General features: G+C 46.0%; 1 protein-coding gene and 2 long non-coding RNA genes across 3 annotated transcripts; 2 read left to right on the top strand and 1 right to left on the bottom strand.

Annotated features, from left to right (window-relative positions):
• The first annotated feature begins 79,237 nt into the window (after positions 1 to 79,237).
• LOC140850217 (uncharacterized) lies at positions 79,238 to 84,388 on the top strand. The gene is made up of 3 exons (XR_012132907.1): positions 79,238 to 79,534; positions 80,417 to 80,508; positions 82,619 to 84,388. It is a non-coding gene; the product is annotated as an uncharacterized lncRNA (long non-coding RNA).
• Positions 84,389 to 89,203: 4,815 nt separating this feature from the next.
• LOC140850012 (uncharacterized) lies at positions 89,204 to 108,408 on the bottom strand. Its single transcript, XR_012132630.1, has 3 exons — positions 107,433 to 108,408; positions 93,489 to 93,750; positions 89,204 to 92,856 (listed from the first exon to the last, which is right to left on the bottom strand). It is a non-coding gene; the product is annotated as an uncharacterized lncRNA (long non-coding RNA).
• LOC140850216 (lysine-specific demethylase 4D-like) lies at positions 101,440 to 103,732 on the top strand. Its single transcript, XM_073239965.1, has one exon. It carries the CDS (start codon positions 101,880 to 101,882, stop codon positions 103,449 to 103,451), a length of 1,572 nt encoding a protein of 523 aa, XP_073096066.1. The 5' UTR covers positions 101,440 to 101,879; the 3' UTR covers positions 103,452 to 103,732.
• Positions 108,409 to 144,179: the final 35,771 nt, after the last annotated feature.

Below are 144,179 nucleotides of genomic sequence, written 5' to 3'. Positions count from 1 at the left end.
TGATTGGCTTCAATAAAGATGCATCCACTGATGTGAGTCCCTGATCTAATTGTCTGAATGCATAAAAGATGTTAGTCAATAGGCTCAAGATGAGATTGACCTGCATTTCATGTACTTTACAAAGTTTGCTTCTTTATAAGATTTATAAATCCCCCTTACTCTAAGGAATATTTCACCAAGTCTGTGCAGTACATTCTGTTTTAGAGATGACCACTGAATCATACACTATTAGAGGCCTTAAGCGCCCTTGGAAGCTGGCACTCCACCACAGACTTAGTAAATTCAGATAATGTACATAATGTACAGTATGTAATCTCAGGCTGGAGGTAGGAGAATTCACTGCTGTGCTGAGACCACAGTGCTGGCTAAGTGTCATAGGTAGTTTCCCAAGGCCTGTCAGTATAATGCCTAAAAGGAAGCTAACTCTATATTCCCATCTCAGAAGTAAGATAAGTAAGCTACACATATTCGAGAGTGGCAAACACTTCCAATGCCCTTTTATAAGCCACTTCTTTGCCAGGTGCTGGGGATACCAAAGTGATCAGATCATATCCACAAAATTAATTCCTAATCCTGCAGGCAGGACAGACAATTAAACTTTCAATTAGAGTTCACAGGGTGCGGCGGGGCTGGTACAGGGTAATTGCTGGCCGCTCAACATCCTTCAACAGATCAGCAACACATTTCCCACCTTTTTCTGGGTAGGGATGGGGGAAAGGTGGGCTGCACGACTGGAAGCCCTCTCATCTGTCCCTGGCCACTTGGAAATTTGCCATCCTGAATCCTGGACCAGATACTGCGCTCTCAGAACTGACCCATGGCCCTTTATGGAAAATAATTCAACAAACCGGTATTGAGTGTTGACGATGCCGGATCCAAGTTAGATAAGGGCACGGGCAGTGTGTGTGTGTATGTGAATTTTTACAACAAAACTCATTGATTCCAAAAATTGTTACATGAATTCTTCTGGTTCTATGTTCACAATTATGCTGTTTATAGGTACAGTTTATTTCCTTCTCTCCATTACTCATGTGTATCATTTCTTTTTTTCAGACATGGACTAGGACCTCCAGTACAATCCTGAATAGCAGCAATTACAGTAGGCATTCTTTTCTTGCTCTTTCAGTAATTCACTGTAAATATGGTATTTGTTTTGGGGGTCTGATCTACAAGAATGGTAATTTCATATGATTTAACTTAATAGATACCATTTGTAAGATTAATAGTGTTAAGATATTTTTCATCATGAATAAAATTCATCAAATGTTATTTAAAAAATTATCAAGGGCCCAGGGTGGAGCCAAGATGGCGGCGTGAGTAGAGCAGAGGAACTCTCCTCCCAAAACCACATAGAATTATGAAAATATAACAAAGACAATTTTCTAAAATAGAGACCAGAGGACACAGGACAACATCCAGACCACATCCACACCTGCGAGAACCCAGCACCTCGCGAAAGGTGTAAGATACAAGCCCCGGCCCGGCAGGACCCAAGCGCCCCTCCCCCCAGCTCCCGGCGGGTGGAAAGAAACCAGAGCAGTTTTTTTTTTTCTTTTTTGGCGAGTGCTTTTTGGAAGCCTTAAAGGGACAGGGACCCCAATGGCAGGAAAACAGGGCAGTAAGGCTGGTGAGCGGGTGCCTGGGACTGGCGCCTGTGGAGAAAGAATATCACGCATTTTTCCCTTTTTTTTTTGGCGAGAGCTTTTTGGAAGCCTTAAGGGGACAGGGTCCCCAATAGTAGGGAAACAGGGCAGCAAGACCGGTGAGCGGGTGCCTGAGACTGGTGCCTGAGGACAAAGAAAATCGTGCGTTTTTCCCTTTTTTTTTTTTGGTGAGTGCTTTTTGGAAGCCTTAAAGGGACAGGGACCCCAATACTAGGGAAACAGGGCATCAAGACCGGTGAGCGGGTGCCTGAGACCGGCGCCTGAGGACAAAGAAAATCGCGTGTTTTTTTCCTTTTTTTTTCTTTTTCCTCTTTTGTTGTTCCTGTTGTTGTTTTGGTTTGGAGAGTGATTTTTGGAAGTCTTAAAGGGGCAGGACAGAACACTTAGCCCAGAGGCAGGAAATCTGGGGATCTCTGGGCACTCTAACCCCCTGGGCAACAGGGAGCACAGACGCCCATTACAGAGATAAATAGCCTCCCGGCCGCTCCCCATCCAACGGGGCTCCACCATTTTGGAGGAGCAGCCCTAACCAGGCCACGCCCACAGCAACAGCGGATATAAACTCCGTATCAAATGGGCAGGTAGCAGAAGCCCTGTCTGCGCACAGCTGCCAAGCATAAGCCACTAGAGGTCGCTATTCTCCCAGGAGAGGAAGGCCACAAACCAACAAGAAGGAAAGCTCTTCCAGCTGTCACTCGTACCAGCTCTGCAAACTATCTCTATCACCATGAAAAGGCAAAACTAGAGGCAGACAAAGATCACAGAGACAACACCTGAGAAGGAGACAGACCTAACCAGTCCTCCTGAAAAAGAATTCAAAATAAAAATCATGAACATGCTGACAGAGATGCAGAGAAAAATGCAAGAGCAATGGGATGAAGTCCGGAGGGAGATCACAGATGTCAGGAAGGAGATCACAGAAGTGAAACAATCCCTGGAAGGATTTATAAGCAGAATGGATAAGATGCAAGAGGCCATTGAAGGAATAGAAACCAGAGAACAGGAATATACAGAAGCTGACATAGAGAGAGATAGAAGGATCTCCAGGAACGAAACAACACTAAGAGAACTATGTGACCAATCCAAAAGGAATAATATTCGTATTATAGGGGTACCAGAAGAAGAAGAAAGAGGAAAAGGGATAGAAAGTCTCTTTGAAGAAATAATTGCTGAAAACTTCCCCAAACTGGGGGAGGAAATAATCGAACAGACCACGGAAATACACAGAACCCCCAACAGAAAGGATCCAAGGAGGACAACACCAAGACACATAATAATTAAAATGGCAAGGATCAAGGACAAGGAAAGAGTTTTAAAGGCAGCTAGAGAGAAAAAGGTCACCTATAAAGGAAAACCCATCAGGCTAACATCAGACTTCTCAACAGAAACCCTACAGGCCAGAAGAGAATGGCATGATATATTTAATGCAATGAAACAGAAGGGCCTTGAACCAAGGATACTGTATCCAGCATGACTATCATTTAAATATGATGGCGGGATTAAACAATTCCCAGACAAGCAAAAGCTGAGGGAATTTGCTTCCCACAAACCACCTCTACAGGGCATCTTACAGGGACTGCTCTAGATGGGAGCACTCCTAAAAAGAGCACAGAACAAAACATACAACATATGAAGAATGGAGGAGGAGGAATAAGAAGGGAGAGAAGAAAAGAATCTCCAGACAGTGTATATAACAGCTCAATAAGCGAGCTAAGTTAGGCAGTAAGATACTAAAGAAGCTAACCTTGAACCTTTGGTAACCATGAATCTAAAGCCTGCAATGGCAATAAGTACATATCTCTCAATAGTCACCCTAAATGTAAATGGACTTAATGCACCAATCAAAAGACACAGAGTAATAGAATGGATAAAAAAGCAAGACCCATCTATATGCTGCTTACAAGAAACTCACCTCAAACCCAAAGACAAGCACAGACTAAAAGTCAAAGGATGGAAAAACATATTTCAGGCAAACAACAGTGAGAAGAAAGCAGGGGTTGCAGTACTAATATCAGACAAAATAGACTTCAAAACAAAGAAAGTAACAAGAGATAAAGAAGGACACTACATAATGATAAAGGGCTCAGTCCAACAGGAGGATATAACCATTCTAAATATATATGCACCCGACACAGGAGCACCAGCATTTGTGAAACAAATACTAACAGAACTAAAGAGGGAAACAGACTGCAATGCATTCATCTTAGGAGACTTCAACACACCACTCATCCCAAAGGATAGATCCACTGGGCAGAAAATAAGTAAGGACACACAGGCATTGAACAACACACTAGAACAGATGGACCTAACAGACATCTATAGAACTCTACATCCAAAAGCAACAGGATATACATTCTTCTCAAGTGCACATGGAACATTCTCCAGAATAGACCACATACTAGCTCACAAAAAGAGCCTCAGTAAATTCCAAAATATTGAAATTCTACCAACCAACTTTTCAGACCACAAAGGTATAAAACTAGAAATAAATTCTACAAAGAAAACAACAAGTCTCACAAACACATGGAGGCTTAACAACATGCTTCTAAATAATCAATGGATCAATGAACAAATCAAAATAGAGATCAAGGAATATATAGAAACAAATGACAACAACAACACAAAGCCCCAACTTCTGTGGGATGCAGTGAAAGCAGTCTTAAAAGGAAAGTGTATAGCGATCCAGGCACACCTGAAGAAGGAAGAACAATCCTAAATGAATAGTCTAACATCACAACTATTGAAACTGGAAAAAGAAGAACAAATGAGGCCTAAAGTCGGCAGAAGGAGGGACATAATAAAGATCAGAGAAGAAATAAACAAAATTGAGAAGAATAAAACAATAGCAAAAATCAATGAAACCAAGAGCTGGTTCTTTGAGAAAATAAACAAAATAGATAAGACTCTAGCCAAACTTATTAAGAGAAAAAGAGAATCAACACAAATCAACATAATCAGAAATGAGAATGGAAAAATCACGACAGACCCCACAGAAAAACAAAGAATTATTAAAGACTACTATGAAAACCTATATGCCAACAAGCTGGAAAACCTAGAAGAAATGGACAACTTCCTAGAAAAATACAACCTCCCAAGACTGACCAAGGAAGAAACACAAACCAATTACGAGCAAAGAAATTGAAACGGTAATCAAAAAACTACCCAAGAACAAAACCCCAGGGCCAGATGGATTTTCCTCGGAATTTTATCAGACAAACAGAGAAGACATAATACCCATTCTCCTTAAAGTGTTCCAAAAAATAGAAGAGGAGGGAATACTCCCAAACTTATTCTATGAAGCCAACATCACCCTAATACCAAAACCAGGCAAAGACCCCACCAAAAAAGAAAATTACAGACAGACCAATATCCCTGATGAATGTAGATGCAAAAATACTCAATAAAATATTAGCAAACAGAATTCAACAGTATATCAAAAGGATCATACACCATGACCAAGTGGGATTCATCCCAGGGATGCAAGGATGGTACAACATTCGAAAATCCATCAACATCATCCACCACATCAACAAAAAGAAAGACAAAAACCACATGATCATCTCCATAGATGCTGAAAAAGCATTTGACAAAATTCAACAACCATTCATGATAAAAACTCTCAGCAAAATGGGAATAGAGGGCAAGTACCTCAACATAATAAAGGCCATATATTGTAAACCCACAGCCAGCATTATACTGAACAGCGAGAAGCTGAAAGCATTTCCTCTGAGATTGGGAACCAGACAGGGATGCCCACTCTCCCCACTGTTATTTAACATAGTACTGGGGGTCCTAGCCACGGCAATCAGACTAAACAAAGAAATACAAGGAATCCAGATTGGTAAAGAAGAAGTTAAACTGTCAGTATTTGCAGATGATATGATACTGTACATAAAAAACCCTAAAGACTCCACTCCAAAACTACTAGAACTGATATCGGAATACAGCAAAGTTGCAGGATACAAAATTAACACACAGAAATCTGTAGCTTTCCTATACACTAACAATGAACCAATAGAAAGAGAAATCAGGAAAACAATTCCATTCACCATTGCATCAAAAAGAATAAAATACCTAGGAATAAACCTAACCAAAGAAGTGAAAGACTTATACTCTGAAAACTACAAGTCATTCTTAAGAGAAATTAAGGGGGACACTAACAAATGGAAACTCATCCCATGCTCATGGCTAGGAAGAATTAATATCATCAAAATGGCCATCCTGGTAAAGCAATATACAGATCTGATGCAATCCCTATCAAATTACCAGCAACATTCTTCAATGAATTGGAACAAATAATTCAAAAATTCACATGGAAACACCAAAGACCCCAAATAGCCAAAGCAATCCTGAGAAAGAAGAATAAAGGAGGGGGGATCTCACTCCCCAACTTCAAGCTCTACTACAAAGCCATAGTAATCAAGACAATTTGGTACTTGCACAAGAACAGAGCCACAGACCAGTGGAACAGATTAGAGACTCCAGAAATTAACCCAAACATATATGGTCAATTAATATTTGATAAAGGAGCCATGGACATACAATGGCAAAATGACAATCTCTTCAACAGATGGTGCTGGCAAAACTGGACAGCTACATGTAGGAGAATGAAACTGGACCTTTGTCTAACCCCATATACAAAGGTAAACTCAAAATGGATCAAAGACCTGAACATAAGTCATGAAACCATTAAACTCTTGGAAAAAAACATAGGCAAAAACCTCTTAGACATAAACATGAGTGACCTCTTCTTGAACATATCTCCCCGGGCAAGGAAAACAACAGCAAAAATGAGCAAGTGGGACTACATTAAGCTGCAATGTTTATGTACAGCGAAAGACACCATCAATAGAACAAAAAGGAACCCTACAGTATGGGAGAATATATTTGAAAATGACAGATCCGATAAAGGCTTGATGTCCAGAATATATAAAGAGCTCACATGCCTCAACAAACAAAAAACAAATAACCCAATGAAAAAATGGGCAGAGGAACTGAACAGACAGTTCTCTAAAAAAGAACTACAGATGGCCAACAGACACATGAAAAGATGCTCCACATCACTAATTATCAGAGAAATGCAAATTAAAACTACAATGAGGTATCACCTCACACCAGTCAGGAGAGCTGCCATCCAAAAGACAAACAACAACAAATGTTGGCGAGGCTGTGGAGAAAGGGGAACCCTCCTCCACTGCTGGTGGGAATGTAAATTAGTTCAACCATTGTGGAAAGCAGTATGGAGGTTCATCAAAATGCTCAAAACAGACCTACCATTTGACCCAGGAATTCCACTCCTAGGAATTTACCCTAAGAACGCAGCAATCAAGTTTGAGAAAGACAGATGCACCCCTATGTTTATCGCAGCACTATTTACAATAGCCAAGAATTGGAAGCAACCTAAATGTCCATCGGTAGATGAATGGATAAAGAAGATGTGGTACATATACACAATGGAATACTACTCAGCCATAAGAAGTGGAAAAATCCAACCATTTGCAGCAACATGGATGGTGCTGGAGAGTATTATGCTCAGTGAAATAAGCCAAGCAAAGAAAGAGAAACAGCAAATGATTTCACTCATCTGAGGAGTATAGGAACAAAGGAAAAACTGAAGGAACAAAACAGCAGTGGAATTACAGAACCCAAAAATGGACTAACAGGTACCAAAGGGAAAGGAACTGGGGAGGATAGGTGGGCATGGGGGATCAGGTGGGGGGGGAGAAGAAGGGGGATATTAAGATTAGCATGCATAGTGGGGGGAGGGAGAAAGGGGATGGAGGGCTGTACAACACAGAGAGGACAAGTAGGGATTCTACATTTTGCTATGCTGATGGACAGTGACCGTAAGGTGGTTTTTAGGGGGGACCTGGTATAGGGGAGAGCATAGTAAACATAGTATTCTTCATGTAAGTGTAGATTAAAGATTTAAAAAAAATCAGTTCCTGTGTGCTGACCTCCAATGAGTTCCGCACAGTGGAATAGAGGGCATGCAAAGTGTGGGCAAAGGGTCTGTTTGTTCCTATGCAGAAGATCAAGGCCTAGCTTGGCTACCCAGAAAATGAACTAAGATACGATATGAGGAGGAGCTTCCGGCATCAGCACTCTCTGGAGGACTCGTGCCGGGGGATGATCATCAAAAAGCCTCCACAGGGATCCGTGTGATGCTGCAGGTGTGGCTGTGTCCACCCCACCGTTTCCTGGACTTGCCACTGGAATGAGGAGGGAGATGTCTAGGCTGGCATGTGCATACAGTGAGACAACGAATTTGACCAGATCTGTACTGTTGGAACTCAATCAGGAGTTGGGAGGGGTGCAAGTTGTAGCGCTCCAAAATCTTACGACTATAGACTATCTACGGTTAAAAGAACATATGGGATGTGAACAGATCCCAGAAATGGGTTGCTTTAGTTTGTCTGACTTCTCTCAGACTGTTCAAGTGCAGTTGGACAATATCCATCATATCATAGACTAATTTTCACAAATGCCTAGGGTGCCTAAATGGTTTTCTTGGCTTCACTGGAGATGGCTGGTAATTATAGATTTGCTTTGTTTATGTCACCCTATTCCTATTATGTTAATATGTGTGCGCAAGTTAGTTAGTAGTTTAAAACCTATACATGCTTAAGGTACTCTACAAGAAGATATGTCAAAGAAATAATGAACCCTCCCATGTTTTCTTCCATATGCTACCTCTATAGCTTTTCTTCCTCCTTCCTAATTACAACCCTTAAATAGAATTCGTGCCTCATATCGAATTTACTGAGTATCATAATTCCTCCAGGTGGTAAAGATACCTCGAGACAAGTGCTGGGTATAGAAGCCACAGGGCATAAATCTGCAAAGAAGTAAAAAGCTAAGCTTTTCAAATAATATGGCTTCTCTCTTACTTACCAACTTTACATTTCCCTGTATGGCCCCGGAAGATGACTGGTTAGCCAGAGACGGGTAAGATTCCTCAAGGGAGGAACAACCTAAGACAGGCACAGTCACAGGCGGGCTATCAGGTGAGAAATTGGGGACCAACAGTGGTGAAGCTTAGAACCTCACCCCCCCTGTGTTGAGAGAAAGCTTCTGCATCCATGGATGTTTTACTGCCTTGTCTAGCTCGGATTAGCACATAATCTACAGGCACACACCTGATCATCTACAATTGCTCTCTTACAACACTAAACTATGATTTCTACCTTTATCTCGCTTCTACCTACCACTTCAGCAGTTTATTAAAAATAAAAATAATAAAGGGAGAAATGTAGGATCCACATATAAATCAAGTATAAAAATCATACGAATATTCATATTTGACCTGATTGTTTATAGTTCATAATGCGTGATCAAAACCGAAAGTTTCTGTGATGACTGCCCTTGTACTGTTCACCATGTAAGAACTTATTCACTATGTGAGAATTAGTTCACCATGTAAGAACTTGTTCGTTATGCTTCAGAAGTTTGGAGACTGAAGAGAACTAGGCTTGAGATGGATTAATGACTGTGCATTGAGCATTGACCCCCCTATACAGAATTTTATTGTTGTTAACCATTTGATCAATAAATATGAGAGATGCCCTCTCAAAAATAAAAATAAAAATAAAAAATAAAAAATAAAATTATCAAAAAGTCATTGAATTTTTCTCCCTTTTTAGTTAATGCCCTGAATTATATTGACACCATCCTACCTAAAAATGATGTCTGGCTACAGAGGTCTTAAAATTGTGTTTTATCATGTTTTTTCAGTAATAGGCTTGAATTTTTACAGCAGTTTTAGGTTTACAGAAAACCTGAGCAGGAAGTACAGAGTTCCCGTACAGCCTAAGCATCCCTCATTATTAACATCTTGCATCGTGATTAGCATGCTATGGTACATTGGTTACAATTAATACATCAACATTGATACATTATTAACCAAAGTCCATAGTTTACATTAGGGTTCACTCTTTTGTTGTCCATTCTATGGGTTTTCACAAACACATAATGTCGTGGGTCGTCCATTCTATTATTATCATACAGAGTAGTTCCCCTGCCCTATAATTTCTATGTGCTCTGCTGTTTCTCCCCTCTTCCAGCCTCCTGAACCCCAGCAACCACCAATCATTTCACTGTCTCTATAGTTTTGCCTTTTCCAAAATGTCATATAATTGAAATCATACAGTAGGTGGCATTTCAAGTTGGTATCTTTCACTTAGCAACACACATTGAAATCTCTTCCATCATTGCATGGCTTGATAGTTCATCTCACTGAATGTAGTATCCCCTCTTATTGATGTGCAATTGTTTGCTTATGCATTCACTTATTGAATGACATGGCGGTTGTTCCCAAGTTTTGGCAATTTTGACTAAAACTGCTCCACACATCCATGTGCAGGCTTTTGGGTGGACATAAGTTTTCAACTCATGTGGGTAAATACAAAGGAGCACTGCTGCTCATATGATAAGAGTATGTTTACCTTAGTAATAAAGTACCAAGCTGTCTTCCAGAGTAGCTGCACCATTTTGCATCCATACAGGAACGAACGAGTTCCTGTTGCCGCATCCTCATCGGCATTTGGTGTTGTCAGTGTTTTGGATTCTGGCCATTCTCATAGGTCTGTGGTGGTACCACATTGTTTCAATTTGTGATTCTCTGATGACATATGATGTGAAGCATCACTTCATATGTTTATTTGCCACCTGAATTTTTTCTTTAGTGAAATGTCTGTTGAGATCTTTTGTTCATTTTTTAGTTGGGATATTTGTTCTCTTACTGTTCAATTTTAAGAGTTCTTTGCATATTTTGGGTACCAGTGCTTTATCAGATGTGTGTTTTGCAAATATTTTCTCACGGTCTGTGGCTTGTCTTCTTTCTTTGACAGAGCAGTGTTTCATTTTAATAGTATTCAACTTAATAACTTTTCTTTTCATGGATTGTGCCTTTGATATTTTATCTAATAGGTAATCACCAAAACCAAGGTCACCTAGATGTTTTATAGTTTACGTTTGCATTTTACATTTAAGTCTTTGATCCGTTTTGAGTTAGTTTTTGTGAGTTGTTAAGTTCTTTGCCTAAATTTCCTTTTTTTTGATTGTGGATGTCCAATTGTTCCATCACCATTTGTTGAAAAGACCCCCCTGTCTTCATTAAACTGCCTTTGCTACTGGTGAAAGATCAGCTGGCTGTGTCTCAGGCTAGTCCACATCAAGCCTCCAGCAATCCATCAACTGCAGTTAAGTGTCCCTACTGGGCTCCAGCACCAGTTTCAGCTCCTGCAAAGCAGTGATTCTCTGCATCTATCTCCTCTCCAGTTATTAGATCAGCCTTTGGCCTATGACCCCAATACTCTGATATATGTAAGAAGAATTTTTTGGTTTATTTAGCTTTTTTTCTTGTTAGAAGTCCATGAGTGATGGCTTCCAAGCTCTTCACATGTTGACCTGGCAGTGGAAATTTGCATCTGTCTTCTCTTTTTTTCAATACATTCCTGTTCCACATTTCTCTTAGCTTGGAGAAAGTGATGATTTTCTCACTTAGAGGAGAGAGAAATTGTCATTAAGCAGGAGCACAGCTATGTTCCAACTTCATCTTTCGTTGCTCAGCAATGGCCATTCCCACTTTGTGAGTGCGAGTGGTTCTAAGGAGGGTGTGTGGGGCTGCAGGCGGGTTTTGTTCTTCTCTGAGGGCTTCCTCACATTTGTGTGGAGTATTTCTAACTTTCTAAGCAGACGCACCTTGTTGTCTTGCAATTAGCAAGAATGAAAGATTTTCTAATGAATCTCTTCTTGTTCTGTCCTCTCACCCACACGCACTCTCAATCCTTCTATTTAAGGAAATTTCAGAAGCCTGCCCCTCACCCCTCAGCTGCCCTGGCAGTTTGGGGTTTGGATTCCGATGCTGAGAATGCTCAGCTTGAACTACAAGCAGGCCCTGCAGACCTTGGCTACCAGCAAAGCAACATTCAGCATGCCTGGAGGGAAGAACTGAAGGAGCAAAAGGCACACCTGTTTGCCATGACCTTGAAGGTGTCCTTCCCTCAGCACCTGCGATCCAGTGCCACCTCCTCGTGACTCAGTCACCATCCTGGCCCTGGCCACTATTCCTGCCTGATCCTACTGGGGCCGACCCTTCCTGCTGGCCAGCTGGTATCAGTCAGACTTTCTGTTCTGTGGTCATCACTGAGACCCTGGTTATCACTGGCTTATCCATCTCTCAGATATGAGAACTGATGTATCTCCTGCTTAAGCGAAGAGGACTGTTACTTACAGGCAGGTTATGCAGTTGATGCTCCCAAATATCACCTGGTTGTGCATCACCAATAATAACATAGCTGCATTTCTTAACCCTCGCTGTGTCCCAGGCTGTTCTGAGCAACTGATACCTCGTCTACTTAAATCATCACAACGACCTTACGGAGGAGGTACTACCTGTATGTTATGTACTAAAACAATAGCAAAAACAACAATAACCTGAAGCGGAACCCAAGAATGGACTAACAGTTACCAAAGGGAAAGGGACTGGGGAGTATGGGTGGGCAGGGAGAGATAAGGGCAGGGAAAAAGAAGGGGGGCATTACATTTAACATGTATAATGTGGGGGGGCACGGGGGAGGGCTGTGCAACACAGAGAAGACAAGTAGTGACTGTACAGCATCTTACTACCCTGATGGACAGTGACTGTGAAGGGGTTTGTGGGGGGGACTTGGTGAAGGGGGGAGCCTAGTAAACATAATATTCTTCATGTAATTGTAGATTAATGATATAAAAAAATATAACCTGAAGTGTAGAGACATTGAGTGGAGTCTGGCTTTTCATCAACAACCCTGACTCTGAGGAGTGCTGGGCCACTCCCGTCTCAGGTGCATCTCCTTCCCTCCAGGGTCCCAAGCAGGGTGACAGCCGCTCAGGAGACCTCACATCTCCACAAGCTCCGCCTCCTTGGTGCACCTACTCGTTCTGCTTGGTCCTGGCTTAACTCCTTTGATGGCTTCCTGGGCCACCTAAAATAAAACCCAAATTCCACGCCGCAACCCCCAGCTCTGTGGCCTGGGACCCCTGATCCACTGGCCACCCCCGCGTTCCCTGTCCACCTGGCCCAGCTGCACGGGCGTTCCCTCCAGACTGTGATTGCCTGACGGTCTCTTTCGTTGCAATGCCTGTTCTCCGGTGCAGAATTTCTCTCCTGACAGCTGCGTGCCGACTGCGCATCCTCAGGCTCAGACATCTCTTCAGAAGGAGAGCGGCAACCCCCAGGCTCCTCTCACTCCGTACCTTGGCTGGATTTTGTTCTTCCTTGTAGCAGTCAGAGCTATCATCTGAAATGATCCTAGCCCATATAGCAGTTTGCTTGCTTATTTTCCTCTCTCTGTATGGAAGGTGACTCCCACAGGGTAGGGACCTCGGCTGCCCGGCTGGCTGGTATTTGACCCACGCTCAGGACAGGGCTCAGTGTGGCGTGCAGCACAGAGGGCCTCAGGACACCCCGACATGATGATGCCTGACTAGACGCCTGTGGATTCTCCTTCAGAGCAACAGAAATAACCATACACACTGTGCCCTCTGACTGGGATGGCAGGGCCCCGTTGTGGTCCAGAGCTTGAAACTGGGGCCAGTGGAGCAGTAAGCTAAGCACAGGGCCCTCTAAGCTCAGGGCTCCATGACTGCACAGTGTGCACACCGAGGGGCCAGCCGCTGGGGTTATTTCTTCCCTGGCGGTGTTCCTGGGCCCCTCCTCTCACACAGAATGGCCCTCACATGTGGTTTCCGTATTTCTGTGACCGTGAACGCTGCTCATGGACAGGATCCATCTGCCAGCCCCTCCTGCCATCTGGTGCTCAGAACGAGAGGCTGCACTCCTGCGTGTTTTTCCTTGAACTGACTTGGGTGGTAACCTGCCCACCAGCTTTGGATATAACAACCGAGCTTCTCATCAACACAGACTCCCATGCATTTCTGGAAATTATACCACGGCTTAGCTGTTGTCAACCTGCCCCTAAGCACAACCCTTCTTTCACACTTGAAATCAGGTTGATCAGGACATCCTATAGCTAACAAGGTGCTAGAGCTTAGTGCAGAACATTGCCACAAGGAAAGCAAGTCATTTCTATTAATTTTTATATGTCAAGGCCTTTCTGAATTCCATGGCGCTGCTGGCAGGTCATCTGGATGACTCCACCAAGTTAGCAAAATTTACTTTGATACTTCACCCAAAATCCATAAATACAAACATGGAATATCAAGAGATAGATTCCTTGGAGTATAAAAGTTTTGCTTTTTAACCTTTAAGAGATCTTTGGGAAGCAGAAGCTAGTGTCTATCCTTAAATGCCTACGAAGTTCCAGGAAGCAGGAAGGTGAGACCCCTGCTCATGAGAGAGCTGTGAGTCAGCCAGAGAGACGCGGGGGGGAGGGCACAGCAGGCCTCGGGTAGGTGTGGTGGGTGATGCTGCGGGGGCAGCGGGGGCAGACCTCTCTGGTCTGCTGGTGGGAGTGGGGGTGAGTGCTGAGGGGAGCTCTGAAGGACTCAGAGGAGGGGAGCAGAGGGGCTTTCAAGGCCAAGAGGTGAGAAGACAGGGAGGCACAGGGTGTGTCTGGGAGAGACTGATGCCGAGGTCGCAGAGACGGGAGCGACACAGATGGCTGCTGAATTTAACACTGGGCAGCCTTGGGGGTCACCACGAGGCTGTGTCCATGGGAGTGACTCTGTGACGGTGCCATAGAATCTCTGCGATACCTCAGGGATATGGAGGGGCAGGAGGGTAGACTCAGGGGCCAGAGGGGTCCTCCTGTGTGTCAAAGACAGACATTCCCCTTCTACACACTGCCGACAGCCCACTTACAAGACTTTTGTCCCTGGGGCATGCTGCTCTGCACTTCCTGCCCCATTTTCTGTGCCTCTGCAGCCTTTTCCAGATTCAGCAGCTCTCTAAGAAGCAAGTGGAAGGAGTGTGTCCCCAAAGACGTGGTGGCAGGACCCATGGCCCCAGCACCACCTGTGGCCCACGCATGGGTGGTGCTGGTGAAGAACACCAGGCTGGCTTGGGGAACACAGTGTGAAGTCGCACTGCACCTTTTCCTGCATGTAAGCATCCTGCCTGTGCTCCCGCAGCTGCTCCCACCCGCTCCCAGCATGAATGCCACAGAGGCCAACCGCAATTCAGAGGAATGCAACTCAGCTCCCAGGGACTGCGGCTTCACCCATGGCCATACGGTCTGGTTGGCAGGTTCCCAGGCTCTCCTTTCAGAGCATTTTCTCTTACTGCAGACTTACCTCAGCCTGCCCGTGCCTGACCAGGGAGCTTGCTCTGGCCCTCTCCTCCTTCCTGGGAAGCTTGTGTCTCTCAGGGATGCATGGCTTCTTCACACGGCCACGCCCACTCCCGTGTCCTTGTGTCTCACAGCTGTGAGATAAAAGCAGAGGGTTAGGGCCACTCTGGGTCCTGGGGGCCTGGAGCGAGCAAGCTCTGATGTGCTTCCTGCCAAATGCAGATTTGTGAGCTAAGTAGCCCCAGAGTGCTGCAGTCTCATGCGTGTCTTTCGGAGATTTGGTGATGGAGGGAGGAAGACCAGTAACCCTTGTGTTCTCACTAGCTGCCTGGAGGCGTGTTGCGCATGGAGCCACATTTAAACCCCCAGACATGTTCCTACAGGAACGTCAGTCCAGCATTTTTTTTGAGTCATGTGACCCAGGGTTTCCATTTATGGAGAAACTGATGGTCCCAGATCCTTGCAGGTATTTTCTCAACATTCCTTTGTAAACACTTCCACAGGCCTGTCCCTGTGCCTTCCCAGCACCTACCTGTATCCCCCCACTGTACCAAACTGTACTGAAACCAGGAGCTGGGGCTGTGCCTGACCCAGAATAGGTTATTAATAAACCATTGCGTATATTGAATCTTTACAACTCTGAGTCATAAGTGATGTCAAAGTTCTTGTTCTCAAACACTCAGTGTAGGAGAGCAAGGCAGAGGCTTTCATTTAGAGATAAAGCAAGAGGACAGAGCTCCTGCTCAGGCCAGGAGGGCACAGGAGTCCGGGGTGGTGCCCTGTCTAGGGGTTTTATAGGCAGTTGAGAGACAAAGGGCTAGGGATGTACATCTGCCAAGTGGCCCCAAAATGTTTATCTTTGAAGAGACATTAAGTTTCTTATTAGTCTTCTGGGTTATTTACAAGAAATGTACTGCTCTGATTTCCTCCCAGGATAGCAGCTTCCTGGTCTGGGAGCCTGTCACTCAAGGCTGCCTGCTTTGCTCCCAAGGTGGGCTGAGTTATTGTCTGTTGTTAAAGAGGATGTTAAGATAGTTATTTTATAACAAAGTCCGTTTTAAAATACAATCTTATTTTCAAGATGGAATCCTTCCTGTTTGTTTTGGGCTTGCTTGTTAAATTGCCCACGTGGCAAATCACTTGACTAGGGCTGGAGGAAGAGAAGCAGCACCTGGGTAGAGTCAGAAAACAAAGCTGGGCCCCCCAGCAGGCCAAAGCAAATCCCAGAATATCTTGCTTTGTTGTTTCCTGAGGCCCTCACCCTACTCTGTCTAAACCCATGGTCCCCTGCCTCATAAGCATGATTAGCCCTATTCTGAGGGGGTTTTTTTCTTTGTTTTGGAAGATTCAGGGTGGAGACTTATGTGTGTCTGACTCAGAAGTGCAGGCATTTTCATTGGCTCTGTGGTGCCCTGTCATGAGAAGAGGGCAGAGAGCATCTGGTCGTTGTACTTCCAGGAGGGGATGCCATGCTGTGCTGCCTGGTTCCTGACTGACACACTCAAACCCCTGCTTTCAGAAGCATTGCCTGTTGACATTTTGCAACAATCCTCCCTGAAGGCTGGTGGCCCACCCAACACGATCCCTCTTCCTACTGGCAGCAGCATTCAATGACTGGTGAGTTCAGCATTACAAATGCCAATGTTGTAGCTCCAGTGGAAATGACTCTGAAGGGTCATCCAGCTCCTGAGCAGCTGGTAGGATGGGCTGGCATCTCTCCTGCAGTTACATCGCAGTTTAACTTCCGCTTCAGCTCCCCTCAGTCCTGGGGTGCCGTTTCAAGAGCACTTCTCAAGAAACGCCCTGCGTGTAAATCTCAGAATCTTGTGGGGTTTGTTTCCCTGGGAACTCAGCCTACATCAGTTGGTATGGGATGTGGTCTTAGGATGCAGACTCTAAAATGGGATTTTGGAAATGTGTCATCCATTGGAAGCCAGCCATGAGAGCCCATCACTAGTGGTAGATGAAGCATGTGGCTTTGGTGAAATTGTTAAAACCTTTTCACAGGGGATGATCTGGGCTGAAACACTGGTGGGAGAGAATGCCTTAGTGGGTATACCTGTACCTCCTAGAAATAGCCATTTCAGCAGCTGGAGGAATTTGCAGGACATGTTAATTATTTTGGATTATGGAATAGGATGGCTCTTGTTGGAAGTATTCAGTGCATAATGTAAAGATGCTAAAAGGCCATGGTGATGATGGCACAAACATGTCCTCCAGGACCAGGTGAGCAGGGGGAAAGGAGGTACCCAGGCAGGGGAACCTCCCCATCACCGTCCATGGTACACCAATTCTCACTTCAGGTTGCAGCTGTGGCTCTGTGGGCAGCCCCTACTAGCAGCTGGTAGAGTCTCAGAAAGACAGTCTCGGTTCACAGAAGCTTGATGGGTGCAAGACAATACCAAAGGGCTGTGACCCGCTGTAAGCCCGTGGGGTGACCTTGAAGACAGTGGTGGTAGGAGGGCCTCCCGCTGGGAAGAACTGTACATGGTGCACCTGATCATCCACCTGTGCAGAAAGGAGAGTGGCTGGAGAATTTGCACATGGTCAGCCATGAGTAGCATGGCTGGTTGCTCAGGGCCAGAAAGAGAAAGCCGCCCTAGTACCTGCTGAGGCCTCTGCTGGCTCTGAGTTACTGCTCAGTATTCCCTGCTCCCCTTGCCCCCACAGATGCCACTACATCTTGCAAATCAGGGAGTCTTATTTTAGAGTTCTGCAGACCCCAACCTCTGCCACCAAAAGGGGCAGAGGAAGATGGCAGGTAGCTCCATGTGCCAGGCATGGATTGGACAGTATCTTCGAGGGTCTCATGGGGAAGTGTCTTCACCTCATATGAAGGAAGGGGGACTTGATGTTCAGTCTAATAAGGTCAATAATGGTCACCAGCTATGCAGGTTCTGGGAGGAAATGCCTCAATCTCTGTCGTGGCTACTAGCAGAGGTAGGGAGACAGGAGGCATGGAAGACGAATCTTAGAAACCCTAGAGCAGCCACTTCCCCCGCCCCCCACGCCACCGCAACCAGAGTCACTTATGAAGCTGTGTGCCTCCCAGACCCACATAAAAACATACGACTTCACAGTGGTATGCACCCAGGACATCCCCACCCAATCCCCTTTTCAAAAGTGCAGGCCCCACAACCCAAGCTCAGGGTCCCAAGGACTCTCCACCCAGGCTGGTACCTAGGTAGGTAGGGCTGCGCCACCAAAACAGGGCTAGCAATTATTGGCAAGGGCTGCTTTCAGAGTCCTGTGAACTAGACATCCCCGAGTCCCTCAGCTCCTGCTTCTGCAAGAATCCATCCAAATAGTGCACGGCTGAGAGTAGGCCTGGAAGGGTGGAGGAAGGATAAGGCGGCGCTAATCAAGGCCTTGTTCATTTATCTGTTAGTGTGTGTTGGGGAGGGAGGTGTCTCTTGACCTTAGCAGCTTGGTGTCAGGCTGTCACCTCCTTTCACTGGCACCATGAGACCCTGTGGTCTCTTCCTTCCTTCTTTCGTCTGGCTCCTCTCAGCTGCCTTTGGGAAGGAGCATGTTCTGACTTTGGAGGGATCAGGACCTCAGGCCTAAGCCCAGGGGCAGAAGGGTGGGTTGGCCATGACTCCTTGCTCTTGGCTACAATGAAGGTCCCAAGTTCCCTTTGCCACCTTTGCTACCTCTCAGCACCTCAGCCTCCCCCGCAGAGGTGCAGAGCTGGGGTCCCCTGAAGAGCATTAACTTGTCAGTGCCTGGAGGCTCCGAGTGGGTGGGGATGATTGCTGGGATGCAGGGGTGCGGTCAGGGTATTGGCCCCTGAGCCCTCCAGGCCACCAGGAATCACCTGCTGAGGTGGAAAGGGACTCTGGAGCCCAGAGCCTGGGCCAGTTGTTAGAGGCTGCTGAGAACCAGCTCTCCCCCTTACTGCCGGCAGAGAGCAGGCATCCCCCAGGTTTTGTCTCAGAGCCCCTCAGAGGCAGCGCTTCCCAGCCCCGGCCCTGTTCCGAATCCCCCTTCCAGCTGCCCACTGCACGCAAAACCAAGACCGCGCGCGCGCGCACACCCACACCCACACCCACCCACACACAAGCGCTCACCAGGAGGACATGGCATGGGTACTGATGGGGACGCATAAATGGGCTCTGTGCGCGGCGGCAGCACCTGCGGGGGTCGCGGGGCTCGGAGCTCGGGGGCACTGTCCTGCGGCGGCGAGTCCGGATCGTCCCTGGCGTCCATCGCGGGCGGCGGTCCCTACGCGCCGGCCCCGTTGCCCCCCTGTCCCGGTGGGTGTCCCGGGTCGCGAGCGACTCCCTCCGTGGGGGCAATCTGGCTCCGGGCCCCTGAGGGCCACTTCATGGCCGCGGGTCCGCGCGCCCGCCTGCCCCGGCCCCGCTCCTCCAGGCTCAGCAGAACTGCGGCCGCAGGCGGAGGGCGAGCGGGAGGCGGCAGGGAGGAGCGGGCGCGCGGCCGGGGCTGAGCAGACCCGGCCGGCACGGAGTCCCCTCGGCGGCGATGCGCCGGTGCCGCCGCGGCTGACAGCGCCTCCGCCCCGCCCCCGCCCCCACGCGGCCCCGCCCCGCAGCGGAGCTGCCGGCGGGACCGTGCAGCCACTGGTCGGTACCAACCTCGGCAGGTGCGGCGGGGGCGCGAGGAGGAGGCCGCCAGCCCCCGGGATTGGAATCACCCCCTTGCACACTTGCGCACCGTCCCTTTCTGGCGGGGGCGGCCCCGGCTCCGGGCGCCGCGGCGGGGGCTGCTGGCCGGGCTGGCACCCCCGGACTCGGCTCTCGAGGGTTAAAGCTCTGCCGGCCAGCCGCCTGCACCCCCATCCTACCCCGCCTCCATCCTGGCTGTTCCTGGTGCCCAGCTTGGCAGCCTTTCTCAAACGGTGATTGTTTCCTGGCCGGGCAGTTGGGGTGGGGGGCGTTTCTCCCGGACCGCTAGGCAGAGCTGGGGAGCGGGGAGGGTGCGGCTCCCTCCTTGGCTTCAGGCACCCAGAGTGCGGGATGGCTGTTGGGGGCAGATGGTACGTGCCTCGGTGGGATGGAGATGGGGATCTTCAGGCACGGGGCAATAAAGCAGTCTCACCTGCGGGCCTACTGCCTCCTGGAAGTGTACGTCGAGCTGCTGAGTGTCAGCACCTCTCACAGTGCCCCCTGACGGTCCAAAGGAAAGGCCAGAGGCGATTCTTGGGGTGGAGCAGGACTTAGAATAGGACAAGGGTTGGAGCACAGGAGCCAGCAGGCTATCCAGGAGTTTCCCAGGGCTGCCTGGGCAAAGAAGCCGCTTCTCCGTCCTGGGCTGGCTGTGTGGGGTGGACTGGGGGACGTGTGACCAGTGAGTCCGTGCCTATGCACGTGTGTGTGCACGCATGTATGGGGGGTGCAGACCTAGCCATGACAGGTAGCCATCTATAGAGATACTTCTAGATGTTTTCGTGTCAACTTCCTAGACTTAGAAGCTGTCCTTATATACGCTTTAAAGGTTTGTATCCCAGGCTATTCCTCTTCCTGGACACCTGTGGTCAGGGCCATCTGTGCCTTCTCCATAGCTCCAGATGAAGACCAGCGCCTGTCGCTGGGGTTCTGGCCAGAGTGTGTCAGAGATTTTAAGTAGCAGAATCTTCCACAAGGTCTGACACCTTCTTCCCTTTCCTGGTAACCAGCTCTAGACCCACTGTCGGGCACTGTTGAATCAGAATTGTACCACACCTGCCACCTTCTCTGTCCTGGTCAGTACTGAGCTAGGTCCTGCTTCTCCCAAGTATGTACAGGGGCTGGAGGGTGGGGTAGCAGTAGGGCAGTGGGCTTCAGAATCAGCCACATTGGTCAAGACCTTAAGGTGAGGAAGGGACTCTAAGGTCCACATCATCTCACAGACATTTGAAAAAATAACTGATTACTGCCTCTAGGGGCAGCTGTCCCTCCCTCTCACTCCCTCTTCTGTTCCTGTGCTTAACAGCCCTCATTGCCAGCAAGGAAATTCTTTCAGATCTAACCTGAGTACCTCCTGCTGCACTGCAGGATCATTTCCTTAGTCTCTTAATAAGGCATAAATTATAGTGAACTCTACTCTGCATTTTCCTTCCCCAATTGGAATAACCTTGCTGCTTCAGACTATCAGCTGAGAGAACCTGTGCTGAGACCATGTTCTCCTTGCCTACACATGACCATGTTCTTCTTCCCCCTTCGCACCATCTAGAGGGAGGGAAGGGCAGGTGCAGGAGCAGGAAAGGGCAGCACAGGAGAGTACAAGGAGGGGCCTGGCCGTCAGTTTGCATGGTGTATAAATTGCCTCTTTCCCCAGCCGAGCCAGCCAGTCCCAGTCACAAGATCACCAAATGGCAAGGCAGAAATGACCTTAGAGAGTTTCAAGCTCTAACCCCTCATTTTACAAACAGGGAAACTGAGACCAACAGAGGGGATCAGCAGCAGCATGTAGGGAATGTGCGTGAGACCTTGGTGGGGATCACGACTATTTCTCCCTTAATTCCTCTGGGACAGGCACAGCCTCTCGTGGTGGGACTCACACGGTAAGGAGGCCTGGGTTCAGACTAATTTGGGAGACTGCCTTCCCTCACAGCCAGTCTACGTAGTGATGAAACCAGGGGTTGGACTAACTGGTCTGAGTCCAGCTGGTCCTGACAGGCTGTGGTCAGTTGGACCCCCTCTACAGGTGTCCTGGGGGCTCTCCCTTTTGCTAACCGGAGCTAATCACTGGGAACAGGGAGGGTGACAAGCTTTACCTTCAGCATTCATATAAGAACAATAGTGATATTAAAACCCTTCCTAGGGACCTGTCTTGCAATTTAGCCCCAAGCTCTGTTTACAGAAATTTTTAATATTAATTTTTAGAGCCAACTTAAAACAATAATATGGGATTAAAATTAGCACGATAAGGCTCAGTGAAGAGAGAACAACCTGCCATTAGTTTCCGTGGGAAGTTTTGGCAACACCCCAAGTGCATGAACACACACAAATACACAAACAGCTATGTAGACACATAGCAGGCACACAGGGACAGACACACACGCAGCACACTAAACTCTCTTATACCTCAAGTGCACACATGTGTGCATGCACATGTGCATACCTGCATCCACCACTACATAAAGACATGCATGTGCATACACACACAAGCACATTCATTTACACTAGTCCCACAGGGTGTTGGGGTCATAACTACCACCATCCTACCCTTTTTCTTTCTTCCTGCTTGGCCTCTACAGGTAAGTGGAGATCCTTCCCTTCCACATCTAGCTTTAGTGCATCTCCATCACTTAGCCCTTGCTGGAAACATCTGCGTGGCCCCTGGATCTCCCTGAATGACTTCATCTTCTCCTCCTCCTCCTTACACTACCAGGAGGAAGCCCCTCTTCTCAGAGGCCCCCCAAACCTAGCACCAAAATATTTAGTATGCAAAGCCCGAGTCTGTCCTGTGGGACAAGCTATTACGTGTTTATTGTGTAGTTAAGCAGGACAGGAGCCCTGCCTCTGCTGTGGTCCTGGCCCAGCCCTACAGTCTGACTCCCAGAACTGTCCCATAAAACCATCATCTATATGCAATGCAAAACCGGCAGAACATCTGGGAGGGTCTGTAAGGTTTTCTCCAAATCACCTGTGCCCTAATTTAATATGAATAACAATTAGCTTACTCTTATCAGTTAGTTGTTCCTCTTGTGGGTCCCCTCTGCCTCTGCTGGCCTCTCTTTCAGCAGGAGCTTTGGTCGGCTCCTAATTTGTAATGATGCTTCCTTTTCTGACCTGCCCTTCCCTCTCAGCTTACCACCCCAGAGAGGGGCTGGGGAAGCAGCTGAGCTGCTCCCTGCCCATCTGGGACCCAGTGTTGGGCTAGCTGTCTAAGTTTCTAGGCAGCCATCCCCCTGGAGCCTGCCACAGAGGTTTGGGCTGATGTGAGTGTCAGGGTGCAAGAATCCCTCACTGTCCCCTGTATGTGCCCGCCCATCACTGCAGCCCTTTCCTCCCCAGGGAGTGACAGAGCCAGAGGCAGCGGCCCCACTCTGCTGTGGGGCCATGGTGAATCCCCCAGGGCCTAGGAAGGCCTGCAGTAACTGGCAGACACACACAAAATGCCCCCACACTGCCTGGTTCTGGATGAGCATGCTGGATGTGTGTGCCTGTGTTGTTTTGGGCAGTTGAGCTCATGGCTCAGAGCGAGAAAGCAGGGTGGCATTTTAAGTCTCCTTAAGCAGGAGGTTGCTGAATCTGGACTGTTCTTGTTCCCATGACAAATTGGAAAAGACCCTTTGGTTACCAGGACTTTCAGCCACCCTGTCTTCTTTCCTTTCCGCAGGGTGAGAGTTCTTCCTAAGCTGCAGCTGCAAGGCCGCCTCTTCCCATCTCAGATCTCTGCATCTGTAAGAAGGGAGCAGTGGCATGGCTTCAGGCTGTCAAAATGGCTTAATTTTTGTTTCGCTTTGTTTTTCCTGTGTCTGAATAAGGCATGAGAGGCCATGAACAGAGCCCTGTGACTCAGGGAAGCATGTCTCTGAGGCACACTTGGGCCCATTCCCTGTTCTCTGGGGGGAGTGAAAACAGCCGCCATTGCCCCTTGATGACCCCAATTACTCCCAGAACCCACTCCCTCCAAGTCCCTTGCAACCTGGGTCAGCCACAGAGCAAGTGCAAGGGCTCTTTCAGTTCCTCCAAGACTCTACTCTGGCCTACTGCCCTCTTCCTGCCATCCCTCTGATTCAGGTGCGTCACGAGGTACCAGCCTTCCTGTCAATCCCATGGAACTTTCTCTGCACTTCTCTGGAGGGTCTTGTTCATGCATGCATACTTTCACTTGTTCAGTTAATATTATATGCCTGTTATATATGCCAGGCACTGTGCTGGGCACCAGGATGATAAGAATCACAGTAAAAACAAATACAGCAATAAACAACAGCAATTTAGAAAGTTAACTTTGATTAGGCACTTTATATAGACCAGATCATGTTCTAAGTCTTCATGTATGTTAACTAATTTCATGATGTTTATTTATGAGATACTGTATATGATAAGTTTCTATTATAAATTCTGTTGCACAGGTCAGGAATTTGGGCACAGTATTTAGGAATTTAATCAAGGTCACATGTTTAGTAAGTGACAAAGTTAGCATTTGATGCTGGCAGTCTAGTTCTAGAACTCATGCTGTTCGTCATCTGAGTACACCTTAGGAGTTTATATGCTAGTGAATGTAATAGGCAAGCAAATAAACAGAATAAACAAAGATGTTGAATGAGACACAGGAAAGAAATCAACCTTAGGAAGAGCTGAGAGAATCACTGGAGGAGCTAACTACAGGGGAAGACCGAGGAAAGCCTCTGTCAGGAGGTCACAGTTGAGCTGTGCCTTAGGGGACAAGAAGGTCCAGCTGCATGCAGAGCTGGAGAACAGATGCCCAAGCCTGGAGGTAGGAAAAGGTGTGTGTTTGTGAAACAAAACCAGGCAGGAAGGCTGGAGCATGGAGGGCAAGGACAGAGCAGTATGAAGTAAGGGCATTCCCTTTCAGAGTTTGGGGATTTGAGTGCATGACTGCACTCCTGTACAAGTGTCTTCTAGAAGGAGCTGTTCACTAAATATGATGGATGTAGTCACTTATTTCTTTCTTCGACTGGCCTCTACAGCCAGGGTGGAGGGCAGACTTCTCAGGCCTTTGGGTGTTAACAGAGCTTCTGCAGAAGTGACTCCCTGCCCCTGAGCTACTCTCACCTTCTCTTTTTGGTATTTGGAAGACAAAGAAGGAACTAGGAGTCTTCCCTTGTGGGTGCTCTGATTTCATCCATTCATTCAATCCAGTTTCTGGGAGCCTACTCTCTGCCAGGAGCTGAAAATAGATACATGGAAGATCCAGTTTATATTCCCAGTCTGGTGTTCATCTCAAGCCTGAGGCGTCTGCATTTCACTCTCTGCATGGCACCTACCACTGGATTATTCTGAAGGAAGGAAACAGTGGCAGGCACTGGGCTGTCTAGGCCAGACTGAGCCCTGGGCAAGGGCTGCTGCAGATGGCAAACCCCGGAGGGATAGGGCCACAGTTGGCAATGGCCCCCAGATTCTCTGTGTTATCACCTGAGATGCTGGATATAGTGGCTTTTTTGGATGGAAGAGAAGAGGATACTGTAACAGTTGCAGGTAAACTTCAGACTTAGAGTCGTGAGTTCTGATCAGGCACATCTGGAAGAAACGTTTTGTGTTAAAAGGTTGGAGAAATATCGTGCTCAGTGTGTCAGGAGCAGACCACTCTCTTCCCTTTCAAGACTCCTCAGGCCTGTGAATATATTTCTTTTTCTTTTCTCCTGGAGCCAAGAGAATTGCAGAAGTCACGGTGGGAGATACCCATAATTAGCGGATTCTGCTGCTCTTTACCCATCCCACAGGTCGCCTCATCCGTGTGCTATGGCAGACAGGAAAAGAGAGAACTCACACTAAGTGCTCCCTGACAGCTTCATGGGGAGCTGAAGGGGCTGAGGAATGTTTTCTGGCTGGCTTTAAAAAACAAGCAAGAATCTGTCAGGATTTCTGGGCCGCAAGGAGGAGTATGGACATATGAATGAAAAGGGTGCTGAATGCTGAGGATCAAGCTTTTCCTCAGGCTTTGGAAAGAATTCACGATGGCAAGGGTAGAAATCCTGGACACTGCTCAGCAGCAGGCCCTTTGGTGAGATCCTAAAGGTGGCAGTTCTGAGCCTTCTGCCCTTCTCCAGGCCAGTGTTGCTGCTCACCAGATGCCACACCCTAGAGATGACTGCACCCAGGCCTGAAACTGGGAAAACTGCCCTTCATCTGATGGCTACTTGCTGGGCGCATGTACTCAGGGTTTTTAGGGGAGCTGGTGATCTGTCCTCATATAGCCTAGTGATGGAGAAAGGGTTCAAGGATTTAGGGAGAGCTCTTGCAGGGCCCTGTGGGTTAGAGCACTCATCTGATAGTTCTAATTCTCCAGCTCTGTTCTCTGCAAATGGATGGTCATTTTGGGCTTTCTGGTCTCTAATTCCTCATTCAGCAAAGCAACATCCTAAATCCTCAATAATGTAGGTTTTACAGTCTCATATATACATATCTATGTTTCAGCACCGAGGCCAGCACCACTCATGAGAGGCATATATTTTAGCATCTGGACATAAGCAATATCAGGACTCCGAAAACTTGGGGTTGGTAGGAAGGCATCACATTGTAGAAGCCAGGCTGACATCCACACAGGGCCCTGTTTCCAGGCCTCGTAGCTGTGTTTCTTTGAAAAAGGCAGGAGCTTCTTTAAAGTGACAGCCAGATAAGACATACGAGTAGAAACAAGATATTCAGGGGAGGACTGAAGAAGTTTAAGAGGTCCCATATTCCAAATGAGGGTCTGAACTAGATCAGGGATGGCAAATCAACTTTATTGTGCATGACAGTTTCAGTAAATTAGTTGTGGACGAGTGAAGTACTGTGTAAAGTGTTCTGAAACTACATCTGTGGCAAGCAGGACAGAGCACCATGAGGTTTGCCTTGATGGGTAGTAGGGTAGTGATGGCCATTCATGCTAAGTGATATCAAAGATCCTTTTACCTTCTGGGATTATATGTCCCCAAAATCAGTGATTCTATGTGTTCTCCTTTTGTTCTTTCTTTAAAAAAAAAATTCGTTAGTTCACCCTTCAACTAAGTTCTACTAGTGTCTGTTAGGTGTGTGTTGTTGGGCAGTACATTTTATTTCCTGCAATGAGCTTACAGCCTAAAGGGAAAAGGGACAAATAAATAGACACAAAGACAGCATTCTATGGAATTGATGACATGTTCTTGGTAGTACAAATATGATGAGTTCCTGGCGCAATGGGTCTCCCAAATCAAATTACAATCCTCTCTGCATGTCACTGGCCCAACTGGCAGAACTTGAAAGTGAGCTGTCCATGACATAGCTCTGAGGTTCCACCTCTGAGTGACCAGTTTGCTGGTACAACGACCTTGTTTTTCTTTTTTCTCATTCTTAAAAATAATAATTTTTTAAAACTATATACAATAGATATTGTATTGAACAGAAGTATATACAAAGGATATGCAATATTAAATTCACTTCAAGTACACAACATAGTGATTCAACATTATGTACATTATTAGATGCTTACCCCAACTAGTGTAGTTACTATCTGTCCATAAAGAAGGATGTTACAGAACTATTATTTTCTCTATGCTGTACTTTCATCCCCGTAATTTATACCCTGATTTCAGTTTTGTGCCTCTTTATCCCCTTCACCTATTTCAACACCAACCCCTCCCCATAGTGACCAGCAGTCACTTCTTAGTGTCTATGAGCCTACTGTGTGTTGTTCATTTTGTTTTGTTTGGTTTTTAGATTAAATACACCTTGCTGAATGACATTAGCCTGCTGATAAAGCTAGGGCAATCAGAGAACCTCCTCTAGACTTAGCCTAGCTAAGTGGTCACCCAAAGACCATCTAGTAGAACTAACTCCATGGTTGCCAGACAGGAAGGCCCAGCACACTCACAATTGGAAACCGTCCTTAAAGCTCCTAGTATTGTTTGGGGTGTGTTGCTGAAATGTCCTTGTTTTAGGTTTGGGATTAAGGGGTAGGCTGGGAGTGTGTTTGCAATGAGACAACTTGGGAATACAACTAGAGCAACTAGGACAGGCCATTTCCACTGTCCTTTCTTCTTCTCTCCCTATCTTCATGAATTTCAGCAGATTCATTTGTGATAAACCAGGCTTAAGAAACCTTAAGCAATGGGAAAGTAGACATTTAAATTTTTCCATTTGGTTCACACTGAGGCCAGAGAGGAAAGAAAGCTGCCTGGGCCACATCACATGGCTGCCAGTTCTCCTGCATACTTTGACCCCCAGTGGGCCTGGAGAGCCTGGACATTTCCAGTGGGCAGAGGCCCTGCTGAGGCTGAGGTCTATAAAACCCAATCCATTCATCTCAGTGAATGGTGACTCTCTTTGCTTCTCTTGAAGATCCCACAATTAAACAGGCAGAGAAATGTATTTCATAACATATGTATATTGTTTGCTTTGTATAAAAGCATTTTAATCTCTCTTAGCTCAGAGCCAAGATGTGCATGGGAGGAATAATCTTTCACTGCACATTAGAATCAAGCCCTGGCCAAAAGTACCTTCTGGGGCAAAAGCTTAATCATCATCATGTCTTCATTGTAATCACCATCGCCACCACCTCTATGCTCATCACCATCATCTCCACTATTTATTTGTCAGTATATAATTACACATGAGTTCCACAGGAGTTCAGACTATGTCTTGTTCATCAAATCAGTTCTTTCACTGAGCGCAATGCTTCTTACATGCTAGATGCCAGATGATTATCAGATGTTATAAGTGTTTATTAAAAATGAAAGAAGTTTCACATAAATTATGTTGTTTGTTCCTGAGTATAACCCCATGATAAGGGCAAGGTGGGTCCCATTACCCCCAAATTATATATAAGAAAGCTGAGCACAGATGGGTGACTTGTCTTGTTCTGCCCCTGTCTTGGGGTCTGACCTCACAGAGGTCATTGTCCTACTGTGGTCAGGTTTTCTTTCTTTGATAGATTCTGATCACTAGTTTCCCTGCCCCTGCCTCCCTTCTGGCCCTGGCAGGAGCCTTTGCTTGGGGCCGAAGGCAGCCCTTAACCTATTTGGCTCCTGTGCTGTCAGACTTACCTCAGTCCATTGATAATGGCACTCTGGCAGCACCAGAGCCTGAGGAGCAAATTCTTCATTATTGATGGAGCTGACATGCAAGTGCAATTGGACTAAATTGATTGTATTTTCCAAATCATCACCCAGTTTCTAATTCTATCTATGAGATGGACTAATTTGAACAAGAATTAGCTTCTAAGTTGAGAATCCAAGCCCTTGACCAGGAAAGGAAAAAGAGGCTCTGTGCAGTCCAGGCAGGAAAGAGATTTATGGGTCTGTTACAGGCCAAGGGGTTCTTCCAGAAAGGGTCCCTGGGCAAGAGGGAAATAGTGCACCATTGGGAGGGGCACCTGTCACTCTCCTCTGTGCTGCTCTGCTGTCTTCCACCATTACATCTGCATTGGGCAGTAGTTTCTCAAAACCAGCTAAGTAGAGTAGTGGGCTTACATTCTGGCTCCAGCGGCCCCTTGGATAGAACCAAGGAAATGGGCAGAGGTTGATTTAAAAACCCTATAGCTCAGAACTAGAAGGAACCAGAGGTAATTCACCCAAACCCCTGCAGGATATGCTATTCTGTACAACACCCTCAGGGGTGCCTGTCTTAGATTGATTTAACCCGATGCCAGAGGCCCTGTTACCTTCTAAGACATCCCTTCCCTCTATGGTAGCTTTTTAAATCAGGAAGTTCTTTCTATGAAAACTGAAATCTGCCTCCCTTTAACTCTGTGGGTCACGTGCTCTAGTGCCTCTCAAAATTTAAAGTAATTAGGAATCTACTGATTCTGATTAGAATCTGATTAAAATGTAGATTCTGATTCAGAAGGCCTTATATCCTGAATTTCTAAAAAGTTCTAAGGTGATGCTGATACCATGAGTCCAGTAAGTTCTCTTTGAGTAGCCAAGCTCATGGGCACAAGACAGGGTAAGAGTTTGGAGGCAGCAGGAATGTCCATCTTTGCATTTCCTATGTTCCATTATGTTCATAGTCAACAAGTTTTATAAAATCATAGGATGTCAAGTCTAGAAGAGACCTTCTTCTCCAAAAGAGATCTTGTGTAATTTTTTTCATTTTACAAATGAGGACACTGTAGTCCAAGAGGTCCTGATATTTCCCTAAAATTATAAGGCTCGCAGAGCTGAGAACAGCTAGAATGAAGGTTTGCCAAGCCAGGATCTTTTTCTCTTAAATGGTGCTGCCTTCAGATATTGAAAATAAGGGGAGCAGGTAAGAGAAGGTAATAAAATGTGGTTCTCAAGCTGCTGGGGGAGGTGGACTCACAGGGGAGGCAGCTCCTTCCAGTAATGCTCTATAGGATTAAGACTAGAAGGGCTCAGGAGCTCCTGCCCGGGAAAGAGGATGGAGCAGGAGAGATGCATGAGAGAAATAAGGCATCAGACAGGTGGGGAAAACATTCACGGAGAGTGGGGACAGGCAGAATGCAAAACATTCGGGACTCCTGTTAAATAGGAAGAGATATTGGGAGGTAGAGAGAAGAAGGAAGGGACTGAATCAGAGAAATGGTGTCAGAGAAAATGGGCGCCCCTCTCTCCCGTTTCTTTTCCCTATAGTCCTCTGCCCTTTGTGCAGTATTTCCTGCTTGTAGACACATTTCCCCAGCTGTACATAATAAGCATCTCGAGGGTGAGGACCAGGGCTGGTCAACCAGTACATTCCGAGCACCTAACCTAGGGCCTAGTGTCCAGTAGGTACTTCACACACATGTTCGAATGCATGAACGCCTTACTAAATAATCAGAAGTGGGAGGCAAAACTTAGGACTACACGGCCTGATAAGGAAAGTCTGATTACTGTAGTTATAAAAAAAAATGTCTTGATAGGAAAATGTGCTAATGAGACCTAGGATACCAAGAAGATTTGATGGATTTTGGATGTGCATGATGAGGGACACTGAGGAATTAAGAGGGTTGTGGATCAAAGGAGGGGAATAGCAGAAAGACAATCAGATTTTTTAGGACAAACCAAGAATTCTGTTTTGGCCTTTAAGTTTGAGATGGATATTGAGTTCTGAATAGAGAGTATAAATATGAATTCTGAATAGACAGTCGGAAATGACTGGTCTCCCCAGATTAAGAAAAACTGCTGGAAGCTGCCGGGCTGGCCTGTGTCCCTCTCCACCCCGGAGGCTGAGAGAATCTTACTCTAGCTGCATGGAATAGAGTCAGAGAGCCTTCCTTCTGGAGCCTGGGCCCAAGACAGGATGAGAGTTTGGAGGCAGCAGGATGTCCATCTTTTCATTTCTTTTGGACCGAGAGTTTATCGCCAGGACTCACAGCAATGCTGCTTTGCCACTGCTCAGGGAAACTTAGTAACTTGAAAGCACCATGAAATAAATATGGGGCAGCAAAGGAAAGCTGAAGCACAGTGAAAAGAACCCTTCAGCATGAGGGAGAGAACAATCAGAACACGCAGGGTAGGTGCCTCTGCTAGAGGCCACGGGGGGGAACAACAAGAGCAACTACAGAACCCGAACACCTAGGGAGATGAAATCACAGCATAGTGGGGACTTTCTAGGCCTGGAAGCCATGTTTCCAAACTGAAAACTTCAGTAGCTGGATTAAAGAAAATGCCAACTCCTGAGAAGCAAATTAGTGTCTTAGAAGGTCAAGTGGAAGAAATATCTCAAATACAGGGCAAAAAATTGTTGGGAATTATGAGGAATAAAAAAGGAGGGAAGTGGAGGGCAGATTCTGGAGACTTCACATGTAAGTAGGAGGAGCTGCAGGAGGAAAAGAAAGAGAAAAAGGAGCAACATGGACGTTTTTCTTGGTTTGTCAAAAATCTTGAATCTGAAGATTGAAGAAGCTCATTGAGCTCTAGTTACATCTTTATTACCTCTCCCTCAGTTCTAGACAGATGAGTACCCAGTCAACACTGACCCTGAGAGGAGCTCTGGGAGAGGTAGGTGGGTGGGGGAAGGGAGGATGTGGCTTTGGACCACGTTTCTGCTGTGAGTGGCAGGACTCACCTGACGTTCATGGATCCAAGAACACAGAAGGAGCCCAGTCCCAGATGAATGTCAAAGGAGTTAGCTAGGGACCAGTGTCTGGCTTCAAGCCTAGGCTCAGTGGTCTAAGGGAAATGGGCATATTCCGGGCACCTGGGGCTCCCCTCCACTAGACCGCATGCTCACTTGCAGGTGCCCAGTGTCCCTGAGTGACCTAGGAACAGAGCACAGGGCTGTGTAGAGGCGTGATGAAACCTGGAGCCATGATTCCATGCTGCTGGCCCAGCATCATGAGTGTGTGGGGCAGACGTACCCCAGCACCAATCTGCATCTTCCCTGAGGTTGAGGGACCAGGCAGAGCTCTTCCTAACAAGCACATGGGGACCACACCAATTCACCAAACAGACAGGCTTTTACCATAAGTGCTGGAGCTCTGGTCACCCTGAGAGTGACATACCTGCTGACCAGCTGGGATCCATCCATTCCTGGAGGCCAAAATGATGAAGGGTATTGAGGAGCAGGGGTGTCAGGTTGGGGTCATGTCCACCTTCAAAGGTTCTGGATCTTTTCACATGGCTGGGGCATTTGGAAATTTCAATGCACCCTCTCCAGTAGGAAGGCTTGGGTCAGTCAAAGGTGCTCCTTCTGTGTTCCCTAGTGTGCTGAGAGCATGGCAGCAGGAGGGGTGAGCAGGCGAGCAAGCACAGGCAACACCATATAATTCAGCCTCCGATGTGGGTTTGGAAGACCTGTCAGAATGCAGAGGTCATCTGGTTAGCACCCTCCACTGTTCTAGGCTCGTGCTTAGGAATAATAGTCATCTTAGCTAATGTACATATCATCTCATACCATTTACAAGCCACTGTCCAACACACTATCTTCTTATTATGACTATGTTACATCTTTGAATTGCTTCCATGAGAGAGGTAGGGACAGGGATTACTATGTACCCATTTTACAGATAGAATAAGAGAACTGAGGCTTTTTTGTAGATGAAGAAAATAAGGAACTGTGACGCTCAGTTGGTCCCAATTCTTCACCGCTCCTGAATGTACACCCCTGTCATAGTCTTACTACAGGCAGTATGGTTTCCTGTTCTTTGACTCGGGGCCTGTCTATGTAACTTACCTGGGACATTGGAATGGGGTGGAAGTGACATCAAGCCATGCTGAAGCCAGGGCTTAAGAGGCTCTGTAGACCTTTGCCTTTTTCCACCTGTGCCATAGCTGTGAGAAGAGTTATTGCCCCTTGGCCTGGGCCCAGAACCTGTGGACAGACCCCAGCATTTGCAGGCCTACAGCCTGAAGCTGAGTTGCCCTATTGGGCTGCAGATCTGTGACTACAAATGGCCATTGTTTTAAGCCACTAAAGTTTTGTTCGTTCATTTCCATTACACGGAATTTCTATAGCAAGAGACAGCTGAAGCTCTGAGACGCAGTGTCACCAAGTACTTCTTCAACTTTTGTCTGCAAAAGGATCACTGAGATTCCTGTGGAAACACAGGCTCACTGGACCCCAGGAGATTCAGATTTACTAATATGCGGAAGGGCCCCAGGAATCTTCATCCTGACTTGATGCCTTGAAGCTCTGTGACAGGGGTTTGCCTTAATACACACTGAACGGGAAAAGCCGCACTGCTTGCCTCAGTGGCCCATGGCTGGTGGGAAGGAGTGTCGGAATACATTTTTCAAGATCAGGGCTGTTGGCCTCAGGGTGCAAATATTTCTCCCTATGGTCCAGCCAAGACTCTGTGTGTGTGTGTGTGTGTGTGTGTGTTCTGGTGGCATGTATGGGGTGCAGCTCATTGTTATTGTGACCTGGGGCCCTAGTCTGTGTGCTGTAAACTGTGGAGTTCTAATCCAGCAAATTGTTCCAGGAATGTGGCTAATGCCATGCTCAGAATTGCTTGCAGCTGCAGCTTCTTGAAGAGAGCCTCCCCACCCAACATAGGCTCACACACACACACACACACACACACACACACAAGATGGCACTTTTCTTTCTGCAAAAATCAAATTGGCCTCCTTGTTGCAGGCTCAAAGCAGCTGTTTATTTGTTGTTTTTGTGTTTTCAACTGTTGTGATGAGGTTTGCTTCCTTCTTTAACTGAATTACATGTCATTTAGCTCTTCAGTGCAAGCTGCAGAGTAAGCTGGATTCTTCTGTCATGTGGGCTTCAAATTCCTTCTCTCTCTTACAATCCAGTTAGACCAGCACAGCCACACTGGGGTCCTAAGGCTCCTCAAGGAGAAAAGCCCAGAAATACGAGGTGTTCTTTTGGTCTAGTCTGATGCTCTCCCCCATCTTCCCTCCCTGGGAGGACAGCTCTGGACCGAGGTAGGAAGAGAGGAGCATATTCTTTCTCCCAAACGTGTCCTCTGCCCATGTTCTGTGAGTGTTCTGGAATGCAGGGCCTCAGATCTGGTCCACCTTTGCATATGGGTCTCTTGGCCACATTGCCTTGGCCTATGGTATCTGATGAATACAAGAGAAAGAGAATGGAAATAAATTTGCTGGGACTGGGAGCATACAGAGACCAAATGCTTTCAGAACCTTTCTTTTAACTCTTCAGATCCACACTAACTTGAAGGAGCCAGAGAAGCTCACCATTAGTCAAATGCTCCTTCCATTTTCCTGCTGCTGAGCCCTGGCGTCCACTCCTGCCTCTTAGTCCTGTTCCTGTCTCCAGGCAGGACCATATCTAGACCATCCCTATCACCCACTGTGTCTGGAGGAATTGCTATTCCCTTTGTAAGTGATTGACTTGCTATGTGACCACCAGCAAACACTTCCCCTTTCTGAGTTTGAGTTTTTTTACATTGAAATGGGGTAGATGGGCTTGGTGAGCTGTGTATAAGACTCTTTTAATTCTAGATGTCTTTGATAAGCATGTATGACTATGTCTAAACCTAGTTACTTCTTAGTAATTCTGTGGGGGAATTTGTTTAGCATTGTCTGCTTAGCATTATGGTGATAAAGAACCTTGATCTTCAGGTAGATTGGGCGTGATAGTAGGCTTGATAGCATTCAAGGGCCACTATCAAGGGAGATGATGGAAACAAGGTCTCTTAGATCTGAGGTTTTCTTGACAGCAAAATATCAGGATTATGAGTTAAGAGACTGGGCAGCTCAGGGCAGTCCACAGAGCAGGTTTAAGCAGCCTGAAGCCAGCCAGCTGGATCCCAGGGGCCATGCAATGAGGAGGTGAGCTAAAAGGTTGACAGGTGGGGGAGCTTGGCACAGAGGTGCCTGGAGAAGGTCAGGCTGGCAGGAGGCTTATGCAGAAAGCTCTGGCGGATGCAGCAGGAGACCAACTGTATGAACTAAAGTTTCCCAGTTCCTGGAAGGGGGTAAGCAGTGGGTGTGCCAGCCCTAGAGGCCTAGAACAGACAGGGACTCGCCTAGGAGGGGCAGGATGAGCAGTAGCTGAGCATAGTATCTGGGGCCCACAGGCAGGCACTGACACACCCCTGCCTAAGCCGGATCATGGGGTGTGAGCATCTGCAGCTTCGGGACCTCACACACTCTCAGCTCACCTTCCCTTTCCCAGATGTTTGTCAGGCTGCAGTCCTGCTGCATGAGATGGGGCTGGTGCTCCCCAGGGTGCTGGGTGGGGGTCGAGGGGCAGGAGACCCCCTCCTTCCTGTCCTCTTCTGCACCTGCACATTGGCAGGGTCAGTGGAAGGCCTGGCTTAGAGGCCTGGAGGGCTTATAAACTGATGACGACTCTGTTCTGGAGGTGCAATTTGCTATTCCCGAGCCCCCACCCCCACATAAATTGCTGCTCTTCACAGCAGGATTAAAGGATGCTTTTAATAATAATGCAAGAAGGTATACATTTTTCCTCAGTCAAGCCTCTTATGAAAAAATAAACCAAAAACAGAACTCTGGATACAGGAATGCTATTTTTAGAAGCAGCAAACCAGTGTTCTCCCCTTACAGTGGGAAAGGAAGGACCTGCACTCAGAGAGGCCCTCCCAGGGGTCCCGCACTTCCCTGTGTCAATACCTTTCAGGGAAGTGTTTTCCTCTTAGTTAGCAGGCAGGGAAACAGCAAGTCAGAGAAGCTGAAACAGCTGCTGGAGGGTGCACAGCTATAGCGGGAGGGCAGTGGGCCCCATGTGTTTCTGGTCCCAGCTGAGAGGGGGGGACGTTACCTCCGTCCTGACCCTTTCATTCCACCAGGAGAAGCCCCCGCCTTCTGGGAAGATGTCCGCTCATGGGTCTGGAGCCAGGCTCTGCTCTGCTGTCCAGTTCTACTGAAGAGGCACGCAGGGATAAAAGCCAGGAAGATTCTTAGACGATATCCAGTCCAGTGGTTTACATACTTGATTTTCCCAAACAATAATAAGCTCCAGTGTTTACAACAGATAAAAGAATTGCTGTTCCTGCTTCAGGGGGTTAAGCCCTGGGGTTGGGGGTGAGGCAGGCTGTGGTGGGGGCAGTGGTGGGTCACCTCTTCCTGGCTATATGGATCTTCTGCTGGCAGCTCTTTGCTGGCAGGTGCCAGGCCCTGCCCTGTGACCTCTATTTCTGGCGGAGACATGCTGGAAAGGGTGAGTGCTCACTGGATCCCGCACAGCCCACTGCCTGCCCGCGTGCCCCACCCACACCAAATACAGAGCTAAGAAAATAGCTAAGAATGAGAACAGAGGAGTTGAATTATGATAGGGAGGTGTGTTTTACCATATGTTAGAACATATCAAAAATCATTACTAACCAAGGCAGTATAGTAGCCAAAGAGGAGGAGAGGGATTTATATAGCACAGAGTAACTCAGGGTCCTGATAGACTGTAGGAGGTCTGGCATCTCAGCAAGGGGTAAGCAATCAGATACTATGGGGAAAAATGACTTGTTCTTTGGGAAAAATAAGCTTTTTAGAACTTCACTTTATACCATATGTCAAAAGGGATATATGTTAATGGGAAATCAAAATTAGAAGAAAATGTAAGTCTGTGCATACTTTGAAATAAAAAGTGTATTTTAGACATAAAAGTAATAAAAGAAATAACAAGAATTTGATTATTTTTGAAAATTCTGTACATCAGAAGTGTTCTATAGAGAAAAGGAAAATGTAATGGAAAAAGTTACAGCTATCAAAAACAAAGAATAAATTATCTGAAGAGCTCAGGCCTAATTGGGAAGAAAAATATTAAAACCCCATAAATAATAAAGATAATAAGTGAGCAGGTTGAAATACCAAGGTCTAAGAAACATATTAAAAAGTTTAATTCTTCCTAGAATCAAATAAGTGCAAATTAGTGAAAATGAGTTCCTATTTTCACCTACTAAATCAACAAAGATTTGAAAGATACGCTTTTGATGGGCTTCAAGTACTGAGAACATATTAGCAGCTTTCTCATATGCTGATCACTGATGGCAGGACTTTAATCTACAGCACTGTGAGCACATGTATGAGAAGTCTTTATATATGTTCAAACCATTTGATTAAATAGTTCTCCTTTGTGTTTGAGATTCATGCACAAGGATGTTCATTCTAATGTTACTTATTAGAATCACACCCCAAATATTAATTCCCTCTTTAAATCACTTATTCCTTAAATATCAAGACCTGCTATGTTCTAAACACCATATTCAATATTGGGGATATGCTGGTGACTAGAAAGTACAGGGATCCTGCAATTTGTGGAACTTAGTGTTTACTGGAGAGAAAAGAAACAAATGAGTAAAACAATTAAGAATTGTTTATCATTAAAAGAAAAAATTGTAACTGTGAGGTGACAGATGCTGACTAAACTTATTGTGGCAATTATTTTGCAACATATATATACATATATAAAATCACTATGTTGTACACCTAAAACTATTACAATACTATATGTCAATTATAGCTCAATAAAACTGGAAAGTAAGAAAATAGAGGATTGTTCAACTATGGTATACAACCATGGTATAATTATGGTATGTTCTTACACTAAAATATTATGTGACCTTTAAATGTGATGTCTATAAAGAATGACATGCATCCATCCAACAAGTATTTGTGGAATACTTAATATGTACCTGGGACTATGGTAGGCATAGAGGATACACTTGTCAGGGACTATGGTAGGCATAGAGGATACAATTGTCAGGGACTATGGTAGGCTTGGGGCTATAATTGTCAGGGACTATGGTAGGCATAGGGGATACAATTGTCAGGGACTATGGTAGGCATAGAGGATACAATTGTCAAAACAGACACATTCCCTGGCCTCATGGCCCTTACATAACCAGGAAATTCTATTACTGCTGATAAGGACTTTGGTACAGGACTAAGGTAGCCCATAGGAGAGGCTGTTACTGAAAATATGAGTAGTCAGAGAACTCTGCCTAGAACAAATGTCATCTAAGCTGGGACACCAAGAATGAGTAAGAGTTAGCCAGATCAAGGGGTCAGAGGAGAATTCTGCTACAAACCGGTATCAGGAAGTGCTTAGGAAAAAGGTAGGATACACAATTGTACATATAACATGACACCAATGGTATAAAAATCTGTAAAAACGTACCAGGAAGAAATATAGTACTAAAATGTTAGCAGAGGCTGATGGAATTATATGTGATCTTTATTTCCTGCGTGATTCCTTTCTGTGGAAGTCAGGCTACTGATTTGTTCATGCACAGTTTTCTCTTCCCTGGTGTCCTCAGGTAAATACTGGAGATTTGTCTGGCTGGGCCCCTGGGCAGGGCAGTTGCTATGTAGCACAAAGCAGAGGGGAGTCATCTGGCCTCCAAGGCTTCAAGAGAAGAGGCATATCTTCTTAAGAAGGTGTCCAGGGCACCACACATCGCCACCTGCAAAGAGAAAGTGGAAAATTGTATTTTCAAGATGAACTGTTTAGGAGACCTTGGTGTTTCCATTTTGTTTTTGATAGAAAAGCCTCTCTGAATAAAGAGCAGCAGCCACTCCCTGGGTGAGTGCTGCTGGACTGTGTGTGTGGGGGCAGATGGGTTGCTGGGTGCTTTGTAAGCCTCTGAAGGGCAAGGAGGCTTCCCTGGGCAGCAGGCTCACCCTGGAGATGGGTGCTGTCCTGCCATCCCTCGCTGCGGAGCTTGCCCGAGACGGTCCTGCTCTGCAGCTTGGGATTTTCTGCTTCGGACGGGAAATCACTCCTCTTCTCAAGCCGCCCCCTTGGAGCTGACATTTCACGACTGCCCACTTCCAAGAATAAACTCTGAGCTCTGTGGCCCTGCCTCCAGATGTCCTGAATTTGGCTCTCCTTGACCTTGTCCTCTGCCTGGAGTGCGCTTCCTTTCTCCAGCCGCTAAACAAAGCCTGGGTGTTTTGTAAGATCCTTGTAAAAATCCTGCCTCTCTGTATAGTTTTCCCGATCCCCCCAATTCAAACAGGCACTTTTCTCTAACTTGTCTGACATTTACGGTCAGAAACACTCATCTGACATTTATCACATTCTGCCCTTTGCCAGTTATTTGTTACTGTGTTTGCAACTCCCCTCCCCGATGTGTGATCCACTGTCTTTACTGGAAAGGCAGCCGTTCTTCTCCCATCTGTTGAGCTCCTCCTGAACACGCCCGGGCCCAGCTCAGAAGTCACTACAATCCTAAGCTTCCACTCTGGCTTTTTGTGAATCATAATTTATTTTTATCTACCAGAATGTATTCCCTGTAAGGCTAGAAGCTGTATCTGACTCATCCCAGCATTTCCCGAAGTGCCTAGCTGAGAGCTGGGGCTGCTGGGCGGTGTGATTAAATGCTGAGTGAATGGGTAGAAACGAGCCAAGGGCTTTCAAGGGCTGTTCTGTGTATTAGTGGTTCTATGTGGGGTGTGTTGTGCTTTTTATTTCATACTGCTTAGAAAGTACAATGTGCATAATAGGTGCTTAATGAATCTGAGGTGCTGTATTAGTTGCAGTAAATATATCAATACTTTGTTATTAATATATCAGTAAATACTGATAGAAGTCCATCAGAAAGAGGTAGATGGACGCCTGAGATGTTTCCCTCTTGCCTTGGGTAGCATTTCCTCCTGGAACTGTTCCTATTCAGAGAAGAAGACCCTGCAGCTGGTAAATAAGGCAGCCAGGTTTAAACCCAACACCTGTCTGATCTGTGACTAGTGTCTCTCTGCTGTCCACAGGCAAGGTGCCTTTACCAAGATCTCCACAGGAAGCACAGCTCCATCCAGGCCCTTTGCACCCTGCCAGGACCTCAGGCAGCAGGAAAGCATCCTGGGTCTGCTTCCAGTCTGCCCACTGGCCCCTGTGACACATGAACTGTGAAGAGTGGAGCAGGATCAGAACAGCTACCAAACGCCTGACAAATTCTAGGGGTGGGAGCCAGTTACTGATTAGTAATCCCTATTTACTACCCTGACTTGCCCGTTCACACAGGAGTCTCAGCTCTGGAACTGAAATCACCCCCCAGATTTACGCAGACTCTTCTGGAAGTCAGAGGCTCTTCCCTTCTTTCTCTCCTGCAAAGCATCTTAGCCAGAGGAGCTGTCTGTGCCCTGAAGCAGCCTCATAAGCATCTCAGCAAAGAGAAAAGCAAAAACGAAACCAGACCCCAGAGTCTCCAGCTCAGCAGAGCCATGCTCTCTGACTGGCTGTATTCACCCTGACACTTTCTGTCCCTTGTTTTTCCCCCTGAGTGAAGCTGTTCTTTTGGTCCCATCAGCTCTCAGAGGGAAGCCTGGCACAGAGATCATTGCTTTTTAAAGTTGCTGAGGCATCATAGCCACTGAGAGCCCCCTCTGAGAGAGCAGATTCTGCCTCGAGAAAGTCTCCCAGGATTTCCTCTCCACTGTTGGTGCTGGGCCATGAGCACAGGAGAGGCGGCACAGGTGCTCCTGTGTGGTCTAGCCCCCAGGCCATCGCACAGACCCCAGCCCGTCCTGGCATCAGGACAGCCTTCGTGCAGTGGTTTGGGTCATCCTGTCTGGCAGGAATCTCTGCTGGGCAACGGAGTGGTGGTAAAAGAGCCCAGGGCCACTCAGAGAAGGACCCGGCGCTGGAGGGATGAGGACAGAGAGCAGGCGACAGTCCTGGGTGATGGGAGAATGCAGCAGAGGCAGATAAGATGCTCTGATTCCGTGAGGGGCAAGCCGATGGGAACTGGTGGGATGGGAAGTAGGTTTTTCAGCCCATACAGTTCCTCTTTCTGTCAAATCTACCATTGTGGAGAGAGAAATGGATGACATAATGTCCACTTTGTGTGAGGTAAGATTCCGGGGCATCTGAATGGAACACACATCCCATTCCTTTCTGGGTGTGCCGGGCTGATGCCTGAGCCCAGCTTACAGTATGAGCCCTGACCCTTCCTCTACCCTAACAGGGATCTGGCTGGGAAAGGCATCCGGGGGTGGACAGGCTCTGAGGCAGTGCTGAGCCGTTTGACTGGGGCTCTCCTTTCTTTATTCTTCAGTCCATCCCCCTGGCCCCATGCAGGATTCTGGGTCACACATACCTGGGTGAGAACACGGACTTGCCCCTTATTTCCTGGGCAACTCATTACCTCCTCTGAACTTCTGTTTCCTCACCTATGAAATGGGAGTGGAATTTGAGAGTCCAGCCAGGAAGCTCCTGGCTCTTTCCTGGTGGTCATGCTGCTCAGAGGGAGGTGGGAGGGGTGCACAGTGTCTTCCCAGAGCACTGAGGTCATTGGCTGGGTGCCCTTGTCCCTGCAACCCAGTTAGTGGGTGAGGCACCCCTCTAGCTCTGGGGAAGCCAATGTGTCATCTGGAGTGACATTTCTATCTTATACATTGCGAACCACCTCTGTGATTCTGAGAGCTTGAAGTACAGAACCTTGCCTTTGGTGATGGGATGTGGCTGGGTCTTGGGCTGAGAGCCTGGATGGGAAGCAGGGTCTGTATAGTCACACTCCAGCAGGGACGGGGATTTCCTGTGTGCATTTGGGTTGGTGGGTCCAGACTCCACAGGCCAGGGATTTTAAAGTCCAGACCATGAGCCAGCCCTCTGGGTAACAGTGGCTTCTCAAATCACCCAGACATAAGAAAGCCTTGATTTAATCTCTCCCCATTTTCCCTGAGGCTTTTGCTACTCTTTGCTGTAGCACCAGAGCTGCATTAGTGAGCACCCAAGCTCCTTTGTAAATGGGCTGTGGCTTCAGAGGTCTGCTCTCTCTCATGGAGCCATCTATTTGGGGGATTGTGGTGGAAGGGGCACATGGAAGCCCAGGAAAATTCCTGATGGAACTACATGCTTCTGGCCTTTGTGCTCCAGTCATCAGATTAGACAGCTGACATTCATGACCTCGGAACAGAAATACACAGGTTTCTGGATGGGTCCTAACAGTCACGACCTTTCTGTCCCAAGTCCTCACAAACCTGGTTAAACGTCAAGGTCTGACTCCATGGTCACAGTGACAGTATTCAAATCGTCGTGTTCAAGACGTGAGTGACTGCCATGGGCTTCGCATCTTCATGCGCAGAGAATACTGTGATGAGAAAGGTATGAACCCCGCCCTCCAGCTGAGGTGGGATGCCACCTCTCCCTTCTCTCCTAAGTTCCAGGCTGGCCTAGTCTACCAATTTATCATATAAAATAAAACTCCTCTCCTTCTAACTTCCCCATCAATGTGTGGCATCTCCATTCTCCTGGTGGCATCTCAGAGCCCAGCGTCGCTGATGAGCCCCTGCCCCTCGCCCGTGCCCATCCTGTCTCCTTGCCTTGTTGCTGCTCCTTCTCACCTGCTGCCCACATCCTTCCTGTCAGGGCCCCTCTGGCCATACCTCTGGGCAGGTAATAATCCTTGCCCGGGCTCCCTGCAGACTGCAGGCACATTAATCATTCCAAGGCTCTGCTTTGATGATACCAGTTTTATACACACATAAAAAGAAGCATTTAGGCAGTCATTCATGTTAAATCTTAACCATCTTAACAGATTCTTTTAGTGCAGCCCATCAAAATTGTCACCAGCCCCAAAGGTCCCACATTTACAGGGTCCCTGATGGTCGTCCTATGGTGGGAGGCAGCAGGCACCTGGAAATGTGCAGGGCTGAGCTGGCCCTTCAGAAGGTGTCCTCTCCCAGGTCTCATCAGAGCCACTGCTTGCTCTGACAACACCTAGACCCATATTCTACAGGGAACCCCAGAGCCTGAGGTTGGCTTCTGCTTATTTTACTCAAGAGGGATAAGTAATCATCCTCTCTGGACACCATCAGCACTTGTTTGCAAAAGGTAATGTATCACAGCAGTTAAAAATGTGGGCTGTTAGGTATTAATCTTTTTGTTGCTGGAGGGGGGAGGCCTGGGGGTCCTAGGGAGGTGTTCCAGCAGGCAGAGTGGACAGGCTTCAGCAGCTGCTGTGAACCGACTGTGTGGGAGCCAGCACACCAACCCAGTGGTAGGGACTCCAAGGCTCCAGGAACCAGGACCCGCAGTTTTGATCTGTGGGGGTCCAGCTATGGGTGGTTGTTTCTGTTAAGGCTTAATTGATGTAGTTGTCAGGCAAAGTGTGGACTAAAAAGACATCACTTCTGAAGAAATAAAGGCACTGGGAATAAAAACAACTCGGTGAGCTCTGGAGCTAGACTCTCTCAGTTCAAAACCTAGCTCCAACACTTGCTGGCTGTGCAACCTCAGTCCACTCACTTATCCTTTCTGGGCCTCAGTTTTCTCATTTACAAAATGATGTCCAGGTCATAGGGTTGTTGGTTTGAATAAGTAACGTGGGACCTGAAAAGTGCAGAGACAGTGCTTGGACACAGTGCGTGCTCTGGAGTGGTTGGTTTGGAGGTGGCATTGTGAGTTTGCCATGTTGGAAGAGGATGGCGCGGGTTGGCAGGCAGACCAGCTGGCTTCTTGTTTGCCTTTCTCTAAGCTGGCCTCCTGTGCTTTTCTCGAATGAGTCTGCTGTCCTAGGCGGAGGGGTCTGCAGTCACCCTTTTGACATGCAACACCTGTGCCTGGTCTCTGCACATACCCCTCCTTCCACCCACGGGGGTGCCTGTCAGACCCTCGTTACCAGCAAGCAGCCCCCTCGCCGTCTCCCGGGACACCTCCCCCGACCGCCTCAGCTCACTGTGGCCTCTGTGTCCCCTGGCTGGCTCTTTGACCCATCCTCTCTGTGCTTTCTATGTGGCTCCCAGTTGTGTATGTGTTTACGTGAGTGGGATGGTTTTCCAGCTGCCTGTCCATGTAGTCTTGAGAACACAGATTCTACTTAAATTCCTTCTTGCCCCCACGGGGTGTGGTGTGGTAGTAAGTGCTCTGGGAATTCTGTCTAACAGACTGATTCACTCCTGAGGCCTCATGGTCAGTGGGGACTGTGGGGTGGAGGACTCACTGTTTTGCCCAGGGCGCTGTCTGCTGCCTGATAGGGCTGTGCCTTTCTCACTGGTGCCCCCAAATGCAAGCCATTTACGGCCAGATCAGAGTAAGCAGGGTAGATCCTTTTGCCCCTTGGCCTCCTGAATTAAGGCAGAGGAAGGCTCTGTGACCAGACCCTGGGGTGGGGGCAGTGAACGGTCAGTCCAGGCATGGATGAAGGGGCACAGCGCTGCAGACGCACGTGCATCTCCAGGCTGGGACCTGGCCTCTGGCCTTCCACAGGCAGAGGCTGCCCAACACAGAGGGACTTTACCTTTGCGTCATCTTTGGGAGGAGGCTGTCTGGGAGCATTGCAGCCTCAGCCCATGCAGGCAGCTTGCTTTCTATGACATTAAATAATTGGTGCTACGCAGAGAAAAAAAGCTCCGGTGTTAGAAGCATTGATTAATTGTTTTCATTCTAGCTGTTCTACTGCATCTCCAGGAGGAGATAAAAGAGAGCAATGTGGGTTTTGAGTCCAAGCTGGGCACTTAGTTTTATGAGCTCAGGGTGTAGGCACTGTAGGCTCCTGGCAGACTGTGCTGTGGGCCATGGGGACCCAGCTTCTTTCAGATGGGCGGCATGCGGCCGATGGCCTCTGCTGGCCTGACCCAGTTCTGCAACAAGGCATCAGTGATATTGGGTTGCTTTATTATGCTTCTATTGGAAACAACCCTCTGAGTCATCACACACCTGCCTTCTGAGCCTCGTGGAGGAAGCCTGCTGTTTACTGCATGAGGCTGTCAAAGCCAAGTACAGGCAAGGTGGCCGTGCTGTCAGTGCCTACGTGAGATGGAGAGGTGAGGGGTCGGTTACTGCCTGCCTCACCACGGTGCTGTTATTTGGTTTTGCTTCTGCCTTTCCTGCTGGATGTCCTAATCCTTGAGGACAGAGACGGTCTTCTTTCTCTATCTTTCCTACTTCTAACACAGAGACTCTCCCACCAGATGCAATGGGGCATAAACTATGATGTGGACAGAGCCTCCTGGAATTGGGCAATGATAATAGGTGCTTAAAAAATTATTTGGAATGAAATTTCACAGATGTTTACTGAGTGCCCATTCAGTTTTAGGGGCTATTGTAGGGACCCTGGGATTATAGTTAGGCCAGGACAGACACCAGCTTCTTCATGGAGCTTATCAGTGCAAGGGGTGGACTGTCAGCAGATGCAAAGGAACTGAGACAGTGTCCTGGAGGGTGATAAGGGCCCAGAAGAGCAATAAAGCAGGGAGTAGGGAATGCCAGGCAGGCGCAGGCAGGAGGAGCATTGCCATGTTAGGAAGGGTGGTCAGGGAGGTTCTCACTGAGAAAGTGATATTCAGGCAGAGACGGGAGAGGAGAGAGAGCTGCCATGTTCATCTGCAAGGGAAGGTTTGCAGGCTGAGGCCCCGCCTGAGCACAGGCCTGGCCTGCACGGGGAATCCCGAGCAGGATCACGTGGCTAACCAAGTGTGCACAAGAGACTAGTCAATACTGACCTCAAAGAGGTAGCTGGGGAACTGCTGGCTCAGGCATTGTCAGGGCATTACTTTTTTTTTTATAGGAAGCCATTGGGTGGTTTTGAGTCTCTGAAGCCATGCCATGGCCCCCAACAATGTCACCACTCCAAACCCTGGGCCCTGAGAATATGTGCAGATGACTAGACTAAGGATCTTGAGACAGGGAGATTACCCTGGATTATCTAGGCCGGCCAATGTCACCATGAGGGTCCATATAAGAGGGAGGCAGGACAGTCAGAGAGAGAGGAGAAGCGAGGACGGAAGCAGAGTAAGTCGGAGTTGGAGTCGGAGTTGGGGGGAGACGACAGCACTATGCCGCTGGCTTTGGAGGTGGGGGAGGGCCAGCACTCAGAGATTTCGGGTGCCTCTAGAAGCTGGAAAAGGCAGAGTCACAGACTGTCCCTTGGTGCCTCCAGAAGGAGCACAGCCCCCTCACCCATTTTGGGCTTCTGACCTCCTGACCATTGATTATAAAATCATAGATGTGTGTTATTTAAGCCACATCAGGAAGCAAATACAATGTCAGGGATGGTGTTCTGATGATGAGTGAGCAATTCTCTGGGTGGCTTGTGTGTGATTCCACTGAAAGAACAGAGCTAGGAGCTGGGAAGTCTGCTCTCCCACTTAAAGGGTATGATGGGTAGGGGGAGGCCTGCAGGTCAACTGCAGATGACGAAGCACATCGAGTTCTGGCACGGACCCTGGACCAGGAGTCCCAGAGAGGAAAGGTAAGTGAAGCGGGTGGGCCTGGAGGGAGAGCCTCTCACCTGTCTGCGAGAGCAGAGGCTCCTGCACAGTGAGTGGGCGGTCCCGTACCGAGGACGGCACCTTCCTAAGGATCTTGCCCAGCTGTCATTTGAGGTCTTTGCATTTCCGGGATTAGTCCTGATGAAAGCAGAGGAGGAGACCCGGAGCTGGGCGGGCGCCGACTGCCAGAGGATAGACAGACCTCCAGTGGGTGCTCAGTGCTGACTTTAGAGGGTGAAGGTCCTCCCTGGGGACGGTGGGCAGCTCCTAGGCATTCTCTGGCATGCTGGGCATTACCGTCCTGATGAGGGCTCAGAGGAGAACCTAAGAAAAGAGCCAGGGCAGCGATGTTGGGGCCACTGAACAAATGAAAGAACCGGGCCATTCAGCTTCAGGAGTGGTTCTGCCACGCCTCCTCCCCCAGTCCTTGTGCCTGGGCTTCAGTCTGCGTCTGATGGCTTCTTACACGTGGTCTGTGTGCTCTTTTGCACACAGCATTGAGTTTCACCCTCCTCACAGAGTTTTAAGTCTTCTCTCCTTCTAGAAACCTTCTGAAATTGGGAAGTGAGAATTGACAGCATCCCTGAGCCCATCATCTGGGAATTCTGATGTGCATGTGTCCACAATCCTCCACTCTCAGTGCATTTTCCCAATGTGGCTGTGATGCCCCTATCAGGTTACTTTTGTCATGGTGGGATGAGTCCTTGTGCCCAGTTGAATTTTTCCCAAGTGAATTAACTTAACAATGTCTTTAACAGCCTTTGCTTGGTACACATTCTTAGAAAGCACATCCATCCATCCATCCATCCATCCATCCATCCATCCATCCATCCATCCATCCATTCAGTACTTATTGAGTCCCTACTGTATGCCCAGGTCTGTTCTCAGCACCAGGGACATAGCTGTGAACAATGCAGCTATATTTCCTGTCAAGGGAGTGCATTCTAGTGATTTTGATCCAATGATCTGAACCAATACTTAATTAAATCTTCTGGATATTGGTTAACTCAGAAATGGAAAATGTTAGGGATGGAAGGTACCTTAAAGATCGTATAATAAAGCCCTTTCATTTCACAAATGAGAAATCTGATGCCAGAAAAGGAGCATGGGTGGGCCGAGTCCCTCAGCTGGCCAGAGGCCCTAACTGGGCGCAGCCAGGTCTGTTCAGTGTCTCCTGCCATGCAGGGCAGGCCCACCCCATCCCTTGACTTTCCAGGTGGAGACTTGGTGTCTGTGAGTGGCTGAGTGGCAGGCTGAGGGTGCCCATTGTGGCTGCAGTTGCAACAGGGAGTACAGCGACATTTGGCTGATTGAAGTCCGAGATGCGAGGAGCACTTCTGAAATGGAAACACTTCCTGCCTGTGTGATGCTGTGTGACGTCTCAGGGAGGGTGCCTCTTGGGCACCCTGAGAAGGGCTTCTGTGTGGAAAGGGGAGCAGGTAAAGGCAGTGGGCCCCACAGATGTTCACCTGGATTGGATTTGAACCCAGGTATCCCTGACTCCTCCCTTCCCCAAAGCCTTGTGTTTTAGCCCATCACTCCTTCTACCAGCCGCTCGTCTACCCTCTCCCCCTGCAGCGCAGGCATGCGGCTGGTTGCTCACTCTGCCTGGGCCCCACCCGCTGCAGTGACCCTCTGGGCCTCCTGTACTGTTCCCACCTGGGGGTTCACCCCTTGGACGTGGCGCTTTGTTGGGAAGACTGTTGCCTGGCGTGTGGCAGCCTGGCCCACACATGTACATCAACATTTTATTCATTCTCTTTGATTCCTTTCCACAACATTTCCTGACCTTACTTTCTTGTGTGTCTTACACAGAAAACAATATTTGAATGGTGCACTGGAGTGACCTGCAGGGGATTTGGGTGTTTATTTGACACTTGGTGAAAATATTCATTACATTATTTTTATATTACTTAAGGTTGATGAGAAATTATAAAATACACAATTTTAAGAAAGACATTAAATAATAAACTTGTGTAAGTGTTCTAGGAATGCATAAAACTTCTTAAATGAGAAAGGTGAGCAGGCTTTCATGAGCTGACTTTTTCTGTATATCAGTTTTGAGGATTAAAATAGCTACAATTAAGTTTATGCCTCAGACTTAGTGATAATTTGTTCAAATTCCTGAAGGCACCATTGACTAAAAACCTTGTTCACACAAGTAGGTGATAAAAGTTTTAAAACCATTTTTTTTACAACCATTCAAAAATTTACAGCAGTTGAAATTATATTTAAAGGCTCATACAATTCTTCTTTTCTTCTCTTTCACTGGCAAAAGTAATGTTGGAACTTCTTGTAATGATTTTAATGGATTTCTTATTGGTCTTTCTCATATCAAGTATTTCAAAATAATGAATTTGTGTGTAGTATCCGAATGGCCAGTTTGGACACTGCTGAAGGGTAGAGCAGCCACAGATAGTACGTAGTCAGAGACATACAGGCCCCTGCCTGCAGGTTCCCCTGCAGGCCCCCCTGCCGGGCCCCTCCTGCCCCTGCCCCTGCCTGCAGGGCTGCTCCTTAGCTACAGGCCCTGCCCTGGGTGATGGGGTCACAGAGACTCCTTGGCCCCCTTGCTGGCCAGAAGCAGGGGCCTCTGCAGCAGAGGTGCTGTGGCCTGGCACCCTTCTGCCACACTCAGAGCGTCATGCTGGGCTGCTGGTCCCGTGCTGGTGACTTTATTGTGTGTGTGTCACTCTCGAGAAGCCCCTCTGGGCTGCTTGGACCATCAGGGCCAACCTGGCCCTCTGCGCTCAGGGCTGGTGCTCCAGTCTTAGGCTCTGACCTGCCCGGACAGTTGGGAAGCTCTGCTTAGCAGATGGAGGCTTTTCCATGCCCCCTCCACATGGCAGAACCCTCTGGAGCTTCCTCCATCCGTCTCATTTTAAGCAGATGACATTTCCCTCCTACTCCAGTGAGAAAGTTGAGATTACTCAGTGGAAACCCTCATCTAACTCCCTTCTTTGGTATCTCAAAGTCTCTATTCCTCACCTTCCCCTCTTTCTTCTCTCCTATTTCACTTGCAGGTACTTGTGCACCACCCAGCGTGTGCTGGACTCTGCTAGGTGACCGGTGTGTGTGGTGTGGACACAGAACAAGACAGACTCCCTTGCCAGGGCCTGTGGAGCCTGGTGCTAAGGGCAGCAGGGGCTCCTGCCATCTTCACAGTGCTGTCCCCCCTCCTGGCACGTCCTCTGACACACTCCCCCAGACCCTTTCCTTTCCAAGGTCCTGTGCCCACCCTTCCCCTGGGGCTGTCCCCGCCTGCTCACTGCCTAGTCACTGACCCCGGCGCTCCCTCTGGCTCTGCCAGCCGCCCAGTCTTTGGCTTCACGCGGTCTGCATCCCGCTTTCTCCAGGGTCCCCAGGGCCTGAGATGCTGGGTCAGCGGCATTTCCTCAGCCCTCCTCTGCCTCAGCGGCTCTTGGTGATCAGATGCGATGACCGCCATTCGTGCTCACCGCCGCCTCCCTGTGCAGTGACGCCAGGTCCTCGGGCACCCTCCCACCGCCTGGGGTTCTCCTCCCCTCTGCTGGAGAGCCTGGTGGGAGGACGGATGGTGGGAGGAGAGCAGGACTGAGGGCAGAGTGGCGAGTGTGGGGACCGAGGCGTGTCATGCACCATCAAGACCAGCACATTCCCTTCCTCATCACCCTATAAATGAGGATTTCCCCAAAGTCTGTGCACAGCCTCTGTCTCCTGCTCTCTCCATCTTTTCTCTCACATCTCACCTATTCCGACGCTTGAGCCTTCTCTTCTCTGCATTTGGAGTCCAAAATCATAGCACAGTAGTCCTCATCTTACCTATGTTTTTCCCAAAAACAGCATCCAGGAGAAGGGCTTGGATGCAGACTGTTCATTTGGACAGTGACACCAAGGACCCGGGGTGAAGGGTTAGGGCGAGGAGGTGGGCATGGGGGAGTTTTCCCAAGGCTGCTTGGCTGAGCTGGCCATCACTCTGAGGCCACTGGGGCTCCACCCTACTGGGTTTCTGTAGGATGTGTATCAGAATTATCTCCTGTGGGACAGAGAAAGGAGGTCAAGCAGTGACCCCACTGGGTGTTAACGTGCACACTTTCCGGGGCAGTATGTGCCTCAGAACCAAGCTGCATAGACAGAGAGGTGTGCAGTGCAGCTGAGGTGACAGAGGCGACTGGCTGGTAGCAGCTTGAGAGAATGTGTGCTGGGGCATGGGATGGGTCTCACTCAGTCCTGTGTTACCATCTACTCTGTGTTATGTCCCCTTGAACAACCCCAGTTCCTTGGAAGCTCAAAATGCTGAAAGTGGTGCCCTCAGGGGGGTGTCAGGGTGCCGTGTAAGGCCCAGGTCTCACTCAGGGGCTTTGAATGCAGACTTCTCATCAAGTTTTGTATAGATTAGTTTGTTACATGCAAACAATTATATCTCAATTTTTATAACACTGCTTTGTTTTTACTTTTTCATATTTCAGTATATCAGTAATATGAATATTAGAAGTTGCCGATGTTATTCCTTGTCTTTGAGAAGCCATTTCTTCAGGGCCAAGGGTTGGACCAGCATAGTTCACACGCTGGATTGTTCTAGGCCTCCTGATGGGAGGTGGAGACTGGAGCACCTTGACCCTAGGCTCACCCCTCTCCATGGCAGTTGACTTCTCCTCTGCTGTGTCCCACCACACATTAGCTCTGGCAGCCTCCAGGTCAAACCCTGAACTCCCTGAAGGCAGAGGCACTCTGCCTGTCCCCTGTCCAGCTCTGCCCAGAGTACCCGGGGATTTAATAAATGCTGTTGAATGGGGTTAATGGTGACAGTAACACTTCCCAGCCCCTGATCTTGAGGACCCAGTCCTGGAAGGCCTTATCTCAGAGACAGGCGCGGCTTTCACAGGAAAACATGACAGTGCTAATGGTAATCATGCCTCTTCAATGACAAGGATGATGGTGACGATGATTCACATATTTATAAATGATTGTTAATATACACAATGTTCTTTGGTCATGAAGCCATCACGGGGAACATCTATATATCCTGAATTTACCCATGAGGAAACTGAAGCTCTAAGAAACCAAGTGCCTTGTGCACAATCTCATTTCCAGGAATCAAATCCAGGTCTTCTGTCTCTTCCACCAGAACTCTCTGGCTCAGCCAGGGTAGGCAGGAGGGAAGAGGTGGTGGTGGGTGGGCTGGGTCTTGCCAAGGGCCAGCACAGCCCCCGGGGCATGAGACCACACACAAACTTAGCACATTCACTGTGGAAAGATGTAAGTCGTGGCACTGGTGCAGGTGGGGAGGGGGCAAAGACTTTGAAAGGTAACGGTTGGTTAAGTGTGACACCTAGCAGCTGTGCTTTTGTCTCCGCACTGGTGAGGACAGAGGAAAGGAGGGTTGGCCCAGCACAGTGCAGACTGCCTGGGGCTCCCAGAAGAGGTCCACATGGGATCAGGGACTTTCTGCCAAATGCAGGGCCAGGAGAGCTTCTGGTAAATGTAAAAAGAGTATTTTATATTCTTCTTACTGAGGAAGAGCTGAAGGCCAACACAAAAAACTACAGCATGTCTTCGCAGACACTGTATATAAGCCTGTAGAATAAACACATATTTCTCATTGTAGAAGTGGTCTCACACATTCTCAATACATACTTCTGATGTCTTTCTAAGGTCCTGGGTGAAATAAGCCCTCTAGTAATCATTTCACATAGATAGTTGGGCTTGTAGATCCTACCTGATTATGAGTTAATGGCCAGGGAAAGACCATATGCAGAATTTTTAAGTGAAGCTTTGTGAAGTTTAACTTTTAAGTACAACTGCATCTGAAGAGGGCAGAAGGGGTCTGCTCACCAGCAGGTGCTCACCAGCTGGGGCAGGGGGCTGCCAGGGCACAAAGCACAGGGTCATCACAGGCTTTCCTGAAAGTGATGGCTCCATCTGAGGCACCTCCAAGAGTCCCCGGAGGTCCTCTCAGGTTGGGGAGAGATGACCTCAGGGTTTTCAGCAGGTGAGGGGAAGATCAACTTTGTATCAACAGTGAGCAACTTTCTAAAAGGCCACTTTTCAAAAGGTGTATTTGCCCAGTACCATACTTAAAATCGATAAGGATTTCACAATGTTTATCCAAGGGAATAAAACATTAAAGATCTTTCTGTTAGTTGAGATACTGATTTCCTTCCTCTACTGCTGACAGGGATGACTCCCTCATTAGGGTGGGGGCTAGTCTGTCAGCACAGGAGTCCTCTGCTCCTCCAGGCAGGGTCTGAGTGGCCGCCCCCCCGCCCGTGAGTGCCGGTGGGTGGGGCTTGTTTCCGGCAGGTGTGCAGGCTGCTTGCACCTGCCCCCCTCTTTAAAATGTACACCTGGGGAGAGATAACGTGGGGGCCGGGCCCTGACCACAAGTAGAAACCTCAGTGTGCGGATGGGGTTGCTCGCTGCCCTCTGAGCCAGACCCTTCCACTGTCCCCACAATTTTAGCACTAGAGAGCCTTCAAAGTGCTGGCAGGCCACCATCTCTTCTGTGAGGTGACATCCCCTCTGAGAGGCTTGGGAAGAGCCAGGGCTGGTCTCGGGTTATCACTCACTATCTTCACCGACAAGCTGTCAGGTGGGCCAAGTTGCTTAATTTCTCCCACCCTTGTTTATGTCATTTGTAAGATGGAGATGGTGGTAGTGCCTCCTGACACACTGCTGTGTGGATTAAATGTGGCAATGTATGTGGGGCTTGCAGGCCAGTGACTGCCATATGGCAAGAGCCCCAGAATTACTTGGCATGAATGTGTTTCATTGATTTGAAAGGCAAATTTGCCCCCCATTTCCATGGCTTCGCCATGGAAATGTGGCACCACTTCTCACAGTGGCTTCAGCTGGGTGGGCTTGTTGCCTGCCGGTGCACAGACATCAAAGCTCCAGCCTCCAAACTTGCAGATAGGGTGTCAGTGGCCCAGAAAACCACCCAGGGGACAGTAGAGATGGACTCATTCAAACCCCCAGGATCAAAGTGTTGCAGGGGATGGTGAATTAGGAGTGTTTAACAACCTTCCCAAAGAGAGGGTCACAGTTGGTTAGTCAAAGCTACATAATTGCAAAACCTGTTTAAGAGCTCCTGAGGCTTTTAGAGCTTATATCGCTTCCTTTAAAAATGTTGTTAGCCATGCTTGTGGCAGCACAGATGACATCGAGTGGAAAAACCTGACCATCACTAGCTCTGAATCAAAAGGAATATGGGGGAGTTGGACCCTGAATGGCAAGAAGTTTTAAAAATATCTTACTCAATTTATTTGAGCATTTTCTTTTTCCATACATAAAAGAGCGTCATGTAATAAAAGACACAGGAAAAGAAGCCTAAGCAGCTCTTTGAACAAATATAAAATAAAAAATTTTTCATAAGAATGCATAGCTTCCTACTTTAATTGGTAGTCTTATCTTTATGGAGCATAAAATAAAAACTACAATACAATCATTAATGTCTCAGATTCAGTGTAATATAGTATTAGGTAAGTCACAAATATCAGTGGTTCCTTTAGGTAATTCTCATATGACATGGTGATGTAATTGTGTTCTCTCTCCTTTGAATAAGTTCAGGTTGGTTTGTGGTGGTTAATTTTTGTGTTAACTTGGTCAGTCTCTGCTGCCCGTGTGGTTGAACACTAGTCTAGATATTGCTATGGGGGTATTTTGTAGATGTGATCGACGTTTGCAATCAGTTGACTATAAAGAAGTAAATAAGATTATCCTGCATGAGGATAGCTGAAGGCCTTAAGACCAAACACGGAGTTTTTCTAAGGAAGAAGGAATTCTGCTCGGACAGCTGAATCAATGCTCACCTCAGTTTCCAGCCTGCTGGCGTGCCCTGTGGATGTGGGCATGCCATCCTTATAATCACATGACCTAATTCCTTCAAAGAAATCCTTCTCTCTCTCCCATTGATTCTGTTTCTGTAGAGAGCCCAAACTAATATAATCTTTTAATATATGTGTTTGATAGACTTGCACACTGTGACCAATGTAAAACCATGAGGCAGGCAGCCTCACGGAGCTATACGTACAGGGAACATCTCTCAGTGCAGACTGTTTTTGCACCAGCTTTTTGGGTGGTGGGTTTACCCTACTTAGCGACTCTTATTGTCAACCCTACATCTTCCTCACCATCATGCCATTAGTTTTGGCAGAGCAACATACATACAGCTCTATGTGTAATTTCCATTTCATTGAGTTTAGTGCCCTGCTTCAGGCTGTAGGCATCCTTTACTACTCTGTGGGCTGTCATCTGAGGCCACCCCCAGGTCTGCTGCAATTGGCAGACCTGGAACTGGTGCAGGTGTGGTGACGCTGATGACCTCTTCATTGCTGGCTCGGAGCAGCCATCTCAGTGCCGCTGGGCAACTCCGGAGTCAAGTGCTCTGGGCCCAGGCTGCACATGGCAGAAGTGAATGAGCTGTATTAATAGTTTCCCCAGTACAATCCATCATCCCCTCAACAGTGCATTTCTGACAGTTAATTAGAATCCACACAGTGGAATGACGAACATCGTGTTTGAATGACAATCTACTGCTTAACAACAGATCAGACAGCCTGTTCTCTCTGTCACCCTGGACTTAAGTGTGCAGCCTGTTTAGCACTCTTTAGTCGATGATCCTGCCTAATGGCTTCAGATGGCTTAATCACATCGAGGGGTGGGACCTCTACCTGTCCATGGGCGGGGGTCCCAGGAGGGAGTGGAGGGAGACTGCCAGGGCCTGGGGCCACACAACAGTGCCTGTTCCTGGGCCCGATGGTGCGGTACAGGAAGAAGACGAGTCCCAGCAGCAAAGTTTGAGTTGGAATGGACCTCAGAGACACCCAGGTGTTTCACTAGAGGCATAGAGAGGATGCACCACGGCCTCCTAACCGCCCGCCTGCTGTGCTCTCACTGCTCCCACCAGCTAGAGACGCTGCTGCCGCCGGGTTCAGGAGCCCCGCGAGGAGCCCTGCTGCTCTCCCTGACTCCTTGGCAGAGCTCCCAGAAACTGTCAGAGACCTGAGTCCACGTCCAAGAGCAGCCCGCTGTTGGTCAGGTGAACGGTCTTCCAGTTGGGCTGCCCCCACAGTCTGCAGCCCCATAGAAAAGCAACCCCTGGAGGTGGCCTGGGCTCTCCCTGGTGGAGTGTGACTTCTGTTGTCGCACCCACACACTTGTGGGTGACCTGTCTCACCCCAGAGACTAGGGGTGTATACCTGTGCAGTGGGGGACCTAAGGACCTGGCTCTGTGGGGGTATCATTCAACAACCTGGTCTCTGTGGCCCCTAAGAGAAGTGCATGCCATATGCTCGTTTGGGGGTATACCCGGCTTTCCTGTGTGCACCCCCACCCTGGCTCCCGAAGTGGTTTCCAGGAAGTCCCTGGGATCAGAACCCCTCTCCACAGCACTGGGGGATTCTGGCCCCTACCATGGCATGAGGTCCATACACTTTGGCTGCCTGAGATTCTGTTTCCTCATCAATACATTGGGCATAAAATGTGTCTGTTCCTTGAATTCTAAAAGAAGTAAATAATGCAATCATGCAAAGTGCTCAATAAGTATGTGCTCTGAGAGAGAAAGTGTTCCCTTTTGTGAACATTCACCCTTATTCTTGGTTCCCCCAACACAGGCAGGAAGCTGCACTCTTGGGAGAGATGACACCTTCCTTTCATGCCTTCAGGAGTGGGCGGACATGTTTCTAGTCCCTTTCTGACTTAACAGAACCCTTTGCAGGCCTAAGGACATGACGTGTCAGGATTTTTAGAGACAACCAGAATTTGCTTTAGTCTAGCCACTTGGACTTAGGGGTATGGTGGTGTGCGGGCAAGAAGAAAGGCCTTAGTGTTCATGGTGGGCTGGCTTGTGGGTGTAAAAGACCTGGGCCGACTCTGGGCTTCCAGTGCTACCATCGATCCTGGTGCTGGACGATATGAGTACAGTTGGCCTCCAGAGCAGATGTGAGTGGCTCTGGCTCTCTGGGGAGGAGTAGACACACTGTAAATGGGGTTTATGCTTCTTGGGGGTTGGGTAGCCCTTATTAGCCTCCTGTCACCCCACCTCAAGCTGTTGGATGCTGCCAAGGCAGGTGCACACCCTCCTGGCTGCTTCCCAGTCATTCCACCAGGCCTGGGCCCAGCCTTGGTTTGCTGGGCCCGGTAATCTCTGGGCCCTCTGTGGCTGCACTCTCGAGGTCCCCTTGCTGGGTGGCATTTTATCCACCTTAAAAACAGCATTCCCCACCCTCTCACCCTTTCCTAACCCCCTCAGGGAGGTGTGGGTGGTTCATGAATGCCTGTTCAATCACAGACATTTTCAATCACGAGTCACACATGGGCACAGGCAAGGGAAAGTAAAGAACCTTTGATTGTCTCTGTGAGTGCTGGGCTTCCTCTTGTGAGTTTCAGGTTTTGTCCAGGTCCCAGTGTAAACAAGGGGCTCCCTGGGTTGGGGCTGTGACTTCCTCTGCATTCTAGCGCCTATTCAGCTGTGTTCCCAGAGCTTTCTGGCAGCAGGTGTCTCCACTCCAGACCCAGAGGGGAGCATCCCCACCTAGGGACAGGCTTCTCCTGTCTATCTTTGGAGTGAGGTGCCACAAGGTCTGGGGTCTCTAGCCTGATGCCCCATCAGTGTCCCAGCTTCATTCCATCCCCACCTGTCAGGAACGGCCCTTCCATCTTTGAAGAGCTCAAGCTCTGCAGGTTCTGTCTGCTGCTCTCCACGTATTGCTATGTTCTCTCAATTTTCAGTGGCCATTTATGTAGGGTCTTTAGAAGACAAAGCTGCCTGAAACAAGGCAGGGAATGGAGCCCCGCCTCAGTGTTTGTGGGGAACTTGCTCCTTGTGAGTTTCCTGACTCTCTGCTGTACCCGCTTCCCTCCCCTCCAGGGTCATGGATGTGCCTGTGTGTCCTTCCAGCAATGCTTCCTGCAAGCTTCTCTTCAGCCTCTAGGTTTTCTAAGTTCCAGACACCCCTGGGCTTAGAGGAGGCCTCAGTGAGTGGCAGCATCTAGGGAGACACTGTGACCTTGGAGGCAGGAAAAGTATTCAGGGAATAAAAATGTTTCTGGCCTGGACAACCAAACCAAACGAAAGCAGAGACCACTGCTTCAGGGGGTCTTGGAGCCGGGGTTTCGGTGCTTCTTCCTCCTGCCTGTGCTCCGTGGCCGTGCTGCGTGGCCTGTGCTCTGTGGCAGTGCTCCACACCACCTGCTGCCGGAAGACACAGAGGGAGAGACTCCGCGATGATAACTTCACTTCTTATCCAGTAACTATTTTCAAATTGCAGAGCACTTTTATTCAGTACATCACAATCGCTTTTCATATCAACTCACAGAGTTGAGCTGAGAAAAGAGAGGAGCAGGGGTCACAGGGTCCTCCTCACTCAGGAGGCAACTTGCCCCCAGGTGGCAGCTCAGCCGAGCTTCTCTGAGGTTTACAGGTATGGACGAGGTAAGTTAAGTTTATTCATTCATTCACTTATATATGTATCTATTCATCCATTCCAGACACATCCATGTAATATATATGATATGTATATAATATGTACACGTCTGTGAGCTAAATTTTGTGGGAAATGTTGCCTAGGAGGGCATAATCCAATAGGTAAAATGATGTAGTAATAAAAAATATAAAATGTGAGCATGTGAAATAAAGAAATAATGTAAGAAGTGGAGATAAAGATTGCCGTGAGCTCACACATGGAAGGAGGAATAAAACCTGATGGGAATCACGAGGACTGTGAGGAGTGGTGGTCTGCACTGGTGAGCATGTAGGGGGCAGAGGGGTGGGGACACGAAGCTAGAATGCACTTTGGGAGCTGAGAGAGGGTGAGGGCTTTGAAACGCTGAGCCAGGACAGTCATAATGGGATTGGGGACCGTTGAGATCCTGGAAGCACGTGAGCAGGGAGTGAGATCGTGACCCTTTGGCAGAATGGGGGAAAATGGGGGGGGACCCAGTTGAGAGGTGAGTCTTGTTTGAGGCCTCAGTAGTTAGCAGGTAGTGGGGTCAGCACTGACCCCCTGAGTCCTTGCTTCTCCCCCTGACAACAAGCAGCCATGTTATTGGAAATGCCCCATTTTCTGAGCAGAGAATGGAAACATGGAGAAGCCAGGGGATCCAGCCTGTTCCCGGGGGCCAGCACACGTGACTTGTGGCCAGTGTGCTGCCAGGCCAGTGTCCTGCTCACTGTGCTGCTCCAAGCGCCCAGCCCAGGGCTGACCCGCAGCTGCAGACAGGAGCAGGTGTCGCTGGGTCCTCCTCACTCAGAAGGCAACTTGCCCCCAGGTGGCAGCTCAGCCAAGCTTCTCCACGTCTCCCTTTTAGGACCCACTGTCCCCGGCAGCCTGGAGGATGGCAGACAGAGCAAAGGGCCGTGCTCCTGCTCCTGGCCCTCCTCACAGCATGGCCGAGGGCGCTGGGCCTGTTGCAGGTGCCGGCAGCAGTCGTGACAGCAGTCTCTGCGGGGCTCACCTTTCTCCAGTACAAAGGAGGGGTCCACTGGGAGCACTTTCCCTGAAAAGAGCTGCTGTTGTCCCCTTCTTGTCAGGTGACAGCTTTGTCTTCAGATCTCCTTCCTTAATTGAGTCTTTGTCACTTCACTGATGGCAATTCACACGCCCAGTGCCTGGAGCTGCAGTGGATTGAGGTGGAGATAATGTGACTGGTGTGGGCTCTGCAGACTGCAAACCCGTGCGAGAGCCTTCTCTCCCCAGGAGCCTGGAGGTGGGGGCTTCCGGGTGCCATGCAGTATACCTGTATACAGTCCTGTATACCTGATCTATTCCTACTGTAGGTCAACCCCCTGTGCCCAGCCCCTGTGTGGGAAAGCACAGAGGAGTGACAGGCTAGGCTGGAGACACACAGACTGCGTAGACTGCAGGACCCTGGCTGCTCCCTCAGTCCCTCTCTCCCCTCCCACCCTTCGTCTCTCTCTCTGCTCTCTCTTTCCCTCTCCCTTTCTCTACCTCTCTCTCTCTCTCTCCTTCACTCGCTCTATCTCCCCCTTTTTCATTGACTCAGTCAACAAATACTGTGGTCTCTCACTACATTCTGGGCTCTGTGCTAGGGATCAGGGAAGAATGGTGAGTTGAAACAGACTCCATCCTTGTCCTCATGCAATTCACCCCAGAGAGTGGGAGAGACAACTGCTAGTCAAATAAACACCCAAGTATGTAATCGGGACGTGTGCACAGGCCAGGGAGCTGTGAGTCCCCCACAGGGCAATCTCAGTAATGGTCCGGGTGCTGGGTGCATGCCACCACCTTTATTCTTCATTGTTTGTGTACTGATGGTACATTATGTGTAATACCATATATGCATACACAGATGTTATATATATTACTATATTATACATACATATATGTGTGTATTTTAAATTGCAGTCCATAAAGTGTGATTTCTGGCAATAAGAATCACTGTTTAAAAGCTAAACATTGACAGAAAATGTAAATTCACTGTAGAAGATTTTACATGTTAAAAAGGGCCATGAAAATACTAGAAGAAAACATGGCTGAACACTATAATGTTTGGAGGGGTAAGGCCTTTCAAAAGCATGAAAGGAACGATGGTAATCCTGATCACATACATTGTAAAGCTTTAGGAACTCGTGGACAAAGCCGAGGGACAAGCGCGGAACTGCAGCCTCTTGCCTCACGTGCGGAGGTTGTTAGCACAGCCACGTGCAAAGGCGGGCAGCTGCACTCATGCCAGAATCCGGGAAGTCTTCCACACCAGTTTGTAAAGAGCTGCTGCTTCCCTGAGCCTCTGAGTGACCCGCACCCTGTCACCAGCGCCCCCAGGACCAGCCGCCCCTCCCTCAAACCCAGGAATCTAGACCAATGCCTGCAGGGGGCTGCTCAGATGCGGCAGCTGACTTTCATCCTGATTGGTTGATGCCCATGCTGCACACTTGCCAAAATATTTTGAATTTTGCCCCATCCTTAATGTGATATTACTGAGTGCTTATTAGGTACCAGGTACTGTCTTACTTATCTTAGACTCACTAACTCACATAATCCCCATGGCAGCTCTAAGAAGGATATTATTACTATGCCAGGTTGTGGATAAAGAAGCATATAAAGAGAGGTTAACTCCTCCACGGGTTATGCAGATTGTGGAACCTGGGCAGGCGGGCTTAGGAACCCAAACTGTACCACAGAACATGATTGCCTTTTCCAAATCAACAAGAGCAGGATGAACAACCCAATGGAAATAGAAAAATGGGGCGGGGTTTGAACAGGTGATTTACATGCATACACACATACCAAAGAGATACAGATGTACAATTAACCTATGCAAACATTTTTATCTTCACTAACAAATAAATGCAAACAGAAACAATAATGAGATATCTTTCTATCATCATACTGGAAAAAAATTAAAAAATAAGACAAAACCCAGTGTTAGAGATGTGAGAATTTGGACAATCTCAAGTGCTAATAGAAGGTGTCCTGACATTTTGGGGGCAGTTTGGTAATATGTCTCAAATATAAATGTGTTTACCCTTTGAAACAACAAGTCCATTTCCAGGTTTACCATTAGTAGAAAATTAAAGCGGTGCAAAAATGTATATGATCAAGGGTGTTTGTAAAAGTATTCTTGCTAACCACAAAACAATAGAAACAGCCTATTGTTGTTTCTGTTGCCTACTGATCATGAATTAGTACAGCAGATTATGCAAATCCTTACAGTAAAACATTGTAACTCTTAAAAAATGGTGATTAAAGTGAAATTACTTGAATGACATTTAGCATTAAATAAAGGCATAGAACAGCTTGTGCAGTATGATACCATCTGTAGAAAAATATATGCATATGTACTTGTGTGTAGGCAAGGGGCTAGTTTGGGCAGAAGGTCACTGAGAGGAAATGGCAGGTGTCTCCAGGTGTGGGAGACTTTTTCTTTCCTTTATTGCAGCAAATTGCATATTGCTTGAATTTTCAATAAAAAAAGTAAAGATATTTAATTAAAAATAAACTATCAATAAGATATTGACCATGGCTTCTAGTGGCAACTTCTGGTAGGCTTTGTGCTTCTTCAGAACAGGGTTTTCCAAACTGCAGGTTAAAGACCATTACTGGTTGTGAAATCAATTTGATGGCAGCAGTAAAACACAAAACAAACATGCAAAGTTAAGTGTTATTTTGTTAAAAAAACCTTTAATAAATATGTATGTGATTACTGGCGTTCGAGGTAAAGTCTTATCTCTAGGTCAAAAGCACTGCTTTGGAGGTATGCTAAAGATTGCTTCTGGTCAGCCAGATTCCTGAGATTCAGACACTGAGGAGGTACCCCCAACCCACCAACCCTCCGGGCAAAGAAAATAAAAGCTCAAATAGAAGTGGGCTGGCTTTTCTTGACCTGTGGCATCTGAGCCTGTCATAAAGCTGTCGCTCCCATCTCCTTTCTCTCTTTCTCTCTCCATTTATGCCAAGACACTAAAGGAACTATAGATCGTTAAAAGTATGTTGCTTACCAGCAGCATCAGGTAATACAGAGACAGCTTTTCCAAACAGAACCACTAGCTCGGTGAAGGCAGGGCTGCTTACAAAGCAGAACTGCCCACCTGCACCTCCAAGGAACATACTTGGAAATTCCTGGATGGAAAAGTGCAGGGCCACCTTGTAAGCCTTATGCAGGGAATAATTTAATGCTCCCTTTGACCAAATTCAGCATTATATTGGTAATGACCCAAAGAAGCCTATAGACAGAAAGACTGTGTATAGCAATAATGCTAATAACTCCACTAATAAAATATTATATAAATCAAATGCAAATATGATCTTAAGACAGCAAGCCATTGTAAAGAGTTGTATTAATCATGCTTTTTTTTGTTGTTGTTGTTATTTTATGAAGTTTTGACATCTTGGAGTCCCGTGGATGGAGATTCCGGGAGATGGCAGTTGTCTGGGAGCCGGTCTTTGATGCTGAAACCAACGAAACCAGAGCCCATCTGCTACCTGCTCCTTGCATAAGGCTCCTCCAGTCTGGGACACCATCCCTCTGTCCTAAATCACCCCAGGGTCAGGTGCTGGACAACCAGGGATCACCTTGATCTCGCAGAGCCTGCCAGCCATACTCTTCTTGCTCAGTCCTCGGCCTGCTTAGCTGCTTCCGCCTCACCCACTCCTTCCCCGCAACAACCACCCTAAAGGCTTTTGTTCACATCGTTTTCCTCTTGCTCTTACAGATCCTGGAACCTGGTGTTGCCCTGCATGGCGTGTGGGCCCCCTCCTCTCAGTAACAAACTACCTTTTCCCTAGCAATTCTCCCTGTTGGCCTCACTAGGCTTGATTTTAACAAATCCTGGATACATTTTAAAATGAGTGTCAATCAGTTCCAAGTAATGCGGGCACTAAAAATTCCCAGGTTTTTCAGAATTATTAACAGTGGGCTCAAGCCATTTGAAGATATTCAGCCTTGTTTGTTAATAGATTTAAGACCTCAGAGAGCAGAGGAGGCACCTGGTGGTCAGTGGCATTTAAAGTCCATCGGAATGAAGTCCGGAGAATGGCCCAGTCGTGATCATTCTGGATTCAAACACTGCACCAATTCACTTTCAGAAGAGAAGTGCTCTGAGAAAATAAGAGTGATGTGCCTAAATATCAGCTTGACCAAGGCTGGCTCAAAGCCTTTCCGTGTACCTGGGATGTGATTCTCGTGGCTCTGGGGAGACGACGCTTGGCAGAGACTGTATGTGCCCTGTGAGGCTCTTCTGCTTCCCAAGCTTGCTGCCAGTCATGACCTGCTGACCTGCTGGGGAGGATGGCCAGAGAAGTTGCACTAGAAGATACTGTATCTATGTCTGGCAATAGACTTTCTCTAGACCCTGATTTCCTGGATTTCAGGAGAAGGAGCCATAGTTCAGTGATGTCTTGGTGGTCAGTGAAGCGGAGTGCTAAAAGGGGAAGCATGCATGTTGAGAATTAAGTGTCCCAGCAAACAGAGAACCTCTCATATGTCCTCACAGTGGCAGAACTTCATGCTACGTGCCCCGTGGCTGCACACACATGCTGGGGGTTCTTGTGCTGAGTTCCTTACATTCCTTCCTGTCCAACCTTCACAAAGCTGTGTGGTGTTATTAATCCATCTATGGACACGGGGGCCGGGGCTCAAAGGACTAAGGGTCTCGCCTGAAGTACCAAACAAGTAGGGTCAGGGTGTGGATTTGAGCCGGGTCTGTCCCACACTGAAGCCCACGCTCTCAACCCAACCCACGCCACTCTGGCGGGATCCCTGCCAGGCCCAAACTCACCACACCTTTACTCCAGAAGGCCAGAGGGAGGCCAGCCTTCCTGAAGCAGTTTATCTTCAGTCATGTTTTCCTTCCCTCAAAGGCTACTGTACTCCATGAGTGACTCCGCAAGCTCGGGCAGGAGGCGCCCTGAGGATCGGCGCCACATCTCTGGCATTTTCAGGTAAGTCAAGTAGCCTTTGTTTGAATCCATGTGACTGTGCAGTTTCTTAGCCATGCGATTTCCCTGGAGTGCAGGCTGAGGGTCGGGGGCTCGGCCACAGGAGGCCTGCTGACCCCTCAGAGGGATCAGATCACATCTGTGTGACAGGAAGAAGCTTGCAGGAACCTGCACTGGACCCTCTGGAGCCCTCAGTACTCTTGGTAACACGTCCGTGCTGCCTTGCTGTGCCTCTGCCTCCTGTCTGGCCCCCTTGTTCCAGAGGGGTCCAGATGGCGGATGCCATGAGGGCGGGAGGCCAAGGGAGGGGCAGGGACCACCGTGAGGCACAATCACACGGAGCTGGATTGAAATCACATGGTTTCCAACTTCAGTACCTTCCCCAAGACTCAGTTTCTCCATCTCCAAAGTAGGGGAGTCGTTTCAATCTCAAAGGATTGTTGTAAGACTTAAATGAGGTCAAGCAGGCAAAGCCCCTGATGTGCGTCGCTTCTGGCAGGCTCTCAGTAAACGCTGCTTATGCCCGCCTCCCCCGCCCTCCCTCCTCTTCCTGCCTTCTCTTCCCCCATGTCTGCTTTTCTTCCTCATTCCCCTCCCCAAGCCTCAGCCTGTAGGGCCAGGTGCTGTCTGGTGGGTGAGAACAGGTGAGGAAACGCTGAGCCCCTCGGCTGCACGGAGGCTGCAGAGCCTGGGTCACATCTCCTAAGCCCTGCAGACGGGACCAGGGCACATGGAGCCCCTTCATGTTGATGCCACATGGAGGGGGCGGGAGGGGGCAGAGGGGTGGCAGGCCAGGCTGTCTCATCGCCCTCCCTCTCCTCCCCCAGAAAGAAGTGAAACTCCCGGAACTGGAAAGCAGAATACTCCCTCACAAAAAGGAGGAGAGTTAAAATTACTTCTGCTGCAATATAATAAAGGGAACATTACCCTCAACATCAGGAAATGACTCCATGCTTTCCCCCTCATGGTTGAAACCAGAGGTCCTTACTACTGCTGGGTCACTCCTCCAAGCATTAATTTCCTAGTATGAATAAAATTAATATTTAGCCAATTTCTTTTGGTCATAAAGTTGTGCTTTCATTACCAAGGTTAACAGCCTGTTGAAGACACCTCTTTTTGGCAGGGTGCCCACAGAGCTGGGACTGGCTAATGCCACCTGCTGGGGTTAAGGGCCGACTCATGCCTCAGTCCTGGCCCTGGGGCCCTGGGTGTCAAGTTCTCCCACTTGTCTGACCTCCAGCTTAAAGCTCACCTGTCCCAGAAACCCTCTCTGATTAGCCCAGAGCATCACTGCCCCCCATGAGAGAACTCTGTTCTCTCAACATCTGTGCACAGTTTGTGACGGATACAATCTAATAGGGAAGAGAACCAGTTGCACGGGGAACCATCAGCCAAGTGGCCTCGCCCAGTGTGGGGTCAGGATGGTTTCCTGAAAGATGTCATGTCCAAGTGTCTTGCATGAACTGAAGGATGAGTAGTAGCTACTTAGGTGAAGCAGAGCTGGGGGTGGAGAAGGAAATGCTCCATACCGAGGGGTATGCAGGCTGGACAGGACTTGTTCTAAGAGCCCCAGGAAGAGCACAAGGGGACCAGCAGGAGCAGGTCACAGGGCCTCCATGTCCCAGTTGGGGCCCTAGGATACTTGGCTGTAGAACCAGACTCCTCCAGGTCTGCTTTGAGCCTCTTCTCAGTGTGCATCCCTCTAGGCCAGGGGCCGGCAAACCACAGTGCACTGGACGAATCTAGCCCCATTATTTTTGTAAATACAATTTTAATTGGAACACAGCCATGATCATTCATTTGCATACTTCCTACAGCTGCTTTTCGCCTCCCACTGCAATATTAGTGGCTACAACAGAGGTCGGATGACCCACAGAGCCAATGTATTTACTCCCTGGTCCTTTGTGAAAAATGTTTTCTGACCCTGTTTTAAACTCTTTCTGCTGCATGCAGTGAACCCTCCTGATGCTTGATGTCAAACAAAATATTCCTGTCCTCTGTTCTGGGTTGTTGAGTGCCCCTTAGCCAGTGCTAAAGTGTTAAGGATCAATAGGATTCTAAAATGAAACATAGGGCCTTGGCTGTCAGACTCCCTGTGTTGAATCCTGGCTTGAAATAGTCACTCACTAATGACTGAATAATGATAATAATAGTAGTAGTAGTAGTAGTAGTAGTAGTAGTAGTAGTAGTAGTAGTAGTAGATTTAGTAGTAGTAGTGTTTCTATTTCCTCATCAATATTTGGCTGGGCTTTTGAAATATTTTATTCCATTTAACTTCTCACAAAATATCTTGGATATAAGCATTTTTTGTTCCCATTTTACAGATGCTGAAACTAAGACTCAGGAAAAGCGATGAGCCTGGATTACTTAAGAATTGTGTTCAGTTTCTGGCAAGAAAAGAGGATATGTAAAACCAGTAGCTTAACAAAGCTGAAGGTTTCCCCTTGCCATGAATCTAGGGATCTAGGAATCTAGGGGTGGGTGATTTTGTCTCATGGCAGGTGATGTGATAACCCTACTTATATTTATATTTGGCATTTTTATCACCTCAATTCCAGATTTCAGATCTCCTCAGGGACCAAAACAGTGCCTGGGTCTCCACCCACCATGTTCATGTCTTGTTAGGAGCATTAGGGAAAAGGGCAAAGAGGTATCTCCCTCCAAACATCATACCAAGTCTTCTGCTTGCATCTCACTGGCCAGGATTTAGTCATCTAGCCATAAGTACTTGCAAGGGCAATGTAGTTTTCTGATTGGCACATTTTTACCCTTAGATGTAGGGAGATGCTAGTAACAGAGATGGGTGGAATGGGTACTGGGAAGGCTGCTGGCAGTGTCTGCTGCATCCGCCACTTTGGTTCTCCACCTTCTGTGGACAGAGGTCTTCCCACATGGATGACTCCATGCCTCTGTTCCTAAGGCAGACCCGCAATCTTGCCCAGTCACTGCATCCCGCTTATGGTCCAGGTCCTTGTATTGCAGTGTTATGGGCCGACCTCACCATCGGTCTCAGATACAGCTTCCTATAGGCTGGTGACCATGAACTGAAGGTAGGTAGGTTTGCTCTCAATCTACCCAATTTGTCATTGTGGAGAATTAAAATAACCACAGTTAAAAAAAGCAACTTTGCATTCATGAAAGGGGGAATGAGAAGCACATAAATGACTGGTCCATAGCAATGCTCAGACCCTGCTAGTGAAGCACAGAGGAGACTCGCTCCCGACCATGGACCTGGCTCCTTGGTGGCCATGTGGCTGCCCCTGCAGCTCTCCGAGAGCGGCTCCCTATCCCCTACGGTCTCTGGCTCTGCCTCAGGAGGTCCTCCCTGCCAGTCCTCATCCTGCCTCCTTGGATGTGGGCACTGGACAGCTGGTCCTTCCCAGGGATGCCTGGTTTAACACCCTGAAATGAGTGTGCGTGAGGCCAGAGAAATGAGTACAGTTCAGGACTTCTGCAGTTTATGGCAGACTGGGCTGGAGGTTTCTTTAGAAATACAGTTCTCTCGACCCAAATTGGCTTCCAGTCTATTTTTTTCTGAGCATTTTAATGTACAAATAACCACAGCCACATTTTTTCATGTCTAGACATCCTTTAAGCCAGAATATTTGTGTACTTTTTACTCATTGGCCTTTGTAGCTTGGCCCATCCCCTTAGCTTATGAATTAATGATGGCTACGACAATACCCCTAATCAGCCCTCTGTGGGGCATGGACTCCCATATCTGCAAAAAGCTCTTAATAAAAGGGCTGATAGAGGGTTGGGTTGGGATCTTCGTTTATCTTCCACTAATGTTCCCACTTCACAGCCCCTTTTATAACTATTGCAGCTTGTTGTACAGCCGTGTTCAGCTATATTTTAGCTTTGCAAAAACTCATTCAACTTATGCAGGGCACAGGAAAGAAAATGGGGTATTTCTTTCCCACCCTGCTTGCACACGTGCTAGCTCTAGTTGAAGTCCGTCTCTCTTGTAAGATTTTGGTGAAAGTGACAGAGGGTGTCACATCACCCCAGCATTCTGCTTTATTTCTTCTGTCTCTCCAGTGCTGTCACTCAGAGGGCGTGTGCCTATCTTCCCAGGGAGCAACAGGCAGCCTTGACCAGTGCTGTGCTCCTAAGGCTCACCAGCATCCCAGGGAGGGTCTACACCTTGAGCTCTATTTGCAATCCGTTTGCTCAGATGGCATTTAAAAAAGGAAGACTGGAGACACCTTGTATACTGCTTCAGCCTATTCACTAGCCCTCAGTAAATAAAGCAGGATCACCACTGTTTTCATAAATAAGGACTGAGCTTCTCCTCTGTGAGGCATGGCCCATCCCCAGCCTCAGGAAGCTCACAGCCTGTGCACACACACTGTGTGGGGCTCCGGGAGCTACTCACATAGCCCTGCATTAAAATCTGAGTCAAGTCTGGATTAGAGACTTTGAATACATATTTTAACTAATGGATCATTTTCTTCATCAGGAAAATAAGGATGACTATGTTACTTGGATTGCAGAATTGTAGGTATTAAATTAGATGAGCTATACAAGGCACTTAGGGTGATATTTCATATGTAGTACATGCTTAAAAGCTGATGGTAAAGAAGAGAATGTGCAAAGTCTTACGGAGGCAGAGCAAGAGCTCTGACCTGGGAAAGGAAGGCTTCTCTGAAGATGGGCATCTATGCTCGGTCTTGAAGGAGGAGGTGGAGGGAGGTGCCCAGGAATATGGTCCTCCAAGTGGTAGAGAGGAATTTTGTGTAGCCGTGCATGGGGAACAGGAGCAGGAAGGGAGGTCGGTGGTGCTTGTGGGTGAGAAGCCGTAGTGAGAAGCCCTGTCTGTAGCCCTGAAGGGCTGATCTCCACCCTGCTGGCCACACGAGACCACCTGTAATGAGATTTCCTGGGACCAGCATGACAGATGGTGTGTGGGGGTGAAGGTCAGTGTGACAAGTCCGTGGTGAGGGTCTTGGGGAACAGAAGAAACAGACTGAAGTGAATCTCAGGTGACAGCTGTGGCAACAAGGGCCCATGGGGGCCAGGAGGGGTGGCTCCAAGGTCCCCAGTTTGGGTGAGTGGTGTAAAGGTTACTGAAGGACAGGTGGGCTGGGAGTCGGTGATGAGTCTACTCGTGGATGTGTTGGGTTTGGGGTGCCCACGGAGTGTCTACGTGCAAGTTTTTCCTCCCATCCCTTCACATTCTCCCCTCACCTAGCTGTTCCAATGGACACAAGCATGCTGGCAAAGGTTTGTTTGACATTGCTGATTACTCAGGAGGCAGCCTCGACAGCCACACTTGTCCCTGGACGCCAAGGACTGCACTGTGATCCCTGGAGTGTGTTGACATCAATGTTTTTGCTCCAAGGAATTGGACCAAAAGAAACATGCATCTACCTTGGGCTAAATTCCTTCCTTGTGCTGAAGAAAACTCCAGATACCCCAGCCACTGGTACTGAGTTTGAGTCATTCTTCTGTGAGACATTGTAAAGAATTTGCAATACTTTCAAGCCAGTAAGAAAGGGCAAAGAAAGCTCTCTGCCTTTTCCCATTGCCCAGCTTTGTGGCCCCCACCCAGAACTCAAGCCATGAGACCAGGGCCTGCAGCTGCTCCTGTTGGGGGGATGATAAAGGAGGGAAGAAAAATTACAGGCTTATGAGAGCTTTCTGTGCCCCCTAATAATTAAGAATCCTTCATTTCCAACCTATTTTATTTCAGTTTTTGCCCTGAACTTGAAACCCAGGTGAGTTGACAGCTGCAGGGGTTGGGTGGGGGGATGTTGCACGCACACCCAGCATCAGATGTCAAGAGTGGTACACTTAAGGGAGGGGCCAGGGACAGAGTTTGGGTCTACCCTCTTTGTATTTATTTATTTTCTATTGCTTTTAAAGTATATTTAAATTTTTGGTAATTATGCAAAGAACAAACATTAAAATTTTTTAAATATTATAAAATACACATAAATAAAAGGGTAAGTGTCTTTCACCAGCCCATCTCATTGCCTTTGTCATTTTGGAATATAACTTCCCAGAATGTAGGCATTTCCAGAATGCTGAAAAATACCTTTTAAATAATACATAAGATACAAATCCAAGCGGAAAAATGTACAAATCATAAGTTTACATCTTTACAACCTGAACACGCCTAGGTAATGAGCCCACAGTTCAAGAAACAGAATATTACCAACACTCTATTTATGTTTAATGTCATTACTGACTTGAGTGGGACTACAGTTGCCATGTTACTATTAATTTCCTAGTTGAACAAACAAGTTTATGATAAATTTTCCGCTCCTTTCCTGAGTTTCATTAAATTAATCTGATACTTTTATTATCCCATTTAAAAAAATTAATTAGTTATGCATATCTTCTATTATTTTTTTCCCAGTTACTATAGATAGTACAACATACATCTTTGACCTCTCACCATAAAATAAAAATGATGTTTTTACCAATTCTCTGATGTTGCTAGAATTTTAGAATATTTCCATTCCATTTACCCCTGGTTCCTTTTGCTTTATTATTATTATTATTATTCATTTTAATTCTACATATATTTGAAACTGTATAAGACATCAATATTATTTTTTTCTACAGGTGATATTCATTTTAATTGACCTATATATTTTTACTTTCCAGTTATTTTCATTTATTCATGTGATTCTGTATTTCCACCTAGGACATTTCCTTTCCACCTGATAATGCTTTTTAGTATGTACTGTAGTTAAGGCTTGCTAGCCAAATATTTTATTTATCCAAAGGCTTTTAAAAAAATAATCTTCAATTTTAGAGGATTCTCATCTTTTTCTTACAATGTTTTAAAAACAACACTCCATTATTTTTTATTTCAATATTTTGAAAAGTCAGCTCTTATTATAGTTTATTTGAAGGTAATTTTTTAAGCCCTGGTTATTTTTAAGATCTCTCCCTCCCACTCTCTCTTTTCTCTCCTTCAGCAGTTTGACTATAATATGCCTAGAGGTGTACATTTTTGGGTATTTATCCTGCTTGAGGTTTGCTGATTTCTTAAATCTGTGAGTTGTTATCTTTTATCAGTTTTCAACCATGATTTCTTTGAAAATTGCTTCTGCCACATATCTTCACGCCTGTCATTCTGCTGCCCCTTGTTATACTCATTCTAATCCTATGGAGTGCGTCCTGCATGTCCTGATCTCTGGGTGCATTCTCCATTTATTTTTCTGTGTACTTTCCTTTCATTTCCCTTATAGTTCACTAACTTTGCATTTGGCTATATTCAATATAACTTTAAATGTACTGATTGAATAACCGATACTTAATTGATTACTACTCAAATATTGCATTTTTCACTTACTGACTGGTTCCAATTATACATGTCAAAATCCCCATCTGTCATCTATATTGTTGCTCTTTTCTACTATTTATAAAAATCTTAATCATAGTTTTAAGTTTTTGCTGCTAACTCTAACACCAGATCCATTGGTCTGTCTGCTTTTTCTCTTAATGAGTTGGCATTTTGTTTTCTACTTTGCCTGTCTAGTGATTTTTGTTTCATAGTGTACCACATATTGTGTATAGAAGAGCTTTAAAGATTCTAGGAGATGTTTTATTCCTCTACTTACACTTCATTTGCCTCTTTTAGGTAGAAGGGGAGGAAAGATTATCTCTTCAATGAAATAAGTTGAATTTTGCTGGATTGTCATTTTAATAGGACTTGGTTCACAAAGGACTAGAGCAGAGAGGCCTACATTCAGAGGTGGCAGAAATCTGTGCAGGGATTTTTTTCTGAGCTCATTCCCAAAGGCTGGGATGCTGTGGGCAGGGTGAGTCTATGTGAAGTGTGCCACACAGCAGTTGCTATGGGTTTGAGGATAGAAGGAAGGTACTGGAGTTCAACAGTGCTGAGAGATACTAGAGTTTAGCCAGAGTAGAGATAACTCATATGCCCAGGAATCTGGCAGAAACACAGGAGGGGCCACAGTTTTGGAGGCAGGACCACTCTCTAGAGTCAAGGCTAACAGTAATTAAACATTTAAAAATAATTTTGGATTTGGAGTTCGAGTTCTGCCAGTTAGGGGGCTTGCTTTTCTATAGATTCCTATCACAACAACACATAATACCAAGATGGTGTTTAAGGCAGTTCACCTATAATTGAGTTAGTTATTAGAACAAAAATTTACTCTTCAGAAGAACATAACAGAATCCTGAATTTTATGATGCATGATCACAGTACCCATGTATAATAAAATATTACTAGAGAAACAAAGAAACAGGAAAATTCTGTTCACTGGCAAAAAATAAAGTCAATGAGTAAAAGCTTACACTGGGATAGCTCATGTGTTGGGCATAGTAGACAAAAAGTTCAAAGCAGTTATTGTAAGTATGTTAAGGGACTTTTTAAAAATTAATTTTAATGAGGTGAACAGATAGGTACTGTCAACAAATAAGTGGAAATTACAAACAAGAATCAGAAAGAAATTCAGGAGTAAAAACATAGTGACCTAAATGAAAAAAAATTCACCAAAAGGGCTAACTGACAGATTGGACATTGAAGAAAAAATAATTAATCCCTGAATTAGAAGACAGTTCAATAAAAATTATTCCATGTGGAGAACAGAGAGGAAAAATAAATGGAAAAAAAACACAGTGCCATTGATGGGAGTCTCTGAAAAAGTAGGTAACGATGGCATAGCTGCAAAGATCTTCTGATGAAACAATATGCCACTTAGAGGGACTTGCTTTTCTATAGATTCATATCACAGCAACACATAAAACCAAGACTAATGTACCATAAGTTTGAAGAAAAACATAAATGTACAGATTGCAGAAAACCAAAAATTCCTCAGGATAAATACAAAGAAAACCACACCTGGACAAATCCTAGTCAACTCCTAAAAAATCAAAGATGATCAAATCTTGAAAACAGTTGGAGCAAATAGACCTGCCGCATACAGGGCAACATTTTACAGAATTGAAAGGAGAAACAGAAATCATATCAACCCAGAATTTTATATCCAAATCCCTCAAATATAGCTGCAAAGATAAAGGGAATTTCTGATAATGCAAATTGTGAGGATTTGTTGCCAGCAGACTAAACTGAAAGAAATACTAAAGGATGTTCTTCAGGCTGAAAGGAAATCATACCAGGTAAAAATTGGGACCTGCAGAAAGGAATGAAAAGCACTAGATATGCTAAATATAAAACTGCTTTCTTTTATTATCTGTGGCAAGATGGCAGATTTTGACCTGACCCACATTTGTGTTCAATAGTTATGGACTAACCATTGCAGTTAGAGAGCAGAAATTGTTGGACTGAATACAAAGGCGACAGTCATCTTCTACCATGGAGAGGGCATGGATTTTAATAGGCAGAAAGCAAAAGGAAGGAAATTGCCCACTCACCCTGTCTGGCTTGCCCTCGCTCATCAGCTCAGCCTTCAAAGTCGGTGGGTGTCCAGCACTGCCCTTGAGAGTTCCAGAGCCTCTGACTCCAGCTTAGGAATCCCACAAGACTCAGAGCCCACGAACGTCTTGAAGGGGAGATGCGTAGTGATTTTGAGGCAGGCCCTCTTCTGGTGGTGGGTCTTTCTTTCCTGGGTACAGCAAGTCTTCAGGGGACTTCATTCTGGCTTTAGAAGATTTAGGCCATGCTTTGAGTTGCTTCCTTAGTCTCCTTCCCTGACTTCAGAAAATGTCCAGTTGTGTGTTTAAGGTATTTCACATACCCAACTTGTGCTTCAGCCTCGCACAGCTAATGAAAACTCTTGTAGTTATTCATTCCTCCAGCAGCGAGGCCAAGGCCTTGCACTGATCCAAGCCCAGAATCCAAAGCCCACTGGGGAAACAGCTTGTGACTGTCAGCTCACTTGGCAGGCTTCTTTTCTGTCTGGAATATTGATACCTTTAAAAATATGATATTTGTAATTTTTCCTGTTCTTTTTTCTGGTTTTCCTACTTATTTCATTTACTGCAGAAGAAGTATTTTCTTGTCTTGATCAGGTGGTTGAGAAGGCCAGAGTATGGGGTGCTTTTATCAAACGACCGATTTGGAGTGCACACATTATCAAGGGTTGAGGGAGCTGCCTAGGCGTGGGTGAGCACATGGGCTAAGGACCTTCACTACAAGCACAGGGCAAGGTAGACATATATCAGCTCCATGCCACAGAATCCACACTAAGCAAGTGTAGGTTGGTAAGAAAGATCCTAATTTCTAAAGTTCATGTTGCATCCACAATGCCATGCTGCCTGCCTCTTGGGAGAGTTCCTGGAAGAGATTTAAGTGTTGGAGAGAAAGGTTTGTGGTTGGTGAGGCACACAGCCATGCGTGAGTAAGAAGACTCACGGGGCAGCTCTGCCGTCTGCTAACGTGTAGTTTGGGAAAAGGTATGCAAGCTTGAGCATCCTCGATTTTCCCAACTGTGAAATGGGGAAAACAGAATTATATATCTCTCGGGGATGTCATGAGGATTGAAGATAGTTTGGAGAAGGTATTTGCCAATGCAGCCCTGGATGAATGGATGTCCTGTTCACATTTGAAGCACAGACACTGCTGTTACTTAGGCTAATAACCACAGAAGACTCGGACCAGGAAAATGACAGCACCAGAGATTTCCTCTTAGATCAAAGCAGCATTTGGAGGCAGGGTCTTGCAGATTTAAAAATCGTCAAGAAAACAGGGGCTGATACCCCTAGGATGGACCAGAGACAGTGCTCAGAGAACGTGGGCCATTGGGCGAATTGAGAAGTCAAGTTCATTCCAGGACAGGGTTTAACCTCCTGGGGCATCTGCCACTTGGCCATTTTCCTGCACAGCATTTTCTTAGTCTCACCTGAGGAGAAGAAGAAAAGGCCCAGGAGCCCTTCCCCTGGGTGAGCCTCAGCAACTCCAGCCTGGATTGGAGTTGCTGAAATGAGTCCTTCTCCTGGTGAGTCATCTGCCCAGTTATTTTGTCCCTGAAATAAAGTGTCCAATTTCTCCTGCAGTTTTTAGGAAGCTGTTTTCAGCTGAGTCTCCAGCTGGATTTATTTTTTAAGAGATTATTCTGCAGGTCATGGCTGGAATGTGCTTTTAGGCATCCTGGGCAATTTTCCCTCTAGCCAACACTTAGCCACTCTCCTCTGCCTGAGGAGGCCGGGCTGCATGAGGAGGCAAAAGGGGGCTCCTCGGGGAGGCTGGGCAGGTCTCATTCAGCCAGGCCAGTGCTGCCTGACGTTTCTGTGTCCAGGCTCAGGCTCAGAGTCTGACCTGGGAAGTTCCCGGGGCTGCAGCCAAAGCACCTGCATGCCTTGCTGTCATCACCGAAGTCAGGAAGGCAGAGGCTGGGCGGCCGCACGTGCCTCTCCTGCACCATGTTCCTGTCCATCTCCTCATCTGCCCCTCAGCACGCCTGAGTGAGGCTGCACCTCCCCGCAGTGTCCCCTGCTGCTCGGGCCTCTGGAATCTGGGGTGGCAGCAGAGGATAGATACTGCTGCTCTGAACTGAACACCAGCTGTTCAATATGTGAATATCACCCTGCCTGGGCTGCCCTTATACTAAGACGTGGTGAGCGGGAAGAGGTAGTCAGGGCTGAAGACACTTGCAGTAGAGGATGGAGTGCCTGGGGCTCTTTCTAGGCCAGGCTCAGCCAGGTAAGGGCCAGACAGTATTTCATACTTTGTGGGCCATGTGTTCTCTCTCACAACTACGAAATGCAGCTGTTGTGGGAATATCAGCCATCGGTAGTTTATAAGAGCACCTGAGTGCCTGCTGAACAAAAACAGGCAGCCGGCTGGACTTGGTCCAAGGCTGTAGCATGGGGCTGCCCTGCCGTGGGCCCAGGCCAGACCCTTGCTGGAGCATGGTGCAGATTCCCAGGAGGTCATCTCTCCATGCTCCTAGTGGGGACACGGCAGCCCAGGCCTAGGCCACACACCACCCTAGAGAAGGACATGCTGCTCACAGCAGATGAGGCCCTGCTTTCCTGCATCCTAGCTTGTGACTCCCACATCCCTGGAATGGAAGAGTCTTGGTGACCCTGCTCTCGTCACCTCCCCAGAGCGCACGGCCCTGAGGTAGGAGGGCCCATGGCGAGAAGTTCTCACCAGCTGGCTCTATCTGCTCTCCTCTGCTGAACATCTGCCCTGCTCACAGCCAGAGGTTGGTTTCCTTAATGTTGTTCCTTGCCTAATTGTTTGGCTACAACATGCATTGAGTACTCACCTGTCTTGTGCTGCACACTGGGCTGAGCCCTGGGGGTGCAGTCATGAGCCAAGAGCAGAGAAAGAGCAGGGAGGTAAGGACATCAGTGAGAACATCACAGAAGGCAGCGGGGGCCCCACAGGCAGGCCCTGGGTGGACTCTGAAGCCCCCTCCTACTGAACCCCGAGTCACCCTGGCTTCTGCTCCGTCTAGGGAAGAATGAGGTGTCAGCAGGTGGATCAGTGTGCAGCCAGGGCTCCCTTGGGCATGCCACCTGCTTGGTCCTTGACCCTATAGTCATAGCGAGCCTTGTCTCATGGGGCTTTTCCATGCCTGATTGTTTTCACACGTGTCCTCTTGAGGCCTGACCCAGCTGCATCACTTACCCATGACATGACCTTGCAAATTCCATCCAACTCTCTGTGCCTTGGCCTCCTCCTCTGTATCCAGCGTGATAACTCCTGCTTTGTAGGTTGCTCCGAAGATTAAGTGAAATGATGCTGTGGCAGGCTTACTGCTCTTCTAGCTCAGCGCCCGTCTTGTCAGGTAGGCACAGCAGGTTCACCTTCTCCTTGCTGCGGAAGAGTGATTTGAGCCTCAAGAATAGAATGACTTGCCCAAGTGAATGGAGAGCTGAAATCCCCACCCAAAGGTGTTCTGCCAGTGGAGATAAATCAAGTATGTTACATCCATGGAATAACACACTTTTCAGCTATTAAAAGGAAATATGTCAACACTCTGTAGGCACCAATAAGGAAGGATCTCTGAGTGCTGTGATAGCGGAGCATCTAGGTACCCGTGCCAGTGCTCCAAGCAAATACCCTGTGTAGTCAGGAACTGGGGGGTCTCAGGCCAGGCCTCCCCAGTGTGTCTGGCTGCTTCAGGAACTGCTCCTGGCACAGAGGATAGGAGGGGGGTTAGCAGAGGGGCAGCCAGCTCTGCTGCAAAGGAGAGAGGAACTGTCTTAGGGACAACCAATTAAACCTAATTCAATCGATGGAAATATTTGATTACACCAGTGTAATTTATTATGCAGAGTTGCCCTTTCTGACGAATGGAAGCTGTTTTGATAAGTGGGATTGTAACAGAAGGGGTTTCAACAGGCAAACAAACCCAGCTGGGAGCCTGCCTGCAGCACGTCAACAGCATGCAGGGCAGGCCCAGGACCTGGGGAGAATGCCCCGAGGAAGTCGGATTTCTGCCCGTGAGACCAGGCCGCTGACCTTGAGCACGTCGGTCCCCACCTCCGCGCCGTCCCACCCAGCGAACAGCAGCAGCGATGCTTACACTTGCCGAGTATTTGAACATTGCAGGAAAACACTTCCATAATCTTTTCAGTCTTCATTAAGCACAGTCTGGAAAACCCTTAATAGTAACAAATCTTTCTGTTGGGCCAGTATTTTTATATTTTTAAATATTTTTCATGTCTATGCTCCTGATGGTTCCTTACAACATACCTGTGAAGGCAGTGAAGATGGGTATTCTTGTCCTTGTTGGACAGGTGAGAGCAGGAAGCATAGAAGGGTTGAGTGTCTGCCAAGCCACCCAGCCAGTTACCCACTAAGTCACCTGGCCAGTCACCCACTAAGTCAGCCATCCAGGCCACCCAGCCAAGTCACCCTGCCAAGTCACCTACTAAGTCACCCAGCTAAGCCACTCAGCTAAGATACCCATTAAGCCACCCAGATAAGTTATCCACTAAGTCGCCCACTAAGCAACTCAGATAATCCACCCAGCCAGTCACCCAGCTAAGCCACTCAGCTGAGTTACCCATTAAGCCACCCAGCTGAACCCCCCAACCAAGCATTTCACTGTCACCCCCTAAGCCGCCCAGCTAAGGCCCCCAGCTATCACTCAGCTGTCACCCAGCTGTGGAGCTGGCACTTGAGCCCAGCTCTTCCACCCCAGTGCAGTGCTCCCCCTGGTCAAGTTCATATCACTGTCCTGGAATAAACAAGGACCCCCCCCAAGTCCTCTATTGAGTAGTGTCTAATGGTCAGGAGAAGTGCTATTTCTTTCCAGAACAAACAAATTGTAGTAGGGGGAATATGGGTCTCAAATCCAGGAAACCCGGAGTCTAGTTTCCGGCCTGCTCCTGTTACTGTGCGGCCCAACCCTTCGAATCTTTGGGCGTTATACATTTCTTAATTTCCCCACACAAACTACTGTGAATAGGTGGTGTGAAGCCCAGTTGCAAAGTAGTTTGCTCCAAGCCCCGACCCCACATCTGTGAAAGCTGACACATGTCACGTCACCTCTCTGTGGCTGTCCTCATCTACACCAAGACCAGCGGGCTTAGGAGTTCTGGGAGGACCTCAGGGCTCTAACTGCCAAGCCTCAGAGCATCTTGTTCCCTGGCTGGAAGCTGAGGGAAGTAACCCCCATCGGCAGGCCGCCTCCTGCTGCAGGTTGGAAGGACGCCAGTGACGGAGTGAGGGATGCAGGGATGATGACATGGCAACCAGCTTGGGGGAACCTCAGATGACACTTACACCTCACACGGCCTGTTCAGTCCTTTGAGGAGGGGCAGGGTGGTCTGCCTCCTGGGCTCTGTCTGCTTTGAGCCTCATCTGCTGAACAGAGAAGAAACCTTCCTGAGTTGCTTGACTCCTACTGTCAGAAAGATCATCATGTGAAACCCTTGTCTTACTGAGGGGAAACTGAGGCCCAGAAAAGTTAACTAACTTGCTCAAGGCCACACAGTAGGTTAACAGGAAACCAACAGAACAGACTCCAGATGTAGGTGTTCTGACAAAGATTATTGCTCACCTTCCGGAACCTTCTCTGGCCCTTCCCTTCTAGCAGTTAAATTGCCAGTGGAAGGAGCAAAGCTGTAACAATATTGGGACAACTCCATTCAAGTGAGGGTTTTGGACATGGGGTTTTGGAGGCTTCACACTAACACTGTCCAAGGCTAACAACCCCAGCAGAAGTCTTGCAGCTCTCAGAGCTCCCACAGCACCCGCAAGTGCTATCTTCTCCTAGCACCCACAAACTGCGCCTAAGCCTGCACAGCCTGTGGCAGGGGCCAGCCCCTACTCCCTCCGGGACAAGGAAGAGCCTGGGCTGAGGCAGCTGCAAGCACAGGGCAGAGAGAAGAGTGAGCGGGTCCCAGAGATGGAGCAGCGTTCCGCTGGCCGTAACCTGGAAGGAGGGGTCCTCCTGACAAGTTTGGGAAGCAGTCGCAAGCCATTGACTTAATTGTTTTCCATTATCTCCATGTGTTGATACTTATTACTTGGCTTGTTATCTGATGGTTATTTGATCTATGTTTTGTAATTACTTCCCTTCTATCTTTCTCTCAGATGGTCATGCTTTTTTATTTGCTTTGAAACACGGACCTACATTTTCACAGGTGCAGGAGTCAATTATGCTGCCAACTTTCCCGTGGTGTTCAGTGAAATGGCTCAGTCATGGTCTGGATGGCCTTGTCCCCTGCGCCACCCTGGTCAGGGAGCCCTCCCAGCCCTGAGCTTTCCCCACTCCTTGTCAGCTTGGACCCCGGGCTCTTCGGACACACGTCATAGTCGGAGGCACGTCATAGTCGGACGCACGTCATAGGCGGAATCACGTCATAGTCGGAGGCAGCCACCAATCCGTGGAAGCCAAGGGGTACGTTGGCATGACGACAGGGTGGGGCCGAGCCTAGGCGTTAGAGTGAGTGGCCCTTTGACACCAGTGCTTCAGAGTGGACTCTCAGCACGGTGCTGTCCCTTGGGGGTCTCGTCCGTCTTTTCCTTCCCCGACTCCCTGCTAGACTCTTTGGTGGACAGAAAGCTCCGGGTAGCCGACTCCACATCTCCGGCTACCGACAGAGCGTCCACATCCCCGCCTAGCGACAGAGAGCGTAGAAAAGGACTGCGCCCAGCTGATCCACCGGCTCCTGCTTCGTTTCTGCTGAGCTAGACCCAGCGAGCCTAGAGAGTTGGGCTGAGTAACTAGTATTTTCATTTAATTGGATTTGAAGAAAGAACATATATATACGGGGACAACCACAATCTTTATAAAGGTACCATTCCTGCAAAAATATTAGTCTTCAAAGCAAAGGTTGTATTTGTATTGTTGGTTAAAAGTTGTATTTTTAAAGAAGCCTAAGTTCTAGTGGGAGGGGAGCTGTTCCTGCTTCCACTTTTGTCCTAAAGTCAATATAGCAGTGAGACTGATCTTTAAAAGTTATGAATCAGGTAATGTTGCTTCTCTGCATAAAAATCTACTGATTTTAGAATAAAAAAATCAAATTCCTTAATGTGACCAGAGGCCCCATGGGCTCTTGTTCCTGACTATCTCTGACTTCACTTCCCATCAATCACTCTCACATACTAAGCCCTAGCTACCGCCAGCTGGGCATTTCTGTTTCACAAACAGGGAAAGATTCCACTGTGCTGTCTTTGCTCTGCTGCCTGTGTCCCACGATAACAGATCACCATCCTTCAGGTCTCAGCTCAGATGTCACCTCCATGAGTTTTTCCCTCATATCTACATTTTCACCTCCAACATAAAAATACCGTCGCATCACCCTTTATTATTTTTTCATAGTACTAAACGATCCTGAACTTTACTCTGTTCATTGTTTACTGCCGTTTTTCTTGTCTGAGAGGAAGCATAGCAAAGTCCTTAAGAGAAAGAGCTCTACAGCCTGACTCTCATGGTTTGAAATTCCAGCTCTGCCCTCTGCTAGCTCTGTGACCTTAGGCAGGTTCTTTTCCTTTTCTGTGCCTCAGTTTCCTCATGTACAGAATGAAGATAATTCTAGTCTCTACCATATAATGCTCTAAGATTTAAATGAATACTTGAAAGTGTTTAAAACTGTCTCAGCCAACAATACTTGCTAAATGTTAGCTGTTATTATTATTAATATTATTTTTTATTATTGTCTATCTTCCTGTATTAGAACATAAGTTCCAGGAAAACAGGAACCTTGTGTCTTGTTCACGTGTGTACCCTCCGCAGATAGAACAGTGCGTGGCACATAATAGGTGCTGAGTAAGTATTTGTTGAATGAATGACTGATTGTTGCACTATGAAGTGGACAAATGAAGTAATAATGACAAGGTGCTGACACCATTACAGAAAATACCCTTGGTTTTTGTTCTAGTGGCCTTCATCAGGTCTGAATTAATGACCCTGATTCATTTAATATCTAGCCCACCACCTAATCTTTTGATAATCAACCATGATTAAATAACCACTCCTGTAATTTCATTAATAGCAACATCTAATCAGTTTGTGAAATTTAAAGCTTTGATTTAATGGTCTAAAAGTATTAATAAGAAATAAGAAAATTAAAGTGTTAATAAGCATTAAGTAAAAAGTTTATGTAACTGATTTTAAAGTACAAATAAGAAAACTACAAAGCTTTTGGCTTAAATGTTTTGAAAGTATTAGAAAAAGGAACTAAAATAAAGTTTACTAAAAACTTAAAATTCATCCTATCAGCTGCCTTTGCTCGCAAAAATCTTATATAACCTCCCAAGAATTCTCATTTTAAACCCATCAATACAAAAATCTATTTGAGCCCTTACTTCTCCTGCTAATCCTCTGATACTCCTAATTTTTTATTGCCACTCTGCAATAAATAATATGACTTCCCACATTCCCCGTTGCTCAAGTCCACACCCCTCTTCCACCCATGTTCCCTCCTGACCCTCTTTCCCAGGAGCTGGTGATGCCCTGACTTCTCTGGGGAAAGAGGCTCTTAAACAAGGCCTGCTTATCTCCCCCCAGGCAGATCTACCAGCTGCCCTTGACTCTGCCTGTACCCTTCAGTTTCCCACGTGTGGTGACCCCAAACCCTCTCCGTTGTTCTCTGGATCCCAAGTCCTCCAGCTTTCCCAGCACCTGGCGCCCTGCTGTATTTCCTATCTTTAATTATCTGTGAATCCATCCCCTTCAGGTCATTCTCACCAGCTTTTGGATCTGGTGTAGTGTATCTTAGCCTAAAAAAACGCTCCTTCAAAAAGAAAAGGAAGAAAAAAAAATTTAGCCTAAACATGCCTACAATGTAAGCTTCACAAAAGAGAATGAATAAATCATTAGGCAACTGAAAAAAAAATGCTCCTTCATTTTAATATGACAACATTACTATTTTAATCAATGTATAAAGGATGTTTTATATAATAGCTGTGATTGCAAAACTGATTATTCTTATGGCAGGATGTAGGAATTCCAGCTTCAGTGCAGTTGAATTAAACATCCAAAAGAAAAAAAACTGTAAACATTTAAAAAGGAAATTTAAGAGACTTTTTGTACAACCTAGGGTTTGTAAAGACCTTTCGATCAAGGCAGGACACCTAAGAGCTACAAGAGAAATAACTTAAAATTTTTATCTATATAAAAAATTTAATTTTATGGCAGAAGATGCCCCAAATTAAGTCAAAAGATAAATATTCAATTAGCAGGTAAATTCTGTTATGCCTATAACATGTAAAACTTTATTACTGCTAGTACTATTATTAATAGTAGTACACATACCAAATACAGCCCAGTGAAAAAATAGGCAAAGAATATAAAGAAGCCATCCAGAAACAGCAATTCCAAATAGACAACAAACATAAAAGATACTCAACTTCCCTATTATGAAAATGAAAGTAAACTAAGAATGAATTTACCACATTAGAGCATCAAACTGGCAATAATTCTTTTAATTAATAATATTATTGAATGGGATTGGGAGAAAAGGGGATAGAGTCAGACAGTGGAGAGGCATTGGCTCCCCATTGCCCTTGCAGTAAAAGTCAAAGGACTCATACTAACCTACAAGACTCTCCCCTATCTAGTTGACCTCCTGTGTTGCTTGTGCCTCTCTTGGTGTTGTCTGAACATAGCCCCTGTCTTAGGGCCTTTGCACAGCCAAGAATACTCTTACCTGTCTTGCTCAAGTCTTTGTTCAAATCAGGTCTACCAACCGTGACAGCCTGTTTAACGTTTCAGCCATCTTCTACCTTGGTCCCCACCCTCCTGCATTCCTTATCTCCCTTAACCTGTTCTACTTTTCTTTTCTGTGTAGCACATATCATCCATGATCCTGTATAGCATGATCCTTATTCAACCCTATATAAATTTGTTTTATTATTTCTTTCTCTGTCCCATACAGCATATAAATTCTACAAATGCAAGAATCTTTGTTTTGCCCAGTGATGTAAGCCAAGCATCTGAGACAGAGCCTGGCACCAATAGGTACCCACAACGATTTTCAAATGAGTGAATGACTGAATGAATGAATGAGTTTTAACAGGAAAAAGTCACATTTTTATGTAAAAAGTTACTGTCTTAATCTCTTTTATATTTTAAAGGGAAAAAATAATTAACATTCTGCTAGTCCGAAATTCAGATTTGCAGTGAAGATATGCTAAGACATAGAAAGATGATTTCTTTTCAGGAAAGAATCTCTAAATGAAAATCATGTGATTATTAGGCTCTATACATACCATCAAAATTCTAATTCAGTCAGCCCCACCCTGAATCCAGTCACAACTCTCATTTAATCCACTTCCCTCCTCTTCTAATTGAATCACTTTCTCCAATGCTAGTAAACCCTTTCATTACAAAGTTACCAGCCCACAAAATGTGACAATTTTGCTTGAGGCTTTTAGTAAGAAAATGGAGGAAAAAACTCAATGCTCACAAGTTAGAAATTACATTTAAAGTAGTATAAATGATAGCATCTGTTCTATTTTTAACCTAAAAATGATTAATTTTCTAATATAAAAAGCTGGTGCTTTAATCTGTTTTGATAAGTGAAAAGGATAGAAAAAGAAAGTAGCTTGCCTTCTCCCAACAAATCCTGATTTTAATTGAAGATACTTTGGGACCCAGAGAGGAGATTTCCTGGGAACACCCTCAAAATGAAATTTGCTGATGGTCCAGGCTACATTACTAGATAATATTATAATTTAACCACCTCTTATCCGATCCAAGCACATAGCTACCTATCACTTTCTGGCCACTCCATTATTACTAAGACAATTAAAAGCAAGCATATTAAAAAAAAACAGTTAAAATGAGAGAACTAAAATATAGAAAATAAAGGGATAGAAAAGGACGTACCAGGCAAATATTAAAAAACAACAAAAAACTGTGTAGCAAATTAATTATCAAAAGTATTCTTTGAGTAGCATTAACAAGGACATTTGTGGGGCATCTTTTACATTCCAAAGAAATGGAAAATATTAAGTCATGAACATGTATGTAACTAATTGCATGGTCTGGAAATGTTGAGACAATAATAAAGAATTAAAAGATAAAACTGACAAATCTGTAATGATGGAAATTTTTTTAATGGCAATCTCTGCCAGATTAAACAAATTAGCAACATTGATGCATTGTGTGCACAGATACATATGCTTACTGTATTTATATTTGCATATATATTTATATGTCTCATTTATATATGTATATAAAATCCTTCAACTAAAACAAAAGAAATATATATTCTTTTCAAAAAATGTTGGACATTCATACAATTAACTGTAAAGCCCCCAAATAAATTCAATTAATGTCTATGTACTCATTTCTAAATGATATGTAGTCTTTCTAATTTTTGAACTTTATATAAATGTGAAAAATGTTTATATAAATGAATCATGTAAAATGTTCAAAATGTTTATGGAAATGAATTGTATGCTTTTATGTTTTGCTTTCATATAGCTGTTGTATACTTTATAGAATTTAATTGGGTAAAAGTACACAGTATACTGGGCTGTTTATACTCTGCACCCTGATTCCCAACCCCAAGCTACCCCCATGAGGACATCTGGGCCCAACAGCTTGGGAGGAAGAATGATTATTTATTAATTTAAAAAATTATTTCCAGTTTATTCCATAGTTGTTACTTTTTTCAATGATGTCAATTAAAATATTTTAAAATTATTTAGCTTCCTTTTAATATCATGTATTTACCTAAAGTATTATGTTACTGTACCTTTTTTCTTACTCCTACTTTTTCACTTATTCCTACCACATATGCTCTTTTTCCCTCTTGACTAGCTTTGCTTTTGCAGGCATCTACCTTTTTGGATGTACTTACCATTCAGCTTTTACAAATACTAACCAATTCATTAATTTCTAATATTAACGTCACTTAGTCCTTCCACCAGGTTTTCTTAGATTTATAATATTTGTTCTTTCTAATTCTATAGTAAAGTGCTCAATTAAAAAAATACACAAGATAATTTATTCTAATAATTATGTTTCCAGTATGGTGATATTAGAAATAATGCCACGATGTACATTTTTGTAAATGTGTAGAGGTGCGTGGGTATACATTTCATTTATATACCCCATCAGCAGGTTGAGTTTTCCTTGTCTTATAATCTCACCACACTTGATATTGTCCAACTTTTCAATTCTAGGTAATCTGGTGGGTTTATAGTGATATCTTATGGAGCTCTTAATTTGCTTTTCCTTCATTGCTAATCACTTCATTTATGTTTATTGTTCACTTGAGTTTCTTCTTTTGTGGGATATCTGTGTAAGTCTTTCTACTGAATTATCTTCTTTTTATATTGATTTCTGTGAGTTCTTAATACATTGGGCACCAGTTCTCTGTCACTTATTTGAGCTACATATATGCTTTCCACTTCTTGGCTTTTCTTTTTGGTATATTTTGATGTACAAAACCATTGATATTAGGGTAATACAGTTTATCAGTCTTTTCCCTTTTGCTTAGTGCATGGTATTTCTTAAGAAATTCTTCCCTACTTTGAGGTTACATTGGTATTGTCAGATACTATCTTCTGAAGGGTTTATAGTCATGCCTTTCACAGACGCATCAGAAATTTGTTCTATGGGTAGTGTGATAGAGGTTCTTGGAATAATCCTGTGAAGCAAGCCTGGCCTTGTCCATCTCTTCTGCGTGCTGGGCTCTTCTTGGCCCTTAGCACTTAAATATAAAATCTTAAATGTAATGTTTTACAAAATTACTTTTGGGATAACTGAATCTCAAGATGAGATTGACAGTTCTACAATATTGAGTCTAAATCTATTAACAGGTTATGTCTTTCCATTTATTTAGGTCTTCTTTAATTGCTTCTAAGTAAATTTATATTATTGTTTCCATAGAAATCTTGTAAATTTTTGTTAGCTTTAGCCTTAGGTGCTGCTCAATTTTTAATACTTTAATAAGTTGTCTCTTTCTTAATTTGATTGTCCAATTGTTTGTTGCTGGTATATGTAAGTATTATTGTTTTTTATATATTGTACTTCAAATGCAGAGACCTTGCTAAACCCTCTTATTAATTAAAACAGTGAACTCATAACTCTTTGGGATTTTTTATGTAGACAGTCATATCTGTGAATAAGGATAGCTTTGTCTCTCCTTCCCAGTCTTTTTCCCACCTCTTTTCTCCCCCTGCTGCCTTATGTCAGGTCGGACATCCAGTGAGATCATAGGCTTCCTTGTCTTCTCCCTGATCTTAACGGGAAAGCTTTCAAATTTTCATTGTTAAGTACAATTTTTACTGAAGGTTTTGGGTCAGTGCATTTTATTCAATTAAAATTTCCCCCCACAAATTTTAGTTCGCTAAATGGATAAGGAATTTTATCAAACACTTGTCGGCATCTAATGAGATTCTCTTTTAGTCTGTGTGTATTATTATATTAATTTATTTAACTGTCAACTAACCTTTCATTCCTGAAATAAACCCATCTTGATCATGATGAGTATATGGCAGGAATCTGTTTACTCAGATTCTATTTAGGACTTTTGCACCTATGTTCCGAAGAGAGATTGGCCCATTATTTTCCTTTTTCATAGTGTCTTTATTTAAGACTTCTTTAATAAAGTTTATATTATAGAACATGTTGGAAAATACTTTATATTCTATGGGAAAATTTGTCTAAGCTTGGAACTACTTCTTCCTTGAATGTTTGGTAAAATTTTCTGGGCCTAGATTTTCTTTGTTTAAAGAGTTTTGACTAGCACTTCAGTTTCCTTGATGGTTATAGTCAGTGTTCTATTTTTTCTTTTGTCAATTTTGCTGTTTTTTTCTAAGAATTTACTTATTTCACCTGAATTTCAAAATACATTGGCTTAAACTTGTCACACTGTACTTACTAAATTTTTGTCTCCATGTGCAGCATCTGTAGTGATGATGCTTTATCTTTTCCGGTATGAGTGTGACTTTGATCTCTGGTCTTTCCCATTTTCACCAGAAGTTTGTCAATTTTGACTTTTCAAAAAGCCAACTTTTACTTTTGTTCCTCTCTATTTCATCAATCCTGGTATTCTTTTTATTACTTTCTTTCTTCTACTTTCTTTGCTGTATTCTTTTTCTAACTTCCAGACAAGTTAGATGCTTAGCTAATTTAATTTTCCAGCCTCCTATCTTTTCTTAGATATTTATTTAAGCCTATAAATCTCCCTTTTACTATTGCTTACCAACATCTCGCAGGTTTCAGAACATAGAATATTTGCTCTCATTTAAAGTATTTCTTAATTCCCATTTTTACTTCTTTCTAGTTAAAGTTTTATTTAGAACACATTTTTAATTTTATAAAATTGGGGATTTTTCTAGTTATCTTTTTAAAAGTAATTTATAACTTTATTTTATGGTCAGAGAACCTGCTTTCTATCCTCTTACATTTGTTAAAACTTGTTTTACGGCCACAGCTTTATAGTCAATTTTGTGAAATTTAAGAAATACTTGAAAAAATTTTGATACTACAGTTTGGGACTACAGAAGTTCAATATATGCCCATCAGGTCAATTTTTAGATTGCCTTGCTCATGTATTCTTTGTTGTTTTTCAACTACTTCATGAGTTAGTAGAGTCCTGATTGATGTCTGATTTCCCTTGGGCCCTGGTAGTCTTAAAAGTGTGTCTTAAGGTGATAAAAGATAGGATGTATCTTAATGTTAAAGGTGAGAGCCACTCTTGCTAAAGTCTGAAATGAGGGTATAATTTCTACTAAGTCAACATTCAACATTTTACTGGAGATTGTATCTAATTATGTAAGACTGCCATTCCCACCTAGCTACAGAAAGAAGGAAAGAAAGAAAGAAAGAAAGAAAGAAAGAAAGGGAATAAGAGCTATGACTATTGGAAAAGAAGGGATAATAATTTTTGCCTTTTTTTCAGAAAATATCATCTATATGAAAAACTTTAGAATCATGGCCAAGCTTACAAACTAATAGGAAATAAGTATAAGGTTTGAAAAGAGATATAAGATTAATAAATAATTAAAAATTAATAGAACAAGTGTTCATTTACAAAGCACTCAAAAATTATAAAATTCCTAAGGATATATTTAAAGAAACATACATTATCATTATGGGTAAAATTCTGAAACTTTATAAACACATAAAAGAACTGAATAAATGGAGGAATACACCAATTCATTGATGGGAATGCCCAATATGGGAGCTATGTCCACCAACAAATTTATTTTAACTTCATGCAATTTCAGTTCAAATCAATAGGATTTTTATGGAACTTGACAAATTTACTCTAAAATAAATACTGACATTTAGCTCTACTAATTTTAAAGATGAATAAAGGCATGGGGACTTGCCTATACCAAGTGTAAAGCTACTTAATTAAATTAAAACTATAGTTTTGGCACAGAAATGGGCAAATTAATGGATTTAAATGAAGAGTCTAGAAAGAGATCCATGCTCATATTTGAACTTGGCATATAAGAGTGGAGTATTCCAACTCGGTGGGGAAAATGGTAGTAGACAATTAGATTTATACCAAAAATCCTAACAATAACCACACAGATCCCTACCTCCCAACAATAACACAATTCTAAATGGGTAAAACAAAGATGAAAAACAAAGAAAACAATGAAAATGAACCTTTGTGACTTCATGGAAGAATGGATTACTTAAACAGGAAGGGAACAAATCACCATGGAAAAGATTAATAAATTATTATGCTTAATTTTTCAAAATAATTAAAACCCATAAATCCAAGTGAAGATGGTGGCGTGGGATGATATATTTGCTGCAATACAATAGATAGAGAATTAGTATCCCAAATATTTAGAAAATTTTATAAATCAGAAAAAAAATTTAACTGAAAAAATGAAGTATATAACCAGTAATTTACAAAGCTAAAACCCAGAAAAGGCCATTAAATCTATGAAAATGCACATCATCAGGAGACAGGCAACGTATTCATATAAAAGGAGATAAATTATTTTGCCAATCAAATCACCAACAACCAGAAATTTGACATCAAGTACATCTGGTGGTGTGGACGAAGAAACTCCTTCTCTGCTAGTGAGTGTGTTAATTAGGAAAATTAGTAGGTAAAGCAACTTGACATTGCATAACAATATACAAAATGTAATTTGTATTATTTCTACACTACCTAAAAATATGGTGATATAATTTCTATACCACATAAAAATAACACTTAGGAAGATCTACCTTAGGTAAATTATCACATATAATTACAAGGACACATATAAAAGGTTTTGAATGCAGCATTGTTTATAGTAAAACACTGGAACTAATCCAAATACTCCCCAATAGAGAAATACATCAATAAAATATATTCTTATGACAGACTACATATGTAGGTATATATAGGTATATATAAATATATCTTGAATCTGTTAGTGTTGAATTTAAAAATTGCAGAAGTGTTAGCATATCTAGTATGAAATCATTTATATAAAATAAAAATAGATGCACAAAACAATACTCTGTATTAGTATATAATGCACATGCGCACACAAAAACACCCACAGAAAATGCACTACATCCACAATGCTAGGGAGGAGAAAGAAATTAGGATTTGGGTTTGAATCTGAAAGGAGCTTCTTCACTGGAAGTATTTATTTCTTCTATTTAAAAGTACTTGCTGCAGAGACAAGACCCTTCAGGATGTCTATTCTCACTAGTTCTATTAAGCATTACACTGGAGCTTCTAGTCAGGGCTGTTAGGCAACAAAAAGAAATAAAAGGCATCCAAATTAGGAAGGATAAAACTATATTGATACATGAAATGATTTTATGTAGAGAAAATCTTAAGGAACCATGAACAAACTACTAGACCTAATAAACAAGTTCAGTAAGATTACAGGATACAAAATCATTATTCAAAAATCAATTGCTTTCTATACACAATGAAAATTCTGCAAAGTTAATTCCATTCACAATAGCATCAAAAACATAAATGTTTAGGAATAAACAAAAAAGTACATCACTTCTACTGTAGAAATTATGAAACACTCTTAAAGAAGAGCTAAATAAATGGAAAAGCATTCCATATTCATGGATCAGATGATTTAATATTGTTAAGATGGCAATACTCACCAAATTGATCTATGGATTCAGTGTAATCTCTATTTTTCCTCTGACTCCCCACCCCTAACCTCCAGAAATTAAAAGCTGATCATAAACTGATATGTAAACATAAAGGACCCAGAATAACCATAACAGTCTTGAAAAGGAATTTTAAAATGTGGATGACTCACACTTCTCCACTTCAAAACTTTAATATACAAAACTATATACAAAGCTATAATAAGACACTGGTATAAGGATAGCTATGTAGTTGAATGGAATACAATTGAGAGTCTGAAATGAACGCTTATATTTGTGGTCAATTGATTTTAACAAATGTTTCAAGACAAAAGTGAAATAATAGTCTTTTCAATGAATGTTGCTGAATCAATGGATATCTACCTACAGAAGAATGAACATGGATCTCTACCTTCATGCCATTCACAAAAATGAAGCCAAAATTGGCTATAGACCCAAATGTAAGCTAAAACCAGAAACTCTTAGAAGAAAACACAGGCATATATCTCCATGACCTTGATCTAAGCAATAATTTATTACATAAAACACCAAAAGCACAAGCAATAAAAAAAATTGATAAATTGGACTTCATCAAAATTTAAAACTTGTGCACTTCAAAAGATATAAGAAAGTGAAAAGATTACCCACAGACTGAGAGAAAATATTTGCAAATCATACATTCAACAAAGGACTTGTAACCAGGACATATAAACACTTCTTGCAACTCAAAAAGACAAATAACTCAAAAAGATGAGCAAAGTATTGGAATAGAAATTTCTTCAAAAAATATATATGGCCAATAAACATAGGGAAAAATGCTCAGCATCGTTAGTCATTGAGGAAATGCAAATCAAAACCATGAGATAAGACTTCATGCTGACTAGAAATGGAATAAAAAAAAGACAAAAAGACAAGTGTTCATTAGGACATTGAGAAATTAGAACCCTCATATGTATTTGCTGGTGGAAATTTAAAATGTTGAAGGCACTTTGGGAAAATGCATAACAGTTTCTCAAAACATTAAACATAGGGCTGCTATATAACACAATTCCATTCCTAGGTATCTACACAGGAAAAATTAATGTCCACTTAGAGATTTGTACATGAATTTTATAACAGCATTATTCATAATAGCCAAAAGATTAAAACAACCCAAATGTTATCAGCTGATGAGTGCATAAATAAAATGTGATCTATTCATAAAAGTGAAAAATTATTCAACCACAGAAAGAAAGAAAATGCTCATATATGCTACAATATGGATGAACTCCAAAACATGCTGAGTGAAATAAATGGCCACAAAAGACTGTATATCATATGACCCTTTTTATATGAACTGTCCAGAATAGGCAAATCAAGACAAAGTAGATTAATGGTCGTCTGGAGCTGAGGATGGAAATGGGCTGTGACTGCAAATGGCATGAGGCTTCTTTTTGGAGTGATGAAAATGTTCTAAAATCAGGTAATGGTGATGGTTGCACAGCTCTGTAAATATACCAAAAATTACTGAATTGTACACTTAGAGTGGGTGATATTTTTGTTATGTAAGTTACATTTCGATAAAGCTATTTTTAAAAACCATTTGAAGCAAACATGGCAATATAAAGATGCTAATTCTGGGCTGGTTGGAATGCAGGTTTTTGCTATATATTCTTTTTTCACTATTTTTAATGTGTCTGAAGAACAAAATATTAAGACAGCATAAATTCCTGGGCTCTACTTTCAAATGAGACAGATGCATACATTTAAAGTCTTTTTATTATACTCTTACCTCTAGATACTGACAATTGCCCCCAGCTGCAAAAAATGACTGGCTCCTTGTCAGAGCACTCTCCGTGAAGCCAACCAGGTTTACAGAGGAAACCAACTCTATAATGCTTGACTCTTAAACATACACTAAGGATAACTAGACATATGAGGAAAACATTTAACATAAAAGAAACCAAAATATCCTGGAAGGGTGGATTCAGAGGAAATAGACAGATATAACATAGAGCACAAATGAATCTTTAAAAAAAAATCCCTAAAATTTACACTTCTAGAGAGAGAAAAGAAAAGCTGCAGCCATAGAAAAACATCAGAAATCTATAATAAAAGGAATATCCAGACAACAAAAGAATTTCTGGAAATGAACTGCTAGAAAGCTTGGAAAATAAAATATAATGAACAAAAAGATGGAAAATAGAGCAAAGATAACAAAATTAGATGATCAGTCTAAGAGGTTTAATATCCAAATGTATTTCCACAGAGCAAGAACTAAAAATAGTGGAAAGGAATACACAAAGAAATTATTTAAGAAAATTTCTCAGCCATGAAGGACATGAGTTTCTACATCAGAAGTTCTAGAACAATTGTTGACAAATAAGACCAATCATCTTGATTGAATCTGAGAAAATAAAGAACAAAAGAATATCCTAAAGTTATGCAGAGAGTAAAAGTGGGTTGCACAAAAAGGATCAGAAAACAAATTGGTTTTGGATTTCTAGAAGCTAGAATTCAGTGAAACAGTGTCATCAGAATCCCAAAAGAAAAGTATAAAATTAGAACAAAGACACTTCAGACATAGAAACTTTGCCAGACGGTGGTTATATTTGTGACCAGCCAATAACTCTGAATTCCCTTTTTATATTGGGAAATTCCCACATTATGACCCTTCCCTTTACAAGGTTGAAGCCAGAACTCAATTGTCCAGCATCTATTGCAGCAAATATGTAGGCACATGACCTGGGCTCCTCCAGTCAGACACTTCCATGGAGACCTCAATTTGAGGAAATGCGAGGAAATCGATTTTGTACAGGAACTGTTCCTGGAGAGGGTGGTGAGAGATTGGGCTTTCAGAGGCAATAGTGGCATAAGTTCTAGTCGGTAGTGTCCCTTGCTCAAGGTCTTTGGTGCCTTTGACCACAGGAGGTATAGGAATACCTTAATATAGTTTGTTGGATAATTTGGATACTGTTTCTGGATGCAGACTCCAAACCCTATTCCCCCATCCTCTTGGAGATTCTGTGAGCTCCTTCATAATCTCTGATGAAGCTTCCGAAGATGCTTCTGGTGGATGTGCTCACTGACACACGGCATAAACTAGGGAAGAAGAGAGATGGGTGGAATCAAGGGTCTAACATAATATTGAGGGAAAGGGAATCCCCAGAATTATGGTTAACCAACCCCAGGATGCAGGCTCTGCAACAGTCTAAAGACTAGCCAATCCTGGTTGAAGAAAGCATATTAAAGCTCCAGGCAGAACATTTTAAAAAGAGAAATCTGATTTAGTGCCTAGTGTGGTTTATGTTGTTAGAAGAGGTGTACACTAGTGGAAATGAATTTGGGAATGAGTTAATGTGTATTAACCCAAGCAAATGACATAATAAGAAAATTATTTACTATAGGATAGATACAATTTTGTACATGCAAGGCAGTGTAATCATAGCACACTACGTGACTCAGCTGAGACTAATTTTACATGGTAAAAATTCAGACTTGATTTAACCAAAAAGTTTTTGTATCTACATGACAGGCTGAGGCAGGGGAAGTCTCTGTGTTAGGATGAAACAGAACTTAACCCATGCCTTTTGTGGTATGAGTGCCCACAATCTCTAAAACTGAAAAGTCTGCAAATACTAGGAAAACAAAAGAAACAGCTAAAATATGTAAGAGTAATTTAGGAATGGGAATGAGGGAGACAGTGTATTGGTCAGGATTCTTTAGTTACATACCATAGAATTCACTACATTAAGGCGAAGAAGTGTTTTTTTTAAGCATTAAAGTAATTTACAGAATCTCTTGGAGAATCCAAGAACGAGGGTTATGTGCTACTCAAGCAATGTCTTCAAAATGTATTGACAATTCAAAGAAGCATATATTAGATGTTGCCTCCAAACTCAACAGCGTGGCTGTGTCTTGGCGATAAGGGGCTCAAGAAGGCTTCTGGCTCCTGCTGCTCTCTGCTCCGGGTACCACTGTGACTGCTAAGTGCCCCTGTAACAGAGGAAAGCAAATAGAGAAGACTAATGAGGTTCATATTACCATGCTCAACTTACTTCATGTCACAATGAAGTCATAATGTGATATTTAAGTTGCTAATGTAAAGGACATGTCCTCCCGGCAAGTAAAAATAAAGGTCAAGCTCCAATATTTGTCATGATTTCATCTGCACTCTTCCAACTATGTCACAATTACTCTATGGTGTTCATGCCTGACACTTCCTGCCAGAAGTCTTTATATCTTCATTCCTGGATGTTCCTAAGTAGGAAATCTACACCAAATATTGGACTTTGGAGCACAAAGTATACAGAAAAAGTCACCTTTTTATCTTAACTTTTCCATGTAGCTTATCAAGAAGGGAATGTTGAAGCTTGTGAGGCAGAAACATGAAAATATCTTGGAGAGAGAGAAGCAAGCACATCTCATGGAAGGAATTTATTACTTTAGATAAGTGCCCATTAGAGGTGAAAGGAATATGCTGGAGAGCTCTCACCTCAGCAATTTGTATCAAGCACCAAATAAATGGTCCAAGCAAATAGTACTCATGGAATGTGGAAGACAGAGTCCTCACTAAGGTCTAGGATTGCTAGGGAAGGGTCCCTAAAGTAGGACCTATATCAGGAAGGCAGGGGTTATAACTAAGAAAAGAGAAGTGAGGGGGAGATAACATAGAGTCAGAGACAATGGCTAGGAGCATTTGCAGCCAAGGGTTTGTGGAAGCAGCCATTGAAAGATACATCTGGGAAAACAAAGAGAAAAAGATGGTGACACAATCTTTTACTTTGCTCAATCCAAACTCCACTGAAGTGACAGTACTAGGATTTTTGTTTTAAGAAATGTTACAAAGAGAGCATACAGTAAAGGAAAGAAGATAGTTGTAAAATTTGAAAACAGATGGACACATAGAAACCGATTTCTCAAACCCGAGAAAGTTGAATCTTAAACTGGCAGTGAGAAAAGCTAAGCAGGAACACAACTGGCCACAGACTCCAAAAGGCTTGGGATTTCCCGGCACTGGCTTCCTCTGGATGTGGACGGAGGCTAAGGAAGATTCGCTGAAAGTCTATGAAGCAGCTGGAGCCTCAGACTCCCTCGCATTCTCTGGTAGCAGGATAAACTCCTCTCTCATCTTGATGGAAAACCAAGTTTCATTTTCCAGAGCAAGTGGAAAAGGTAGTCTCTGAACTGAGGACTTCCAGGAACCATCGGCAGTGTGCTTGTCATCGGGAAAACAAATTGATTTGGTGAGCTTCACAAGTTGGGCATTGGAAATGTCAGGATCTTTTTCCATGTGGTGGGGAAGCAGGCCTGTCCCTCCCAGGAGGAAGATTGGAAGACCCTTCACTGTTGCATATGAGCAGCTCTTAGAGATGCGGGTGTCAGAGCTTCACCCAGACCCAGCCCCGCCAGATCACCATTCAGGGAAGCACAATCACTAAACCTATCCATACACCCAGTTTTTCATCAGCTTTTTTTGGGCTATACTCATATATGAGCCAACTACTAAGGATCATCAGACATTTGAGGAAAGCCTTACACCTGAAAGATAGAAAACAAAATGAAAAAAAAAATGTAAAAAGAAATTTCAAGAAACAGACCATGCAGGGGGAAAAAAACATTTCAAAGCCATTGACACTTTAGTATTTTCAGAGAGATTGAAGAAGTGTGCCTGTGAAATAAGAACAGGACAATAAGACTGAGGGGAAAAAGGGTGGGGGAAGGTACAAAAAAAGCTAAGGGATCAGAAATGACCTGCTGGAAATTAAAATTTTGATAGGGGAAATGAAAAAGACAATTGAAGGAGTTTGGGGAGGTAAAGATGAGGGGATTTTTCAAAAGAGAGTGTGTAGTGGTAAAGGGATAGAAAAGTGGGAGAAGAAAAGATACAAAAATTAAGGTCCAATCCATGAGGTCCAATATCCAAATAACAGGAACTAGAGTTAATGTGCATAGGAAAAATGTATAGGAAGTCTTCAAAGAAGTAACTTAAAAAATGTCTTAAAACCAAAGCACCTGAATTTTAAGATTGAAAAAATTTAAGAACACTGGGACAGCAAAATCTTCTGTAAACAGAGAAAACACACAGCAAAAGGTCATATATAGAGGCCTGTGGACCAGTTTCATCTTCCTTATTCCTGACACCATACACACAAGACAATAAAACAAATTAATAAAATAAACCAGTTAGAATGAAAGGTATAATTAAAATCAGAATTAAAGATAAAATTAATGTATAAAAAAGAAAAATCCATGTCCTGCGTCTGGACAGGGAAGTAACTTACTGAATATAAAAGACATGAAAGACATTACAAAGGAAAAGACAAACAGCACCATAAGACATTGAAATGTATGTCAAAAACACTTTAAATGAAATAGAATTAAAGTTATAAACTAAATGGCAAACTGGGAAAAACCTATGAGCACATATTCATATGAGCTATATTTAATTTGTGAGGTCAGAGACCTATTAGGAGCAAGAAGGTGTCTATGAACCAAGGATGTACAGAGATAAAGTGTAACCCCTGGAGCGGCATTTGGGAGGGAACAGCTTGATCTGTAGCCATCAGTTTCAGCAGAGAAGTGGGGGCAGAACCAGAAGGTGAGAGAGGGGAGGAAATGCGTTTGTGGACGCAAACTATTTTCATGTATGTTTTCAACATGTTTGGAATTGAAATGAAGGTGAGAGGGAAGACGGTAGCTTAAGTCAGGAAAGAGACTGACAACTGATGATTTAAGAGAGACAAAGATGACTGTGATATTTAATTGACTGTGTCCTGGAATAAGGGGGAGGTGTTGATTTAAGGAATTTAACAGAAGAGATAGCCATGGGGAGAACAGAAGAAGTTCTAGAGATGGAGACACAAGCTGTTGAATTAAATATACATTTTTCTACAATTCATTTTCTACTCCACTGATTAGGGGTAATAATAGTGCCGACTTCATAAACTAGCTGTGAGCTTTCAATGAGATATTATATAGAAAGTGCTTCATAAAGGGCCTGGCAGAGGGAAGTGCTAAGTATAGGTGTCTCTTGCTGTTCATATTATATAAGGTATAAATTATAAGTGCTAAACAAGAACTACAAGAGGTGAAGGAAGACATGGTGCTTTTTGGGTCAGTAAGGGAAGATATGAGATCAAGTTGGTGTACTTGAGAAAGGATGGAATTTAAGGACAAAAATGGAAGGGAAATATGGGAGAAATAATGGTGGAAGAGGAGGGCAGTTTAAAGTTGAATAGCATGAAGTGAAAGGGAGAATTTGAAGACATCAGTAAGATAGTTAAGAAATGTCCTGAGTTCAAAAATCTGTTTCAAGCATCCCATTCTCTTTCTAGCTTACATTTCCCAGTGTTTTAACAGAATTATTTGACCTAATGGAGAAATTCAGCCCACAAATCAAATACTCTTTCATTCTCCATCTCTACCCTCATCTTCTCATCTCTTTTTTACACAGGATAAATTTAATTATCCATGCTTATAATCACCACTTTGTCCCTCCATCCAGTCATCAGTACCCTTGTTTCTCTCTCCCTGAAATACACCTGCCTGGTAAAGCCCTAACCCTGCTGGAAGCTTATTATATAAATGCTCCTCCTCTATGGGGAATAATTCTGTCATTGGCCATTGTGGAGTTGCCAATAGTAGTGCAAAGTATGGGGACAAATGCCACAAAGTTATACAGTATGAGTTAAGGACTTGATACCCTTGTAAGTGTGTGTCAAAACAAGGCACACAGTCTTCCCATTTCTTCAGAATTCCACAGAGAGGAATCCCTTTTTCAGGAGGAATCCTGGGCGTGTCTTGGGTTTTGTTCTAAGGGAGGGGCCCCTTCCCCCAATGCTCTTCCTTCATATAGAGCTTTGGTGACAGCAACTTTATCAGGAAAGGGATGTACAGACTTGGGGAATCAAGTAGCCTGGAAGTCATGCCACCATATACAGGAGCTGTCTGGGAAGGCCAGCAGCCCTCTGCTTTAGGAGGCAGCTGGGGACCTCAAGTTCCTTTGGACAGTACAGTTCCCCAGCCATGGGAAGGAAGCCACTGTTCCCACAGGAATCTGAACTTGAGCATGTTCCATCCATCTGGTAGAATATCTAGGGTCATTTTTGGACAAGCTGCTCTTTTATAACAACCTATCCCCAAACTCTGAGTTTTCATTAGGTATATCTGGAAAAGGGAACAGGGAGATGTTGTTCTTAAGAGTCTAAATAAATTGCATTTTTCATACTCCCTAAGAATGAGCCAGATTGTCATCATCTCCCTCCACCTCCATTTAATTACAATATGTCCTACAAAGCCCTGGAGATAGTTTCACCAGCTGTGACCCTCCTTCCATCCTCTGATGTTCACATTGAAAAAGGAGAAGAGTGTATTGATCCTCCTTATCCCATGTTTTGCAGATTCTTCGGTGCATGAGGGTCCAGCTAAGGCAGAGGTCACTTACTGCTCACTTCAAGGGTCCCTGCCACTAGTATTCATGTCTGCAGTAAACATTGGTTTGACACACTCTTACAAAAGCCACCAGCAGGTGTCACAGAGAGCAAATCCTTCCTTTGCTCTTTTTGCCCCAAACCCTAGACACAAAGGAAGAAGGGATTATATATAGTCAAAGAAGCCAAACTGGGAACACCCCTGGGGGCAGTAGTAATAGCAGAATGGGCCCCAGACCCAGCTTCTTTTCATCTGAATGGACCTCCAATAAGGAAAGACAGATGCTTGGGGACCACAGGAGGTATAGGGGGTGTTACTATTTTGCACTGTGGCAGGCAAGCTGATCTTTTGAAGTGTTATTGGGGAGACAACAGGGTGAGGAAAATTAAACGGCTGGACCTCTAAAGGGAATGGGGTTCCCTCCTCCTGGGAGCTACCCCCCAACCCATTTTCTTGGCCTGACTTTCATCTCCACGTGGCTCTGTGCAGACCCCTCAGCACCAACGGTGTTTTGTGCCCAGACCACCGTGCTCTTTACGACTTTCCCTCTCATCACGGCAGCTTTCCCAGGGAAATCTTTCCATTCCTAAGAAGGCCCTGACATTTGTATTATCTTCAGACCCCACAAACCTGGATCTGCCCTAGGTTTCTGACAAATAATCAGAGAATTTGTCCAGAACCAGTAATTCACAAATTCCCAATAATTCTGTAAGGTGACTCCAAGTGAGTGTTTTATTCCGATGTCCCTCATTCCTTTGGGGCTGCTTTCTGGGGCAAAGGACAGGCTTGCTCTCTCTGGTCCTTGCTAGTGGCTTTTGTAAGACTGTATCAAACCAGTGCTTGCTGCAGACCTGAACTCTAGTCTCTGTAACTCTGGCTGTGGAAGGAAGCCATTTGTTTGAGCTTACAAGTTTTTTTATTTTTAAAATATGATTTCAGATTTGTTGAGGGTTGGCAGTCCTCTTTTCCCTTTCTATTTTCTTATAAGAAATCTCAGAGAAAAAAATTCAGGCAGAACACCAATGTTCTGTGGGCTGATGACACTGAAAAGGATGCCACTTACTAGAACAAGGAAGGGTATTTCTATTGAAAGAGCTGGTTGGATAGCTGATTGGATTCAGTTGTGATTAGACTGGGGTTGATGGAATTGGGGTGTGGCTGATTTGATTAGAATTTTGAAGAGACTTATAAATCCTGATCAGCAGTATGTTTCATTTGGCAAGGTTTTCTTGAGAAGAGTGTATATGTTTTCTTGAGAGAAAATAATCACTAATTTTATCCTAAACAACTACCAGAGGAGACCTCACTGAAAAGATCATATCTAAGGTCAGCCTTGAAGGGGTAGGAGACCCAGTCAGGAATAGGAGAAAGCCTGGGGAAGGGCTGATGGCGGCCCAGATCATGCAGGGAACTTCAGAACTGTGGGAGCATTCTAAGTAGGATGGAGTCAGCATGTCCAAAGTTTAAGGTGAAAACAGATTATTTGTAGAGGGGAAAAACTAGGAAATTATAAGAAAGGACCACTTGAGATCATGCTAATGAGAGAGTTTGCTGATGTATCTTGTTTTTCTACCTTAAACAAGAGAATGTTTCTCTTGTTTCACTGTTAAGGACACTTGCTATTTGTTTTTACATTGAAACACTTTATCTTACTGTAGAAATTTTTCTGAATGGTTTTCAAGTAAAGAGTTTTCAAATCATGAATGAATGTTCAATTTATGAAATCATTTTTTGGTACCTATGAGCTGATGTTATTTTTCATTTTCTACATTAATATCTGATTATATCATTAGATCTTGTGATGCTGAATCATCCTTGCATTCCTGAGATACAGTCTATTTGATCATGATATATTATTCTTTTAGCATTTTGCTTTGTTGGTTAGATAATATTCTACTTAGCAAGCTTTCATTTATGCTTTATTTTCTGTTGTCCTTTTCCAGCTTGGCAATCAGATAAGTTAGCCTCATCTGAGTAACTTTACAACCTTTCCTACAGCATGAAAATTTGTATAATCAGTTGTTTTCTTAAAAATTTGCTAGGTTCACCTATAAATGTGTGTCTCAGGGTTTTTTAAGAGTCATGCTTTGATCCAGATTCTTATTTGGGATATTGGAGCTTTCTTGTTTTACTTGGATTCATTTTATGTATGTTTCCTCTCTAGAAAATTGTCTTCTTATCTCTTGAAAATGTTGATGTCAGATGTTCATAAGATTCTCTTGAGATTTAGAAAAATTCTCTACTATATTACTAGATCTATGCACAGTTTAATTCCTAGTATTGTTTATTTCCACTTTCTATCCTTAGCAGTTATGCTCATGGTTTGTTGCATTTCTTAGTCTCTTCAAATGCATTTTTGCCATCATCCTTCTGTTTTGTATGTATTATTTTCATTAATTTCATCTTTATTCTTTCTTATTTCTTTACTCCTCCTTCTCCCATTTCCTAGCTTCTTCAATCAAATGTTTAGTTCATTTATTTTCATTCTTCCTTTTTCTTTTAATACAATGAAATATGTCTCTTAGTCTTCAGTGCTTCTCACTCTAAACTCTGTTTTTAAATAAACATATGGAAATTTGTGAAAATCATAACTGCCAGATGAATGATAACAATTAGCTATACTGATGGCTGTGTAATCAGCACCTAGATTCCAAACAAAATATTAATGTTTCTCCAGAGACCCCCTCACGTTCCCACTCACAACCTCTCTTTCTCAAAGGTAACCACTGCTCTAACTTCTAACATAGATTACTTTACCTCCTTCTTTATATATACTTATATAAAAAGATGAAATTTCATGTAAAATTGGAATAATGGATTTGATATTCTTTTAGGTCTGGATAATATTGCCCAGTATTATGTTTGCAAAATTATCCCTGTATGCTCATGTAATTTGCAGTGCTCTATTGTATTCCATTGTAGGACTGTGCCACAGTGTATGTCCATTCTACTGTTGATGGACATTTGGGTTGTCTCCAGTATTTGCTCCTAGAAATAATATTGTTATGAGGATTAATGGAGGTGACTTTCCATGCAGAGCTATACAGATTACCTAGACATGTGGTAACCGTTGAATCATGGCACATGGGTATGTCCAGTCTTACACATGCATAAGTTCAATTTTAGTAGATACTGTCCAAATAGTTCCCCAAAGTGTGATTTCCATTCTTTCTATGAGGGTATGAGAATTCCCATTGTTCTACATCAACACCACATCCTATATTGTCAATCTTATAAAATTTTAGCCTTTCTTTGAATGTGGGATAATATACCATGGTGGGATCCCATGGTATTTTACTTGTAGCTCCTGAATAACTTCCTCCAAACATTAATGTTCAAGCTTTTGTATTCTTTCTTCTAGGTTCTGTTTTTAACACTGTTCTGGAAACACTTTATTTGGAACACCGTGCACCCAGGACTGGTTGAGTCAGGAGGCCTCAGAGAACAAACCCCAGTGCCAGCTGAGGAACATCACAGAGTTGCACGTTCAGCTCCTGTATCAGCTTCTGCCCAGGGGGCCGTCTCCTGGTGAATCAGCAAGCCCCAAAACATCATCTCATTTACACCAAAGTCCACGGGTGTTTCCTGCTGACTCAGAGACACTCAAACCAATTTTGGAATAATAGCATTTTCCACCATGCTCAACTATCCAGACCATAGCTGAAGACCTGAGAGTTTGTTTGTTCTTCATTATGGAAGCCATGATGTCTCAGCCAAGCTGTACCCAGAATCCAAGTTGTAGAATCATGACCTTCTACCCAACTGAAGAAGAGTTTAATGATTTTGAGAAATATATTATTTATATGGAATCTCAAGGTGCACACCGAGCAGGTGTGGCCAAGATAATCCCCCCCAAGGGGTGGGAAGCCAGGAAGACCTATGATGACATCAGTGACATCCTAATCCCCTCTCCCCTCCAGCAGGACGTCCTGGGTAGGGCTGGTGTGTTCACTCAGTACTCCAAAAAGAAGAAGGCCATGACGGTCGGGGAGTATCGTGAGCTGGCGAAGAGTGCTAAATATCAGGCACCACCACACGCAGATTTTGACGATTTAGAGCGAAAATTCTGGAAAACCCGGCTCTACAGTTCACCAATCTATGGCGCTGACGTCAACGGCTCCTTATTTGCTAAAAACACCAAGCAGTGGAACCTCAGACACCTGGGAACCATTCAGGATCTGCTGGAGCAGGAGTGTGGGGTGGTCATCGAAGGTGTCAACACACCCTACCTGTACTTCGGGATGTGGAAGACCACGTTCGCGTGGCACACAGAGGACATGGACTTATACAGTATCAACTATGTGCACTTCGGGGAGCCCAAAACGTGGTATGCAGTTCCCCCGGAGCATGGCTGGCGCCTGGAACACCTGGCCAAGGAGCTCTTCCCGGCTAGTGCCCAGAGCTGTGGGGCCTTCCTGCGGCACAAGGTGGCCCTCATCTCTCCTACTGTCCTCAGGGACAACAGGATCCCCTTCAGTCGGGTCACGCAGGAGGCTGGCGAGTTCATAGTGACATTTCCGTACGGGTACCACGCTGGCTTCAACCACGGCTTCAACTGCGCGGAGGCCATCAACTTTGCCATGCCGCGCTGGATCGATTACGGCAAAGCGGCCTCTCAGTGCAGCTGCGGGGAGGCCAGGGTCAGCTTTCCCATTGATGTCTTCGTGCGCACCCTGCAGCCTGAGCGCTATGAGCTCTGGAAGCGCGGGCAGGACCGGGAGGCAGTGAACCATGTGGCACCTGCAGCAATGGGCAGCCAAGAGCTGGGCACCTGGAAGGAGTTGTGGGCAACCAGGAGAGCCACACTGGGCCTCCGGGACCTGCCGCCCCGCCGCTCACTGAGCCCTGCCAGGAATGTGGCTGTGGGGCGAGGGGGTCACCGCCGCGCCCCTAGGCTGCCCGCATCTCGGCGCCATGTGCAGGCCTCTGTTCCTCCCTCTGTGGCTCAGGGCAGGGATGCCACTTGTCGGTCCGTGGAGCGTGGCTCAGCCCTGCTGACAACCCAGGACCCATCTGACCTGGGTCTCCACCCAACTGGCAGGCGTGGTCCTGGCCGTCGTCCTCGGGAGCAGGGGACTCAGGAGCTGACTGACCAGGCCCCGGCCAAGAAGCGCCTCTTGCTCAGCACAGCATGCGCAGCTCAGGATCCTGATGTTCAGGCCCTTTCTTCAGGTGGACCCTCACTGGATAACTCTGCACCACCGAGCCCTGCATCCGTGCATTCTGCTAAGGCTTCCGGGTGCTGCAGTTTCCCTGCACCCTAACCCAGGGGGATGTTTTGGTAGCCCGCTTCTCTTACACGTGGAGGCTCCCTAAGTGTGGGCACGTGTACACCTCAGAGCCTTCACAACCTGCGGTGCTGCCACGGGACCTGCTGAGTCCACATTATTGATGACAAACAGCTTATTCTTCCTCCCAGACACCATTATCTCTTTTGACACTGCTGCCAATGAAGTTTCATCCACTGGATGCTTGTTTTTGCAAGTGGTGGTAGAGCAGCTTCTTCAAGCAACTCTATTCAAAGTCTATTTTACTTCATGTCAACACCCTCAATTTGGACTACTCTTCTCAATAAAAAATCCCCATATCCAGCTGTTTCTTCATGTCTGATGATTTTTTGCCATACTCAATCTTGGAAAAGCAAAGGACATTCATAATGAAAATTATATAAAGTTAGAATGACCTTTGTTCTTACTGCCATGATCTTCCAAGCCTCATTTGTTCTTCTTTTTCCAATTTCAATAATTGTGATGTTAGACTATTCATTTGGGGTTGTTCTTCCTTCTTTAATTATGCCTGGATTGCTATATACTTTCCTCTTAAGACTTCTTTTGCTGCATGTCACAGAAGTTGGGGCTTTGTGTTGTTGTTGTCATTTGTTTCCATATATTGCTTGATCTCTATTTTAATTTGGTCATTGATCCATTGATTATTTAGGAGCATGTTGTTAAGCCTCCATGTGTTTGTGAGCCTTTTTGCTTTCTTTGTACAATCTATTTCTAGTTTTATACCTTTGTGTTCTGAAAAGTTGGTTGGTAGGATTTCAATCTTTTTGAATTTACTGAGGCTCTTTTTGTGGCCTGGTAGGTGGTCTATTCTGGAGAATGTTCCATTTGCACTTGAGAAGAATGTGTATTCTGTTGCTTTTGGATGTAGATTTCTATAGATGTCTATTAAGTCCATCTGTTCTAGTGTGCTATTCATGCCTCTGTGTCCTTACTTACTTTCTGTTTTGTGGATCTGTTTTGCGGATCCTTTGGAGTGAGTGTTATGTTGAAGTCTCCTAAAATGAATGCATTGCCTCCTTTAATTCTATTAGTATTTGTTTCATATATGCTGCTGCTCCTGTGTTGGGTGCATATATATTCATAATGGTTATATCCTCTTGTTGGACTGAGCCCTTTATCATTATGTAATGTCTTTATCTCTTGTAATTTTCTTTGTTTTGAAGTCTATTTTGTCTGATAGTAGTACTGCGACACCTGCTTTTTTCTCCGCATTGTTTGCATGAAATATCTTTTTCCATCCCTTGAGTTTAGTCTGTGCATGTCTTTGGGTTTGAGGTGAGTCTCTTTTAAGCAGCATATAGATGGGTCTTGCTTTTTTTTATCCATTCTATTACTCTGTGTCTTTTGATTGGTGCATTCAGTTCATTAACATTTAGAGTGATTATTAAAAGATATGTAGTTATTGCCATTGGAGGCTTTAGGTTCGTGGTTACCAAAGGTTCAAGGTTGGCTTCTTTAGTATCTTACTGTCTAACTTAACTTGCTTATTGAGCTATTATAAATAGTGTCTGGTGATTATTTCTCTCTCTTCTTATTTCTCGTCCTCCATTCTTCATATGTTGGGTGTTTTGTTCTGTGCTCTTTTGTGTTTCCTTTGACTGCTTTTGTGGGTAGTTGATTTTATTTTTCATCTTTAGTTAGTCTTTGGTTGGTCTGCTTTCTTTGCTGTGATTTTATTTTCTCTGGTGACATTTCTCTGGGAGCCTTAGGAGTGCTCCCATTTAAAGCAGTCCCTCTAAAATACCCTGTAGAGGTGGTTTTTGGGAGGCAAACTCCCTCAACTTTTGCTTGTCTTGGAAGTGTTTAATCCCTTCTTCATATTTAAATGATAATCCTGCTGGATACAGTATTCTTGGTTCAAGATCCTTCTGATTCATTGCATTTAATATATCACGCCATTCTCTTCTGGCCTGTAAGGTTTCTGTTGAGACATCTGATGATAGCCTGATGGGTTTTCCTTTGTAGGTGATCTTTTTCCTCTGTCTAGCTGCCTTTAATACTCTGTCCTTGTCCATGATCTTTGCGATTTTAATTATTATGTGTCTTGGTGGTGTCCTCTTTGGGTCCCTTCTGTTGGGACTTCTGTGTGCTTCTGTGGTCTGAGCACCTATTTCCTCCCCCAGTTTGAGGAAGTTTTCAGCAATTATTTCTTCAAAGTCACTTTCTAGCTCTTTTTTCTCTCTTCTTGTACCCCTATAATGCAAATTTTGTTCCATTTTTATTGGTCACACAGTTCTCTTAATATTCTTTCATTCCTGGAGATCCTTTTATCCCTCTCTGCATCAGCTTCTCTGTGTTCCTGTTCTCTGGTTTCTATTCCATTAATGGCCTCTTGCACCTCGTCCATTCTGCTTTACGTTCTTCCAGATATTGTTTTATTTCTGTATTCTCCCTCCCAACTTTATCCATTATCTCTTGCATTTTTCTCAGCAGCTCCATCAGCATGGTTAAGACCTTCATTTTGAATTCTTTTTCAGGAAAATTGGTTAAATCTATCTCCCCAGGTTCCCTCTTAGGGGATGTCTGTGTGATTCTGGTCTGGATCAAATTCTCCTGCCTTTTCATGGTGATATAAGTAGTCATGAACAGTTGGCGCATGTATTAGCTGGGAGAAGAAAGTTCCTTCCTGCTTGCTCTTCACCTTCCTCTCCTGCAAGAAGGCAACCCCTAGTGGCTTGTGCTGGGCAGCTGCATGTCAATGGGGTCTCTGAGTCTGGACTGGGCAGCTGTGGGGGGAGGCTCCGCACAGCTGCTGTGATCCGGGCCTGTCTCAGGCTGCTGCCCCGCTATGGCGGGGCCGTACCAGAAGGGGAACAGGTGGGAGCCTGTTTATCACCATGAGGGGCCTCAGAGCCTGCACTGCTGCGCAGGGTGTTAGGGCACCTGGAGTTCCCTAGGATTCCCAGCTGCTGGGCTGAGTGTGCTGAGATGCTTCCATCCAGCTGTGAGGCTCCTATCCCTTTAAGACTTTCAAAAAGCACTCGCTTTTCTTTTGTCCCAGGAGTGTCAGCTGTGGGAAGCCGTTCCTAGGTTTTACGGTTCCATTTCCTAAGTATCCAGCACACCACACACTGTGTGTCTGCGCTCCCAGTGAAGGCGACTGGGATAAATAAGGGTATTTAGCAGTCCTGGGCTTCCACTCCTCCCCTGCTCCAACTCCTCTCCTCCTGCCGGGGATCTGGTGTGGGGGGTGCGCTTGGGTCCCACCAGGCCGTGGCTGTCTTACCCCCTTCATGAGGCACTGGGTTTTTGCAGGTGTAGATGTAGCCTGGCTGTTGTATGATATCTTCTGGTCTCTCTTTAACAATAGATGTATTTGTTGTATTTTCAAAAATGTATATGGTTCTGGGAGGAAATTTCTGCTGCCCTATTCATGCCGCAATCTTGGCTCCTTCCTCTTTTCAGCTTGTATTTTTATATTTTTAAATATTTTTCATGTCTATGCTCCTGATGGTTCCTTACAACATAACAGTGAAGTCAATGAAGATGGGTATTCTTGTCCTTGTTGGACAGGTGAGAACAGAAAGCATAGAAGTTTTGAGTGTCTGCCAAGTCACCTAGTCAGTTACCCACTAAGTCAGCCATCCAGGTCACCCAGCCAAGTCACCCTGCCAAGTCACCTACTAGGTCACCCAGCTAAGCCACTCAGCTAAGATACCCATTAAGCCACCCAGCTAAACCCCCCAGCTAAGTCATCCACTAAGTCGCCCACTAAACAACCCAGATAATCCACCCAGCCAGTCACCGAGCTAAGCCACTCAGCTGAGTTACCCATTAAGCCACCCAGCTGAACCCCCCAAACAAGCATTTCACTGTCACCCCCTAAGCCACCCAGCTAAGGCCCCCAGCTATCACTCAGCTGTCACCCAGGTAGGTTGGAAGGATGCTGGTGAGGGAGTGAGGGATGCAGGGATGATGACGTGGCGACCAGCTTCGGGGGAACCTCAGGTGACACACCTCACATGGCTTGTTCAGTCCTTCGAGGAGGAAAAGGGTGGTCTGCCTCCTGGGCTCTGTCCGCTTTGCACCTCATCCACTGAGCAGACAAGAAACCTTCCATTGTTGCTTGTGTCCTGCTGTCAGAAAGATCATCTTGTGAAACCCTTGTCTTACTGAGGGGAAACTGAGGCCCAGAAAAGTTAACTAACTTACTCAAGGCCACACAGTAGGTTAACAGGGAACCAACAGAACCAACTCCAGATGTGGGTGTTCTCACAAAGATTATTGCTCACCTTCCAGAACCCTCTCTGGCCTTTCCCTTCTGGCAGTTAAATTGCCAGTGAAAGGAGCAAAGCTGTAACAATATTGAGACAACTCCATTCAAGTGGGGGTTTTGGACATGGGGTTTTGGAGGACTTCATGCTAACGCTGTCCAAAGCTAACAACCCCAGCAGAAGTCTTGGGGCTCTCAGAGCTCCCAGAGCACCCCCAAGTGCTGTCTCCTCCTAACACCCACAAACTGCACCTAAGCCCACACAGCCTGTGGCAGGGGCCAACCGCTACTCCCTCCGGGAGAGGGAATCGCCTGGGTTGAGACAGCTGCAAGCACAGGGCAGAGAGAAGAGCGAGCAGGTCCCAGAGATGGAGCAGCGTTCCACTGGCCATCATCAGGAAGGAGGGGTCCTCCTGACAGGTTTGGGAAGCAGTTGCAAGCCACTGACTTCTTTTCCTTTATCTCCATGTGTTGATACTTATTACTTGGCTTGTTATCTGCTGGTTATTTAATCTATGTTTTGTAATTGCTTCCCTTCTATCTTTCCCTCAGATGGTCATGCTTTTTTATTTGCTTTGAAACACGGACCTACATTTTCACAGGTGCAGGAGTCAATTGTGCTGCCAACTTTCCCGTGCTGTTCAGTGAAATGGCTCAGTCAGGGTCTGGATGCCTTGTCCCCCAGCCCCACCCTGGTCAGGGAGCCCTCCCAGCCCTGAGCTTTCCCCACGCCTTGTCAGCTTGGACCCCAGAATGCTGGGAGGCCAGGGAAAGAGGAAAGGCTTCCCCAGGAGGCCCCTGGTTTCCTAGGAGAAAAGGGTCTGCTGTGGGCATGGGTGGTAGGGATAAGACAGGCAGCATGGCAGCAAGGGTGGATGGCGGTGGTTTCAGGGATGAGTCTTCATGGAGCTCAGTGTCTGAAGTACCTGATAGATAATACGCATGTCTGCCTGGGCTGGGCCTTGGGCAGGTGGAAACCATGTTCTCCAAGGGGGAACTGCACCAGGGCCTGATAAGTTCGAGGGCACTTGCAAGTATAATAGGGAAACCATTTAAAATCAGGCTTTACCAGAAAATTCAGGCCCTCCTGCTGCTGTTCTTAGACAATCTCAGGTTTCTGTAGAGGGCACAGAGGGAGTGAGCATCCTGGCTGAGGTCCAGGTCTAGTTTTACCATTCACATGCTGGGCGTGGTTCGGCAGAACACTCAACATTTCTCAACACAGAGCGCCATTTACCACAGGGATGTTAATACCTCAGAGGATTACTGCAGAGGTGAAATGCACTGAAGTGCAGGTGACACTTGCTCTCTTACTTACTAACTAGAAGATTAACAAAAGAGATCATTGATCCAGTTTATCACCTGCATTCTCAGTACTTGGTATCAACACAAGAAGTAGCAGATTCAGGTCATGCTGCCCTTGTTACCACTGTTCTCACTGTCTGAACCTAGGAATCAAACAGATCTGGATGGCGGGGGACATTTGTCTGTGAAAGTGATTTTCAGGCTAATGTGTTAATAAATAGTAGTTTCTCCATTTGCTCATGTAGCCCATGTTCATGAAGCTTCTGCTGTCAGAGGAGCCCCACAGTAGAGTTGGGAGCCCAGCCATGCCATGTAAGGCTCTGCGGCTTGTAGGGCATGGGATGCAATGCCAAGACTCCCTGACCTGAGAGACAGGTCCTCCTTTGTACATGGCCAGGAAGAGGCACCCAATCCAGACTGGGTCAGGGAGAGCCTCCCAGAGAGGGTGACGTCTGTGCTGGAGAAGTAGGGGACGCAGAGGGAGGGCATGTGAAAGTACCCAGGGCACAGTCCTTCATTCACTCATTCATTCATTCACTCACTCATTCATTCTGCAAGTACTTATGAGAGCCTGCTGTGTGTTGGGTACTGGATGGAGGGTGGCATAGAGCAAAGACTTGCCTCTGCCCCCACGCAGCTGGCTTCCTGGTTGGAAGAATGTACTGAGCATTTGGAATTCAGACACTGTTAGGTGCTCTACAAATAAACTCCAAAATCTCAGTGCCTTAATGACTGACCCTGGGGGTCCATGTTATAGATGATATTTTTCATGTCCAACTCCCGTAATACTTGCTGGAGTTCTACATATGTTTCCCAGCTGGTGTTTAAGTAGGGTATATCACCCTGATTAGGCCAAATTGCCCTGATGGCTGCTGTCAGCCAGTCCAGAAGGGCCTGATTCCCTGAGGTGTGAGGGGCACTTGGCCACTGCTGCTGGAGTGAAGGGTGAGTCGTTAGGGAAGGCAGTCCACCCATTTCAGAACCCAACATAACAAGGTTTTCCAACCCCATATTCCAGACATGCAAAAGCCGTGGAGGCAGAGGTTCCGAAAGCTTCTGCTGAAACTGGAAGCTCACGTCCACCAGCTCATCTTGGGTAGGAGCGTAGCATGGAGTGCCCTACAACCTGGGGATGGGCAGGCTCCTTCCCCTGAGGAGCCCATGGCTGATGAGTTTTTATTTTCTTAATTACAATCAGGTGGGCCTTTAATATGGGAGAGGCTGGTGCATCTGGTGGTGGCCTTGGCAACAGACTGGCCCTCGGCCGCATCCCTCATGCTCCCTGGACAGCTCCTCTGCCATCTCCGGGGCTGAAGGGCTCTTTCCTCCCCCTCCCCCAAGGCCTCCTGCAACACGGATTCTGCTGCCTCCTCCCTTGCTGCTAATGCATCTCCCAGGAGCGCAACCTGTCTTCTCAATAACTGTCCCTCTCCCTTAAGGGCATCCCATAGGTCATTGCTCAGCTCCTCCAAGTGATGGGGAAGTGTGTCTCTCACCTGCCGAAGTCTCTCTCCTTGATAACCCTTTCCACTGTCTAGAGAAACAGATAAATATATTTCCTCCGGAGTTACGACTATAAGCTGACCAGCTGGGTGTGGGGTTCAGTGGGGCCAGAGAGGAGGAGTCTGGAGCATGCAGACAAGTAAGGCACAGTCCCTGGGGTCAGGAAGCTCACATTAGCAGAGCAGATGTGGACGGTAACGAGATGGAATTTTCAGGGTGGGATTTAATAAAGCAACTCTACTACATGGGGAGTCCATGATGTTCAGAGGGAGGTGAGGGAACTTTCTAGATCCAGTAGGAGTTTGTAAGCAAAGATGGGATTGGGGAGGGGAAGGCAATAAGGACAGAGGGACCAGCATGTGTGATGGCTGGTGTGTTGGGGTACAGCTGCCCCATACACATATGGGTGTCTGCTTCCCTAAATGATCTCCCCATCACTCCACAGGGGGCTGAAGAGGTCAGACATGTGCTCTTCCAGTTTGTTTTCCGACTAGTTCATGGGACTGTGACCCAATCTTATCCAAAAAGCTTGAGGCAAAGTCAGATGCAGAGTTTGGGACAAAGTTTTTCCTCCTTGGTGAACACTTGGAGGGAAGAAAATGCCCCACTTCTTTGTTTCATGACAAGGTCATGCCTACATTTCAGGCTGGGACCTGCTACTGCCATTCTGCAAACAGGAAGAGGGATGTCTGCAGTCTCTGAGGATGCGAGCTGGAAAGATGCCATGAGGGAAGTCCTTGATGTCATTGTCCCCCTGCTCTGCTGACTTGAGCGGGCACTGCTCTGCATCCAGACTTGTAGTTAGAACCTGAGGAAGTGACTGTCCTTACAGTGGTGTCCCAGCTAGTGGATATCTCCACACTTGCAGCTGGAAGCACACTCACAGGTGTGGGGGACGGACAGACATGATAGGGGGAGGCAGGCTGGCAAGGAGCCTAATCCTGCCCTGTCCACACTGGACTCGCAGGCAGGCTGTCTGTGTCTGTGGAGGCAGTTCTGTGCTATGGGGCGTGCTAGGAGCCGAAGTTCCTGGCCTCCTTGAAGGCCTCTTGTCCTCTCAGAGCCCATTAATGACCTGTTTTGGTGTGCAGACTCTGTTTACAGTGCACGGTGTTTGAGTCTGGGACAAGGAACCTCTGCTGTAGACCCCTACCACTGCCCCTCACACCAGGTCTGCTGGCCAAGAGCTGGCCTTCCTGGAGGCTTGGGTGACATGGATGTCTACCTACCATGCATGTAAGAGATGGAAAAGAGTTATCTAAGCAAACAGACACATGCGCACACACACCTAACTCAAGCATGTTCATGCACACACAGACTTAGACACACACATACCTACATGAACATATATATATACACAAAGGCCTGCATGTACACATACACACATGCATACTTGAGGGCATTAGCTGGCCTTCATAATTATGTCCTTGGTTCCCCAAAATAATTAAGAACCAGAAAGACACATAATTTGAAATATGGTCTTGACAACAAGTGATTTGAAATTTGTTTTTTGCAAAGACTGAAGTTCACCTACAGAGTAATTTCAACCCAGGGCCACAGCACAAAGGCCAATCAAGGCTGTATTTTCTGCTCCCAGTCCCGCCCCCTTTGTGATTGTTACTTGAGGCATCATCAATAGGGGGGTGCCACATGAGTTTGGTGAGGCAGGCAGGGCTGAGGCTTCAGGTGACCACAGACTGGGAGAGGGTAAGGGTCCCCCACTCCTTACCAGTGCACTGGGGGGCAGGTGATAAGGGAAGAGTGTTTGGAGGCCTGAGATCTCTCCTTCCCCATTTCCAGCTTTGTTTCTTAAAAGGATCCTGGTGTAAACCAGGGAGAGTTGGCAACACCCCACAAGCAAGGGCTCTTAGTGTCTTGCTGAGTTCTCCTGATAAATAAAGCAATCTTCTCCTCTGAGCCCGCAGAATTCCTTCTCTATTGCCATATGTTTTTCTTTCTTTCTTGGATATGTTTCTTTACCTTTTCTTCTTTGCTGAGAAGAATGTTTCCCTGTGTAACCTGTGTCCCACACCTGGTGAAAGCTATTTCTGCCCAGTGGTGGTGGTTGGTTAGCACCAGTCAGCCTCCAGCAACTGCAGCCAGGTCCCAGCCTCTGCTGGAGGTCAGGCCTCTGGAGGCCCAGGGGGACCTTCCCTGCCATCCCGGAGACGGTCACATCCTCTAGGTCTGCAGCCTTGACAAAGCCGGCTTCGTAGTTCCGAGTTCATGCTTTGAATCTCACCGTCGCTCTCCCAGAGGACATCCTGTGCAGCACGGTTCTGTGTGCGCTGAGTGAGACGCACGGGATATCCTGCAACACACACAGCACAGGGCAAATGTTTGGTTTTACATCAGGAGGGAAAGAGCAGGAGGAATGGAGCTCGCCTGGCAACTTGGGAGGAGAAAGGAAGTCAGCCCCATCCCCATCTAGGTGAGGGAGGGTCAGGAGACCTTGTTACCTGTTAGGAAGAGGCTGAGGGGACGCCATTCCTGGTGGCCAGGACTCCCCCACTCCTCCTACAGTGTCCTGGTACGTGAACAATTCCCCTTGGTGCCCAAGGCTGAACCAGGCCCACACAGCAGGGCGTGGGCAGAGCTCTTCCGTGCTGGCCCCTTTGCTTCCCAGGCATCCATGTATCTAAGCCTCCTGAGAGGCTGTGGGCCACACGTCACATTTCCATTTTGCAGACACTAGAGCAGGGGCTACACTGCCCCCCAAGCTCCCGCAGCTAACAATCGGGAGGCCTGGGATGTGAGCCTAGGCCTTCTAACCCCAGAAGGCACCTTACCTACATAGGACGCTGCCTCCACACTAAGCTCATGGCCACTGGACATCTCATACTGGGTGACCACTGGTGCTTCAGCCCAGGGATGTGTGACTGCCGTCACTTTCTGTCAGCAGACGTGCACTTGCAGGAGAGGCTGTCTCACGGACGTGAGTAGAACCAAGGAGAACACGGCAAGTGGGTCCGAGGTGGGCCCCGGACTCCTAGCCTCTCAGGGCATGCCTTCAGGGACCAACCCAGCTGCTGGGCACCAGCCGGAGGGGCAACTCCCAGCTCCCACTCCCTCCTGGTCCTGTGGGAGGGGTCAGGGGTTAGGAGCTCAGCGATGGAGGGCAGCACTGGGTGGGTGGCTGGTGGGAGAGGAAGGTGGGTAAATGGGGAGAGCGGCTGGGAAGGGAGGAGGGTCATGCCGGTGAGGGGAATGGAGGAGGGGAGAGGGATGGGAACAGCAGTGGAGAAGAGAGAAAGAGTGTGGAGGGGCTGGAAGGGAAGGGGGCGAGGGAAGTGATGGAGACAGGGGTGCAGTGTGGTAGGTGAGGGCCCTGGGGCAGAGAGAGCATGCAGTCACCCTGGGAAAGCGGGGAGCAGGTCAGGGGGAGGGGCCCTGTGCACCGGCAGGGATGTCAGAGCTGCTGGGAGGAGAGCGCTGCTGTCTGAGGGCTGGCCGGCTGCCTGTCCAGCTGCACTGTGACTGCAGAGGAAGTGCTGAAGATGGGCTCTGCCGTTCCTGGTTGGGAGTAGTAGCTCGGCTGGCAGGAGCTTTGGAGGTTCATTAGGTGCAGAAGTTAGAGGAGCTCTATAGCTGTGGCCAGCTTCATACCATCCCTGAGATGCCGCCTGGGAACAGGGGACGCAGAGCGCGATTCTTGTGTCTTGGGGCTTTGCCCTGTCTGTGGCCCTGAGCTCTGACCAGCCATAATCTGTGGCTCGGATTTTGCTTCATGTGTCCATGTGGCTGGCCATGGTGCCCAGATGTCTGGTCAAACATTAATACAGATGATTTAATAATATGGGTTGAACCACTGTGTTGTATACTTGAAATCAATATACAATTGTATATCAACAATACTTTGGTAATTAAAAAAAAAACGTAAATCTGGATGTGTCTGTGAGGGTGTTTTTGAACGACATTAACACCTAAGTCAGTGGACTTTGAGTAAAGTAGATTGCTCTCCAGGAATGGGTGGGCCTCATCCGATCAGATGAAGGCCTGGTTAGAACAAAAGGCTGACATCCCCAGAGGAAGAGGGAATTCTCCAGTAGACAGGCTTCAGAGATAAACTGCAAATTTGGCTCTTTCCTTCTGGTCCACCCTGCAGATTTTGGAATGGCCAGCCTCCTTACAGGTATTTGTTCTATGCTTATTCATGTGAGATACTTCCTAAAATAAATTTCTGTCTCTATACCCATGCTGTTGGTTCTGTGTCTCTGGAGGACCCTGATGGACGCAGGGAGTAGCCCAGACCCCTTTCTCTGCGAGTCTGTCTCTAACGCGGTGGCTCGGGCTTCTCAGAAGGCACCGTCTGCCACAGGCGGATGAAGGAGCCCCTGGCTGATCTCACCCGTGCACAGTGAGACGTGATTCCCCGTGAGCGTCCCTTTGTTGGTCTCCGTGAGGCCTCCAGCTTCCTGACTCCCACAGCCTCCCGTCTACAGAGGGAGCGGGTGTGAAGGCCTCCGGCGTGTGTGACTCTCCCCAGGCGTCAGTCACTGCAGCTGTTTGCCTTTTCCTCACCTGGAGAGCCCAGAACGTAGATCAAGGAACACATGTGCCTTGGCCCTTTGGGCGACACAGCAAGTACCGCAGCCCAGGTGCCCAGTAAGCAACAGAAATCTTTTCCGCCTACGTCTGGAGTCTGGAAGTCCAAGATCAGGGTGCCAGCCTGGCTGGGCTCTGGCGCGGGCTGCCTTCCAGGTGGCAGTCTGCAAACTTCGGACTGCGTCCTCATGTGGAAGGAAGGTCATGCACACACATCAGTGGACACAGTGGGGTATGTGCTCATTCAATAAGGGAAGAGAGATGAAGAAAGAGCTATATTTAATTTTGTACAGTACTTCTCAAACAGCTTTGTCTGAATTCGACCTGGGAACCTTGAATTTGCAGCAGACTGTAGTGCCTGATGGTGCCTCATTTCAACTCCAGACAGAGAATCCTCATTAAACGAATACCCCCTTTGCCTGGAGTGGTGCAGAGCCCCATAAACACGCCCTCCTTTGAAAATGGAGCAACCTGTCCTCAGTGCCTCTGACCCTCCAGAGCTGGTTACTTCATCAAGAGGAGTTATTCCCTGGTTGAGAGACTTTTTGGAACAACTCATCTCTGCACTTGTGATAATTCTGCCTGACCCGACCAGAGGAAAGTCTGGCTTGGGAATTGAATTGTGGATCTGTTCATTGAGAGCTGAAGCTGGAGGCTTTAAAATGTACCCTTGAGGTGAGGAAGCACTTTCCACTTCTCTTTGAACCTTTTAAATGTGTCCTCATCCCTTCATTTCATATATCTCTCAATAAATAACAGGATTTCTTGTCATCCAGTGATGGTCCTCCGTATGTCATACTGGTAGGGAAAGTCCTCACTGGCTGGAATGGGCCAGAAAGTGGTGTTTCCAAGGAAGATAACATACACTTTGCAAAAGAAGTGAGAATAAATGGGTTGTTCCATTTTCTCCAGAAAACAAAGACAGAACAAATTCAACATAATACTCTGATGTATACACATGTTGCCAGAATTTGTGTTTCAGAATCTATAATGATAAGTTGGTGTCTTTGAAGTCAAGCAGGTAGATCTGAGAACAGTGAAGACAGCACTTGGAAGCCAGAGTGGGACTTAAGGCCTTTACCTGGCACGTGGATTAAGGTAATTAAACAAAAATTCAGTATCTCCTAAATCCATACTGAGTTACCTCACGTCTGGAAAGAGAATCATGATTTTAAATAAATGAGAGTCTAGTGTCTACATCTGGTGGTCAGACTCACCTGACACCCGCCTCAGGGACGTGACTGCCAGCCCCAGCCCCACCCTGCTGGCCTGTGCTCCCCGCCTGGCGCCCAGCACACTCGCCCTCGGGGTGCTGCCTTCAGACACCCCCACCCACTGGCCAAGGCTGGTGCTCTAACGCAAAGGGCTTTACACGGAGCTCTACCTGTATTTGCGCAGGCAGGAGGAAATCTGTTTCAGGGAGCCCTGCTCAGGAAAGATCGCTTTACATCGCCTCCTTCAGCTTCAAAAAGAGGACGGCTGTGTGTTCTGTGACTACACCCGCTTTCCCTCACTGGGATCTCTGTGAATACAGGGCTGGTTATTTTGCTCTGCTCCAGTACACGACCGTGCTTCCCTCAGAACAACTGCTTGCGCTTTACTTTACTTCTGTATTCAGTTGCTGTCAGTGCTGTTTAATCAGTTTTATTAACACATAATTTACATTCAATAAGAGTTATCAACTTTAAGTATACAATTTGATGCATTTTGACAAGTATGCATAGTAGAATATCTATCACCACAATGAGTTATAGAAGATTTTCTTTATGTCCATTTTAGTGCAGCCCCCATGACCCCTGGGAATTGGCACCCATATTTCCTTTTCTGTCACTGTGTCTCTGCTTTTCTAGAATTCATTGCAGACTTTCACATCCATTTTCTTTCACTCAGCATATGGCTTTCCATATTCATTCATGATGTTGTGTGCATTGGCTGGTCATTCGTTTTCGTTGTTGAGCAGTATGTCGTTGTACTGATATGTGACAGCTGATTCTGTTTTTCGCAGTTAGAGACTATTATAAATAAAGCTGCATGCACCCTCCCCCAGGTCCTGCAGGCCTGGGGGCTTCCCTTGTGGGCCCTGCCTTGTGCTCCCTCTGCTGGACAGGCCCCACCAGTAGGCAGAACACCACTGGCACAGCAGGGGTAGAGAGGTGGGGGTCGGTTTCCCTCTGTCCTGTGGGGTCACCGAGGGCTGGCTGCTTAGGGGGCTCTCTCCCCACAGCTTCTCCTTCCAGACTCCAGTCCTGTCTGCTGACAACCCCTGCAAGAATCTGGCGGGGGATGGGGGCGCTGCTGTTGCTGCTCTAGGGAACTTGATCATTTTTAGTGTTTTCTCTACATTCTGTCCTTCCCTGAATCAGTAGTTGCTCAAATGACCAATCTGAGTGTGCCTCGATGTACTTCTGCTTGATGTAATCTGTACCCCACAGAAGCCTGGCCTTTTTTGAGAGCTGGTGGGTGGATGGTGCAGCAGAAGGCCACTGTGACTGGGGGCTTCTGGGGTACAGCTGGGATAGGGAAAGGAGAGGACGTGCAGTATGTACCTCCAAATAGGGAAACCTTGGGTGTAGCAACGTTCCTTTCCCTCCTCCCAGCTACCCCAAGTGAAATCTGGAGGAATTATAATTAGGGGTGGCCTTAATTATAATCAGAAAGAAAAGTGGCCCTCCAAGTCCTGCCTGGAGCATGGGGGCTGGAGGGAGAGGCGCCATGCTTCTCGGGTCCAGGTGGAGGTGTGCGGCCCTGGGGTGGTCCTTCCTGCTTCAAGGCTCATCTGGAGGAGCTGTGGCCTTGAGAGTGCAGCTCTAGAGTCAGGCTCCAGGCCCACAGGCCAGCGCCACCACTTGTGCCTTTAGGCCCTGGCTCTAGAGTCAGGCCCCAGGCTCACAGGCCAGCGCCACCACTTGTGCCCTTAGGCTCTGACTCTAGAGTCAGGCTCCAGGCTCACAGGCCAGCGCCACCACTTGTGCCCTTAGGCCCTGACTCTAGACTCAGGCCCCAGGCTCACAGACCAGCGCCACCACCTGTGCTCTGAGGCCCTGGCTCTAGAGTCAGGCTCCAGGCTCACAGGCCAGTGCCACCACTTGTGCCCTTAGGCCCTGGCTCTAGAGTCAGGCCCCAGGCTCACAGGCCAGTGCCTCCACTTGTGCTCTGAGGCCTTGGCACAGACTGGCTGACTCCTCTGTGTCTCAGTCCCATCATTTTTAAGAAAGCTGTGATTCCGGTACCAACCCATAGGACTGAGGGTTAAATGAGTCAACGACGCACAGTGCTTAGAATAATCCCAGCAGTCTGGGCTCCATAAGTGCTCAGACCCCTGCTCCTGCTCCCTCTCCTACCCGCCTCCCCCTCACCTCCCCCTTCCTCCCCCTCCCCCCTCTCCTCTTCTTCCTCCCTCATTCCTCCCTCCTTCCTTTACCCTACCAGGGTTCCCCAGGACTCCCAGGTGCAGCTGAGGCCCCAGGCAATGGTGGGGGTTCCCTGATGAGCACCTCCCAATCCAGGATTCCTCCTGGGATTTTACATCCCCTCCAGGACAGGAGCTGCATTTTCCCTGCTACCACTTCACAGCTCACCGTCTCCTTGAAAGGGCAAAGTGTGGGGCAGTGAGGAGGCAGGTAGGACTCCCCTGAATATTTGGACATGTAGGAAGGTGTCTCGGCGTCTGAGAACACTTCTGCTTTGTCCTGTGTTCCTTGCTGCTCTTATAGGTTCAGAGGAAACCCTGCTTCCAGGTGGTGATATTTACTGGTAAGTCCTCGTGCTTTATTCAGTAGCTTAACAGAAAACAAGTCCCCTTTTAATGCCGATGTACCTTAAGCATCCCAAGCAAGCTCCCATCCCTGGGCACTTGCTCTCTCTGCTCCTGAATTGGCCTCCCAGTCAAGCCTATGCTCCCAAGGCGTTTCTCAGAACCTCTACTAGATGAACCCCTGGGGGCGTCAGCACCCCGCTTCCACCCCTTCCCCTCCTCTCCCCCGGCTTTTCTTCCTACTGAACTTTAAACTGTATGCTTGCTTTTTGTCTCCCTTCTCCACTAGAAAATCAACTCCTTGGGGTCGGGGACCTCTGCTGCTTGCTCCCCTGTGTCAGGGCAGATGGAGATCACCCACTGTGCCCTGCATCCTCCTGGCGCACTGTGGCAGCCATGGCACCTGACCCTGGCCTGCAGTCCACTCCAGGGGCTCTGGAAGAGTGGGCCGTCCTAGTTCCCTGGGTCCTGGAAGAGCCCCCTCGCCTCACGGCCTTATGCTCCCCCCACACTGCTAGCCCTTGGAGATGGCACTCTCCCTGGGTGATTTTCCTAACCTCGCCCTCACCTCGGTGAAGGTCGCCTTCAGTGACATCTCCTCATATCACTGCTCAGAATGCCCATTGTTCCAGGCCTCAAGCCTGACTGACCATGACTACTGCTCCGGCATCTATCAAGGGCTCAAGAACACTGGCTGCATGTTTTCAAACAGCAGATATACTTGTTCCAAAAGGAATACTTTCTTAAAGGGAGAGAGATTACCATAGTGTCTACTCCCCAGTACATGGAACCTGTGTCCCCAAAGTATTTCAGAATTTAGAAAAAAGTGGTTTTTAACTAATTATATTCCTTGTATTTCTAATCAGTCAGAATGGAGAATACATTTATAGATAAGGCCTATTCAAATCTCTGAGTTATGGGTCCTTCTGGGGGCTTTTGAAGCTACTTTTTCTCATTCTCATTTATCTTCTCTAACCCTAGAAGCCCCAAACATAGGACCTTATCCAAGTCCTCAGGGACCTGAATCCACACCTGTCTTCCACCACTAACTTGGCCCTCTGGCACCTGGGAGCCCACATCCTCGTCCTAAGTCTCTCTGCCGTCGACTTACTCCTGACCGACAGTGCACCGTGGTGGGCAGCGTGTCAGTTCTCGTTCTGGAAAGAGTCCAGATTGACAAGGCATAATCCGCAGACTCTTCTGCAAGCGCTTCTCCAAGCCGGCTTCCCCAGGCCCCGTGTGAGGGAGGCAGCTGGACATTTGAATGGAGAAGGGAGACAGCAGCCATAAAGCCAAGCTCTTCCTCTCCACCCCACTTGGCATGGGCCAAATTCTAAAATGCTAGGGACATGAAAACAGACCTTACTGAAAGAATGCTGTGAAAATTCTTCAGCAGCTACAGCTTAGATTTTTAATCCTTCTGAAACCATTCATAACATCATAGAGGATAGGAAATCCAGAAAAATAAGATAGTAGATACAACAAAGTCATCCCGTAGAACCCCGAGTGTGAACAAGTAGGGAATGCCTCAGCTGTTCTATGTGCTGCATGTTGTCAGCATGAGGGAAACAAGAGACTGTGTGATGATCTAAGAGCAGAATCCATCAGCATCCCGGTGAGGACACTGGTAGGCACAGCTGGGGGCCAGTCTGAGAGGAGCAGCTGAAACTGACACGGGCTCTTCTTTCTCCAGTTCCCCAGTGAATGCAAGGTCCTCTGTCATGTTTTGAGGGCTTGAGCAAGCTGAGCCTTGTGAGCTGTGAAAAACAGCCATCTGAAGATCCCTTACAAGACAGAGCTGTATGCAGGGAGGAAATCTGCTGGGAAGAGAAGCCGAGCTGAACAGGACAGGGCCAGTGGGCCAGTGAAATGGGAGGCCCAGATAAGGTGGAGAGGGGACAGAGCCGGGTGGTCACGAAAGCACCCAGTCATGCTGTTGCCCATTTTACTTATGCAGCAGAAAGAGCGACAGAGGTGAACTAGCAAAGCTCTACTGATCTCTCCTTTCTAAAGTCTAGGAAAACCAATTTCATATAAAAATGAGCAACAGGAAAGGATTCTAGCTGAATCCCATATGATGATTGTAGACCAATGAGAGTAAGGAACAGAATAGAATCCTTACAGCAAAGAATGTCAGAAAGACATGCTCACAGAACAGATGAAACTACAACCTAACCAGCTCCAGATACTTAAGAATAATCAGCATAAGAAAATAATTAAGGAAGCTCAGAAAGGAGGCAATGTAACTGAGGAAAGAAGTGGATTTAAAAATGAAGCAGAAGCTGGAAGGACCGAAGAGCACACAACCCACAGATCATGCCTTCAGAGCAACAGAGGGCAAATAGAAGGGGAGGTGACCTTAACCTTCAATTCACCCAATAAACAAAAAATGATTTCCATGATGATAGACTGAAACATGAGAAGTAAATCTTCGGGTGTGTAACATGAGAGAATATCTTCCTGAGCTCAGGAGGGAAGGCATGAAACATGGAGAAAAGGGCTGATAACTTGTGCTACATTCGAATGAAGGCTTTCTGTCCATTGACAGAGACCATTATGGGAAAGAACAGGCTGCCCAAGGAATGGGAGGTGCCCACATTACTTACACTGAACAAAGAAAGGGCCTCTATCCAGAATGTAGAGAACTTTCAAAGCAGTAGGATTTTTAAAAATGGCAAAGCAGTTGAATGGGCATCCCACAAAACAGGATGTCCAAACTGATAAATACATACATGAAGAAGACACTCAAACTAGTTGGTCATCAGGGAAATGCAAATTCAAATCACAACTAACTAACACTATATACCCCCCAGGATGGTTGAAATAGGAAATGCAAACAGAAATGGTGGGATGGAGAGCAAAGGAACTACTGGAATTTTCATTCTGAGGGCTGGAATATTGACTGGTAAAGCCATTCGAAGAGCTGGCTATTAATATTGACTAAAGTGTAACATATACATGCACAAAGGTGAGCCAGAAATTTCACCTCTAGGTATATGCCCAACAGAAACACAGTGCATCAAAACTCAGCCATCTACAGGATTGAATGTGGCAGCTGTCATTAATAGTGCCAAGTGAGAAACGACACAGATATCTGTCAACAGTGGGGGAAAACTGTAGTATATTCATATAATGCTATAGTATAGAACAATGATAAACTACTGCTAGACCCTACAGCAGGTTGAATGGTATGAATAAAATGCTGAGCAAAAGAAGTGAAACAGAAGTATATATACTTATCTTCTTCCAGATCAAAAGCAGCCAAAGTGAATTTATGGTATAAGCAGTTAGGACCGAATTCCCTTTGGAGAGGATGTGAATAGTGACTGAATCAGGATAGGGGTTCTATTTATTCCCTTGTTGGTGGTGGTTACATGGCTATGTTCACTTTGCAAAACGCAGAGTATACACGTATTTGTGTACTTTTATGTAGACATATTGTTTATCAACTTATAAGTTTATGTAAATACCATGAGTATTAAAATATACCTGTATCTCTGTGAAAATTCTATAATCATAGACTATATTATGGGTAAAGTACATAGCAGAATATACTAACCAGAACGGTATCATGAAGAATGTTTTTGCTGACGATTTGCTTTTTCTCCCATGCACAATTACTCTTACTTATTTAAAATTAGTTTCTTCCTCATACTCTGATTATCTACGGCTCAGTGTAGACTGGCAAATGGGTTAAAAAAAAAAAGAAAACCCAAAGAACCCTACTAGGATTCTATTATCAGCCTAGAATTTAAGCATGTGTTAGTCAGGTATCCAATAAAAAAGCTTTTAGAAGAAAATTTCAAGGTGTTAATTGGTCCCTCAGGGGCACTTAAAGTTTCTTTTCTTCTGTAGTTTCTTTGAAGCTTTGATTGGCTGCAATAAAGATGCATCCACTGATGTGAGTCCCTGATCTAATTGTCTGAAAGCATAAAAGATCTTAGTCAATAGGCTCAAGATGAGATTGACCTGCATTTCACGCATTTTACAAAGTTTGCTTCTTTATAAGATTTATAAATCCCCCTTACTCTAAGGAATATTTCACCAAGTCTGTGCAGTACATTCTGTTTTAGAGATGACCACTGAATCATACACTATTAGAGGCCTTAAGTGCCCTTGGAAGCTGGCACTCCACCACAGACTTAGTAAATTCAGATAATGTACAATATGTAACGTCAGGCTGGAGGTAGGAGAATTCACTGCTGTGCTGAGACCACAGTGCTGGCTAAGTGTCATAGGTAGTTTCCCAAGGCCTGTCAGTATAATGCCTAAAAGGAAGCTAACTCTATATTCCCATCTCAGAAGTAAGATAAGTAAGCTACACATATTCGAGAGTGGCAAACACTTCCAATGCCCTTTTATAAGCCACTTCTTTGCCAGGTGCTGGGGATACCAAAGTGATCAGATCATATCCACAAAATTAATTCCTAATCCTGCAGGCAGGACAGACAATTAAACTTTCAATTAGAGTTCACAGGGTGGGGCAGGGCTGATACAGGGTAATTGCTGGCCGCTCAACATCCTTCAACAGATCAGCAACACATTTCCCACCTTTTTCTGGGTAGGGATGGGGGAATGGTGGGCTGCACGACTGGAAGCCCTCTCATCTGTCCCTGGCCACTTGGAAATTTGCCGGCCTGAATCCTGGACCAGACACTGCGCTCTCAGAACTGACCCAGTGGCCCTTTATGGAAAATAATCCAACAAACCGGTATTGAGTGTTGACGATGCCGGATCCAAGTTAGATAAGGGCACGGGCAATGTGTGTGTGTATGTGAATTTTTACAACAAAACTTACTGATTCCAAAAATTGTTACATGAATTCTTCTGGTTCTATGTTCACAATTATGCTGTTAATAGGTACAGTTTATTTCCTTCTCTCCATTACTCATGTGTATCATTTCTTTTTTTCAGACACGGACTAGGACCTCCAGTACAATCCTGAATAGCAGCAATTACAGTAGGCATTCTTTTCTTGCTCTTTCAGTAATTCACTGTAAATATGGTATTTGTTTTGGGGGTCTGATCTACAAGAATGGCAATTTCATATGATTTAACTTAATAGATACCATTTTTAAGATTAATAGTGTTAAGATCTTTTTCATCATGAATAAAATTCATCAAATGTTATTTAAAAAATTATCAAGGGCCCAGGGCGGAGCCAAGATGGCGGAATGAGCAGAGCAGAGGAACTCTCCTCCCAAAACCACATAGAATTATGAAAATATAACAAAGACAATTTCCTAAAATAGAGACCAGAGGACACAGGAAAACATCCAGACCACATCCAAACCTGCGAGAACCCAGCACCTCACGAAGGGAGTAAGATACAGGCCCAAGACCGGCAGGACCCGAGCGCCCCTCCCCCCGGCTCCCGGCGGGTGGAAAGAAAGTGGAGCAGTTCTTTTTTTTCTTTTTTGGTGAGTGCTTTTTGGAAGCCTTAAAGGGACAGGAACCCCAATAGCAGGGAAACAGGGCAGTAAGGCTAGTGAGCGGGTGCCTGAGACTGGCGCCTGTGGACAAAGAATATCACACATTTTTCCCTTTTTTTTTTGGCGAGTGCTTTTTGGAAGCCTTAAGGGGACAGGGACCCCAATAGTAGGGAAACAGCGCAGCAAGACCAGTGAGTGCTTTTTGGAAGCCTTAAAGGGACAGGGAACCCAATACTAGGGAAACAGGGCATCAAGACCGGTGAGCGGGTGCCTGAGACCGACGCCTGAGCACAAAGAAAATCGCGTGTTTTTTTCCTTTTTTTTTCTTTTTCCTCTTTTGTTGTTCCTGTTGTTGTTTTGGTTTGGAGAGTGCTTTTTGGAAGTCTTAAAGGGGCAGGACAGAAAACTTAGCCCAGAGGCAGGAAATCTGGGGATCTCTGGGCACTCTAACCCCCTGGGCAACAGGGAGCACAGACGCCCATTACAGAGATAAATAGCCTCCCGGCCGCTCCCCATCCAAGGGGGCTCCACCATTTTGGAGGAGCAGCCCTAACCAGGCCACGCCCACAGCAACAGCGGATATAAACTCCGTATCAAATGGGCAGGTAGCAGAAGCCCTGTCTGCGCACAGCTGCCAAGCATAAGCCACTAGAGGTCGCTATTCTCCCAGGAGAGGAAGGCCACAAACCAACAAGAAGGAAAGCTCTTCCAGCTGTCACTCGTACCAGCTCTGCAAACTATCTCTATCACCATGAAAAGGCAAAACTAGAGGCAGACAAAGATCACAGAGACAACACCTGAGAAGGAGACAGACCTAACCAGTCCTCCTGAAAAAGAATTCAAAATAAAAATCATGAACATGCTGACAGAGATGCAGAGAAAAATGCAAGAGCAATGGGATGAAGTCCAGAGGGAGATCACAGATGTCAGGAAGGAGATCACAGAAGTGAAACAATCCCTGGAAGGATTTATAAGCAGAATGGATAAGATGCAAGAGGCCATTGAAGGAATAGAAACCAGAGAACAGGAATATACAGAAGCTGACATAGAGAGAGATAGAAGGATCTCCAGGAACGAAACAACACTAAGAGAACTATGTGACCAATCCAAAAGGAATAATATTCGTATTATAGGGGTACCAGAAGAAGAAGAAAGAGGAAAAGGGATAGAAAGTCTCTTTGAAGAAATAATTGCTGAAAACTTCCTAAAAATGGGGGAGGAAATAATCGAACAGACCACGGAAATACACAGAACCCCCAACAGAAAGGATCCAAGGAGGACAACACCAAGACACATAATAATTAAAATGGCAAGGATCAAGGACAAGGAAAGAGTTTTAAAGGCAGCTAGAGAGAAAAAGTTCACCTATAAAGGAAAACCCATCAGGCAAACATCAGACTTCTCGACAGAAACCCTACAGGCCAGAAGAGAATGGCATGATATATTTAATGCAATGAAACAGAAGGGTCTTGAACCAAGGATACTGTATCCAGCATGACTATCATTTAAATATGATGGCGGGATTAAACAATTCCCAGACAAGCAAAAGCTGAGGGAATTTGCTTCCCACAAACCACCTCTACAGGGCATCTTACAGGGACTGCTCTAGATGGGAGCACTCCTAAAAAGAGCACAGAACAAAACATACAACATATGAATAATGGAGGAGGAGGAATAAGAAGGGAGAGAAGAAAAGAATCTCCAGACAGTGTATATAACAGCTCAATAAGCGAGCTAAGTTAGGCAGTAAGATACTAAAGAAGCTAACCTTGAACCTTTGGTAACCATGAATCTAAAGCCTGCAATGGCAATAAGTACATATCTCTCAATAGTCACCCTAAATGTAAATGGACTTAATGCACCAATCAAAAGACACAGAGTAATAGAATGGATAAAAAAGCAAGACCCATCTATATGCTGCTTACAAGAAACTCACCTCAAACCCAAAGACAAGCACAGACTAAAAGTCAAGGGATGGAAAAACATATTTCAGGCAAACAACAGTGAGAAGAAAGCAGGGGTTGCAGTACTAATATCAGACAAAATAGACTTCCAAACGAAGAAAGTAACAAGAGATAAAGAAGGACACTACATAATGATAAAGGGCTCAGTCCAACAGGAGGATGTAACCATTCTAAATATATATGCACCCAACACAGGAGCACCAGCATTTGTGAAACAAATACTAACAGAACTAAAGAGGGAAATAGACTGCAATGCATTCATCTTAGGAGACTTCAACACACCACTCACCCCAAAGGATAGGTCCACTGGGCAGAAAATAAGTAAGGACACACAGGCATTGAACAACACACTAGAACAGATGGACCTAACAGACATCTATAGAACTCTACATCCAAAAGCAACAGGATATACATTCTTCTCAAGTGCACATGGAACATTCTCCAGAATAGACCACATACTAGCTCACAAAAAGAGCCTCAGGAAACTCCAAAATATTGAAATTCTACCAACCAACTTTTCAGACCACAAAGGTATAAAACTAGAAATAAATTCTACAAAGAAAACAACAAGGCTCACAAACACATGGAGGCTTAACAACATGCTTCTAAATAATCAATGGATCAATGAACAAATCAAAATAGAGATCAAGGAATATATAGAAACAAATGACAACAACAACACAAAGCTCCAACTTCTGTGGGATGCAGCAAAAGCAGTCTTAAAAGGAAAGTATATAGCCATCCAGGCACACCTGAAGAAGGAAGAACAATCCCAAATGAATAGTCTAACATCACAACTATTGAAACTGGAAAAAGAAGAACAAATGAGGCCTAAAGTTGGCAGAAGGAGGGACATAATAAAGATCAGAGAAGAAATAAACAAAATTGAGAAGAATAAAACAATAGCAAAAATCAACGAAACCAAGAGCTGGTTCTTTGAGAAAATAAACAAAATAGATAAGCCTCTAGCCAAACTTACTAAGAGAAAAAGAGAATCAACACAAATCAAAATAATCAGAAATGAGAATGGAAAAATCACGACAGACCCCACAGAAAAACAAATTATTAAAGACTACTATGAAAACCTATATGCCAACAAGCTGGAAAACCTAGAAGAAATGGACAACTTCCTAGAAAAATACAACCTCCCAAGACTGACCAAGGAAGAAACACAAACCAATTACGAGCAAAGAAATTGAAACGGTAATCAAAAAACTACCCAAGAACAAAACCCCAGGGCCAGATGGATTTTCCTCGGAATTTTATCAGACAAACAGAGAAGACATAATACCCATTCTCCTTAAAGTGTTCCAAAAAATAGAAGAGGAGGGAATACTCCCAAACTTATTCTATGAAGCCAACATCACCCTAATACCAAAACCAGGCAAAGACCCCACCAAAAAAGAAAATTACAGACCAATATCCCTGATGAATGTAGATGCAAAAATACTCAATAAAATATTAGCAAACAGAATTCAACAGTATATCAAAAGGATCATACACCATGACCAAGTGGGATTCATCCCAGGGATGAAAGGATGGTACAACATTCGAAAATCCATCAACATCATCCACCACATTAACAAAAAGAATGAAAAAAAACACATGATCATCTCCATAGATGCTGAAAAAGCATTTGACAAAATTCAACAACCATTCATGATAAAAACTCTCAGCAAAATGGGAATAGAGGGCAAGTACCTCAACATAATAAAGGCCATATATTGTAAACCCACAGCCAGCATTATACTGAACAGCGAGAAGCTGAAAGCATTTCCTCTGAGATCGGGAACCAGACAGGGATGCCCACTCTCCCCACTGTTATTTAACATAGTACTGGAGGTCCTAGCCACGGCAATCAGACTAAACAAAGAAATACAAGGAATCCAGATTGGTAAAGAAGAAGTTAAACTGTCAGTATTTGCAGACGATATGATACTGTACATAAAAAACCCTAAAGACTCCACTCCAAAACTACTAGAACTGATATCGGAATACAGCAAAGTTGCAGGATACAAAATTAACACACAGAAATCTGTAGCTTTCCTATACACTAACAATGAACCAATAGAAAGAGAAATCAGGAAAACAATTCCATTCACCATTGCATCAAAAAGAATAAAATACCTAGGAATAAACCTAACCAAAGAAGTGAAAGACTTATACTTTGAAAACTACAAGTCATTCTTAAGAGAAATTAAAGGGGACACTACCAAATGGAAACTCATCCCATGCTCATGGCTAGGCAGAATTAATATTGTCAAAATGGGCATCCTGCTAAAATAATATACAGATGTGATGCAATCCCTATCAAATTACCAGCAACATTCTTCAATGAATTTGAACAAATAATTCAAAAATTCGCATGGAAACACCAAAGACCCCGAATAGCCAAAGCAATCCTGAGAAAGAAGAATAAAGTAGGGGGGATCTCACTCCCCAACTTCAAGCTCTACTACAAAGCCATAGTAATCAAGACAATTTGGTACTTGCACAAGAACAGAGCCACAGACCAGTGGAACAGATTAGAGACTCCAGAAATTAACCCAAACATATATGGTCAATTAATATTTGATAAAGGAGCCATGGACATACAATGGCAAAATGACAATCTCTTCAACAGATGGTGCTGGCAAAACTGGACAGCTATATGTAGGAGAATGAAACTGGACCTTTGTCTAACCTCATATACAAAGGTAAACTCAAAATGGATCAAAGACCTGAACGTAAGTCATGAAACCATTAAACTCTTGGAAAAAAACATAGGCAAAAACCTCTTAGACATAAACATGAGTGACCTCTTCTTGAACATATCTCCCTGGGCAAGGAAAACAACAGCAAAAATGAGCAAGTGGGACTACATTAAGCTGAAAAGTTTCTGTACAGTGAAAGACACCATCAATAGAACAAAAAGGAACCCTACAGTATGGGAGAATATATTTGAAAATGACAGATCCGATAAAGGCTTGATGTCCAGAATATATAAAGAGCTCACATGCCTCAACAAACAAAAAACAAATAACCCAATGAAAAAATGGGCAGAGGAACTGAACAGACAGTTCTCTAAAAAAGAAATACAGATGGCCAACAGACACATGAAAAGATGCTCCACATCACTAATTATCAGAGAAATGCAAATTAAAACTACAATGAGGTATCACCTCACACCAGTAAGGATAGCTGCCATCCAAAAGACAAACAACAACAAATGTTGGCTAGGCTGTGGAGAAAGGGGAACCCTCCTACACTGCTGGTGGGAATGTAAATTAGTTCAACCATTGTGGAAAGCAGTATGGAGGTTCATCAAAATTCTCAAAACAGACCTACCATTTGACCCAGGAATTCCACTCCTAGGAATTTACCCTAAGAACGCAGCAATCAAGTTTGAGAAAGACAGATGCACCCCTATGTTTATCACAGCACTATTTACAATAGCCAAGAATTGAAAGCAACCTAAATGTCCATCGGTAGATGAATGGATAAAGAAGATGTGGTACATATACACAATGGAATACTCCTCAGCCATAAGAAGAGGAAAAATCCTACCATTTGCAGCAACATGGATGGAGCTGGAGAGTATTATGCTCAGTGAAATAAGCCAAGCAAAGAAAGAGAAACACCAAATGATTTCACTCATCTGAGGAGTATAGGAACAAAGGAAAAACTGAAGGAACAAAACAGCAGCGGAATTACAGAACCCAAAAATGGACTAACAGGTACCAAAGGGAAAGGAACTGAGGAGGATAGGTGGGCATGGGGGATCAGGGGGGGGAGAAGAAGGGGGATATTAAGATTAGCATGCATAGTGGGGGGAAGGAGAAAGGGGAGGGAGGACTGTACAACACAGAGAGGATAAGTAGGGATTCTACATTTTGCTATGCTGATGGACAGTGACCATAAGGTGGTTTTTAGGGGAGACCTGGTATAGGGGAGAGCATAGTAAACATAGTATTCTTCATGTAAGTGTAGATTAAAGATTAAAAAAAAACCAGTTCCTGTGTGCTGACCTCCAATGAGTTCTGCACAGTGGTATAGAGGGCATGTCAAAGTGTGGGCAAAGGGTCTGTTTGTTTCTGTGCAGAAGATCAAGGCCTAGCTTGGCTACCCAGAAAATGAACTAAGATACGATATGAGGAGGAGCTTCCGGCATCAGCACTCTCTGGAGGACTCGTGCCAGGGGATGATCATCAAAAAGCCTCCACAGGGATCCGTGTGATGCTGCGGGTGTGGCTGTGTCCACCCCACTGTTTCCTGGACTTGCCACTGGAATGAGGAGGGAGATGTCTAGGCTGGCATGTGCATACAGTGAGACAACGAATTTGACCGGATCTGTACTGTTGGAACTCAATCAGGAGCTGGGAGGGGTGCAAGTTGTAGCACTCCAAAATCTTACGACTATAGACTATCTACGGTTAAAAGAACATATGGGATGTGAACAGATCCCAGAAATGGGTTGCTTTAGTTTGTCTGACTTCTCTCAGACTGTTCAAGTACAGTTGGACAATATCCATCATATCATAGACTAATTTTCACAAATGCCTAGGGTGCCTAAATGGTTTTCTTGGCTTCACTGGAGATGGCTGGTAATTATAGATTTGCTTTGTTTATGTCACCCTATTCCTATTATGTTAATATGTGTGCGCAAGTTAGTTAGTAGTTTAAAACCTATACATGCTTAAGGTACTCTACAAGAAGATATGTCAAAGAAATAATCAACCCTCCCATGTTTTCTTCCATATGCTACCTCTATAGCTTTTCTTCCTCCTTCCTAATTACAACCCTTAAATAGAATTTGTGCCTCATATCGAATTTACCGAGTATCATAATTCCTTCAGGTGGTAAAGATACCTCGAGACAAGTGCTGGGCATAGAAGCCACAGGGCATAAATCTGCAAAGAAGTAAAAAGCTAAGCTTTTCAAACAATATGGCTTCTCTCTTACTTACCAACTTTACATTTCCCTGCATGGCCCCGGAAGATGACTGGTTAGCCACAGACGGGTAAGATTCCTCAAGGGAGGAACAACCTAAGACAGGCACAGTCACAGGGGGGCTATCAGGTGAGAAATTGGGGAACAACAGTGGTGAAGCTTAGAACCTCACCCCCCCTGTGTTGAGAGAAAGCTTCTGCATCCATGGATGTTTTATTGCCTTGTCTAGCTCGGATTAGCACATAATCTACAGGCACACACCTGATCATCTACAATTGCTCTCTTACAACACTAAACTATGTTTTCTACCTTTATCTTGCATCTACCTACCACTTCTGCAGTTTATTAAAAATAAAAATAATAAAGGGAGAAATGTAGGATCCACATATAAATCAAGTATAAAAATCATACGAATATTCATATTTGACCTGATTGTTTATAGTTCATAATGCGTGATCAAAACCGAAAGTTTCTGTGATGACTGCCCTTGTACTGTTCAACACCATGTAAGAACTTATTCACTATGTAAGAGTTCGTTCACCATGTAAGAACTTGTTCGTTATGCTTCAGAAGATTGGAGACTGAAGAGAACTAGGCTTGAGATGGATTAATGACTGTGCATTGAGCATTGACCCCCCTATACAGAATTTTATTGTTGTTAACAACCATTTGATCAATAAATATGAGAGATGCCCTCTCAAAAATAAAAATAAAAATAAAAAAAATAAAATAAAATTATCAAAAAGTCATTGAATTTTTCTCCCTTTTTAGTTAATGCCCTGAATTATATTGACACCATCCTACCTAGAAATGATGTCTGGCTACAGAGGTCTTAAAATTGTGTTTTATCATGTTTTTTCAGTAATAGACTTGAATTTTTACAGCAGTTTTAGGTTTACAGAAAACCTGAGCATGAAGTACAGAGTTCCTCTACAGCCTAAGCATCCCTCATTATTAACATCTTGCATCGTGATTAGCATGCTATGGTACATTGGTTACAATTAATACATCAACATTGATACATTATTAACCAAAGTCCATAGTTTACATTAGGGTTCACTCTTTTGTCGTCCATTCTATGGGTTTTCACAAACACATAATGTCGTGGGTCCTCCATTCTATTATTATCATACAGAGTAGTTTCCCCTGCCCTATAATTTCTATGTGCTCTGCTGTTTCTCCCCTCTTCCAGCCTCCTGAACCCCAGCAACCACCAATCATTTCACTGTCTCTATAGTTTTGCCTTTTCCAAAATGTGATATAATTGAAATCATACTGTAGGTGGCATTTCAAGTTGGTATCTTTCACTTAGCAACACACATTGAAATCTCTTCCATCATTGCGTGGCTTGATAGCTCATCTCAGTGAATGTAGTATCCCCTCCTATTGATGTGCAATTGTTTGCTTAGGCATTCACTGATTGTATGACATGGCGGTTGTTCCCAAGTTTTGGCAATTTTGACTAAAACTGCTCTACACACCCATGTGCAGGCTTTTGGGTGGACATAAGTTTTCAACTCATGTGGGTAAATACAAAGGAGCACTGCTGCTCATATGATAAGAGTATGTTTACCTTAGTAATAAAGTACCAAGCTGTCTTCCAGAGTAGCTGCACCATTTTGCATCCGTACAGCAACGAACGAGTTCCTGTTGCCGCATCCTCATCGGCATTTGGTGTTGTCAGTGTTTTGGATTCTGGCCATTCTCATAGGTCTGTGGTGGTACCACATTGTTTCAATTTGTGATTCTCTGATGACATATGATGTGAAGCATCACTTCATATGTTTATTTGCCACCTGAATTTTTTCTTTAGTGAAATGTCTGTTGAGATCTTTTGTTCATTTTTTAGTTGGGATGTTTGTATTCTTACTGTTTAATTTTAAGAGTTCTTTGCATATTTTGGGTACCAGTGCTTTATCAGATGTGTGTTTTGCAAATATTTTCTCACAGTCTGTGGCTTGTCTTCTTTCTTTGACGGAGCAGTGTTTCATTTTAATAGTATTCAACTTACCAATTTTTCTTTTCATGGATTGTGCCTTTGATATTTTATCTAATAGGTAATCACCAAAACCAAGGTCACCTAGATGTTTCATAGTTTGTTTGCATTTTACATTTAAGTCTTTGATCTGTTTTGAGTTAGTTTTTGTGAGTTGTTAAGTTCTTTGCCTAAATTTCTTTTTTTTTTTGCATGTGGATGTCCAATCGTTCCATCACCATTTGTTGAAAAGACCCCCCTGTCTTCATTAAACTGCCTTTGCTACTGGTGAAAGATCAGCTGGCTGTGTCTCAGGCTAGTCCACATCAAGCCTCCAGCAATCCATCAACTGCAGTTAAGTGTCCCTACTGGGCTCCAGCACCAGTTTCTGCTCCTGCAAAGCAGTGATTCTCTGCATTTATCTCCTCTCCAGTTATTAGATCAGCCTTTTGCCTATGACCCCAATACTCTGATATATATAAGAAGAATTTTTTGGTTTATTTAGCTTTTTTTCTTGTTAGAAGTCCATGAGTGATGGCTTCCAAGCTCTTCACATGTTGACCTGGCAATGAAAATTTTCATCTGTCTTCTCTTTTTTTCAATACATTCCTGTTCCACATTTCTCTTAGCTTGGAGAAAGTGATGATTTTCTCACTTAGAGGAGAAAGAAGTTGTCATTAAGCAGGAGCACAGCGATGTTCCAACTTCATCTTTCGTGGCTCAGCAATGGCCCTTCCCACTTTGTGAGTGCAGGTGGTTCTAAGGAGGGTGTGTGGGGCTGCAGGTGGGTTTTGTTCTTCTCTGAGGGGTTCCTCACATTTGTGTGGAGTATTTCTAACTTTCTAAGCAAACCCACCTTGTTGTCTTGCAATTAGCAAGACTGAAAGATTTTTCGGCTGAATCTCTTCTTGTTCTGTCCTCTCACTCACACGAACTCTCAATCCTTCTATTTAAGGAAATTTCAGAAGACTGCCCCTCACCCCTCAGCTGCCCTGGCAGTTTGGGGATTTGGGATCCGATGCTGAGAATGCTCAGCTCAAACTAAAAGCAGGCCCTGCAAACCTTGGTTACCAGCAAAGCAACATTCAGCATGCCTGGAGGGAAGAACTGAAGGAGCAAAAGGCATACCTGTTTGCCATGACCTTGAAAGTGTCCTTCCCTCAGCACCTGCCATCCAGTGACCCCTCCTTGTGACTTGGCCTCCACCCTGGCCCTGGCCACTATTCCTGCCTGATCCTCCTGGGGCCGACCCTTCCTGCTGGCCAGCTGGTATCAGTCGGACTGTCTGTTCTGTGGTCATCACTGAGACCCTGGTTGTCACTGGCTTATCCATCTCTCAGATATGAGAACTGATGCATCTCCTGTTTAAGCGAAGAGGACTGTTACTTACAGGCAGGTTATGCAGTTGATGCTCCCAAATATCACCTGGTTGTGCATCACCAATAATAACATAGCTGCATTTCTTAACCCTCGCTGTGTCCCAGGCTGTTCTGAGCAACTGATACCTCATCTACTTAAATCATAACAACAACCTTACGGAGGAGGTACTACCTGTATGTTATATACTAAAACAATAACACGATAGCAAAAACAACAATAACCTGAAGCGGAACCCAAGAATGGACTAACAGTTACCAAAGGGAAAGGGACTGGGGAGGATGGGTGGGCAGGGAGAGATAAGGGCAGGGAAAAAGAAGGGGGGCATTACAATTAACTTGTATAGTGGGGGGGGGGGCAGGGGGAGGGCTGTGCAACACAGAGAAGACAAGTAGTGACTGTACAGCATCTTACTACCCTGATGGACAGTGACTGTGAAGGGGTTTGTGGGGGGGACTTGGTGAAGGGGGGAGCCTAGTAAACATAATGTTCTTCATGTAATTGTAGATTAATGATATAAAAAAAAATAACCTGAAGCGTAGAGACATTGAGTGGAGTCTGGCTTTTCATCAACTACCCTGACTCTGAGGAGTGCTGGGCCACTCCCGTCTCAGGCGCTTCTCCTTCCCTCCAGGGTCCCAAGCAGGGTGACAGCCGCTCAGGACACCTCACCTCTCCACCAGCTCCGCCTCCTCGGTGCACCTACTCGTTCTGCTTGGTCCTGGCTTAACTCCTTTGATGGCTTCTGGGCCACCTAAAATAAAACCCAAATTCCACGCCACAACCCCCAGCTCTGTGGCCTGGGACCCCTGATCCACTGGCCACCCCCACGTTCCCTGTCCACCTGGCCCTGCCGCACAGGCGTTCCCTCCAGACTGTGATTGCCTGACGGTCTCTTTCATTGCAATGCCTGTTCTCCGGTGCAGAATTTCTCTCCTGACAGCTGCGTGCCGACTGCGCATCCTCAGACTCAGACATCTCTACAGAAGGAGAGCAACAACCCCCAGGCTCCTCTCACTCCGTACCTTGGCTGGATTTTGTTCTTCCTTGTAGCAGTCAGAGCTATCATCTGACATGATCCTAGCCCATATAGCAGTTTGCTTGCTTATTTTCCTCTCTCTGTATGGAAGGTGACTCCCACAGGGTAGGGACCTCGGCTGCTCGGCTGGCTGGTATTTGACCCACGATCAGGACAGGGCCCAGCGTGGCGCGCAGCACAGAGGGCCTCAGGACACCCCGACATGATGATGCCTGACTAGACGCCTGTGGATTCTCCTTCAGAGCAACAGAAATAACCATACACGCTGTGCCCTCTGACTGGGATGGCAGGGCCCCATTGTGGTCCAGAGCTTGAAACTGGGGCCAGTGGAGCAGTAAGCCAAGCACAGGGCCCTCTAAGCTCAGGGCCCCATGACTGCACAGTGTGCACACCGAGGGGCCAGCCGCTGGGATTATTTCTTCCCTGGCGGTGTTCCTGGGCCCCTCCTCTCACACAGAATGGCCCTCACATGTGGTTTCCATATTTCTGTGACCGTGAACGCTGCTCATGGACAGGATCCATCTGCCAGCCCCTCCTGGCATCTGGTGCTCAGAACGAGAGGCTCCACTCCTGCGTGTTTTTCCTTGAACTGACTTGGGTGGTAACCTGCCCACCCGCCTTGGATGTAACAACCAAGCTTCTCATCAACACAGACTCCCATGCGTTTCTGGAAATTATACCACAGCTTAGCTGTTGTCAACCTGCCCCTAAGCACAACCCTTCTTTCACACTTGTAGACAGGTTGATCAGGACATCCTATAGCTAACAAGGTGCTAGAGCTTAGTGCAGAACATTGCCACAAGGAAAGCAAGTCATTTCTATTAATTTTTATACGTCAAGGCCTTTCTGAATTCCATGGCGCTGCTGGCAGGTCATCTGGATGACTCCACCAAGTTAGCAAAATTTACTTTGATACTTCACCCAAATCATAAATACAAACATGGAATATCAAGAGATAGATTCCTTGGAGTATAAAAGTTTTGCTTTTTAACCTTTAAGAGATCTTTGGGAAGCAGAAGCTAGTGTCTATCCTTAAATGCCTACGAAGTTCCAGGAAGCAGGAAGGTGAGACCCCTGCTCATGAGAGAGCTGTGAGTCAGCCAGAGAGACGCTGGGGGGAGGGCACAGCAGGCCTCGGGTAGGTGTGGTGGGTGATGCTGGCAGCGGGGGCAGACCTCTCTGGTCTGCTGGTGGGAGTGGGTGAGTGCTGAGGGGAGCTCTGAAGGACTCAGAGGAGGGGAGCAGAGGGCTTTCAAGGCCAAGAGGTGAGAAGACAGGGAGGCACAGGGTGTGTCTGGGAGAGACTGATGCCGAGGTCGCAGAGACGGGAGCGACACAGATGGCTGCTGAATTTAACACTGGGCAGCCTTGGGGGTCACCACGAGGCTGTGTCCATGGGAGTGACTCTGTGACGGTGCCATAGAATCTCTGCGATACCTCAGGGATATGGAGGGGCAGGAGGGTAGACTCAGGGGCCAGAGGGGTCCTCCTGTGTGTCAAAGACAGACATTCCCCTTCTACACACTGCCGACAGCCCACTTACAAGACTTTTGTCCCTGGGGCATGCTGCTCTGCACTTCCTGCCCCATTTTCTGTGCCTCTGCAGCATTTTCCAGATTCAGCAGCTCTCTAAGAAGCAAGTGGAAGGAGTGTGTCCCCAAAGAGGTGGTGGCAGGACCCGTGGCCCCAGCACCACCTGTGGCCCACGCATGGGTGGTGCTGGTGAAGAACACCAGGCTGGCTTGGGGAACACAGTGTGAAGTCGCACTGCACCTTTTCCTGCATGTAAGCATCCTGCCTGCGCTCCTGCAACCGCTCCCAGCCGCTCCCAGCATGGATGCCACAGAGACCAGCCGCAATTCAGAGGAATGCAACTCAGCTCCCAGGGACTGCGGCTTCACCCATGGCCATACGGGCTGGTTGGCAGGTTCCCAGGCTCTCCTTTCAGAGCATTTTCTCTTACTGCAGACTTACCTCAGCCTGCCCGTGCCTGACCAGGGAGCTTGCTCTGGCCCTCTCCTCCTTCCTGGGAAGCTTGTGTCTCTCAGGGATGCATGGCTTCCTCACACGGCCACGCCCCCTCCCCTGTCCTTGTGTCTCACAGCTGTGAGATAAAAGCAGAGGGCTAGGGCCACTCTGGGTCCTGGGGGCCTGGAGCAGCAGCTCTCATGTGCTTCCTGCAAATGCAGATTTGTGAGCTAACTAGCCCCAGAGTGCTGCAGTCTCATGCGTGTCTTTCGGAGATTTGGTGTTGGAGGGAGGAAGACCAGTAACCCTTGTGTTCTCACTAGCTGCCTGGAGGCGTGTTGCACATGGAGCCACATTTAAACCCCCAGACATGTTCATATAGGAACATCAGTCCAGCATTTTTTTTGAGTCATGTGCCCCAGGGTTTCCATTTATGGAGAAGCTGATGGTCCCAGATCCTTGCAGTTATTTTCTCAGCATTCCTTTGTAAACACTTCCACAGGCCTGTCCCTGTGCCTTCCCAGCATCTACCTGTATCCCCCCACTGTACTGAAACCACCCCCAGGGCAGGAGCTGGGGGTGTGCCTGACCCAGAATAGGTTATTAATAAACCATTGCATATACTGAATCTTTACAACTCTGAGTCATAAGTGATGTCGAAGTTCTTGTTCTCAAACACTCAACGTAGGAGAGCAAGGCAGAGGCTTTCATTTAGAGATAAAGCAAGAGGACAGAGCTCCTGCTCAGGCCAGGAGGGCACAGGAGTCCGGGGTGGTGCCCTGTCTAGGGGTTTTATAGGCAGTTGAGAGACAAAGGACTAGGGATGTACACCTGCCACGTGGCCCCAAAATGTTTATGTTTGAAGAGACATTAAGTTTCTTATTAGTCTTCTGGGTTATTTACAAGAAATGTACTGCTCTGATTTCCTCCCAGGGTAGCAGCTTCCTGGTTTGGGAGCCTATCACTCAAGGCTGCCTGCTTTGCTCCCAAGGTGGGCTGAGTTATTGTCTGTTGTTAAAGAAGCTGTTAAGAAAGTTACTTTATAACAAATTCCGTTTTAAAATGCAATCTTATTTTCAAGATGGAATCCTTCCTGTTTGTTTTGGGCTTGCTTGTTAAATTGCCCACGTGGCAAATCACTTGACTAGGGCTGGAGGAAGAGAAGCAGCACCTGGGTAAAGTCAGAAAACCAAGCTGGGCTCCCCAGCAGGCCAAAGCAGATCCCAGAATATCTTGCTTTGTTGTTTCCTGAGGCCCTCACCCTACTCTGTCTAAACCCATGGTCCCTGCCTCATAAGCATGATTAGCCCTATTCTGAGGGGTTTTTTTTCTTTGTTTTGGAAGATTCAGGGTGGAGACTTATGTGTGTCTGACTCAGAAGTGCAGGCATTTTCATTGGCTCTGTGGTGCCCTGTCATGAGAAGAGGGCAGAGAGCATCTGGTCGTTGTACTTCCAGGAGGGGATGCCATGCTGTGCTGCCTGGTTCCTGACTGACACACTCAAACCCCTGCTTTCAGAAGCATTGCCTGTTGACATTTTGCAACAATCCTCCCTGAAGGCTGGTGGCCCACCCAACACGATCCCTCTTCCTACTGGCAGCAGCATTCAATGACTGGTGAGTTCAGCATTACAAATGCCAATGTTGTAGCTCCAGTGGGAATGACTCTGAAGGGTCATCCAGCTCCTGAGCAGCTGGTAGGATGGGCTGGCATCTCTCCTGCAGTTACATCGCAGCTTAACTTCCGCTTCTGCCCAACACAGCTCCCCTCAGCCCTGGGGTGCCATTTCAAGAGCACTTCTCAAGAAACGCCCTGCGTGCAAATCTCAGAATCTTCTGGGGTTTGTTTCCCTGGGAACTCAGCCTACATCAGTTGGTATGGGATGTAGTCTTAGGATGCAGACTCTAAAATGGGATTTTGGAAATGTGTCATCCATTGGAAGCCAGCCATGAGAGCCCATCACTGGTGGTAGATGAAGCATGTGGCTTTGGTGAAATTGTTAAAACCTTTTCACTGGGGATGATCTGGGCTGGGACACTGGTGGGAGAGAATGCCTTAGTGGGTGTACCTGTACCTCCTAGAAATAGCATTTCAGCAGCTGGAGGAATTTGCAGGACATGTTAATTATTTTGGATTATGGAATTGGATGGCTCTTGTTGGAAGTATTCAGTGCATAATGTAAAGATGCTAAAAGGCCATGGTGATGATGGCACAAACATGTCCTCCAGGATCAAGTGAGCAGGGGGAAAGGAAGTACCCAGGCAGGGGAACCTCCCTATCACCGTCCATGGTACACCAGGTCTCACTTCAGGTTGCAGCTGTGGCTCTGTGGGCAGCCCCTACTAGCAGCTGGTAGAGTCTTAGAAAGACAGTCTCAGTTCACAGAAGCTTGATGGGTGCAAGACAATACCAAAGGGCTGTGACCCGCTATAAGCCCATGGGGTGACCTTGAAGACAGTGGTGGTAGGAGGGCCTCCCGCTGAGAAGAAATGTATGTGGTGCTCCTGGTCATCCACCTGTGCAGAAAGGAGAGTGGCTGGAGAATTTGCACATGGTCAGCCTTGAGTAGCATGGCTGGTTGCTCAGGACCAAAAAGAGAAAGCTGCCCTAGTACCTGCTGAGGCCTTTGCTGGCTCTGAGTTACTGCTCCCCTTGCCCCCACAGATGCCACTACATCTTGCAAATCAGGGAGTCTTATTTTAGAGTTCTGCAGACCCCAACCTCTGCCACCAAAAGGGGCAGAGGAAGATGGCAGGTAGCTCCATGTGCCAGGCATGGATTGGGCAGAGTGGACAGTATCTTTGAGGGTCTCATGGGGAAGTGTCTTCACCTCATATGAAGGAAGGGGGAGTTGATGTTCAGTCTAATAAGGTCAATAATGGTCACCAGCTAAGCAGGTTCTGCGAGGAAATGCCTCAATCTCTACCGTGGCTACTAGCAGAGGTAGGGAGACAGGAGGCATGGAAGATGAATCTTAGAAACCCTAGAGCAGCCACTTCCCCCACCCCCCACGCCACCGCAACCAGAGTCACTTATGAAGCTGTGTGCCTCCCAGACCCACATAAAAACGTACGACTCTACAGTGCTATGCACCCAGGACATCCCCACCCAATCCCCTTTTCAACAGTGCAGGCCCCACAGACCAAGCTCAGGGTCCCAAGGACTCTCCACCCAGGCTGGTACCTAGGTAGGTAGAGCTGCGCCACCAAAACAGGGCTAGCAATTATCAGCAAGGGCTGCTTTCAGAGTCCTGTGAACTAAGACATCCCTGAGTCCCTCAGATCCCACTTCTGCAAGAATCCATCCAAACAGTGCACGGCTGAGAGTAGGACTGGAAGGGTGGAGGAAGGATAAGGGGGCGCTAATCAAGGCCTTGTTCATTTATCTGTTAGTGTGTGTTGGGGAGGGAGGTGTCTCTTGACCTTAGCAGCTTGGTGTCAGGCTGTCACCTCCTTTCACTGGCACCGTGAGACCCTGTGGTCTCTTCCTTCCTTCTTTCGTCTGGCTCCTCTCAGCTGCCTTTGGGAAGGAGCATGTTCTGACTTTGGAGGGATCAGGACCTCAGGCCTAAGCCCAGGGGCAGAAGGGTGGGTTGGCTATGACTCCTAGCTCTTGGCTACAATGAAGATCCCAAGTTCTCTTTGCCACCTTTGCTACCTCTCAGCACCTCAGCCTCCCCTGCAGAGGTGCAGAGCTGGGGTCCCCTGAAGAGCATTAACTTGTCAGTGCCTGGAGGCTCCAAGTGGGTGGGGATGATTGCTGGGATGCAGGGGTGCGTTCAGGGTACTGGCCCCTGAGCCCTCAGGGCCACCAGGAATCACCTGCTGAGGTGGAAAGGGACTCTGGAGCCCAGAGCCTGGGCCAGTTGTTAGAGGCTGCTAAGAACCAGCTCTCCCCCTTACTGCCGGCAGAGAGCAGGCATCCCCCAGGTTTTGTCTCACAGCCCTTCAGAGGCAGCGCCTCCCAGCCCCGGCCCTGTTCCGGATCTCCCTTCCAGCTGCCCACTGCACGCAAAACCAAGACCGCGCGCGCGCACGCACACACGCACACACACACACACACACACACACACACACACACACACACACACACACACACACACACACACACACACACACACACACACACACACACACACACACACACACAAAGTTCTCACCAGGAGGACATGGCATGGGTACTGATGGGGACGCATAAAGGGGTTCTTTGCGCGGCGGCAGCGCCTGTGGGGGCGCGGGGCTTGGAGCTCGGGGGCACTGACCTGCGGCGGTGAGTCCGGATCGTCCCTAGCGTCCATCGCGGGCGGCGGCCCCTACGCGCCAGCCCCGTTGCCTCCAGGTGGCTGTCCCGGGCCGCGAGAGCCTCCCTCCCTCGGGGCAATCTGGCTCCGGGCCCCTGGGGGCCACTTCATGACCGCGGGTCAGCGCGCCCGCCTGGCCCGGCCAGCTCCTCCGGGCTCAGTGGAACTGCGGCCGCAGGCGGAGGGCGAGCAGGAGGCGGCAGGGAGGGGCGGGCGCGCGGCCGGAGCTGAGCAGACCCGGCAGGCACGGAGTCCCCTCGGCGGCGGTGCGCCGGTGCCGCCGCGGATGAGAGCGCCTCCGCCCCGGCACCGCCCCCACGCGGCCTGCCGCAAGCGGAGCTGCCGGCGGGACCGTGCAGCTACTGGTCGGTACCAACCTCGGCAGCTGCGGCGGGGGCGCGAGGAGGAGGCCGCCAGCCCCCGGGATTGGAATCACCCCCTTGCACACTTGCGCACCGTCCCTTTCCGGCGGGGGCGGCCCCGGCTCCGGGCGCTGCGGCGGGGGCTGCTGGCCGGGGTAGCACCCCCGGTCTCGGCTCTCGAGGGTTTTAAAGCTCTGCCGGCCAGCCGCCTGCACCCCCCATCCTACCCCGCCTCCATCCTGGCTGTTCCTGGTGCCCAGCTTGGCAGCCTTTCTCAAACGGTGATTGTTTCCTGGCCGGGCAGTTGGGGTGGGGGGCGGTTCTCCCGGACCGCTAGGCAGAGCTGGGGAGCAGGGAGGGTGTGGCTCCCTCCTTGGCTTCAGGCACCCAGAGTGCGGGATGGCTGTTGGGGGCAGATGGCACCCGCCTCGGTGGGATGGAGATGGGGATCTTCAGGCACGGGGCAATAAAGCAGTCTCACCTGCGGGCCTACTGCCTCCTGGAAGTGTACGTCGAGCTGCTGAGTGTCAGCACCGCTCACAGTGCCCCCTGACGGTCCAAAGGAAAGGCCAGAGGCGATTCTTGGGGTGGAGCAGGAGTTAGAATAGGACAAGGGTTGGAGCACAGGAGCCAGCAGGCTATCCAGGAGTTTCCCAGGGCTGCCTGGGCAAAGAAGTCACTTCTCCTGGGCTGGGTGCGTGGGGTGGACTGGGGGACGTGTGACCAGTGAGTCCGTGCCTATGCACGCGTGTGTGCATGCATGTATGGGGGGTGCAGACCTAGCCATGACAGGTAGCCATCTATAGAGATACTTCTAGATGTTTTCGTGTCAACTTCCCAGACTTAGAAGCTGTCCTTATATACGCTTTAAAGGTTTGTATCCCAGGCTATTCCTCTTCCTGGACACCTGTGGTCAGGGCCATCTGTGCCTTCTCCGTAGCAACAGATGAAGACCAGCGCCTGTTGCTGGGGTTCTGGCCCCAGTAGGGCCAGAGTGTGTCAGAGATTTTAAGTAGCAGAATCTTCCACAAGGTCTGACACCTTCTTCCCTTTCCTGGTAACCAACTCTAGACCCACTGTTGGGCACTGTTAAATGAGAATTGTACCACGCCTGCCACCTTCTCTGTCCTGGTCAGTACTGAGCCAGGTCCTGCTTCTCCCAAGTATGTACAGGGGCTGGAGGGTGGGGTAGCAGTAGGGCAGGGGCTTCAGAATCAGCCACATTGGTCAAGACCTTAAGGTGAGGAAGGGACTCTACGGTCCACATCATCTCACAGACACTTGAAAAAATAACTAATTACTGCCTCTAGGGGCAGCTGTCCCTCCCTCTCACTCCCTGTTCTGTTCCTGTGCTTAACAGCCCTCATTGCCAGCAAGGAAATTCTTTCAGATCTAACCTGAGTACCTCCTGCTGCACTGCAGGATCATTTCCTTAGTCTCTTAATAAGGCATAAATTATAGTGAACTCTACTCTGCATTTTCCTTCCCCAGTTGGAATAACCTTGCTGCTTCAGACTATCAGCTGAGAGAACCTGTGCTGAGACCGTGTTCTCCTTGCCTACACATGACCATGTTCTTCTTCCCCCTTCGCACCATCTAGAGGGAGGGAAGGGCAGGTGCAGGAGCAGGAAAGGGCAGCACATAAGAGTACAAGGAGGGGCCTGGCCGTCAGTTTGCATGGTGTATAAACTGCCTCTTTCCCCAGCTGAGCCAGCCAGTCCCAGTCACAAGATCACCAAATGGCAAGGCAGAAATGACCTTAGAGAGTTTCAAGCTCTAACCCCTCATTTTACAAACAGGGAAACTGAGACCAACTAGAGGGGATCAGCAGCAGCATGTAGGGAATGTGCGTGAGACCTTGGTGGGGATCATGACTATTTCTCCCTTAATTCCTCTGGGACAGGCACAGCCTCTCATGGTGGGACTCACACAGTAAGGAGGCCTGGGTTCAGACTAATTTGGGAGACTGCCTTCCCTCACAGCCAGTCTCCGCAGTAATGAAACCAGGGGTTGGACTAACTGGTCTGAGTCCAGCTGG

This window comes from Manis javanica, chromosome 6, assembly GCF_040802235.1.
Source record: "Manis javanica isolate MJ-LG chromosome 6, MJ_LKY, whole genome shotgun sequence".
In the NCBI taxonomy this organism is placed as follows: domain Eukaryota; kingdom Metazoa; phylum Chordata; class Mammalia; order Pholidota; family Manidae; genus Manis; species Manis javanica.
Note: the sequence above shows the minus strand (reverse complement) of the source record. Positions and strands in the feature narration are given on the sequence as shown.

Excerpts from the sequence above, each read along its gene's own strand:
- LOC140850216 (XM_073239965.1), top strand. The coding sequence starts at position 101,880 with ATGGAAGCCATGATGTCTCAGCCAAGCTGTACCCAGAATCCAAGTTGT.